Below are 123497 nucleotides of genomic sequence, written 5' to 3' on the forward strand. Positions count from 1 at the left end.
ACGGGTGAGAGGCCAGACCAAAATAATGGTAAAAAAGAGAGGAAATTTTGCCTCATTAATATTAGTAGCAAATATATCCGTGCGTTGCAACGGAAGAAAAACATCAAATAGCCATAGAAAATGATAGCATAATGTTACATATCTATTTATATTTATCCTTTTTTATAAAATTTAAATTCCATAATTTATTTTATTGATAACCATGACATCTATGGTATTAGATAGTTAATATTTACAATAATATATAGCTTGGAGACATATTTATTTAATAATAAAAATAAAAATTAGGCAAATCTTATCTTACTCTAGTATTATCTCTTAATATACTTTAGTATTATATTAAAACATGAGAAATTTGTTGCTAGCTTTAGTTTTTTATTTAGATTATGATTTCTATAAAATATGATATATCAGTTAAATGTATGTATATTATGAACACATAGCCTTATGAAGTGTTCATATGACGTAACAACACATCGTGCAAAGGTAGTGGAAACATCTTTTTTATATTTTTACATACTTAAATTGATTGTAAACTATTTAGCAAGCATAAATTTAGGTAAATTAGTAAATAAGTGAGATATGCAGGAATGGTGCTAAAACTTTTACCACAAATCAAGCATCACATTAAATAGGATACCATAAAATTTTTATAATAATTGGAGCAAGATAACTACAATTTCAATTTTACACTAAAAAGCATAGGCAAGCATCTCCAACAAAAAATATACCAAAATTTGTGATATTTTTTGTTTACTATATGGATCTACATATGTGGAGCTGAACAAAATTTGTTTTGTAATTTTTAGATTTTTCTATGAATTTTTACGCATTTACCAATTTTCAATTGAATTAAAGAATAAAAGAAAAACAAATTAATAGGATAGACATTTTGCATCTATTTTTTGTTTACTACATGGATCTACATATGTGGAGCTGAACAAAATTTGTTTTGTAATTTTTAGATTTTTCTATGAATTATTACATATTTATTAATTTTCAGGCGAATTAAACTAATAGGATATAGGAGATTTTATATTGGGAACCTTGAAAAAAATTCTATTTTCTTTTTCTTTTCTACAAGCGGGCTAGCGATCCTTCCGGCGACAGTAATACGAGATTTTACATTGAGAACCCTAGAAAATATTATATTTTTCTTTTCTCTACGAGATTTTGTATTGGGAACCCTAGAAAACATTATATTTTCCTTTTCTCTCTTACCAACGGACGGAGGTTTCGGAAGCCGGACAGCACGGACGGAGGTTTCCGGCAACGGAAGAAAAATATTGGCAAACTCAAATTTTTTCTCTTTATATATACGTATAGATGAATTAAAGAATAAAAGAAAAACAAATTAATAGGACAGACATTTTGCATCTATTTTTTGTTTACTACATGGATCTACATATGTGGAGCTGAACAAAATTTGTTTTGTAATTTTTAGATTTTTCTATGAATTATTACATATTTATTAATTTTCAGGCAAATTAAACTAATAGGATATAGGAGATTTTGTATTGGGAACCTTGAAAAAAAATCTATTTTCTTTTTCTTTTCTACAAGCGGGCTAGCGATCCTTCCATACGAGATTTTACATTGGCAACCCTAGAAAATATTATATTTTCCTTTTCTCTACGAGATTTTGCATTGTGAACGCTAGAAAACATTATATTTTCCTTTTCTCTTTTACCAACGGACGGAGGTTTCGGAAGCCGGACAGCACGGACGGAGGTTTCCGACAACGGAAGAAAAATATTGGCAAACTGAAATTTTCTCTCTTTATATATAGGTATAGACTAGCAAAGATGCTCATGCGTTACAACAGGAGGAAAAAAATATTATAGAAATATTACATATCTATTTATGTTTTATTCTTTGCATAAAATTTAAAGTTTATAATTTATTTTTATGAGCACGAAATATATAATTTCAATTAGTATTGGCAATAATATGATAATATCCTATTAAATCCATATCCAAAAATAATACTTTGATAGAAACATTTCACCCATTGTAAGGCACACCATAATTTTAGATTTTATAATATCTATAGTTTAAATTGGGTTACAGCCTTTGTCGTGGATTGCACTGGTACTTATACACAACTTGTTCAAAGTTTGCTCATTATTTAATTAAATGTATAAATGGTTGATCCGGATTCTAACAATAATAAGTTTTGTTTATAATCAAAACTATATCAATAACTTAGCGGTAGGAATATTTATTTATTAATAAAAGATAAATATATTTATTATTTGTTTTATACATGATGACAAAAAAAGGAAAAAAAAACAAAAGACATGGGTAAAAAAATTGACCCCATATCCTTCTGCATGCATGCTCATACCATCCACAAATGTGAGCATATGACGACAATAAGGGGCCACGGTGTACATGTTTGTTAAGGAAATGGGGCATGGCAAAATCAGGAAGTGTTCCTGTTTGTAGGCTAGGCCGACTTATGACAGCGAGTCCATCTGTGACATAGTCACACCGACCCATGATAGCGAGTCCATCTATAATATAGTAAACAAAAGGAGCATTTGTGAGAGTCTTACTCCAAAAGATGAAAAAAGATACCAAAGAAAAATAAAATGAGAGTTAAAAAGCTATGGAAACAAATAGAGTCAGATAAAAAACTTTTCATGATTTAATATTTAGAGGCAAACTCAGTTAGACAAGAAAAGTCTTCTTAATTTCTATTTTATCCTTTTCTATTTATTCGTTAGTATTCGTGTCAACTTACTCATGATCGGAGAGATCTATTGATATTTGGATTAGGATTCCTAAGAGCATCTCCAAGAGATTAGGTAAAATTATATTCTAAACTATAAGATTTAGCCATTGTGTAAAATAAAAGACTCACTCAAAATATAGAGTTTCACAACAGCCTTTGCATATGATAGCTAGTGAGGACGACATGCTATATATGACAAGCGAAAGTATAGAAATAGCAAACTTGCTATTTTAGCAAACCAGATAGCACACCTGTTGGACTTTAATTTTTTGCTTTGAAAATGTAAAAATAGCCTAGATAACATGGATAGCATATCTGTTGGAGTTGCTCTATCTAAGTTGCCTACGATATCTTTGGAGAGTTTTTTGTTAGTATTTTTTATTTTCTTTTTTTTTTCTTGACTGGCAACTTATAATTATTTAGATAAATACGTCACTACTGGCTGGCGTAAGATTTTTAGTGTTCCGGATTTTTTTCTATTTTCTTAATTATCATAGAGAAATTTTTTGTCCTTTTTTCTTGTGTTGTTTTATAGTCACTTCGAACTTTATCTTTAAATCATTACATGCTTTATCAATATCTCGTTAGGTGCCAATGATATTCAAATCATCAACATACACCAATATAATAAAAATCTAGTTTGTGACTTTCTGATGAAGACACACGGACTATCATTATTGTTAGAGTACCCCTTCCGTAAAAGGTACTTACTAAGTTGATTGTACCACATTCTTCCTAACTGTTTTAAGCCATAGAGTGACTTTTGAAGCTTTACACAATGCATGTTGTGACTTGCATTTCGATTCGGTATAGAAATTTCATCAGAAACCTTCATATATATGTCCAAATCAAGTGACCCGTAAAGATATGCAGTCACTACATCCATCAACTGCATAGATAGAGGATTTTGTACAGCCAAAGATATAAGATATTGGAATGTCGTTATTCCACTCATAACTGGAGAATATGTTTCATTGAAATCAATATCGGGTCTCTATGTGAACCCTTGTGCTATAAACCTCGCTTTGTATCTCACCACTTCATTATTCTCATTCCATTTCTAGATGAAACCCCATTTGAATCCCACAGGGAAAACTTTTGAAGGTGTAGGCATTGCTTGAGAGAATACCTTCCTTTTTGAAAGCTAAGCAATTTCTGCTTGGATTGCCTCTTTCCATTGATTCCAGTCCAAGCGCGATTTGTACTCTACCATGGTCTTAGGATCTAGATCGTTTTGGATGAGTTCTGCTCATTGTGGAAAAATCATTGTCGACAATTGTAGTCTTTTGGTCATATGATTGTCTAGACTTAAGATAGTTAATGGAAATTTTGTGTACCCTTTCAAAAGCATCATCATTTCCCAAAATGGTTGCATCAGGGCATTCCTAAATCCCAACATTCAGTAATTGAGTGTACTGTTGATGTGGGATGTGAAGGTTGAACCTCCACAGGGTGTTTCTCAACATGATTTTGAGTTCCATTTACTATTTTGAAAGATTTTGTCTTCCTTTTCTTTTGTTTGCTAGAAGCTACATCCATGGAAATTACCGTACATATCCCCCTCTTACAAGGGAGTTGAGTAGTTTTATTTGGTACCTCTATTCATGCAGGATTATAGGATTTAGTAATACCCTTATAATTAGGAAATGTGTCTGGCGTGTTATTTGCAATGTGTTGAAAATTGATTATTTTTCTGAACTTGAAGTTTAGATTATGAAGTATGTGGATTATTGTTGGAGATGGATATGGTATCCTAATTAATTTTATGACATTGTTTGTGTGGTATAATATCTCCTCCCCTAATGCCAGGAAGTGATCTTCGTCGAAGATAGAATCAGCGTACCAAGTTGTAAAAATATCCCCTATAAAAGGCTCTAAATATTTTATGATAGACGGTGATTGATATCCCACATAGATTCTCAATTTTCTATGAGGGCCCATAGTTGTATGTTGCGGTGGTGCTCGGTATGTATGTAGTGCAACCAAAATTTCACCAATGGGAAATGCTTGGAGGATTTCCACGTACTAATTGCAACGGGGTGGTTGTATGATATGTAGTTGGACGCATTGAATTAAGTGAGCAGCGTGTAAAACTACGTGACCCCAACATGATGTTGGTAGATTGCTAGTCTGTAATAATAGTCTTGCAATAAGTTCGATTCTCTTGATGAGAGATTTTGCCAACCCGTTCTGAGTGTGGACATATGGAATAAAGTGTTGAACTTGAATTCCTAAGGCCTTACAATAGTCATTGAAGACTTGAGAGGAAAATTCAGCGGCATTATCCATTCGAATTGATTGGATTTGATGTTCAAGGTATTGAGCTTTTAGTTTGATAACTTGAGCAATTATTTTTGCAAATGCATGGTTTCGTGTGGAAAGAAGGCGCACATGAGACCATCGCGTGGATGCGTCTATTAAAACCATAAAATGTCTGAATGGTCCAGACAATGGTTGGATAGGACCACATATGTCACCCTGAATGTGTTCAAGAAACTTGAGCGGTTCGACTCGGATTTTGAGGTAAGAGGGTCTCAAAATTAATGTGGTGCACACATAATCTAAGGATTAGGGATATTTTGTATTACTTAAATTGTGGCCAACAAAGTTAGTTATAATTTTCCTCATCATCCCTATGCCAGGATGACCAAGGTGATCATGCCAGGTTTGGAATGCATTGACATTCTAGAAAATTACTTTATAGGCAACATGTTGTACGGGTTTAAGATAAGTATAGTACAATCCAGACGAGAGTGAGGGAACTTTTTCAAGTGTTACTTTGCCATATTCGTTATTCTTTGTAATGAGAAGGAACTCTTCGTTGTTCTCATCACAAGTTTCGATATGAAAACTATTTTTCGGATATCTCAATAACTCAGTAGAGTATGAGTTGAATCGAGATATAAGAGTGCATCCTCAATTACCAACGTTGTACCCATGATAGCGTAATAGTGGCTCGTCCGGAGTCTACTATTACTACATCGCGTCCTATGATTGTTAAAACATTTCCTCTATTACATCATGATGCCGTCTATCCGCCTCTTTTGTCCTGTCAGAGTACTCATGTTTTAATTTTACCCAATTTGGAGCATGCATCCATCCACTTGTCGACTTCACCAGTCCATAAGTAGTTTTCACTTCCACGACTGTGCATCTTTGAGTAATATCCTAGCTACTAATATGGGATGATCGAAGTTTTAAAAGTTTGACTAGATCTGAGTGAAAAAAACATAAAGTAGAGCCTTTTTCTACGTGTACGAGGCAAACAAAAGGCGAAACACAGGCAGGCAAGCAGGGCCCAAAGGGCAAGGGCTAGGGCCAAGAAAAGGATTGCAATGAAAGGAAGAGGATGATGCGTTGCCTTGCTATGACTCAATGCAGAGCATTTCGACAACCGAACGAGAGCGACATAACAATAATAATAATAATAATACTATGAACCATCCAAAGGAAGGCATCAGCATCGATCCTGTGCCTGGTTGGCATTGTTTTTCTTTTTCTTTTTCTTTTTCTTTTGTATTGGTACCCCAGGCGGCCAGCCAGGACGCCTGGTGGTCGTTCATGCAGTGCAGTGCAGCAGCCAGTGTTCATTCCAAACCTAACTTGACAGGAGATTCAGCCAAAAATAAAATAAAACGAAAAAGAAAGGAACTGATCTAGCACTCTATATATCTTGATAGCAGTTGAATTATTCATTTAGTTATTAGGACCCGCAGCAAATCAAATCAAATTACAGCCCGCCAGTACGTGGTGAAGCGCTGAAGAGTGAAAGAGGCGGCAGAGCAGAGATCACCGGCCGGCCGGGGCGTAGCCGTTGCCGATCTGCCCCGGGTGCAGTGCAGTGCAGTGGTTCAATCATGACCGCCACGTTCTTCACGTTGAAGCCGACGTTATTGTCGCCGGGCACGGGCAGCGCCTCCTAGTCCTAGCTGCATCAGCATCGTCTCGCTCGTGGTGACCACCATGCCGGCCGGCCGGGCTTCATGAGGCCCGTCTCCACGCGGCCCACGTACGGGGGAGGGTGGGGAGCTTCGTCGATCATGTTGTCACCCTCCAAGCCTTGCAGGACGATCGAGGCCTTGTTACTTCTCAAAATATTTTACAAAATTTTTCAGATTCTCCATCATATCGAATCTTATGGTAAATACATGGAGCACTAAATATAATAAAATAAATAACTAATTACATAATTTATCTATAATTTGCGAGACAAATCTTTTAAGTCTAGTTAGTTCATGATTAGATAATATTTGTCGAATACAAACGAAAATATTATTATTTCGTCTATTTTGCAAAAAGCTTTGGAACTAAACAAGGCCCGAAAAAAACTGAAAAATGAACTACTATATTGCAGCAGCTAGCAGAGCAGATCATCTGCCTGACCCCAAGATCACTGTGAAAGCAAGGAGGAGCGCGCGCGTGCTCACGGGTCTGGCCGTCCTTGGAGATACAGATAGATACCAGCCACAGTGGTGGAGTCGTCAATGATGAGCATAGCACAGTCAGCCTGGTGATCAGGTTCACGGTGCCCCAGGAGCGTCAATCACAGTGCATGCATGCAGTTGTTAGTACTTGGTGGTCTCCAATGCAAACTTCCACAGGCCGGGCAATGTCGATTGTGATGGTGATCGATGGTGATGCCCCTCTCCATTGTCAAGCACTCACCCAGACGTATTTGAAGGACCTCGTATTTCTCTCGGCTGCCTCCTTCTCAAACCTCTCCATTAAAGATGGAGACATTACTCCAAATGAATACCCGTGGTTCTTCTAGTATAACTAAATGAACTGATCCATTTAGTTACACTAGAGAAGAACCACGGGTATCCATTTAGAAGGCCACCCTATCCTTACTCTCGATGACACACTTGTCAATGCCTCTAAGCTTGTAGATGAGGTGCATGCCGGTGGTGGTGGACTTGCCGGAGTCCACATGCCCAATCACCACAATGTTGATGTGAACCTTCTCCTTCCCCATGGCGACAGCAGCAGCTGACTAATAGCTGTATGTATTGTATGTATTTGTATTCATTCACGGAACAGAAGCACAACACTCACGCTGTGGCAATTGATTGACTAGCAGCAATTTTTCTAGCACCTCCTTAAACCACATCATCCACTTCCCACCTCCACCTCCACCTTCACCTCCACCTCGTCCTCCAGTGTTGCCTTCCTGACTCTCGCATCTTCCAGCGCAGCCTCCTGGTGGTCAAGTGCGCCACCTCGCCGCCCTTCCCGACCCTCCGCCTCCACCACCACAAGCAAACAGACACATGCATTTATTTCCACATTGATTCTTCAGCCACATCACTATGAACTCCTTTGGAAGAAATTGAATCATCACGCTAACTTCGTGTATAAAATATCTTTCCTTACCTCCTCCACCATGCTCATCGACCTCGATGACAAGAGAGTGCTGACCTCCACAGGCGTGGCCCTCTCAGAACTGGCTACTCAACCTCTGTGTGGCCCTTTGCCGCATGAGCGCTGGCCTTCTTTGCCTCAGCGTGGATCTCTCTGCCTGGCTGCTCGGCATCTGCGTCGCGTCTGCATCTGGCTGCTTTGCCACGATCTACTTTGCTCTCTGATCGAGATTTGATAAGGCTCCTAGGGTTATCGATCGTTTTTTTATTCTCCCCCCAAACATGTGGATGCAGTCCATCGGTACCACGTAGTTTTTTTTGTAGCCCATTGGTAGAATTTTCCCCCCTTTCTTAATGAACTCTAAGTGAACGATATGGCTGCTGGTATCGGGAGAGAGAGAGAGTATTTTGTTTTGTTTTTTTAATAAAGCCACATGTATTTTGAAACTATAAATTATTCATATATCCATTAGAATGAATTTAGTCTCATTCATAAATTAAAAAGTTATATATAGATTTCTCTTTCATACCCGTAGTAAACATGTGAGAAATTCTTCTAGTTTCTTATACATATGAGCTTTGGTAAAATTATGTCCGCTCATCAAGATCAACAGTTTCTATTCTCTAACCACGAAAGGTTGCCGAGTAGGCCATTAAATGGGCCACAGTGAGGCCATAAGCAGGTCACGAGTCTCAGCTAGGGATGAAAATGGTACGGATATTTTCCATTCTTCTAGTTTCTTATACATATGAGCTTTGGTAAAATTATGTCCGCTCATCAAGATCAACAGTTTCTATTCTCTAACCACAAAAGGTTGCCGAGTAGGCCATTAAATGGGCCACAGTGAGCCCATAAGCAGGTCACGAGTCTCAGCTAGGGATGAAAATGATACGAATATTTTCCGACCGTATTCGAGATCGAATTCGTTTAGAGTGGTTCAGATTTGTCCGTATCCGAGTTTGAATATTCAACATCTGATACCGTATCCGTATCCGAATACTTAAATCATATATTTATGATGTTGACATCCAATCATATCTTATCCGACATGATTGGTATTATTCGTATTCGAATTCAAATCCGACCAGAAATATAAAAACAAATATGATATCAGTGATATTCGTCCGTATCCGATCCGTAAGGTTCCTTTTTTATGTTTTATATATTAAACTAAGTCTGCCTTTATTCCACTAAACTAACTCTGGCTTTATTAATTTTCCCTAGCAAAAACGATCCTGTATTGCAAATATTATACTCATTTTAGAACAAACATATTAATGACTCCGTAACTAAACAACAGGCGGAAAGAGAAAACAAGTAATATTAACATATTAAAAAGAGAGAAAGAGAATTAAAAAACCAACGATGATAGTTGATACCCTGCCTTATCCACTCACAGAAGGGAGCAGCTAAGGCGTGGGACCTAGAGAGATGAAGGCAAACAAAAAAATACTACTAAGCTGCATGATTCTTTTTTATGGTCATTGCCTCAAATAATGAGTTAACTAAATAATGAGTTACTCCCTCCGTTCCAAATTCTAAGTCATTCCAAAAACCTTGGAGAGTCAAAGCATTTTCAAGTTTGACCAAAAATATAGAGAGAAATATAAAGATTTATGTCATAAAATAGGTACACTATAAAAATATAACTAACAAAGAATCTAATGATACTTGGTTGGTACCAAAAATATTATTATTTTGCTATATAAATTTGGTCAAACTTGAAAAACTTTGACTCTCCAAGACTCTTAGAATGACTTATAATTTGGGACAAAGGGAGTAACTAAATAATGATATTATAATAATGCTGAAATTGTTGTGTGAATACTAGCTCATAAAACTTCGTGACATGGATCCACAATGAATCTTGATAGAACTATAACCCTTTTACATTAAAATCAATTCAATAATTTATGATTGAATTTTGACTAAAGTGGCATTATATATAATAATATATTTATAAAATTAAGTTTCATGCAACGTAATAAAACAAAGATATAGCTAGCTTTAGATGACCATGCAGTAATATGTCTTGTTACGACACATGGACATATTTGCTATTGGCATAAATACTAGACAATAAATTATACACCCCGGTGCAAACGCACGGGTATGTTTTACTAGTTTAAATAATACTTCAAGACCGTTTAAGCGGAAGTTGTGTATCATGTAATTGTGAAACATCTTACTTGGCCCATGTGGCCCAAATAATTAGAGTTCGTTAACAAGGCCCATGTGGCCCCATCTCTCTCTTGTATTGTAGAATTAAGATGGATAGTTACAGCAAGAACAAATAATAATGATATGTACTAGCTACTCAATAGAACAAGACTCTGCCATGTCATGTTAATAAATATAAGCAGGCAAGCAAGCATGATGTACTTGGCGTGGCAACCTGATCTGGAGCAAATTAAACTGGAGATGGAAGTTAGAATTGAAGCGCCCAATAGGATTTATCACAAGGCTTGGCCCCTCTCGAGGAGATGGACACGAGACCCTCTGTCTTTACCATTAGACAATGGGCACTAATGGCATCTCCAGTACCAATTTGAATTTGGATTTAAAAGTGGCCGATGCTTTGCTATAGTTTACATGGCTTGTCTGCTTTAGAAATTAGAAAAGTACTCCCTAAATCCTAAATTATAAGATTTTTTATTATTTTTTTACTTTAAATTTGATCGCTCTTTTATTAAAAAAACTATAAGACAAACGGTCAAAACGGAGTTGGTAGTAAATAATGAAAAAGACAATTGCTGCTAGCTTAGCTAGCTGCGGGATCGATCGTCCTGTGTGGTACTAGTATATGCATGCGTGGAGGACAAAATTCAGAGAAAATAAAAATAATTAATCAAACACCGAATAATTCATAGTGTCAGGTACCATTATGGTACCCAAAATCAGAATGAAAACTCCCACTTGTTCCCCGAGGGGAATGATTAAGACAACCACGGACTACTCTCCCTCTCATCCGAGACCGGCACCGTTTGAGACTAACAATCTCCGACTCGTCTCAGACCGGATCGGACGAGTGGCTCCACAATCTCTGACTCACCCGACCTTAGGGTTCGGACTCCTCCAGTCCACGCCACTGGTGCGATCAAGACCCCCTGTGACGCCAGCCATGATCCCACGATAGAACCATGGTACGACGGGACAAGACAGGGGTCAAATCTCCACCTTGCCCACGACTACTCACGACAAGGCGTGACAACCACTGTATTGCCAACTCCCATCACTGTGGGAAAGGCAGAGACCTGTGCAGACATACAGGCATCAATCCAAGCCCCTGTACCCATGAACTCGTCAGATTCAGGGCACTGCTCTCAATCCAGGAGGCCTCGGATCTCTCCATCGGTCAATGAGCAAGGGATGGCACGTCTTCTATAGGGTCGGACATGCTTCTCACAGGACCGATGTGGCTTAGCACGACGCCCATAGTGACGAGCACACTAAGCACTGTTGATCTGAGCACCCACAGAGACTGAAGGACAGAGGACATACCTCCACTATGTTGCACCATACCTAAACAGTATAAGGCTATAGGGCCTCGAAACTGATGGAAAACAATATAATACATATGTATGTAAACTCTGTCTCTCCTTACCATTATAAAAGGAAGGGACAGGGCCATTTCTAAGGGACGAGACTTAGGTTCAGAAATACCAGAACACTCACTAGGTCACGCACTTAGTGAGAGCACTCTCTCCATCGCAAGACTTGGGAGCAACTCCCTCTCTCACCAAGCTTGTAACCCCAACTACAAGTACTTCGGTGCAAGATAATACAAGATCTTCGTCCCTCACTGGACGTAGGGCAACCTTGCCTAAACTAGTATAAATCGTTTGTGTTCTTGCACACTATTTGGATCGAGGTCACACAAATACAAATTTACTTACCGGTGTGAGGACCTTGAGTCCGAACACCGACACATAGAAAACTAGAAGCCTAACTCGATCAGAGGATGGAAGACAGCACAGACATTACCTCGATCGAGGGCCGAGTCTGAGGCCTTGTTTAGTTCCCAAAACATTTCAAGATTCTTCGTTATATCGAATCTTTGGACACAAGCATAAAGTATTAAATAAAAATAATTAATTGCACAGACCTGTAATTTATGACACCAATCTTTTGAACTACTTAGAAACTCATTACCCATGCCATGTCCTTTCAAAAAAAAGCACTTTCCAAACATGTGGCTTTGCTAAAATAGGATTCATAATGTTGACATCGTTAAAATGACATCCAAAATGTTTGCACTTTATTTTCATGACATTTGGTGTATTAAGTCTCTTTTCTCATCTAAATACATGTATGCATCTTCTCTTTTGACTCTTTTACCCTTCTACCTATGGATTACATACGGGAATTTCTATCGACTCATCTACGGAGCGAGACCCACCGATCGATTCATCTCCCATGCAACGCATGACGGTGCCTAGCGAGGCCGTCGGTCGCCCAACCGCTCCTGGTGCACGCCACTCTGAAAGGTCCAAATGGCTAGACGGGGGTGAATAGTCTATTTAAAATTTCTACAAACTTCACTAAGCAAGTGAGTTAGTAAAACAAATGGCGAAGCAATTCTAGCACTAGCTCAACTAAGCTATGCAAGCCACCTATACAAACTAGTACAAGGCTAAACACTAAAGCACAACAACAAGAGAAGGCTAGTTACACTCCTAAACAAGAAGACTAAACTAAACAATCTAAACAACTAGCAAGGTATACAAGTAAGTAAAGGAGTGGAGAGTGATTGTTATACCAACGTTGTAGAGTAGAGATATATCCAATCAATCACTCACAATCACAAGAGAATCCTCGGCAAGAGATGACACAAGATTTTTACCGAGGTTCACTTGCTTCTCGGCAAGCTAGTCCTCGTTGTGGCGATACACCGACTTGATGGATCGCGAGCTAATTGGCAATCCAAAGCCACACCCTCAGTGGGTGCCGTACATCCACTCACAAGATGGGGATCCTCCAAACCACGAGCAATCCACTAGAGTAACCAATTTGCGATCCCTCGCGGGGAAGGCTCAAGAACCCCTCACAAATCACTTGGTGAGGCTCGAAACAATCTCTAATCACGGGCTCAACACCACCGCTGCACCAAGCCATCTACGGCGTCGGTAAACACCCAAGAGTAACAAGAAATCCACAGCAAACTCAAGAATCAAGTGTCACTAAATGCAACTCTCAAAGCAATGCACTTGAATCTCACTCAATCTCACTAGGATTAGCAATCAAGCAAGGAGATGAGTGGTGGGAGTGTTCTCTAGCTCAAAGTATGCCTCAAGTATTCAAATGTGCAAGAGTTGGCCTCCCAAAGCCAGCCACCTTCTATTTATGAGCCCTCTCAAAGAACTAGCCGTTGGCCACTTTCACTAGGCTGAAATCAGGGGCACCAGACACTACCAAGTGAGCACCGGACGCTCGACTCCCTGCGTCCGGTGCTCTGGGGTTGGCCACGTGTCCTTCTTGAATCTCGCGTGTCAATCTCTAACGGCTACCTGCGAAACACCGGACGCTCTGTGGGTCCACACCAGACGCGTCCGGTGCACACCGGACTAAAACTCAGGGAGGTATGCAAACTTTCGGGGTCACCGGACGCTGAGCACCGGACCATCCGGTGCTCACCGGACTCATACCCAGAGAGGTTCGCAAAAAGCCCGCACACCGGACGCTGAGCACCGGACTCACTCCGGTGCGTCCGGTGCACTCTGCTACCCCCGACATTACACCGGACGCTAAAGGCCAGCGTCTGGTGCCTCCGCTCAGAGCGTCCGGTGAGTGTTACTTACTAAGAAACACTCCCGCGACTTCTCTAAATTTCCCACCAGCGCAATGGAAAATATACACTTAATTTTCTCAAAAGCGCCGAATCCCGCCTTGCAAGCTCGGCCTAGGAACTCCACCTCCTTTGCAAATGTGCTAAACACCAACAAGTGTTCACCATCAAAAAGCATGTGTGTTAGCTTTTCACAAACATTTTCACCCAAAGAAGTTAGGTTAGCACTTTACTAGATCCTAATTCATATGCTCAAGATGTAGACCTAGTAGCACTTGATTCGAGAGATGACCATGATTTCCCCTCTTGATAGTCGACTATCTATCCTAAACCCGGTCAATCACTTCTCTACTCATCTTAGACCGGCAAAAGTAAAACTCTATGTTTATACCTTTGCCTTGATAACTTTGCTCCTCGTCTATTACCATGATCTTCACTTCATGCTTCATCTCTTTGTAATCATGTGGCTAACTTTCCATGCCACCATGCACCTTCATCACATGTGTTACTATGCCTAACTCAAATCACTTAAACAAAAGGCATTAGCAACTTGGTGTCATTAATTACCAAAACCAAACTTGGGCTTTCAATCTCCCCCTTTTTGGTAATTGATGACAACCATCACAAAGATATAAAATGAAATCATAATGAACTTGAATTGCTTGTCCAAAGCATTTTAATCATGAGACAAGGTTGGACAAACATTTCAATTCCAGTTTTGGTAGTACTAGCTCCCCCTACATATGTGCTTCCATGAGTTTGGTTCAAGTTTGCACATATGCATGAATTAGAGTTTTGGGAGATTTATTACTACCAAAATGATGCTAAGGTATATGGAATGGACCTTTGAAGCGTGATACCAATCGGAGTTGCCAATATACCATCCTTAGCACCAAAGTAGCTAGACATACATCAAAAACTCAAGATACCTCGTGAGATCACATTATATGTCTAGATGCCATATGAAAATAAAACTCTATGCTAGAATTCAAAGCATCATTCAAGTTCTATTTCTAGCAAGCACCAATCAAAGAAGAGTGGTGAATTTAAACTTGCAATGCAACATCTCATTATGTCAGTGCACATTCAAATGCAACAAATGGTTCATGAGCTTGCTCCCCCTATTTGTGTGCTCAAGTTTAAAAAGTTTTCTCTTCTTTTCTCTCCTTATCTTTGTTTCTCTTTGTTTCTCTCCCCCTTGTTGACTTTATCTTTGTTTCTCTCCCCCTTTGTCATCAATGACCACAAAGGTTCAAAATTTTAGTGAGAATTAAGTCAATCAATGTGAGGGTCAAATTATGGTTCAATCTAGATCACGTGCCTAAAACATGTAACTCGGTTTGATCCAAGGACAAGCTTTTTCACACCTCATGAAGTATAAGGGTTATCTTGACCATGTTGAATTACACATCATAAGCTCATATTCTAGATTCAACACTAGGCTCACAAGCTCACAAAATGTCATATGCAACCACTAGATCAATCAAACATAGAAGCAATAGTGGTACCATACATACATCAAAATCTTTTGATTTTCATGAATGAGCCTATTTGTCATACAAACATGTCTATATGTTCTAATCATGTCCTTAGCAAATTATGAATGCTATGTCAACCAACTTTACCTTGCTTTGTTGGAGGAGAGGCATGTCCTATGTAAATGTGGGGGTACACTCATCTCAAGTTGGAGAAGTCAAGTATGTTCAATTCATTTCTCAACTTGCAAAATCTCTTCTCATCAAGTGGCTTTGTGAAGATGTCGGCTAGTTGATCTTCGGTGCCAATGCTTTCAATGCTAATATCACCCTTTTGTTGATGGTCCCTTATGAAATGGTGCCTTATGTCAATGTGCTTGGTTCTTGAATGTTGAACCGGATTTTGTGTCATCTTGATTGCACTCTCATTGTCACATAGCAAAGGCACATTCTTGAATTTGATTCCAAAGTCATTCAAGGTAGCTTTCATCCAAAGCAATTGTGCACAACAACTACAAGCACTAATGTATTCGGCCTCGGCGGTTGATAGTGCAACACTATTTTGTTTCATTGATGACCATGAAACTAGAGACCTTCCTAGCAATTGACAAGTGCCACTTGTGCTCATTCTATCAATCTTACATCCACCATAATCGGAGTCTGAATATCCAATCAATTCAAAGTTAGACCCCTTGGGATACCATAATCCAACATCATGAGTGCCTTTTAGATACCTCAATATTCTGTTAGTTGCCTTCAAGTGACTTTCTCTAGGTGAAGCTTGGTATCTTTCACATTTGCGCACACTAAACATTACATCCGCCTTGATGCGGTGACATAGAGCAAACTTCCAATTATGGACCGGTATAGCTTTTGATCTACCATGTTGCCACTTGCATCACTACCTAATTGATCATTTGTGCCCATAGGTGTGCTCATTGCTTTAGCTTCTTGCAACCCAAACTTCTTGATCATGTCCTTGATGTACTTTCCTTGACTTACAAAAGTGCCATTCTTCATTTGCTTGATTTGAAGACCAAGGAAGTAACTAAGTTCTCCAATCATGGACATCTCAAACTCATTTGCCATCATTCTTCCAAATTCTTCACAAAAGTCTTGATTGGTTGATCCCAAGATGATATCATCAACATAGATTTGCAACACAAACAAGTCATTGCCTAGTTTCTTTGGTGAAGAGCGTAGTGTCAACTTTTCCCATCTTGAACCCTTTAGAGAGAAGGAAATCTCTCAATCTCTCATACCATGCTCTAGGTGCTTGCTTCAAACCATACAATGTCTTCTTGAGCTTGTAAACATGGTTGGGTTTCTTGTCATCTTCAAAACTAGGAGGTTGTTCAAAATAAACCAACTCATTGATGTATCCATTGAGAAATGCACTCTTCACATCCATTTGATAGAGCTTGATGTTGTGGGCACATGCATAGGCTAATAATATTCTAATTGCCTCCAATCTTGCAACCAGTGCATATGTTTCTCCAAAGTCAAGACCTTCAACTTGAGTGTAGCCTTATGCTACTAATCTTGCTTTGTTTCTCACAACCACACCATCTTGATCTTGCTTGTTTCTAAAGACCCACTTGGTACCAATCACATTGTAGTTCTTTGGCCTCTCAACAAGATCCCACACTTGATTTCTTGTTAAGTTGTTCAATTCTTCATGCATGGCATTTACCCAATCGGAATCCTTCAATGCATCTTCTATTTGCTTTGGTTCCTCAAATGAGACAAATGAGTAGTGCTCACAAAAGGATGCTAGCCTTGATCTTGTTTGTACACCACTTTGAATACCACCCATGACTTGATCCAATGGATGATCCCTTGCTATGCTTGTAGGTTGGAGTATTGGGAGTTGATTGCTTCCACTAGCTTGATTTTGATCTTGAGCATCATCATGAGAGCCACTAGTACTAGCTTTATTTGAATCAATTTGCACTTCTTGATTGATCATGTGAATGTCACCATTATCATCATCTACTTGCCTCGGCCTTATGTCACCTCAGTAGGTGCCGCACATCCACTCACAAGATGGGGATCCTCCAAGCCACGAGCAATCCACTAGAGTAACCAATTTGTGATCTCCCACGGGGAATGCTCAAGAACCCCTCACAAATCACTTGGTGAGGCTCGAAACAATCTCCAATCACGAGCTCAACACCACTGCTGCTCCAAGCCGTCTAGGGCGTCGAGAAACACCCAAGAGTAACAAGAAATCCGCAACAAACTCAAGAATCAAGTGCCACTAAATGCAACTCTCAAAGCAATGCACTTGAATCTCAATCAATCTCACTAGGATTAACAATCAAGCAAGGAGATGAGTGGTGGGAGTGTTCTCTAGCTCAAAGTATGCCTCAAGTTTTCAAATGTGCAAGAGTTGGCCTCCCAAAGCCGGCCACCTTCTATTTATAAGCCCCCTCAAAGAACTAGCCGTTGGCCACTTTCACTAGGCTGAAATCGGGGGCACCAGACGCTACCAAGTGAGCACCAGACGCTCGACTCCCTGCGTCCGGTGCTCTGGGTTTAGCCACATGTCCTTCTTGAATCTCGCGTGTCAATCTCTAACGGCTACCTGTGAAACACCAAACGCTCTGTGGGTCCACACCGGACTAAAACTCAGGGAGGTATGCAAACTTTCGGGGTCACCGGACGCTGAGCAGCGGACCGTCTGGTGCTCATCGGACTCATACCCAGAGAGGTTCGCAAAAAGCCTGCACACCAGACGCTGAGCACCGGACTCACTCTGGTGCGTCCAGTGCACTCTGCTACCCCCGACAGTACACCGGACGCTAAAGGCCAGCATCCGGTGCCTCCGCGCAGAGCGTCCGGTGAGTGTTACTTACTGAGAAACACTCCCGCAACTTCTCTAAATTTCCCACCGGCGCAATGGAAAATATACACTTAATTTTCTCAAAAGCGCCGAATCCCGCCTTGCAAGCTCGGTGGAAGGGAGAGAGGAACCCACACCCCTCTCAACCCTAGGAACTCCACCTCCTTTGCAAATGTGCTAACACCAACAAGTGTTCACCATCAAAAAGCATGTGTGTTAGCTTTTCACAAACATTTTCACTCAAAGAAGTTAGGTTAGCACTTTACTAGATCCTAATGCATATGCTCAAGATGTAGACCTAGTAGCACTTGATTCGAGAGATGAGCGTGATTTCCCCTCTTGATAGTCGGCTATCTATCCTAAACCCGGTCAATCACTTCTCTACTCATCTTAGACCGACAAAAGTAAAACTCTATGTTTATACCTTTGCCTTGATAACTTTGCTCCTCGTCTATTACCATGATCTTCACTTCATGCTTCATCTCTTTGTAATCATGTGGCCAACTTTCCATGCCACCATGCACCTTCATCACATGTGTTACTATACCTAACTCAAATCACTTAAACAAAAGGCATTAGTAACTTGATGTCATTAATTACCAAAACCAAACTTGGGCTTTCACATTGCCCCTTCTGGTGCGTGTGTCTTCTAATCTCTAGTGCACGTGTGTCTTCCAATCTCTAGTGCACGTGAACTCCCTCCCCTGCCTAGTGTCGATGGTTGATGGAGATCCTCTGCCTAGTGTTGATGGAGCCAGCGATCTTGATGCCCTGAACGTGGCTCCTAGTGGTCTAGAAACGCCATCAGGGTTCTAGATGCCCAGCCTGGTTCCATGGCCGTGGCTCCCGATGGTCTGGCCGCCCAGGCTGAAGGCGCTGATGGCCTTGCACAGCCGGCAGTGGAGGCGGAGGCCCCTATCGATGCTCTAGCCCTAGCAAGAGCTTTGTTGCCTACTATTTCTCATCCAGCAATAGAGTACAATGTTCCTGGATAACGTATCATATGCAACCCAGCTTCGTGTGCCACCTATGCAACCATCAATTAAGGCCACAGGATCTAGATCTAACGTCTGAGGGTTTTTTTCACTTAAACCCCTCCACCTGTGGGTTTAAATCTAACCCGTGTGTATCCAGATGGGAGGGTTTAAGTAAAAAAAACCTCAGACGTTGGATCTAGATCCTGTGGCCTTAATTGGTGGTTGCATAGGTTGCTCGAAGTGCAGGGACGTCCCACAGCCCGTGCGGGCTGTGCGATCGAACTGGGCCCTCAAAAATTATGGGCCTCAAAATTTACTAAATGTTCTAAGTATATATAATAATTTTAGATTTGTTTTAATTAGTAAATTAGTCACAAAGACTCAATAAACATGTTCTGCTACTTTCTTCGAGAGAAAGCACATTAAGTCCATGATCGTCAGTTAGAAAAGTTTCTTTTTTACATAAGTTTGTAACTCTTCGTGAGTTTGTGGCTTCGTCTTTTGGACTTGTTCCTCGCCCTTGGTGTTGTTCGTCGCTCAAGAGTCGAAAGCTAGTAGTAATCCTAGACAGCCAGACCCAGATTAGGACGCTAGACGAAGATCGTTGCCTAGTATAAATTCCATTTGCAATCCCTATTTTATTTAGTTAATCATTTATACATTGCCTTTGCAATATATTGATATTTCATATTATTTTTTTTAGATTTTGACAATAGATGGTAGACCTCTACTTATTGTTTTGAACCGGGCCTCATATTTGCCCAGGACGCCCCTATCGAAGTGGAAAGGTGTATATTGGATTTATTATATCTCTTATTTTTGTATATTACCAGTATAATAGTATAATGTAGGTTTCACTTGTTTGTAGGTCCCAAGTAAATGACATGGAAATATATGGAAAAAGTTGATTGGGCAACATTACAAATCGTGGAGACACATGATGATGAAGGTAGAATTCAAATTATGAGCGAGAGTCAGATGTGTGAGCTTTTCGGTTTCACTGATGAGGGCACACCAAATAATCCTACACAAGGCTCTGATTTCTGAATGGATGAACAAGGGAATGGTAATGAGTTTGGGCAAGATATTGATGTTGCTGCCATTCCGACTAGTGATGTCGTACCGAGTGAGATGGTCATCACATATGATAAGAAGAACCCATCAATGGAGGTAGGGACAATGTACCCAACAATGGAGGAGTTCAAATTGGTTGTTAGGCAATTCACCATCAAGAAGGAGTTCCATTTAGGAGTAGAGAAGTTGTGTAAGACGATATATAGGGCTTTTTGCAAGTCTAGTGTAGAGGTTGCCCATGCCCTTGGAGAATAAATGGCAGAAAATTAAAAGGCAGACCTACTGTGGAGGTGAATAATCTTGCTTGCATTAATGCATGTAGCTTGCTTATTTTTTTTTCCTCTGTATATGCATGGATTTGTCTATATATGCATGCTACTGTACTCATTTGCTTTTGGTGTGATGTGCTTGACACAAAAGAAACTACGATTGCACTATTAGTATTATTTCCTCATAGTTGCAATTATTAGTATTATATAGTCATACACAGAAATTTGGACAACAGCATGCAGTAGTTGATTCATGCTCATAGCTTGACCATTGTCTGTACCGTTTAGCTCCTTTTTTTTTGTTTTGCCCATATGTATGCAGTATATCATTGATTTTTTTTCTTGCGGGTTGCCATCTTAACCGATGACCATACATGTGTGTCTAGTATGAGGATGGCAACTACAACTCCAAATTGCAAGTGGGTAGCACAATGGGCTGCGAGTATACTTGGAGCTAAACCAAATATCGGTGTTAGGGAACTACAAAAGAGATTGGAGACAGATCACTTGTGTGGAATTGCATATGACGACACTGTGTGGCGGGGTAAAGCAAGAGCTCTTGATGAGGTTTATGGCAAATGGTCAGAAAGTTTGAGCTAATGTTTAGATGGAAGGTCGAGGTAGAAAAGCAGAGCCCCGGGAGTGTTGTTGAGATTGATGTTTTTGAGGTGGATGGTGAGGTATATTTCCACCATTTTTTCTGTGCTATTAAACCATGCATTGATGGTTTCTTGGAAGGTTGTAGGCCTCATTTGAGCATAGATGCTACAACACTCAATGGAAGGTGGAATGGTCACTTAGCCGCAGCAGTAGCAGTTGATGGTCACAATTGGATGTATCTAGTTGCTTATGGCTTCATAGCTTCTGGAACAACAGACAACTGGACTTGGTTCATGGAACAATTGAAGAAGGCTATAGGCGATCCTCCACTCCTTGCTATTTGTTCTGATGCTTGCAAAGGCTTGGAGAATGTAGTGAAGAATTATTCCCATGTGCAGAGCAAAGAGAATGCTTTTATCATCTTGTCAAAAACTTCCAAAAGAGATTTAGAGGGTTTCACCAAATATATCCTACCGCAAGGGCTTACAAAGCAGAGATTTTCTATGACCATTTAGCAAAAATGGTAAGTGAATCATCAGAAGTAGTGCAATGGTTACACTACTGGAAACTCGAATACTTCTGTGAGTAATTAATTATTCTGTGCGTTTTTCTCGGTACACACGGAAAAATACTAATTTTTCTATGAGTTTCACTATATACCGACAGAAAAATACAAAAAACGCATAGAAAAATTGGATGATTTTTCTATGCGTGACAACTTACACACGGAAAAAATATATACTCACAGAAAAATGTTAATTTTTCTGACGGTTTTTCTAAAACTCACAGAAAAATCTGTGGGTTTATATAAAACGCACAGAAAAAAGAAACACACACAGAATAAAAGAAACACGCACTCTCATACTAACTTGATATGAACAATAAATTTTTCTTTTTAATCTCTCTCTAAAACTTGTATCTAGTCCTTCGTTCTCATACTAACTTCAATTTTGATGATTTTTTCCTAAATTTTTCTAAAATCATGCTCTTTCGAGCTATTGTACTCTTACAGCTATTCGTTTAGTCATCTTTTCATGTAACTTTGTTTTGTCAATTCAACATTTGAATTTTCAAAAATAACAACTTCAACCAATGTATTGAAATAGTAAATGATTTCAGCTGAAAAAGTCGTGAACATAAAAGTTGTTGAGCTCATCAAGATCTACAAATTTTGTCTTGGTGATTACTTTATCCAACAAAGTTTTAGTAATATTATTCATAATTTGACACGTCTCATATAGTTACATAAACTATGTGAGGGATTTTTGGATTTTTGAATAATGTATACTACTACTTTGTCAAATGAAGAAATAGCTAAAATAAAAGTTGTAGATCTTAGTGAGTTGTACAACTTTGTTGGTGAAAACTTTTTCAGGTGGAATCATTTGCTATTTCAAAATCTCATTTCAAGTTCTTAATTTTTGAAATTCAAAAATTGAATTTTTGAAACAAAGTCCGATGGAAAAATGACCAAAATAAAAGTTGTAGATCTTGATGAGTTTTACAAATTTGTTGTTTGTGACTTTTTCATTTGAAGTCATTTGCTATCTTAAAAATTATATCATAGTTCTCATATTTTAAAATTTAAATTTTCAATTGTTCAAATTAACTCATATAAAAAAGAACGGCCCAGCAGCGAAAAATGTCCTGAGGCCCAGTCCCCCCAAGGCCGCAACGTGGGCCTGGGCCGGGAAACTTCTCGCACGCCTAGGCTTAAAGGAGCTCGGCGTTGTCCTAGTCGATCTCGGTCGTCCATCTCAATCCGACGGCTATGAACAAAATTTGGGTGGAATAAAGTCCCCAGGCAGCCGGCACCCAAACCCTAACTTCATTTCTGTTCTACCCCTTTCTCTCTCCACTCAGCAGTCGCACAGCAGCAGCGCTGCTCATGGCGACGGTGGGCGAGCCGCAGGCTAGGCTCTCGCCCCTCTCCTTTCTCTATTGCTTCCCTGCTATGCTAGTGGCCCGAGGCCGGAGAATGGATGACGGTGCGGCCATGAGGCCTCTCGCTGGTGCGCGTGCTCGCCCCTGGCTGAGCATGCCATCGTCGAGCGATCGTGGGTCTGTGCCTTAAGCCCCAGCCAATCCGTCGATGGTGGCTCCGAATAAAAGGTCTTTGGGGAGCAGGTGGGTCTCTTTTCCCTTTAGGGTTAGGGTTGCGATACTATCCAGATCGAAATATGTTATTCTTCTTTTCTTTTGACTTTCTTTTCTAAGCCCCAGATCTACATTCTTTAGCATGTTGCATGGTTATATCAAGTGTGCTAGCTGGAGGTGGTGGGATCCCTTCTGCTTTGGTGCCTGTTCGTCGACGAACACCAACGAGGTATGCACCCCTTTCTCTCCCTTTGTCGTTGTTTGTAGGAGGAGCTCCTTGTATGCAGGATAATCTATGTGTTTCCTTACTCTATAGGTTTTCCTCCAAAATATAAATATATGAAACTGATAAGAGAACTATAGTACTCCAGTGCATCGACTGTCTGTACAAATGCCTAGCTGGAAGAAAAAAGAATGTCTTTTAATATTAGTAGTTGATACCCTGTAATTGTATATTTGTTAATAGATCATATATATTGCATTGAATTTGTCATGTACTGAGTGGAATCTGATTAACCAAATAGCTTTACTATTTCCATTGAATTTGTCATCATAATTTCATTTGATTATTCTTACACAGGTAGAGATGGAGTGCAAGGTGAATCAGTTTTACTATTGGTTGAACAAGAGAAAAAATTTCGAGTGCAAGGAGAAGCAGTTTAGTATTGGTTGAATAAGAAAAAATAGTTTGGTTTCTTTTTCCATATTCATATTTGTGAATTCATTGTAGTATTCATGTTGAGCATATAGATGACTAGATATCATATCTCTATATATGATATATGTGCTGATAGATCATACCGTGATTCAATTTTTGACGTAAGTGTTGACTCCATTCATGATGGACTACTGATTATGTATTATTTGAATGAAGCCTTGTTGGTCATGCACATAAATTACTATATGGACAATATATATTTTAATATGTTCTTGCTACTGTTTCAAAAATAAATTATTTTTTTGTGTGTTTAACTCTTTTTCCTGTGAGTATGGCTACACAGAAATATTGTTTTCAGTCTGAGCAAAATAATTTTTCTGTGAGTTCAACTAGACTCACAGAAAAACACATATTTTTCGTGTGTGTTTATTTCTTTTTTTCTGTGTGGATATCCACACAGAAAAATTATTTTTTGTCTAAGTGAACAAAATTTTTCTGTGCGTGCAAGACCGACAGAAAAATTATTTCTGACGGTGAACCCATAGAAAAATTCAATTTTTCTATCATTCTATTTCTGTGTGTATTTTTCTGACGGTACACCGCTAGAATATTCATATTTTTCTGTGGGCTTTTGCACACACAGAAGTATTTAGGTTTCTAGTAGTGTACTACGGACCAATCACAAGCTATCATGGTATAGGTGTGGTTTCAATCCAGAAATTAAGTATGACTACATACCTAGTAACATTGTTGAATTATTTAATAATTGGATAAGAGACCATAAGGACCTTTCTGTTGCTGACCTTGTTGATAAGATCAGAGAAATGATCATGGTACTGTGGCACAAGAGAGAATTATTGCATGTAGGCTACCTACGGGTAGGATACTCCTGGTTCAGCTAAGGGTAAATACTAGAGGTTTGTGACACTCGAAAATTGTGAAATGTTCTCACTGGAGTGCAGAGGTGTGGGACCATAATAGTGGCATTTCTGTGAGGCATATTGTCAAGTTACAGCAAAGGGCATGTACTTGTCTTGAATGGCAGCACACTGGTAAGCCATGTCAACATGTACTGGCCTACGTCACCCGCCAAAGGGGAATTGACCTCGAACAGTTTGTGCATGACTACTACTCGGTGAATAGATTCAGGGTTGCTTATGGAAGAGAGATTGAGCCGATGATAGATAAAACATAATGGCCACAAGTTGACCTACCATTTTTAGTTGGTGCACCTCTAGCTAAATTATCTGTTGAAAGACTCAGGAAATTAAGAATGAAGGGATCGATGGAAGGTGGACACAAGAAGAAAGGTTCTAAAGATGGTAAATTTACCAATGAGGGTGAAGGTGAGAAGGGATGTGAGAATGATATTGCACCAACAAATAGAAAGAGAAAGAAGATGATCAGAGGACCTATGACTTGCAGAAGATGCAGTGAAAAAGGTCATAGGCAAGCTAGTGCCAAGTGCCCACTCAATAAGACAGCCAAAAACAGATAAGTAATTATTTTCTTTATCATAAACTTGAATGAAAATCGCTAACACATATGTTTAGTTATTTTTTGGACGCAAACAAAGTGCAATGATTAAATTTATATATTATCTTGCATTGTCTAGGAAGTGTAGACAACCTAGAAAGAATATTACAAAAGAGCCGGCGGAACCTAGCACTCCACGGAGGCCGACTAGAGAAGAAATTCTCCGTGATAGTCTAGGAAGGGTCACAAAAAGGTAAAAGAATATGATATAGGAATTGACTAATTTACCATACACTAATTTTTAACATATACTAATTATTGTCATGCATCTAATTACCATACTGTATTTTTGTGCAGCAAGCTTGCATTATTATTAGGAGAATACACCTCTTCGCAAGCTGACATAACAAGTCCAATGAGGATGCTGACATAACAAGTCCAATGAGGATGCCAGTTGCGGCTGCACAAAAAAATGACTCCAAAGAGGAAGCTACATATTGGATGAATTTTATTAGCTGTGATGAGATGCAAACTCGTTCATTATTACATATGACTTGATCTTGTTTTTGAACAAAATTATGGTTTTGTGAGATGTATTGGTTCGTGCTAAATTTATGATACATTATCTATTACATATTATTACATATAACTCATTATTTATTAATTTTTACTATATATAAATGTGTGCATTTCATATAAATAACATGCTCAGCCAAAGCGCCGGCCCAGCCGGCGGCGGCAGGCAATAAAAGACCAATGAAATTCCCGTACAATCAACGTTCAGATGATAGAAAGGTAAAAGAGTCAAAAAAAGAAAGAAATATATATATATATATATATATATATATATATATATATATATATATATATATATATATGTTTAGATGAGAAAAGAGACTTAATACACTAAATATCATATAAAATAAAGTGCATATTTTAACAAAACCATATGTTTAGGAGTCCTAGAATCACTTCTAATCTACTCTCTCTGACTCTAAATAAGTAAATAATCAATGCCTAAATTTGTAATATATACACGTGACTAGACGGTAATTTGGGGAAGAAATAGCAAGAACAACAAGATTCGTCGGAGGTTCTAACTTTTCAATTGACGATTGCATATGTTTCTTCTCTCTTTCTCTCCGCTCACAACAGTTGGTTTATACTCCTTCTATCCTTAAAAGCTTCAACTTCTAAAATTCGTGTTAGTTAAATATTTTTAAGTTTAACTAACTTTATAAAAAAGAGCACAATATCTATGATATAAAATGAGTATCTTATGAAAATATATTCTATAATAAATCTAATGATATTAATTTAGTACTACAAATTTTAGTATTTTTTTTCTAGAAATTCAATCAAAATTTTAAAAGTTTGACTTAAGACAACTCAAGCTTTTAAATACAGACCCCATAGAGAAATTATTAATCCCATAGCAGTTCTGGAAAATAGTTGTAGGACTCCAATGAATGATAGGCCCGTGTTGATCTTCAATACAATCCCATGTATTTTTTATAATTTGATGATCTCCATGCCCAGGGGTGCCCAAGCTGCTGTTGGCATATATAGTTAATTCCCTTGAACCGCCACTGGGTGAGTATCTTGGCATATACATTGCCCAAATTCATAGTAGTAGAAACAGACCGATAAATATTCGAGAAAAAGAAACAGACCAATACACCGTAACAGCGAACCTTACGAAATCGAGGAGGAAGAGGATCAAATCAATACCACGATAAACAAGATTACGACAAAATCAGGAAAAAAACACAAAACTAAGGCCATGTTTACATCTCAACTCTTTACACCCCAAAACTTTTGGCTGTAAAACTCTATATGTTTTTCAAATTTTTTGGTCTACAAAACATAAGGCCTTGTTTAGTTCCCAAAAATTTTCAAGATTCCACGTCACATCGAATCTTTATACACATGCATGAAGCATTAAATATAGACGAAAATAAAAACTAATTACACAATTTATCTGTAATTTACGAGATGGATCTTTTGAGTCTAGTTACTCCGTAATTGGATAATAATTGTCACAAACAAACAAAAGTGTTACAGTAGCCAAAACCAAAATTTTTCACGAACTGAACAAGACCTAAGACAGATTTGCCCTCAATTAATGCTTAATTTGGTTCATTAATTTAAGTGGGGCTGGGGGTATACGACGTCCAACATGGCCCCTTAAGTAAGTTTACACAGTTTTTGGTCTCAAGGGTCCCAAAATTCAAATATTTATAGCCCAAGTTTTACAGCCATGTTAGATCCATTCTTCCAAAAAGTGATCATTTCTCTAAAAGTTTTGTTTTTTTGGTTGCATCTAAAGGGGGCATAAATCTAACGCCACCACAGATGAAACTGGAGTAAAACAAAATAAAAATGGTTAAGGAGAGTACTAGTACAATGAAGCTGTGTACAGGCGGTTGGTAAGCCATTTCTATAGGCGTTTCTAAAAAACACCAATGCTAAGGGTTAGTAGAAATAAATCTTTCTACTGACGGTTGGAAATCTATTTTTACAGGCAATTTACTAAGATAACCGCTAGTGAACCGCCAGTGGAAATTTATTTTATATGCAGTTTGCTAAACAACCGGACAACCGCTAGTGAAATAGATTTCCACAAACGGTTCTCTTAGCCAACCGCCTGTAAAAAGAAAATATAAATTGGGTTTTAAAATAGGAAGAAAAGATTTTTTGCACAAATTCATGTGCTAGCAAGATTGGAACTGGAGACCTTGCCCTTACACATAGCCTCCTCTATCACTTCACCCATCACTCACTTATGTCTATATTAGAGTGTGGTACCCAACATATTCTCCTAAACTGAGCATTTATTGATTGTTTAAGGCCCTAAACGAATTTAAATGAAAAAGTTCTCAACTACAAAGTTTTATATTTTTTTAGTATCTACAACTTTTATATTGATAGTTTCTCCATCCGAGGTCATTTATAAAATTTAAATTTTGAATTTGAAAAATTCAAACGTAATTTTCGATGACAAAATGATTTCAAATGAAAAAAATTATTAACTACAAAGTTTCATATTTTGATATCTACAACTTTCATTTTGGTCATTTTTTCATACAAGGTCATTTGAAAAACTAAAAAAATCAAATTATTTCTGCAGGCGGTTTTTTTTGACAAACCGCTACTAGAAATATTTTTTTAATCGCGGTTTCTTAAGAAAACCGCCTGTAAAAATAGCAAATTTCTAGTGGCAGTTTTGATACGAAAATCACCTGTAAAACCCCATTTTCACTGGTGGTTTTCTGATTTTCTAGTGTCGGTTCTTCAATCGAACCCGCCAATTTTTTTATAGGCGTTTTTTAATTGAAACCATCTATAAAAAAATCCACCGCCAGTATAGAGCTTTTTTGTACTAGTTAAGAGAGCAAAAATGTCTGTAGAGATGTGTCGTCGGCACCGAGTTACTTAATGTAAAATTTTGACAAGTTACTTTTAATCTAATTTTGATATACATATTTCTATTTTTAATATAATTTTGATATACAAAGATTTTATTTATCTCCCTTTACAACACATAGATACATTTGCTAGTATAATATAATAGTGATGAGAGTACATATTATGTATCATGTATGTAAGGTGGGGGTCAGTGGTCCGGCCTCACTAGGAATACACGGGAAGAAAAGAAAAGAAAAGCAACAATTTTGTTTAGGGTTTATTCGGTACAGCTCATTGTTGTGAGTTGTTTTTTTTTTTTTGCTAAACTCAAATTTCTAAAATAGCTTCATGGTGAAACTGTTTTTTTTTCTCCTCTCACGAAGACATGAGTTGAGATGAAGCTGGAAACAGTAGCTTATTGCAACTATCTCCCCCCATTTCTCTCTCTCATCTATGCATAAAGTAGTTGATGAAGCTATTTTACCAAATATTTTTTTTCAAAATAGCTCAACATCACCTATAAAATTGCTTATAAAGCTATTTTCTTAAAAAACAAGTTGAGCCATGCCAAACAAACTCTTAATTTGAATAACTTTGTTGCCTTTCTTCATCGTTGAGCTTCTACTAGCTAAGCTATGAAATTAGTTCATTATAATGCCTTAGTAGGAGTATATATTACTATGTTTTATGCATGCATTTCATGTGAGCGCTTGGCACGCATGCGTGCAAGAGGCTAAGGGATGTGCATGATCATGATTCATGCATGGACGAATTGAACAAGCTACTGTAATAGCTGGATGCATGCATGTGTAGGTGTGACGATGGAATGGGCCTCTAGAGCAGCGTCGTGTCGACACGCCAGACCATGATTTGGGAACAGTTGGAGTAATCAGGGATGGGCCTTGTTTTGTTGTAGTCTGCCACCACCAACCTTTGCACAAACTTGATGGAATCCTGGATGAATTGGGGAAAAAATCAACAATATATAATTAATGCCATCATAATTATGCGGCATCGTGAAATATACATGTGGATTGATACACAGTTGGCAAAACATGAGCTGTCACGTCGGCACTTTTCGTGGTGTCAAATTAGTTGACGTGTCAGCATTATTTTGGCTCCTTTTGGTTCCTTATTAAATTTTGCCTGTTAAAATTATTTTAGCTACTCTTAGATGACTAATAAGACTAAACTATTTTTTAGCTCTTTTTTAGTCAATTTGTTTAAAACTTTATCTATTAAAGTGACTAAAATTAAGCAAGGGGAACCAAACATGCCCTTTGTTGTACCACACAACGGTTAAAAGCCTATTTGGTTCCCTTGCTAAATTTTATCTAGCTAAATTTTAGTCACTTTAGTAGCTAAATTAAAGTTCCAAACACACCGACTAAAAGAAGCTAAAATAGTTTAGTCTTATTAATTACCCAAGAGTAGCTAAAATAATTTTAGCTGACTAAAATTTAGTAATGAAAACTAAACAAGGCCTAATAAGAGTGTTAGATCAAAAAAAAAAGTCAGGGCATATACTATTTTAAAATATTGATTTGGAAAATGTTGAAAAGACGGATAGTGTGAGTTCATATATATAGAGGTAAACAAAAAAAATGTGCATGAGACCACCAGGCTTAAGTGTAGTCCCACCCAATATTAATGCGTGCTAGCGGCCGAGAAGAGATGAAGCCTGCCTCTCGATCTTTCAGTGTTTGTTAGGTGCATCTTTAAACCTTCAAATATTTATACTACTTCTTAATTTTTTTAGATAAATAGTATAAATATTTGAACTAAAGAGGTTTAGAGGTGGACCTAATCATCACTCATTTGCACCCGTAGTGTTTCTCTCCACTCCAAGCGAAGAACAAGCAGCGAAGGCGACCATTATATTGGGGCTCTAGCGTCGCACAACTACTAGTTTCACAGGATCCTATGCTTGCGGTCTTCGTTTTCCTTGTTGTTGGTTGGGTAGGGTTTGGTTAGCTTAGGCTGACCATCGTGTCCCTATTGAACTTGTTAATTGCTCTTCCGTTTAATGAAAAATTTGCATTAGCCCGATCCCAAAAAATCACACACATTGAGAAATGATGGGACAGGGGAGGGAGGAAGACTGGAAGAGGACGACGACATAGTGCTCTCCTACACACTAGTAGGGCCTTGTTTTAAAAACCCAAAACTTTACAAGATTCCTCGTCACATCGAATCTTATGGCATATGCATGAAGTATTAAATATAGATAAAAAATAACTAATTGCACAGTTTACTTGTAACTCACGAGATGAATCTTTTAAGCCTAGTTACTTCATAATTAGAGAATGTTTGTCAAATAAAAACGAAAATACGTGTCAAAATCCCAAAACTTTTTTGCATCTAGGCCTTGTTTAGTTCTCAAAATTTTTCAAAATTCCCCATCACATCGAATCTTACGGCACATGCATGAAGCATTAAATATAGACGAAAACAAAAACTAATTACGTAGTTTACCTGTAAATCACGAGACGAATCTTTTGATCCTAGTTAGTCTATGATTAGATAATATTTGCCACAAACAAACGAAAATGCTATAGTGGCGAAATCCAAAATTTTTCCCAAACTAAACAAGGCCCTAATCAAGGCCTAGCTAGGCGACGGACGACGACGTGCCTGAATTATGGCTTAATTCGAGGGACGCGAGATTATCATTATTATTAATCGTAGTGCACGCAATTAATCTGCAACGTAGCAATACTCCTACAAACATGGATGCATGATTTGACTATTAATTGGTATGTACCTGCGACTGGTCGGGCTCGGAGGTGGGGAAGCGGTCCCACCTAGCAGGGTCCCAGAGGAGGTCGCTGGCGAAGGCAAAGCCGTGGACGGAGTCGTCGGTCAGCACAGGGGGTGTTGGTGAGACGGATCCGGATGAGGAGAACCATGCTGCTGCTGTCCCTGTCCCTGTCCCTGTGCCGGCGGTGGTGCAGACGACGGGCCCTTCCACGGCCACCCTCTTCTCCTGCTCCCATACCGTCGCTACTGGCCACGCACCCACAGTCCTGTTTCACTTTCAGTTCATTTCAGCTCAAGGATCGGATCCGAGTTTTTTTTCTCTCAAAAAAAAAGGTTTTTTTATACTACTGGCATACAGTAGTACTACTACGCAAGTGGTGAGTACAGTAAAAAAATTGATGCGCCGGATCCATTCCATGCATTCTCCGGAGCAGAGCTAGAGTGGATCGCCAGCACAGTACTCCTAATAATGGAAGCCCTGGACCGGACCGGCCGGAAGCATAGCATTAGCATGGCCTTGCATATGCATGCCTATACACAAACTGTAATTGCACTGCGTGTACGGGCCTTATTACTTATAGCAGGAGGTATAGTAATAAGCTTGTAGCCAAGTTAATACTGACGTGAAGAAAAAAGATAATAGTTTGGCTCTCACACAGTGATAAATCTAAATAGTAAATGTTGGAAGGAGAAATAGAAAAAAAAAAGTTATAAGACAAATATGAGACAAGTATAAGACAACTACTTTATAACTTAACTTCTGTCACTTATTAGCTTATTATGGTCAAATGTCTGACTATATTATTGAGCTTGCTCTTACCACTCACCCGGACACTAATACTCGTCTGGACACGACTATGGTCCGGGTCCCAACCCAAACAGGATGGCCTGGACGGCTGGACTCCATTGCCTCCGTTCGTTCCGGGTCCCGACCATGCACATGCACATGCACAGCACAGCAGCGAGCCAGTGTAGTAGTACAATGATATGATACAACACGTACTAGCACTGCTCCACCGACAGAAGACACACAGTTGCACTGATCGACCCCATAATTTTCCACTCCACTACCTACGATCGATTACCACGGCCAGCCAGTGTAAGATCCATATCCATCGGTCGGAGTACAACGGTACAAATTATATCGATGAGCAAAATTAACAAAGCAAAGCAAAAACAACAGCTAGAATATAATAATTAATCAATGAAAATTAAATTAGCTAGCTTTAATTTGGTACCTGATGTTTTTTTTTTGTTGAGGAAATTTGGTACCTGATGTGCCTGAGGTTTTCCAGCAGGCGGACGTCGTAGACGTCGGCGAGTCCGGCGAAGAGGACGACGCCGCGCAGGCGGTGCTGCTCGATGTGCGCCAGCGCCTGGTTCCTCTGGTGGTGCCGCTCCTCCTCCCACGCCTCCGACGTGAAGTTCTCCCCGTAGGTCAGGTGCCGGTACACCACCCCGGTGCGCCGGAGCAGCCGCGCCGTGGGACCCGCCTCCCGGGCCGACTCCACCACCAGCCACACCACGGGAGGGGACACCAGCCGCAGCGCGTGCGCCGTGCGCGTCAGCCCCGCCGACCGCCGCTCGCGCTCCGAAAGCCCCGTCGACGTCGTGGTCGTCGTCACCACCACAACCAGATCCAGAGGAGGAGGCTGCTGCGGCTGCTGGTACGACGACTGGTAGTGCTGCAGCGTGAGCAGGTGGCCGAGTGCCCCTGCCGCCGCCGTGTTGTTCATGGCGTGCAGCGCCCGGAACACCTGCGCCGTGGCGGCGGCGTTGGCGTGGACGGCCGCGCGGGAGGCGGCGTCCGTCCAGTCGGAAGGGGCGAACCCGGTGAGGAGACCCACCAGGAAGCACACGCACGAATGCAGCATCGCACGCCGCAGCGACAGCGGCCGCTGCTTCGTCGACGACGCCGCCGCCCGTGCGTAGTGCTGCTTGCTCATGTGCTTGGAGTGGGAGTTGGACGACGCCGGAGGAGCCGCGGAAGCACGATGCTGATGAGAATGCTTGGGCGAGGCCATCGCGCTACGTACCTTGCTCGATCCGGCTTGGATGCTGCCTCCGCTCAGCTTGCTAGTGCGGTCGCACGCACTCAGCTGTACCGTGGGAGTGTGGGACTGTGGAACGGGGGAGCCAACAATACAACTTAGGTCTTGTTTAGTTCATCTCAAAAACAAAAAACTTTTCAAGATTTTCCGTCACATCGAATCTTGCAGCACATACATAGAGCACTAAATATAAACGAAAATAAAAAAATCAATTACACGCTTTACTTGTAAATCACGAGATAAATCTTTTAAGCCTATTTACTCTATAATTGGACAATATTTGTCAAATAAAAACAAAAATACTACAGTCCCGAAAACCAAAAAGTTTTTTTGAACTAAACAAGGCCTTAACGGGTGACCGATAGATAATCTGCTACTAGTACACGCTGGTGGGGAAAAGCTATGGCCTTGTTCAATTGGCAAAATTTTTTGAATTTTGACATTGTAGCAGTTTTGTTTTTAATTGATAAACATTGTTTAATAGAGTAACTAGGCTTAAAAAATTTGTCCCGCGATTTACAGATGAACTGTGCAATTAGTTTTTATTTTTATATATATTTAATGCACCATGCATGTGCTACAAGATTTGATTTGATGGACAATCTTGAAAAAATTTTGGGAACTAAACAAGGCCTAGCTAAGGTGGAAATGCATGCATGAACTTGTTTAGTTTACCTAAAAACCAAAAACTTTACAAGTGTCATATTGAATCTTGTAGCACATACATAGAGCATTAAATATAAATAAAGATAAAAACTAATTGTATTGTTTATCTGTAAATCGTGAGATAAATCTTTTAAATTTAGTTAGTCTATGATTGAACAATGTTTTCAAATAAAAATGAAATTGCTACAGTATCCGAAACAAAAAAATCATAACTAAACAAGGCCATGTGGGACAATGACGACGACGACGACTGTCCCTGCTCGTTTTAGCTTAGGCCTTGTTTATGGCAAAATTTTAGGATTTTGTATATTGTAGCATTTTTATTTTTATTTGACAAATATTATTCAATTATGGATTAACTAGGTTCAAAAGATTTATCTCACAAATTATAGCCAAACTGTGCAATTAATTTTTATTTTTGTCTATATTTAATACTCTATATATATGACATAAGATTCAATTTGACGAGAAATCTAAAATTTTTAGCAAAACTTTTTAGGAACTAAACAAGGCCTGTAAGTCAAATTAGTCAGCTAGTTTTCTATAACAATAAATCAGTAAATAATATTTTCTATTGTAACTTGAGCAAACAGAGTACGATAGATAGCCATGCAGCTGCTAACAGCTAAGGGAACAAATAGACTATTAAATTCAACATTAATAATACGTACTGTGTCGTAGTGGGCGCTTAATTAGCGCATGCATAGAGCCTGAGGAAAAAGAAAAGGAAAAAAAGGAAAAGGAGTCACTCACTTGCCGACGACGACCCTACACGCGGGCCGGGCGCCCTTTGCATCCGCATGCCTGCCTTCAACTTCAACGACAATGCTCTTATTCTACACTTAACGTAAAATAACGCTACCGTATATATATTTTTTACGAATGCACTAGAAAACAACTAGCAGCAGTGGAAACTCTACATATGCACGATACGAGGGATGGTACATTACCCACCTTGTGGCCGTTTAAAACTGAGGCATGTTTAGTTCACTTAAAAACCAAATAATTTTCATGATTTCCTGTCACATTGAATCTTACGGTACATGCATAAAATATTAAAAATAGTAAAAAAAAATAAAAACTAATTACAGAAAATTGCAAGATGAATCTCTTTAGCCTAGTTAGTTCATAGTTGAATAATATTTGCCACAAACAAACAAAAGTGCTATAGTGACAAAAAATTCATTTCACCAACTGAACAAGACCTGACTGGCAACTATCTTGCAAACGTGAAATTCAAATTGACATTCATTTTCAAAAATAGCAGCAGAAAATATGTAGCAGTATTATTGAACTAAAAGCATAATTACCAACATCTACAGGAAAATAAATTGGCTTTTGCTCACTGCCAACAACCCAACACCGATGCATGGTGGGAGAGATTAAAACATAATATTTTAAGGATCTAAGAAACATTTGATTAGAAGTGCTGATTTTTTTGAATGAAAGATTAGAAGCTAATTGCAGAATTCTGTACCTTACCATAATCAGGTTCAGTCAAGTTTGTATCCAAGACATCTATCTTTTGATGTTCTGAACTGATGAGGACACGCATACAATAGAAAATTTACAGCACATTACAAGCTCCGAAATGCCGTCGAAACACGGAATAGAATTATCATATGCAAAGAACATCTAGCAGGCCAACAACACCCGCCAGTCCTTGGTGCCTCCTCCTGTGGGCCTAATGCGCAGCTGCATGGCAGCTCGGGCGGAGAGGGCCGGCGGACGTATGCCAAGGTAGACGGTGATCTTGGTGGCAGACAATGGACGTCGTGTAGCCAATAGGGTGGGATCGGCTATACGCTGGATTGGGCAGCGGCTAAGGTACACTACCACAATCTCGAATTGCCTTGAGTGCCAAAAACCGCCAAAAACCGCCAAGAAAAGGGGTTAAACCGCCAAGAAAATAATCCTTGACCACAAACCGTCAAGCAAACACAATCAAGGATAGAAGCTAAGGAAAATTAGTTTTCTTGGCGGTTTTGGCATTCAAGGATGATTTTCTTGAAGGCTAGCCGCCAAGGAAATTACGACTAGACTTAATTTGCCGAAAGGCCAAGGAAATGTTACAACCGCCAAGGAAAATAGTTTTGTTGAGGGTCAACAACCGCCAAGGAAATTATATAGGCTGCCAAGGTAATAGTTGTTTCCTTGGCTGCCTTTAACCTTCAAGGAAATTATGATTTTCCTTGGCTGCTATTGAGTGCCAAGGTAACTCGACTTCCTTGGAGGCTGGCCCTCAAGAAAATGCATGAGCAACAAAAAAAATCTTCTAATAATATATAAATTTTAGTATTCTAGTTCGCAAACTGAGTTGACAATTATGACATCCATATAAACATTTTATTACACTGCACATAGATCCATTTATCTCTGGCTTACCACCGTGCATTCCAATCATATACACATGCATCTCAATTCATGCAGATGTCACATATAAATCATAGAGACCATTTGGATTTACATCCCATAAATAAAAACTATCAAATGATTTCATTATACAATATACAATAATATATTCAGGTCAATAAAAATTTAGTACCATTATATCTGTACAATAGAGATATGCATGAAGGGCTTTGAGCTAATATCCTATACTGATGCCACTTGGAGCTAATATCCTAGGAGCTAAACTTAGTAACATACTAGGTTCCTGAGCATGTACCTTCCCCTTTAATCTTGTGCTCCAGATTCCTCACCTTTTCTTGCATTCAGAAGCAAACAACATGTCAAAAAAATAGCACAAACCATAAGCCCATTTTGAATATCTATGAGGAACCAGATTTAGTGTCTACAAGATGTACAATCAACGGAATTTGTGCTGAATCACCTTATTACGATTCTATTTAACAAACCATAGAAAAGAAAGTTATAAATAACACAGAGCCCAAATAGTAACAAACAAAATTAGTTTGAACAGAAGACTAATCTAGGTGAACTACACTAGTTTCACAGTTACAAGATGTGCAAATCACCTAACTTTCAACGCCCAGTATACAGAGCAACAAAGCCATCAATGAGCAAGCAATACAGGATTAGGCAAAGATCTAAGCTGGTATACCTTGACGAAGTTACCCAGTGTCTTGGTGAAGCGACGGGACGAGGTGAAGACGTCCTCAATTCCAGCGAACTGGAGGACCTTCTTCGGGACATAGGCGGCGACGATCCCAGACCCCCCCTGGGCACCGGCACCATGCGCACGGTGACGGAGCCGCACTTGACGGTGACCTTGCAGGGCACGGTGTGGGGCTGTCCGATTTGTTCCCCCAGTACCCCCTCCTGACGGGCACCCTGAGAGGCACGACCGAGAGCTTGGCGAGGATGATGGCGCCACGGATGGCCGTAGCGACCTCCTTGGCGCACTTGACGCCGAGCCCGACGTGTCCATCGCCTCGCCGACGACGACGAACGCCTTGAACCGGGTGCGCTGCACGGGCGTGATCTTCATCACCTCATCCTTGAGCCCCGGGACGAGCTGCTCCACGATCTGGTGCTCCTTGACGGGGAGCAAGTGCAGGTGTGGCGCGTTGGGAGCGGTGTGCTGGGGAGCGGCGGCGGCGCGAAGGGTTTGGGAGGGCGGAGGCGTGGAAGCTGGCGGCGGATTATATACAACCTGAGAAGATGGGGTTAGGGTTTGAGGAATGAGAAGTTGGGCTGGGCCGTGAGATTGTGTGGATGGGCTCTTTACCGAGATTATAAATTATAATATGTAGTCAATTGTTTTGTCTAAATTTTAAAAATAAGTAAGCTTCAAATTTGAACTACATGTAAATCAAATAAGATTAAAAAGGTAATAAAATATATTAATGTACATTTGTTCCATACTAGCTCATATCCTAAAAATAGACGAAAAACTCAATATGTTAGTTAGGAATAATTCAAAAGCTTACAACTTATTAAAGAAAATTAATGGTAATATTTAAAAGGTGTAAAAAATTCTTTAAATTAGCATGTGATCAAATTATGAGTGCATACGCTTGAATTTAAAAAAAAAGATGATTTTACGAAAGTTAACATATACATTGTTTACAAATAGATATATTTCTCACAGTTTCATATAACCTAAGGGAAACTTTGAAGTTTGTACATCTCAAAACCTTTTCTTGCTCATACACACTTCAAATGATTTATAGATCTCTCATATTGTTTAAATGATTTAAACAAAGTGGTACTATACATTGTTTACAAATAGTCATATCTCCCACATAGTTATGTAACTTTGTGAGAGATGTATCATTTGTAAATCATGTATAGTTCAACTTTGTTAATATGATTTGAAAATTTTATGGCAAGATAATACAACCATATTATGATCTCATACCGGATTCTAGGATTTTTAGACACCTTTAAGATATTATTGTTTTTTTGCTAGAGTCACCAAAATATATGTCAAGTACTTACAACACTTCCTTGGCTGCCAACCTCCAAGAAAATTCAATAACCCCCAAGAAAATGATAATTTACTTGACAGTTTAGAATAACAGCCAAGAAAATAGGTGTTTTTCTTGGCGGTTAAGAATCACACTCAAGAAAATAAGTCATTTTCTTGGAGGTGATTGGAAACCGCCAAGAAAACACCTATATTTCTTGGCGGTTTACTTAAACCTTCAAGTAATATATGTTTCTTTGAGTGTGAAGTAGCACCGCTAAGGAAACTGTCATTTCCTTGGCGGTTTGATTTTGGCCCTCAAGGAAATTCAGGGCCCGCCAAGGCAATTTCAGTTTTCTTGTAGTGGTAGAGAGGGCGGACGGCGATCTCGCTCGTTGGACTGCACGACGGCTGCACTGGCAGCAGGAGACGGCGACCTCGTTGGCGCGAGGCAGACGGCGAGAGGGCGGACAGCGATCTTGCTGGACTGTGAACTGCATGGCAGCTGTGGACAGTGATCTCGTCGGACTGCATAGCAGTTGTACGCACAGCTGCACTACCCCAGGTCAGTAGGAGACAGCAATCTCGCTGCCGAACATCGCATAGCCGAGGCAGACCCTGATTTCGCTGATCTCGTGCGGATGACGCACGCGAGCCGAGATGGGTTTCCTTGTGCGAGGCAGATGGCTCGGCGATCAGGACCATACACACGATTCTGATCGTCGGATTTAAATCAGTAAGGAGAGAGAATGCTAAAAAGCAATCTGAATAGTTCATTAATTTGTACGTGGTTGTTACTGTGGGCAGTGGCGAATCCAGCTCGAGAAATGACATAGGGCGGACTTATACTATAAAATTTTGGCAAAACAATGACAATATAAGTTAACAAATTCTATAAGTTGCTTTGGCAACATAATAATTTGACCAATATTAAAGTTTTCAGCATATATTTTCCATATCAAAATTAGAGAAGTTTGTTCCTTAAATTAAGAGAAGTCATACATACTAATAATAATAGTTCTAAACTGACTTCACCAAATCATTCGATAATTCATCCTTAATCAAATTTTAAATAACTAACTATGTGAAAAAGGCATAAAAAATGAAGATACCTGCAGCTCGGCGCAGGTTCTTAGGTTCCGCAAGTTTGTAAATTAGCGAGAGAGACGACCAGAAAATCAGAAATCGAGAATAGCGAGCAACGTGAGAAAGACTGATTGTATTCTTATTGCGCTTTTGTGGGCTGTGGTTTTCTATATTGGCTTAACCACACATGATGGTCCTAGACGTCTAAGGTGTCTTCAACTTCCGTCCGATACTCTAGGAGCCTCTTTTTATTTTGTACTAATGCCTAAAATTTTCATAGAGTTTCAAATCAGCCCTAAGAGGACCTAGGGCGGCCGCTCTGGCTCGCCCTAGTGGTGGATCCGCCTATGACCGTGGGTATATTTTGTTTGGTGAGCGAAGGAGGGTCATCTCAATGGGAGAGGTTTTTTAGTATAGACTTAGCGATATTTATGTTAGTGCATTAGAGGGTGTTTGGTCGGGGATGTTAAAGTTTAACAATTACTGTAGTATTTTTCGTCTTATTTAACAATTAGTGTTTAATCATGGACTAATTAGGCTTAAAAGATTCATCTCGCAAATTACTCTCTAGCTATGTTTTTAGTTGCGTAAACAGTCTATATTTAGTAATTTATGCATGTGTCTAAACATTCGATGTGACGAGCGGTAAAGTTTACCGAGAACAACCAAAAGGTAGTGTAGATAGATAGATTGTTACCGCTAGCGCCCAGACGTCCAGCACCAGCAGCGTGTCCGGACGCCGAGCCCCCCATCCCCGCCACACGGAGAAAAGAAAAAAAGAAAAGGAAACTCGTCCGCCCCCAACCAACTCGCCCTTGTCCCACTCGCCTCACACGGAGGACCACCTTCGTCCGCTCCTTGCACCAGGAGCCCGTCTCCACCCCCACGAGCACGGGATCCGCCCCGCCCCTCGTCTTGCCGGTCCCTAGCACATTCGTCTGCCGCTAACTCGTCCCCACAGCCTACCCCTATACGCTTGATGCTATAACACAATACACATATCAGTATAACAACACCAAACATACCACTACAACAAATAGGTTGACATAGTTGAAACACTTTAAACATAGTATTACAACAAACATCGAACAACTATTGCAACATCATACAAACAACTACTACAACATACAGATTGAAGTATTGGATGAAGAAGGCGAAACACCATGAACATAGTATTACAAACAACAACGAACGACTCCTGCAACAACATGTAACAACTAATACAATAACATAGATTGAAGCATTAGATGGAGCAACCAAAACACTATGGATAAGTGTTACAACAACACCGAACAACTGTTGCAACAACATACAACGGATACAACAATGTAGATTGAAGCGTTGAATGGAGCAACTAAAACGCCATGGACATAGTACTACAACAACACCGAGCAATTGTTATAACTTATAACAACATGAAACAAACTACTACAACATGCAGATGGAAAGCAACTAAAACAACATCTCAAAACACAGTACTGCAACAACGACTAAAACCTATTGCAACATCTAGAGAGAACCATTGCAATAATGACGAGGTCTGAACCCAAGAGCTCGTCGAAACCCTATCCTACCACAACATCATCTGAAAACATACTGCAACAACCAGAGAAAACCATTACAACATGCGCAAACATTTGAATCCCAAAAGCTCACCGGAACCCTAGCCACCACAACATTCTATAGATCCTGACCTAGAGGAGTAGGAGGAGGAGGACGAGCAGGAGGTGGAGGAAGAGCAGAGGAAGGCTCAGATCTAGATCCACGGGAGGAGAGAGAGAGAGAGGGGAAAGAGAGCCTCAGATCTAAATCCCTCCCTACCTGTGCAAATGCCTCCTGTGCAAATTACGATTGCATTAACAAGAAATGCCTCCTGTGCAAATTAGCTAGTCATCATCGACCATAACAGCAACATGCCTTAAATTAAGAAGTATCAAATGAAAGAGGCAACAAATTCAGTAGAACATATAAGTGAGCATGATTGAATGATAAAAATCCAAGTCCATAAATCATAGGACATAAACACACGAGTAATATGAATAAGGCAGCTTTCAACATAAAACCTTGGAACTAAGCAAGCAATTGATATATCCAAGAGCATAAACCATAGGATATGAACAAGAAATCGATAGATCTCGTCTTCTAATGAAACCCTAGAATGAAATCAAGTGAGGACAGGGTGGATTTCACCTCAAGGAAGCCGAAGGGGAGGTGAGCCTGCTCAAATCGACAAGCAATTGAGAGGCAACGATCGTAGATGTGGAAGGTGGGGAAGAAGAAACGCCCAATCCAAGACCAGCACCACCCCAACAGCTCAGAGAGGAAGACGTAGGGAGAACACCGCCGCCACAGAGCCCGGCAGCAGAGGGAGCGGCGCCGCACCAGAGCAGATCCACTAGAGGGGAACGGAGAAGAAGCCCGAAGACACCTGTGTCGCTTGCCGACCTCACCACCACCACCGGTGACTCTACGAGACTACAGTGGGAACAAGAAAGCAAGAGGAGAAGAACACCGTGAGGGAGGAGGAGGAGGAGGGGGTTATAAAGGCAGCATATTTCGACGGCAATGGCACATGAAACTTTTCCTATTCCCACGCGAGCCCGCCAGAGCGCTGTCGTTGCCCCCAATTTCGCCCGCGCGAGCTCGGGCGCAGCCTGGCTCCAAAAAACAAAGGGGACGAGCGTTTCTTGAGAGACAAGAGAGACTGGATTTGCAGCCCGAGGAACAAGGCTGCTAAATATTTAAAAGTTTGCAGGAGGGGGCTCAGCCACCCCATTTTAGCCGCATATCAAACACACTCAGGCCTTGTTTATTTTGAATTTTTTTGCAAAATGTCCAAGATTCTCTCTCACCTCAAATCTCGCGACACATTCATGAAACATTAAATATAGATAAAAAATAACTAATTCATAGTTCGTATGTAATTTGTGAGATAAATTTGTTAAGTCTAGTTAGTTTATGATTAAATAATAATTATTAAATATAAAAAGTGTTACCGTAAAATTTTTTCAGGAAACCTTGTTTAGATTCAAAAAGTTTTTGGATTTTGTCACTGTAGTATTTTTGTTTTTATTTGACAAACATTGTCTAATCATGAAATAACTAGTCTTAAAAGATTCGTCTCGCGATTTACAGATAAACTGTGTAATTAGTTATTCTTTTTATCTATATTTAATGTTTTATACATTGTCTAAAGATTTAATATGATAGAGAATTTTGTAAATTTTTAGAATTTTGGGTGCATCTGAACAAGGCCGGCCTTGTTTAGTTCCAAATATTTTTGGAAAATCGACACTGTAGCACTTTCGTTTGTATTTGACAAATATTGTCTAATCATGGACTAACTAGGCTCAAAAGATTCGTCTCGTTAATTTCGATCAAACTGTACAATTATTTTTTATTTTTATTTATATTTAATACTCTATACATGCGTCTAAAGATTCGATATGACGGGAAATCTGAAAAATTTTATAAATTTTTTTAGAAACTAAACAAGGACCAAACCAAATGTGGGAAGGAGGGAGTGAAGTGGAGTGTGGAGTAGAGCAGGAGAGCAGAAAGCAGGGCAGGGCAGGGCAGGGCATCCCGTGCCGTCCCCTTCCCTTCCCTTCCACCCCAATTCCGTTCGAATCGATTCGATCCCCAGCTCCCATACCCAAACCCTAACCCTACCACCGCCACCATGTCCGCCCGCATCGACCTCAACAACACCGCCGGATCCGCCTCCGCCTCCCAAACCCTGGCGCCAGCGCCACCCAAGCGCGGCCGCGGCCGCCCCCGCAAGAACCCCCCGCCTCCCGCTCACCCGCGCCCTCCGGATCCCGACACTCCCATGGTCGGCGGCTTCGCTCCGGGCGACATGGTCTGGGGAAAGAAGCTCAACCACGCCGCCTGGCCGGGCCTCATCTACTCCGCCGGAGGGAACGGCACCGGCCACGAGGGCCAGTTCCTCGTCTCCTACTTCGGCGACAAGGCCTTCGCCTGGTGCGACGGCGCCGAGCTCAGGCCCTACGAGCCCTACTTCCCCGTCGCCGAGCTCTACGACGACGGCGGTGAGGACTTCGACGCCGCCGTCGAGGCCTCCCTCGACGAGTTCTCCCGCCGCGTCGAGGCCGCTCTCGCCTCCGCCGCCCGCCCCTTTGCCCCCGCCGATTTCCTCACCTCGCTCCACGATCTCGCAGCGGATCGCATGGGCTTCACCAACAGGGTGCAGGCCGCCGTCGCCAAGGCGCATCTCAGAGCCTTCGACGCCTTCAGGGCTCTGCCGGACCCACCTCAGTACACCTTGGAGCTCGGTCTGCTCCCACACATCCCGCTCCCGCTGCCCAATCCTAAGGCTGCCGCGGATGCTGACACCACCCCCGCTTCCCCTTCCAGGAGGGGCAGGAAGAGGAAGGAGCAACTCGTCAAGGACTTCGACTCCGATGAGGACTGGGACCCCAGGAAGAGGGGTGCCACCGACTCTGATTCCGATGTGGATTTTGACCGCAGGAGAGGATTCAGGGGCAGGGGCGGTGGCGGCGGTGCTGGCAGTGGCGCGCCCCGTGGCAGGCCTCGAGGGAGGCCCAGGAAAACAGATGCCTGCAGGGACCCTGCACCACCACTCAAGGACAACAATGACGACGGTGGCATTCAAGACAAACTTGAGTATCCATCGGCTGCTGAGATGTTGCTGCAGCTTTTGTCTGTCGCCGCTGATCCTGTAAATGGCAATTATGACTCTGCTCCTGTGATTGTTAGCTTCTTCTCAAAGCACAAGGACTCTGAGGCGCCTAGTGTATACGAAGATAAAGAGCTGCTTGAGACTTTTGGTTGCAAGAAGGGTAGGAAAAAGTCCATCGTAAGCTCAGGCCCAGCTACAAAGTCAGAAGCTGGCGATGATAAGGATCAGTTCATGACTGCAGATGGTCAGAGGGGCCGGAGGAAGTCTGCTGGGAGCCTGTACTCAGCTAGAAAGGCTGAAGATTCCTATTGGTGTGATATCATCATCAGCGATTTCGACGATGGAGATAGTGACTATGAAGGTCGCAAGAGGAAGCGGCCCTCTCAGAACACTAACAGGAGTGCCAATAAGAAGATGAAGCAGGAGGAGCAGCCACCTCGAGGAGCCCCATCGGATGTGAAAAATGGGGCTCCTACAGATCCATCATTTTAAATGCTGCATTCTGCACTGGATATCCTGCGATTCAGAGGTACACATTCCTTGATTGTTCCCAACTAAAGTTCCGTATTCATTTGCTTATCAAATTTTCATATGTGAATTCAGGAAATGCACCATGAAGTTTGGAGCAACGGAGCATAAATTGGTGTCACTGACGTAGAGTTAGGATGGCTCACTGACCGGGTCACATTAGTCACTGAGTTGAGTGAGCAAATTTTAGGCTTTCTGTGGTTACATGCATCCAGACGACTGGTTCTGTACTTGGTACCGGAGTTAGCTTATGTTAAATCATTAGATTGTAGAGTAGATTATGTAGCGTGATGCGCTTTGCTTTATGTTAGCAACCTATCTTTTTTGTATTGCCTAGTAATTGCACAGCTGTGGATCTCTCTATTATGTTGTTTTTTCAGCGTATGCTTCCCTTTTTGGCTCCTAGTTTACTTAAACTCCTATAGAATGCTGTGCTTCCGTGCTTTATCAGCATGGCAAGTGAAGCGGCAACTCCAATGAAGTTCACACTCCTATAAAACAAGCCATGATGGGAGAGTTGAAGCCGTTATGTTGTCCATGGTCATATCTGTTACGTTGGCGAGCTGAAGCCGTGATGTTATCCATGGTCATCTGTTACGTGAGGAAGTGCATGATTTTGTGTACTGTGCTTTACAAAGTATGGTATCCATTCAGATTTTGCTAAAAGAAAATAGAGTGCTATTGTTGTGCTGCCATAATACCATATGGAGAGCTGTGAATCTACTGTCCAATTTTTGTTGTGTATATGCTCCATGTATGTGACCTCTTGGGTGTGATTGCTTGCTATGCATTTTGTGACGTCGGGACCTGTTTCTATTACTTGTCAGTTTTGCTGCCTTCAACATGTGCATTCAGATCGTTGGTTGATGTAAATTCAGCTGGCCATTGTGGAAGCGAGCCTTTGCTGGCTGCGGCTGGATAGCCATCCTAACTACACACATTATGGATCAGTGTCTGCACCAACCAAACACATCTCCTTGATTGATGTGCAATGTATTTTTTGATGACGTCCATTTTTAATCTCAACAATGAGACTCTATTTGTGACATTGCAAATGTCAGTATGCCGGTGTGCTTGTCAGCTTATATTTTGTCCAAACAATGACACCAACGTAAAGAATTTTGTCAACACGGGAACCAATTAATAAAAATGGACAAGGTGTTTTCACTAGTCACAACACATAAAGAATTAATCACTATATTTCTTTCCTTTTCTGTGGATCACACCATACCATTGGTGTGGGGTTGGGAAGGCGTTTTGTTTTGAAAGAAAAAAAAAAGAATACAAGTAATTATTGGCAATGCTGTTGTATGTGCTCACAAAACTATAGCTGCTATATCCAAGAAAGACTACTAGGCTTGCTTCGTCCTAATCGCTGCCGATTTGATTTCATTGCTTGGTTCGCTTCTTAGCTTCACTGTAAAGAAGCACCCCTATGACAGTCAGCGTGTAGCCCAGCATCCCAGTTATAGACACTGGGTTTCTGAATATCAAGATGGAGATCACAACTGCAACGGCTCCTTTTGCATTGCCCAGGACCTGCAGCCAAGCGCAGTCAGGTCAGACATAAGGAGAATCATGCTCGCTCTCAGCATCAACGTGCCATGTGTTTCCTAACTGAAGACTAGGAATCCAGGGCAGGGCAGGAAGCATGGCATACCTGTAGGGTTAATGCACTCGTATGCTTTGTCACCAGGAAATTGGTCAGATTCACGAAGTAGGCCAAGGAAGAGTTGAAGAGCAGGTACCAAATTATGTTGATATCCTTCCTGGCCAGTTGTATTGTAATGACAACAACATTATCCTCCATGAAGATAGTTGCAGGGACCAAGAGAAGAACAGCGATTGGTGCCATGTACATAAGCAGGTTCATGGAATTAATCTTCTCCCTGCGAGTTGACAAAAGCTTCAATTTCAATACAACGCACAGGCACAGGTTTGGAAGAGGCAAACCGGTGGTAATCTGTGATCCCCGACATTACCCATCAGAAGACATAAGAATCCCTTGCAAGACCGTCTTGAGTGCCCTCGCAGCAGTTGCTCCAACGCACATGATGAACCCAAACAGATTAAAGCTGGGCTCTCCCTGCAAAGAATTTGAATAGGAATACTTGCTTAACCAAGAGGATGGCCCACTCAGCTCAAAGCTTGCTTCAATTTATTTAGTTTTATTAGGAGACCAAGACCAACTTCACCCTTATTAGAGGTGATCATCAATTAAAGGAGAAGAATTGTTAGATCAGTAGCATATCAAACATAATTCAAGAGTGATCGATTAATAAGAAGATTGTCCTTTATGTATAATGGCAATGTCAACCAAGAATGCGCTATACGGCTATAGTGTCCACACGGCTGCCTATAAAAGTACAACTAGAGTGTGCCGCCCCTTTATTTTGCTTGCATGTCTTATTATTGAATTGAATTGGTAAAAAAAAAACTGCGAAGATAGAGGTGCGTGGCTACATCCCAAACAATCCTGGTGAATATGCCCAGTACTAATTAGAATCCAATCCAATTAGGAATGCTAAATGCTGACTGAATAATGAGATCCGCGCGCGGCGAGATCTATAAGCACAGATCCGTGTGCCGGGAATTGGGGATCTCGCCACCCCCGCACCCCTCGCGCACAAAAAGATTCAAGAGAAGGAGATATCATATGGATAGATAGATACGACAGGGAGGGGAGATATGGAGGTCGGAAACAGAACTTACGCCGCTGGCGATGATGACACCGGTGACGACGGGCACGAGCGCGAGATAGGTGAGAAAGGACTCGCGCTTGACGGTCATGAGGTAGGCAAAGACAGCGGTGAAGAAGGGGGTGGTGGCGCCGACAGCCTGGTTGAAGGAGACGGGGAGGTAGCGGAGGGAGATGTTGCCTGAGACGACGGAGGCGCAGAAGACGAGGCTGAGCGCAGCGATCTTGGCGAGCTGGAGGCGGGAGCGCGGGAGCTGCATGGGGACGATGCGGAGCCAGGCGATGGCGGCGTAGGAGAAGAGGGAGCAGGCGGACATGTGGCACATGGTGAGGAAGATGGGGTACTTGAAGCCGTAGTTGCTGAGCAGGTACTTGTTGAGCAGCAGAACCCCGATGTTGGATGAGTACCACGCCGTGACAAGGCCCACCGTGAAGAGGCGGCCCTTGCCGCCGCCACCGCCGGCGGCGGCATCCTTGCCCGTCATCCCCTTCCCCTCCCTTACCTCTGGGTGTGGGTGGAGGACGGGGATCGGGTTCTTGTAGGAATTGTTGGTACTGGGTCGCCGGGCGGGGAGGGAAAAGAAGAGGAGAGAGGGCGGAGGAGGAAGAGGAAGACGAGGGGGACGAATTGAAGAAGGGTGGAGGAGAGAGAGAGAGAGAGACGTATGCTTTCATTTTTCCTTACCTTTGGGACGTCGGATGGATCGGATCGGACGGACGATACCAGGCCAGTGACAGTGCATGCAAGTAGAGATGGCACCTGGTATAAACCCGTTGGGTTTTCTAACCTAAACTCATACTCGCAAACATAAAATTTGTCCGTTAAAAAGCTTATGACACATGATGGATTTAATCTGGTGTTCAGACTCATGCCCATCGAGTCACGGATATTCATCGAGTTGCCCATGGACACATCTAAAAAAACAGAACACGAAAATCATGTCTCACACTATAAAATTATATTTATTCTTTTTATTTTTAACTTGAATGGATATATCATCTTATATATATATCTCTAAATGTAGTAGTTTAATAGAAAAATTTAAGATATTATTGTTCGCTTAAGCTTATCAGCTAAATCTGCCAATCATTCAGCATTATTTTTTCTCTCACAATAAATTAGCCAACAACTTTCTGACATGACTTATCAGCCAAACAAACAAGATTGCTTCAATATGATAGATCGGGTTTTAAAACCCATGGGTTTATAGGTTTGGGTACTACATCCTCAGACCCATGCCCAAAAACTCGTTGTGCCTGGATTTTTGTCTATTAACAAATCTATGGGTAGAGAAATTGATCCATATTTTTATTCTAATAGAGTAAAAAACCTATCGTGTTTTAGATTTTGGTTACGCGTTGCCATCTTGAGATGCAAGTGACTATCTTCTTCTCATTCCTTACTCTTTTTTATTTTACTATATATATATATACACACACTATTATTGATTTTAAAATAGCATGTTTTTTACTCATTGTCACTACAATTCCTCGTGACTCATTAGCACGGATCAAGGGAGCATGGTGTTGTGTGTGTGTGTTTTTGGGGGTAAGGAGCCATTTTGATGTTTTGATATTAGGAGCCGAAGCTCTGCCTAAAAGGCCTAGGGGCCTGTTTGGCAGAATTCCTCACGAGGGGTTCCTATAGAGGAGCAATTATAGTTTTGCCAAAATAGTTCTGGCTCCTGCACTTTTTACTAAAAACGTTTTTTTTTAGAAAAATATTTGGCAGGCTCCTCTGGAGGAGTCAGAGTTAAAGCCAAAGAGAAGCCCTGCCAAATAAGATCTAAGTCTCACCTTAGTTTCTATTTCACGGACCAAACCACCCTAGCCGACCGCTCGAATGACCTATTCATTTCTTTTGTCATTCTTCATCAAGTCTAAAACTAAAATTGCCCAAACACCAGCACTACTTTGAAATGTCAAATTTTGTATTCTAAAGTTATCGGTCAAAGTACCACCATATCATTGTCAAAGTACCACCATATTTCGGTCGTTGGGGCTTTCGCAAGGAAAGAAAAGCTTTTCTTTTTGTCATATAACTATATAAGCAACTATTATTGAGGTTATATTATACTCCCGCCATACCCATAAAGAAAAGTCATTTAGAACAATGACATGGTCTCCAAAGGCTAAATTTAAGTCCTTATTTTATAATAAAAATATATTTATCAAAAAATAGTATACGTATATTTTTACGAAGGTATTTTTTAAAACTAACCTATTATATAGTTTTCACATTTTCAAACTCAACAATTTAAAAGTTATTTATAATTTATATTTTTAATGTTTGATACAATTCTTATCCAAAACAATATAAGAGTATATATTAAAGTCGTATTAGCGCTGCTACACGTACACGTACATTCGGCTGGAGGCCGGGACGTGATTTGAGTCCGGCGTGCAAGTTGGAGGACAAAGGCTGTATGGGCTCTTTTAAAAAAGGGGCTATTGCGTTCTTACCCTTGTTTCAAAGTCTAATTGTGATTCTACTCTCGCTTTTGTTATTATTGCGATTTTACCTCTGCTTTGTCAAAACGAAGCTTTACTTTACCCCTACTCCGTGAACTGCCAGTAACAGTGTTAAATTGGCTTGGCAAGGATAACTTTGCCCTTGCAAAAATACTCCTACTTTTCTGAGTACATTATGATTTTACCCTTGTTTTTAGAAAAAAAAATTGACAGCAACGTTAGACAACTTGTTACATATATTTCCACGTAACATGCAAATATAGATAGATACACAGCGAATACACGGTTATCCTCCTAGGAATTACACCAGCGAATACACAGTTATCCGAATCACTTTACAAAGAGAAACTAATTTCCCTACAAAATCACACCATAGGAGCTCCAAATCTTACCTAGTCTCTTCACCAACATTGCGTAAATCCATCTCCTGCCGCTCACCAGCACTAGTGCCTGGCGCCCACCCGCGCAGGGCCCTGGCCGCCGGACGCAGAGGCTCCTGGCCGCCAGATGTGGCTTCTGCAGCCCACCCGTGCGGCGCCTGGTTGCCCGACACCACGCTCCAGCCCGACGCGGCGCCTGAAGCCCGACGCAGCTGCCTCCAGCGTGACGCGGCGCGCCTCCAACACGAAGCCAGACGCGGCGCGCTCCCGCCTAAAGCCCGACGCAGCGTGCCTCCCGCCCAAAGCCCAACGCGGCGCCTGTTGGGAGCACGACGCGGCTCCTGCGCGGCAATTGCTGGCCTGGCCCTCCGCGCGACCGGCCGTCGTGACGCCCGCTGATTCCGTGCTTGCCCAGCCGCTAGGGTTACACGGGAGAGACACAGAGGATACGGCAGAGAGATAGAGAGAATGGGGAATTGGGGAAAGATATGATTGGATAAGGGGTATTATTGTCCTTTGGTCTTATTGTGAAGGGTTTTGTTGTTTTTTATTTTTTTTTATTTCAGAAACAACTAACAGAGTTAAAAGTAGGGGTAAACTGAGCCTTAGTAGTTACAAAGCAAGGGTAAAATCGCAACGATGACAAAAACGAAGGTAAAATCACAATTGGACTTTGAAACAAGGGTAAGAACGCAATAGCCCCTTTAAAAAAGGTTAAGTTTTGATCACAAGTCTTGATTTAAAAAAAGAACGTTGAGTTGAAGGCACTCGACCTCGATCTCCTGTTTGTTATTTGAGCAAGGAAGGCAGAGGTGATCGGAAATGCAACCTATTTATAGATTTCAATATTAAAAAAAATCAAACAAGTGGCGGAACAAACCGCCCAGGCACGAAAAGTGGAAAGCACATGCTAGACCATAACAATAATAACCATTAGTGCAATGTTTTCCTGACGTCCAATCCTTAACCACCGCAGTTGCATCATCATGGACAGACTAAAATTCTCCAGCAACGTTCTATTGTACCAAAGGTTGACCAGTCATCATCTCCTTTTCTTTTCTGTTAGGTTCTATATATGTCAACAGATAATACTGTACCTTTTCACAAAGTTCTTGGAATGAAATTCTAAGACATGAATTGTAGGTTCTTGACATCAATAAAATTAGAGAGGTCCTCCTGAGACATACTTCAACCAGAAATGAACGAATGTCATACTTCTTGTCGTGTTGGCAAGTCTCTAGTGCCACGTACTAACACTTTTCCACGACAACCAGAGAGGATAAAACAACTCCAGCTCCAGGGTTGGGGATATGAACTACAATCAAGATCAACTATGGGTTTGCAGAAGTCACTTGTCATTTCACCCTTCACTCACACCTGTAGGGTAGCTCCCAAGAACTTTTAGGAACTTTGCGAATTCCTGAGGATCAAAATGAATCTGAATCAGCTCTTGCTTACCGCATTGACATAATAACTGAGAAAACAATACCTTCAAGTTTTCAAGAGCACTTTGAGCATTTGGATCAGCCATTGACGCTTCAAGATCTACATAGAAGAGGTAGTCAAAGTGCCTGGCTCAACAGTGTGAAAAAGGGTGATATGAGGAGCATGTCTATACAAGCAGTTTAGAAAAATCTCAGATTCTACACTCGCAAAGAAAATTAAATGGTAAAATTAATTCCTACTTCAGTGGTGCAGAACAGTTATCATCAGCTACACGTAGAGGCCTTTTGTGGGCGGCTTTCCATCTGCATGACATATAGAGCAAATCTGTGCTGCTAAGTTCTCTCTTGGGAGGCAGGATGGACCGAGAAGTGGGAGCATAGTAAGTGTTTTCAAGAATGAAAATGTCAAAGTACCTTTGTGAGGTTCACTCGCAAAAAAAAAGAGTACCTTTGTGAGGTTGGTTTTTCAGAGCAAACACCGCGAGTACTTTGAACAGTTGACCAGGTCCCTCTTCCAGAGATAAGACTACGCTGGTCTGGAGGTAATGATCTTATATTATTTCACTACCAAGGGAATGGGCATGAATGATTTGAAGATCACCGGCATCTCATACCTTGAATGGCTTGTCGGTGCGAGGAATAATGGGTTCTCGAGCCAGCATCATAAGACGGGTGACATTGTCTGTGTCATCCTGTAAGTGGAGTTGGATCTTTCTTCAAGGAAAGAAGGAATCGTTTCATAAATGCAGAATGAAGTTGCTGTACCTGAATGCTTTCTGCAAGAATATCCAGCCCATAAAGTTGAGCAGCTAACGAGCTAGCAACTGCAGCAGTATCTTGGAGCTTTTGTTCCGCAATAAGCTAGAAAAAAAAGCCGGTATACATGATTAGTAATTAATTGATAGTGTGGAGAACCAAACAATCAGATATTCAATTAGCTACGCAAATAGCCTAAAGGAAACAAACATATAATGATAGTAGACTCAGTGTCTTGGGTATGTAAAGCAGAAGAAAAAACAATGATACATTTGCTGCACCTGCTGTATCATCAACAGCTTCCCTATGCTCAATTTCTAATTTGGTCAATGTTTGTTCACATTGTGCAAGAGCCTAATGTAAGTAGAAAATTTTCTTTAGAGAGGCGAACAGGGCTGAGAATATATACAAAGTTGGTTTGTAAAGACTTGACTTTACTTGAGGATGGCTCATAGCTGTCATAGGGAGGCAAATAAGGTAGCTGGCAAACTTACTAAAAAGACAACAAGATCCGACATCTTGAATTCAGGTCTTTCTTCTTGCTAGGCACTTGCGCATCATAAACTTGTAAAATTAAGCTTGTGCTACAAAATATCGACTGAGGTAACAAAATCCGTCTGTGACATGTTTGCAACATTTTTGTGATGCAATGAAACATTTACCATTTTCAAAAAAAAAAAGGAACACTCCAACGGTCATGGAAACCCAGCTGATGATCAGCTCTAAAAAACAACAACTAATCCCAGCAGATGAGCAGAGCACAAAATCAACCACCAATCCCAGCAGATGAGCAGAGCGCAAAATGAACCACTAATCGGCCAGACTCCACTTCATATCAGAGCTTCGATATCGATAGATATAGATAAATAATAAATAGAAAAACGAACCATGACATTACACACTACATCTTCAGCTGAGTTCATCAATGCCGGAAAGGAAATCACATTACTCTAACCATTCAAGGGAAACACACAAAAGATGGGCCTGCCTCACAAGGCCGACGATTGTTTATTACATCCACCATACTCTTCTGGTTCTCATTGGTCTTAGATGCCAAATAGCCAGCAAGACAAGATAAATCAGCTAGGCAACAATCTTCATCCGCACCTGCCCAGCCCTGCCCCGCCTGTCCCCTTCTTTATGAGCACCTCACCTTACGCCTCAGCAAATCTGCACAGTGCAAGAGATTTAGTGTTTGTTGCCCTAGTAGTAAACAGGCATTCGATCACGGGGAGAGACCGATCAGCACCACTTACCCCAATTCGGAAAGCTTCAGGTGGGCCTCGGCGTAGTCAGCAAAGAAAGCGTCCTCATCCTACAAATCAGGCAAAATCATCACAGGTATCATAAACCTGCAAGCTAAAGGCCGACTCCCCAACAAATGAGAACTATGCAAGGATTAAATGACATACCGCTGCATATTTGTCAACAAGTGGGCGGAAGGATGGATCAGAGAGGAGGGCTTTGTCACTTGGTAGCTGTAGAAGGCCTTCCTTCTCTCCACTCAGAAGCTCCCTGTCATAGTTTATTCAACTTATCTTAATGAAGACTCGTGTCAGAGTTCATGCTCCAGGATTGTAACACAGCTATTCAGTTTAACCAACAAAACATGGTATGAGTAGAAATAAGAGTTGCCTTCTTCAAAAGAAACAGATCACGTACGTGAAGTAAGAGTTGTCAAAGATTAAAGGGTTGGATGTCCAGGCTCCCTCAAACCCAGATCTATCCTTGTGGCATCTTCCCTACAAGAGAGACAATTCTGCATAAGCACCACCTTTCAAGTTGCCAAACACCCAAAAAAATACACAGGCTAGGTGACCAGTTCCACCAACCAGGGTGTGACCACCAGAAAGTGCAACAATGTCCTGGTCGCTCAAACCCATCTGTGTGGAGAAAACCTGCCTGAGGTGATCAGAACCTGATACAAGAGACCAAACCAGTAAGTCCACCTATCCCATTTGTACCATTGAGAAACATTCTAACTTTATCCTTGACACGACAAAGAAGGCAATCCAAGAACTCAGATCAAATGTTCCTCACGAATTCTTATGCACTAACTGAGTAGATTTCTTGTATAGTCAAAGAAGGATCACACACAGTGCACCCAGAAGCATGCCTACATCAAGGCAGAAGCTTCAGCAATATCAGAGGAATTCTATAATTGTGGCCTTGTTTAGTTCACCCCGAAAACCAAAAAGTTTTCAAGATTCCCCGTCACATCGAATCTTATAGCACTTGCATGAAGCATTAAATATATACGAAAAAAAACTAATTACACAGTTTAGGTGTAAATCACAAGACGAATCTTTTGATCCTAGTTAGTCTATAGTTGAATATTATTTGTCACAAACAAACGAAAGTGCTACAGTGTCAAAATCCGAATTTTTTTCGGAACTAAACAAGGCCTGTACCTTGGGTGGCATCAGGAAGGCGGCCTTCTGGCGGAGGCTCAGGCTTGTCCTACAGAATAAAAACAATGATTTCATCAACAGCCACAGCTAGAAGATCAATACAGTAAAGAAACTGCAGTCTGAAACAAAGCATAATAACATATTCCCACTAGCAGATGATGTAGCTTCTACAGCGAACAAATAGAAATACTACTAACCCAAGGCAAGAGTCTTAGGCGATAAACTAGAACAAGTATTTTAAGGACTGGATAAAATGCTACACACAGGTCACAGGACATAGCTAGTTACTAATTACACGATCACCATCTATTTAACCAGAAGCTGGCCAGCGAACAGTCAAAACATCTGCAGAATGAGTAATATACTACTATATGAACAAACACGCAAAATAGCATCTAATGCATATGGACCCTATGCAGCAGATCAACTAGCTCCATGGCACAACTGTCCTCCTAATATTACCACTCTCTCATGTGACGGGCTGATAATGTAGCTAGGGAATTTTATTTGGCAAACCAATACACTATCACAAATTCACAAGAATTTTAAACGTGGCACATAAAAGGGGTAAATGTAAATTGCCAACCTATCAACGGTCCATCCAACCTGAGAAACATCTGAAATCATTGTCCACACGATGAGGGATTGCAAGAACTAGCATCACATGAATCCAGAATGTATGGTAATAGCTAAAGCCAACAGAGGCTGGAGTTAAGCCACCATGTGCTACGCATGAGCACGTGTCAGCGAGCCAGGGTGTCGCAGGTACAATTGGTAGCGACTAGGGTTTATTTTGCTTAAACCCTAACAAAATCTCTGGTTTGGGTTGGGTTAGGCTGGGGCTTGATGATTTTTTTCTATCTAATAATAATATAATAAAACTAAAAAGGGTTATTAGAAAAAGGAATCCGCCTCACCTGCCTCCCAGGGTGGAAGGGGACATCAGGTCCGCCGGTTACCTCAACTGCCACGACTCCGGCAAGCTGCAACAACCACACAGTGAATAAGACCATAAAATTCGTTAGTCAATCTAGATAGAATCAGACGAATGGATGGGTGATCAGAGTTGCAATCTCAGGCAGGCAGGTAACCTGGTAGAAGTCAGCATAGGATAGGATGGGGAACTGCTCCTTGATAGGCTCTAGCAGCCTGACGGCAATTTCCAGTCCGGCGTTGGCTCCGTGCGCCTGCTCGGCGGGGTTCTTCATGGTGCCGAAGGGCCCCCCGGTCTTGGTGGCCACATCGAAGGTGCCCGCGGAGTGCCAGCTGCGAGGAGGAAGGAAGGAGTTGGGAGTGGAAGTAGTTTCGGGATTTCCGAATCGGATCGGGATCGGGATCGGGCGAAGAAGAAGTGGGAGAGGGCTTACGCGAGGCGGAGCATGAGCGGGGCGCAGTTCTTCTCAGCGATGAGGCCGCGGAGCTTGCGCTTGGCCTTGTCGACCGCCTTGAGGTAGTCCTCACTCACCGTGGGGTAGGCCTTCACCATGGCTGCTGACGTCACGACCCGCTCTGCTACTGGCCCGGTGGTCCGATCGGAGAATGGCGCAGCGAAGGACGAAGGAGATGGGTGGGTAGGCGTCGTTATATATACGCGTAGACCGGCGCCCAGAGAAGCTTCTAGTAGGTGGAATCGAGGCCGTTGGGCGAGAGATCGTGCGGCCGGGAGGAACCCGGATCGGTTCCGCCCCTTCCTGTCTCAGATCCAGCCGGGGCGTGGGCCGAGCGGCGTGTGTGAACACGGCAGAGGGCTCGGAGATTCCTCCGGCGAGTGGTGCCACGTGGTGGGTGGGGATTGGCAGGATGGGCACCCGATTGACCTTGATCCGAATATTCTATGCCTGGGCCCACGTCGGCTACAGTGGCCTCCTGCATTTTCTCTTTCCTTTCGATTTTTATTAATAATTATTAAAGGCGTGCATTTTTCGTGCCGCCCCATAGCGGGTGTTTTGTCACGTTGTTTGGCATGACACCATATATGTCAAATGGTTCGGATTCTCTATGAACTATAACCTAGATCGTTTGGCTTCGTCACCATGCATTACGGGGCAAATAAACTTAACCTCACCATGTATGAAGGTGAGGGTGTAGTTACCACGTGGCCTGCAACCCAAAGGAGCCTGTTGACGTGTCCCGAAGGAGCCTGCTGACGTGACTGACACATGGCGGAGTACGCAGCAAAAAGAACCCTACCACGCATCATGGTGGGTTTGGATATCCCGCCGCGCATCATAGCAGTGTGTACTTTGCAGTAGGCCCATGTAACTCTGTGCAGTGCAACACCAGTAGCTTGTGCAGCACTATGCGCGAAGTTATTTAGTTCCCAAAAATTTTTGACATTGACTACTACAATATTTTCATTTGATAATTATTGTTCAAATATGAAGAGAAATTTTTTATAATTATTTTTGCCATCAAGATTCATCTCATAAATTATAGATAAATTATATAATTAATTTTTATTTTCGTCTATGTTTAATATTCTATGCATATATCTAAAGAATTAATGAACGAAAAATCTTGAAAAAAATTTGGAAACTAAACAGGCGCTAAGAACGATAGTCGGCAACATGCATTTATCACTGCTGTTGCACAGCTCAGGCCAGCCACTTCGAGGAGTGTTGCACAGTGCTGTACAGAGCTGCATGGGCCTACTGCAAAGTACGCCCTGCCATGATGCGCGGCGGGATACCCAAAACGCCATGACACGTGGCGGGGTTCTCTTTGCCACATACTTCGCTACGTGTCAGTCACGTCAGCAGATCCCTTCGGGCTACAGGCCACGTGGTAGCTATACCCTGCCGCCATGTATAGTGGGGTATAGTGCATTTGACCTGTCATATATGGTGGCGGGGTCAAATGGTCTAGTTTTAAAAATATTTTTAATTTCAGGTTAGATCTAAAATATGTTTCAAATTTAGGCTAAAAATAAAAAATTCACAATACCAGCCATGTAAAATCCCTATCACATGGGCCCCACACATCAGTCTATATGCCCTCATCCTCCTTCCTCTCGCTCAAGCCATACCCGACAGCCGCGCTGCGTGCGCTCACCCCCACGCATGGCCTGCACTTGGCCCCCACGCCCCTGCGATCGACCCTGCGCTTTGCTCGCTTGCGCAAAGTAGGCCTCTTTAGATCCATCCAAACAGGCTAAAACTTTTGGAGAAATGAGCACTTTTTGAAATAATAGATCTAAACAGGAGCTTGTAAAACTTGGATGTAAAGATTTGAAATTTGGGACCTTGGAGCCTCAAAACTATGTAAACTTGCTTAGGGACCCGTGTCATGTGTCTTGTTGACCAAAAAATTTGGGAAGCATCTAAACACCTATTTGAATGTAAAGTTTACAGACAAAAGTTTTGGGATGTAAAAATTTAGGATCTAAACAGGCATCGCCAGGATCGAAGAGAAACCAAGTCAACCTGCATCGAAGGAGAATATTCCCTCTAGGGGATAAGCAAGACTTACCTCCTAAGGGCTCGTTCGGCACCGGCTGCACCAGGTTTCGTTCCTAGATCCGGTACTCCAATTTTGAATACCGGTGTCTCCGTTCCACCCGGAACAACGCCTCGGAATGGTCCGTTCCGAACAAAAAGAACGAGCCCTAACTCGTCCGCTCAATTCAGAGGAACCAAATCAACCACATCTATATCTATACTAGTAGGAAACACGCGCCCCTGCGCGTGTCCAGTAAAGGCTTACCAAAGTTTGTGTGGAAGCATGTGCAGTGACAGCTGAGTTTTTCTTTTTGTCAGTAGTGTGAGTTTAGTTGTAGGTAATGTTCAGAGCTGAGGGTGCAAATAACTGAAACCGCACAACAGTAAGGTGTTTGTGGGATATTGTTGGCGGCAGAGATAAATGATAGAAGAGTAGGAGCAAACTAATTATCAGATTCTTTGCCATTATATAGATGCTCCCGAACATTGTCACAAGGTAAGGTAGGACGTTTAGAGGTATTTGTAATCCTATGTAAGAAGGTACAAAGATAGCATACATTGGTAAACAAATAGATGAGGCCGTAACATCAAACTGTTGCATTATTGATTGACAAAAGATAGTGTTGACAGGTATTGCAAAGACTAAGATAAATCTTACATAGCTGATGTTTCTCTTGGATGTGTTTCCTGGGTGCTTGATCCTGGTGGAGGTGTCTAATAACAGAAGCAAACAGTTAGGACCGTTAGTCAGCAAGTAGTTTGTGTGCTTTGTGCAATTGTGGATGTTGAAATGAGGGCAACAAACCTGGCATGTAGAAGAGGCAGTAGTATGACCAGGTTCTATGTGTACCACCTTAGGGTTGTCATGATGTGCCTCTTGCTGAGGATGCTGCTGAGATACCTGCTGTTTGAGACAACATAGGTCTTAAAGACGTTGGTCATAGTTATTTCTGCAAATTTTAGAAGAGAAGTATGGTGTCATACATCCTATAAATGAGAACTGTACTATGAAATGGAATCTCTGAATATACTGTGGTGGATTTCAGTGCTCGGGTTAACTGAAAGGGAGGAAGGGAAGTTTTTTTTTTTGTTATCTGACAAATGCGTTTCAATATTTATGGCTGAGGTGTTTATTGTGTACTGAAGTGTTGGCACGTATGTTGCCAATAGATGTGGTCCTTGCCACCGATCATTGTGAACTCCAATGCAAAAGCAGCCGACAGTAGGACCGCCACAGGAGGAGCTGAATTGGTGGAACAACAAAACAAAGGGCACTGCACAACAGGAGGCAAAATAGTGACAAACCTTTCTTCGCCGGACACCGTAACAACGGCAGCCCATAAACCAAACATACATGCATTCTGTATACAAACATTAGAACAAAAACTCAGGAAAAAGGAGAAGTCATAATATATATTTTTTTAGCGGGTAGTGGCCAAAATATATCTTCAAATGCAAATGTTATATAGCATATAACAATAATATGCCACCATCATTCGGAGGCACAAATAGTATAGAGCATCTAAAAAACCTGAAGGCTGACCTTTTCCATGTTGCTAGAGTGTAGCAGGTAGTTTCTAATTTCTTGACATCCTTATCCTATGACCTAGGAAGCCAAACCAAGTTGACACCAAATCACAAAACCTGAAAAGTTGAGACCAAATTTAAATGTCAGATCAAATCCAGGTCTACCACATTTCAGTTCATAGTGATCAAACCAAACATAAAGTTTTCTGTATTCTACAAAAGAGGGCGTGAAACTATTTGCAGCTATAAATAATCTATATATAGCAGAAAAAGCAGTAAGAAAATATTGTTAATTTAATGGTATATATGTACCTATGGCAAATAGACACTTACACCAGACATCATTGGAGAGATGTACACGGATTTGGAAGCCACAACTCATAGTTTTTTTAAAATCATCAGAACTCATAGTTGGTTTGATCTTTTTAGTTAAGATATCATAGCACGACCAAAACATAGTAAGTGTTTTTATCACAAACTGCTCGAGTAATCCAGATAGGATATCATACAACCACCAAAATATGGTAATAGTCTTTATCAAAAACTGTCTGAGTAACCTGTGTGAAAGGAGAATCTAGAATTGGAGAATCAAGCAACATTGTTAGGTAATGAGTATCAAGAAAATACCTGTGAGGTCTAAAATCTGTTGACACATCACATCCTTCCCTAGTTCTGTAAGAACCTGATAGGGGCGGATATACATATTAGAAGTTGTTCCATAATTGCTATTTGGTCATGCTTTACACTAAAATAGCTAGGTTATAATAATAGTAATCTCTGCCTGGAATGTAGTAAAAAGATGAGGGGAAAACCAACACTTGTATAATGGCTGATTGGAACCTAAATTACATGGATTCTTCCACAGTTTCAGCGCATAGTCGAAAGGACCATACTTATGTTAGCATTGGTGTAAGGTGTGGAGAAAATTTGCAGCACAATCTCATTATGTTAAAGTGTTAAACTAATAAGTCTGATTGAATCTCAAGGGACCTTACACTGAAAATATCTCCACCAGCAAAAATATCTCCACCAGCAATACGATCAGGTATACTAATCCAACACACACCTTTATGATTAGGTATACTAATCCAGCACAGACCTCTTATTTAGTTGCACCGGCTATATGAAGTTTTAAAAAAATACCAGGAATTGAGAGAGAGGGAGAGAGATGAGCACCTGTGTGGGAGCAGCGGCTGTCGCAGGGCCCGGCCACGCCGGCGTGTCTAGATCGAGAGAGGAGGGGATAGTGGATAGCGTCGAGGCCCGCATCGGTGGCGCCATCACCCTAGCCGGCGCTGCACAGGGCCCTCTGCCGCGCCGCCATGGGTAGAGCGAGGGGAGAGGAAGGGGGCGGGGGCTGGAGCAGGGAGAGAGATAAGCACCAGTGTCAGAGCAGCGACTATCGCAGGGGCCCGCCCACATCGGCGTGCCGCCACGCCGAAGGTCGGCCATCGCGGGGGTCGACCACATCGGAAGAGAGACTGAGAGATCGAGAGAGGTGGGGAGAAGGGGATAGGCGAGGGAGAGAGAGAGGACGAGGAGGACGAGGAGGAGTTGGCGAGGGAGAGAGAGAGGAGGAGGAGGAGGAGGAGCGCCGGTGCCGCCGTGCCGCCGTCGCGCCTACTCCCGTTTCCGCGTCGGAGGAAGAGTTCGGGAGAGAGAGAGAGGACGGGGCGGCGTCGGTGGGAAGCGAGGGAGCGGAAGGGAGTCCGATAAAATATCTTCGTACTGTAGAAGTTGGTGGAGTAAACTTGGACCGTTAATTTTTGGATCCGATGGTTAGAGGAATTCTAGGCAACGTGGACGGGCTGGGTGGGCAGCCCCGCGTTCCACTTTGTATGGTTAAATTTAATAACAAAGAGGTAAAATTTTAGTTCACTTTAAATTTTCATCCAACATATAATCTTAAATTTACTTGGTCTTTGTCATTAGCTAAAAAAATTCCTAATCTCATTTTTACACAGGGAAGTAGAAACGGAAAAAGAAAAGAAAATTAGGAAAGGCCGATGAGCAAGACTTACCACCAAAAGTACAACTCCTACATCCTGCTTTACAATAGCGTTTGTGCTGTGCGATTACCAAATCAAGTCAGAGGAGAACAATCAAATTATATGTTGTGTGCGACCATCGTTTACCATTTCGAGTCGGATCCAGTCTCTCTAGTACGTATGTTTCTTTACAAACTGAGGCTGTGCCAACGGCAGGGTGGCACAAAATCCAGAGTCAAGACATATGCAACTCGTGTTCAGGATGGAACAAAGGCCTACATCTGCTCCTGTATTATGTTATAAACAGATATCAAGATCTCAACACTGATCAGGATGATGATAAGCCATTCCAGAAAATCTGACTTCCTGTTCTGAAGGATCTCCTGAAGAAACCTGATGTTGTGCTGCAGATTTCAAAACAAACACACATCAAAACATAGAGAAACAAACAGCTATAAAACACTCCAAATCAAAGATTCGTTCAGCCACTGAATGTTTTGCATCTGTCTTACCTCAACAAATTTCAACTTAAAATCAAGGTTTCCAAATCTCTGAGTTAGCTCGTATTCATCTCGAAGGTATTCCCAGATTTGAGCATAGTTTGCATTCTTCCATGCTATGTCTGACCTGGATGGAACCCACAAAGTAAACATGTGCTCTAATAGTATAAACATACAAGTTCAATTCAGTGTCAAAAAATGCAACTATGCCAGGTAACACTAAAACAAGGAGAAAAGTGCCAAAAGAAATAATACTGACAACTTAAATTACAAGAAAAAAGATTAGTCGAATTCAGATCTCAGAGAAAAACTAAATTAATAATCTTTTTGAACTCGCAAAAGCCAGGCCAAATGAAACACTTTTTTTTTGTGTCCAGACAAGGCAACTAATCTCAGAGGAACCACACAAATACCATCTGAAATATGCTTAATTAGGGTGTGTCTAGTTCCCCATAAAATGCAAAATGCCAACTACTTTGAAATGATGGAATGCAAGATGCCAAAATTTTCAGGGTTATGTTTAGTTCCATCCAAAATGCAGAATTTATTGACGTCATGAGGGCCTCTTGGGGCTCTTTTGGGCTTTTTTTGGCTGCTTGAGGCCACAATCCAAAATGGAGAATAACCACCTTTTTGCCAAAAATTTTGCATGGTGTTTAGTTCCATTATGCAAAATGATGGATCAAAACCCAATTTTTTTTGGGATGAAAGGGGAACTAAACACCCCCTTAGTAATTTGGGCTCATTTTTTTTACAACAATTATGCAAGATCGATTTTTTTCCATCTACTTTGCAAACCTGTATAGAATCAGATGAATCTAAAGGTAAACTAGAAATAAAGCAAAAGCTTGTCTCTGATATTATTGAACTAAGCAGCAGCTTCATGGACACCAGTATACATTTCTGACTACAGGACGCATGGAACATCCACTTCTAGGGCAGGAGAATGTACGTGCAACGATCAAATTCAAAGAACAATAACACAACCAAACGTTTGAAAAGGCCAAGAAAGGAGATTAGCCTTTAATTTTGGGGTACAGACCATGGAATACTCAGATATTTGCATTTAGGAAAACTGAACTGCTCAGCATGAAGCTAGGATACCTCTCAAAGAGTCCAAGCTTAAGAATAACATCAGCCAAGTTAGAGTTAGCCTTCCCTACAAGCTGGAAAAGCTTCTTCCTCTCCATAGTGAAGGTACCGGTTTTTTCCATTCCACGATTGATATCTGTGAACTCAGCTACCATTCCATCCACCTATCAACGAAGATAATTAATCAAATTGATTAGTATATTCCTTTTATGTATCATAAAAACATCTCTGCTACTAACTTGTACATACTTGACGGATATAGTAGTCAAGAGCAATACTCTGACCCAGGACACTTCCAATTGTACGGATCCCATCAATACTCAGATCCCTAAGCACAATATAGTCAAGACCACCTTGCATCCATGTCTCTAAGGTGGGCTTCTCAACAACAGCATAATCTGCAATTGGAAGATTTTGAGATTGTGTCCACAGCAATGCTAACGATTAGACGACACGACAGCACCCACATGATAAATGCAAAGAAGCAGCAACCAAAAAACTCATGATGATTGGTTTAAGTTGCTAGGAAAATATTTGCTGAAGCAAATGTCATGTGCTATTTGCGAAATCACGAAATAGGATTGCAAGCCTGAATAACTCAAGGACAGTTCTCATCACAAAACAAAAAAAGTTTCCATAAATTCTGGGCACTGTCATCTATAGACTGCAAACCATAAAATACAAATATCATGGGATATTTTTGTTTGTGGTCATTGATCAAAGGACTCTATAGATGTGAAATAGAGTTTAACTTTCTATAGATGTCTCTCGTACCATGTGACATATTTTACTTGTAACGGTATCAACCGATTCAACTAATTTAGGATAGTACTAATGAGATGCAAATATTTAAAGTGTTCGAAGCAGATAAAAAAGAATGAAAACTCTACTCGCTTAGGAAAAGTGTGTGTGTTCTTGGGCTTACCGTCCTTTCTCATCTCTGGAAGTAAACCCGATGCATGCTTCTCAACAATTTTCAAGTATCCATCTGCTTCATGATCAGAAACATTGAACAGCACAATGGACCCATATTGGAAAACGACCATGTAGTGGCAATGGCTCTCATCTATGACGCCAGACTTAAAACCCTGTGAGACAATTCGAATGAGATAAAAACCAACCCAGAAAGTCTACCCAGACTCTGACAGGTCCTTAACAAATCATCTCAGAAAATAAAGACAGCCCTTTTCAAATGAATATGATCGTGCAATGACAAATGGTGATGCTACAATCAGCTTGCAACTGTGTTCATGGTATAGTAAAATACAAGACATTGAGCTCAAAAGGAGCTTAATATGAACATATTTATACAAAGGCAATCATCATATGCTACCAACATGCCATGCCAGGAATCAATAAAAGACAGACTCAGCTATATCCAAATTTACAATTGTAGGAGCATAAAATCAAGAATGAAGCTTTTAGATAGCTCTGATAAAAAGGACACACACAAGTTATGAGTATATACATGAATCCAGATAGGTTGGGGGCACTAAGACTGCTGGAACAGTTTGATGCAGCGGCCTACTGTGGTGTTCACATTGAATATTGACAACAAAGGCATGTAAAAAACAAAGCGCAGTACCTTCCTTGGATCTTAAATTTTGAAAAAAAAAGATCCTAGAGAATAGATTCACTGAGCAGAGCACGGTAAAAAAATTTTATCATCTCAGCAAAGTGAAAGTAGCTTTGCAATTGATCACTTACCAATTCCATGGTGATGAGAAAATGTGTTAGAATCTAAATTAGATGTGTCATTAGGAGAGCAGGGAGTATCTACCTCGGGGTCTCCCTTGACATCGTAGTATCTAAGGACAACGTAGTTGGTGGCACGCGATGTCGGTGGGATGACATTGAAGGAATTCTGGGACTGGAGGCTCCGCAGGTCGATGCTGCGGGAGAGGGAGGCCCCACCAACCATATATATCAGTTAGTTCATCACCAAACAGAGAAAGCAGAGTAGCGGAGGAGGGCAAAGGAGTTCTAACGCTCAACGAGCCGGTACCTGGTGCATAGGAAGAATGCCTTGACGGGGACGACCCGTGACTGGTTCTCCTGCGCCACCTCGAGGAGGTGCTCGTGGTAGTAGGACTCGTCTTCGGAGGCGAGATCCTCTGGCGGCGGCGGAGGCAAGGGCGCGGGCGGGGGTCCCTGGTCCTTGGAGTTGAGGTGGTCACTCCCTGGAACGGGGGCGGGAGCCGGGGAGACGGAGGCGAAGGGGCGGTGGAAGAGGACGCGGGATGGGGCGCCATACGGATGGGAAGGCGGTAGACGGCGCGTTCGGAGGAGGAAGGAAGATGGGAGGCGCGGAGGAGGCGGCGGCGGCGGCGGCGGGGAGCGAAGAGCTAGGGTTTGGAAGGCTCTCCCTGCGGCGCGGGAGCGGCAGAGTAGGAGGGGCCTGAGGAGGCTTTGGAGCCTCGACGACACCTCCATGGACTGAGAAGCTCTCTCACTCAGGTCTTGGACATTGCAAGAAAATGGAGATGGATGGAGGACGCCGACGCCGACGCGAGCGCGAGCGGAGGGCAGAGGCGGAACGGAGAAGACAGGGTCGGTCACGGGGTGGGCTGGGCTGGGCTGGGCTGGGCTGGGCTGGGCTGGGCCATGTTCTTCCTTGAGGCTCACGTCCAACTTCATGGACTGGGCTCCCGCCAAGGCCTATTTCCTATTAGGACAGGGAGGTCCAGCCAAGTCAGCCCAGCCCAGCCCAGATCAAGGATAGCAATAGGATTCCGTGTGTTTCTGTCAATTCCTTTTCTCACACCGTGAGGAATCATGTTAAGCAATCATCAAAGAGCTTTTTATCAGTGTTCCATTATAAAAGTTTAAAATGACTCTGTACCATTGAAGTTTCAAAAAGTTTCTCAGTACCTTTGTATGAAATTTTCTTTCTCCAGATGCCATTTGGGTCAATTTTGCTTGTAACAGCAGGTAACGGCCAGCGGAAAAGACAATTTTGCCCTCTGTTATAAAATGCATCAAACTTTTTATTATTTCTTTAGGTGCCACTATATTCCTGTGATTTAAAAAATCACCCTTTTCTCTTTACCATTATGACAAAATTCATGGCAATAGCTATGTGTGCATGTGAAAAAATTTAATAATTATAATAATAAATTTAAAATCGATTCAAAATAATGGATAATTGCGACAACCACAAAAAATATTTAAACTAAATACATTGAGACATAAACAAGGTCCAAATGTATCATGACATGAAATCAGCTTTTCACAACCACACGTAAAAAGCTCATCATCAAACTATGACTTGAAAATTGCAACCGGATTCGGTGTTCCTTTCTTGGATGTTGTCTAAGACCCCTTGATAGAAAACAAAAATTCCTTTTCCCATGGCCCCATCCAATCCAATCAGCTAAATTTACGGATATTTCAATAAATCTATTTCCTCCCCTTTTATCCATATATGCATTTATTCCTTTTTCTTTTCCCAGATCTACTAAAATGACAACAATGTTCTCGTCTTGCTTCTTTTTTAAAAAATTGGGTGACCAAACCCATGTTACTCCTCTTCATCTCTCTTACCGCTGCCATATATGGCACCTATGCTTTGGGTAGTCGAACCGGATTGCATATTTTGGTGATCGGAATGGCATGAACGCGCACCATATTTTTATGATTACGAGGTTAGATTCATCCGAATCCTTTTGTTTAGTTGAAAGGTTAGTTTTGATGGGTTCAGGCCTATCCCACGCAGGGCCAGTATATATGCCATCCTCAAATCATCATCTTCCTCTATCCTTCCTTTCTTGCGTTGTCGTTGCTTCATGCTAGGCCTGCCATCGCAGTGTTGTTGATGCGCCACGCCCGCCAGTCACGTCATGCTTGTGTGTCGCACTGTTGCGGCATCTCCAAGGCTTGTTGTTATTGTCGTGTCGTGCTCGCTGCTGCCTCGTGCCATGTTGCCGCTGCATACCGTTGCACGTCATTGAGTATCAAACATAGAGACAAAGTTCAGCTATGCGCTAGGCGGATTCTAGGCGGTGACCCTCCGCCTAGCGCCTAGGCAGGAGTAATCGCGCCTAGGCGTTCTAGGCGTTTCCCTAGGCGCTGGGAGGAATAGGGGAGGGGAGAGGAAGTGGAGCAGGGGAGGAGGAGCTGCCGGCGGCGGAGGGGAGATGAGCAGGGGAGGAGTTGCCGGCGGGGGGAGAGAAGATGAGTAGGGGAGGGGACTGACCTTGGGGCGGGGTAGCAGTCGACGGTGGAGCAGGAGGACGGAGGAGGCGGCGGGGATTTCGCGTGATTTCCCACGACCGAAGCCATCCGCGCGCGTGCGAAAGGCCACGTCGTCCACCTCCGCGCCGCGCCATCAGTCTGCGGGGGCGAAATTTTGTGGCTCGCCCAGCTCTGTGACCGCCTCGGCGCCGCCCAGCGCCTAGATACCGCCTACCCCCCTAGGCGAGGCGGTTACCCCTCGCCCAGCGCCTAATCGCGCCTAGGCGCCGCCTAGCGGAACTATGCATAGAGATACTAGTGGCTGGCGCGCGCCTTCGCGCGCAATGCAGACAGTGAGTGGGAAGCAAATAAATGTATATCTGATCCATGGACAACATGCAGGTTTATTACGCATATGGGTGTTCAACTGTTCACACAGTGGTTGGCAGGCCTTGAAATACATAGGGAAAGACCTGATTTACGTAGTAGACAGATACAAGCCGATGGTTCTAATTAGACTACGATGAGATGAGCTACTGCTCACTGGCGCGTGTTGATTGTTTGATACAGATATTATACAAGAGTAGTGATGACGTTGTTGCAGGCTTCTGTTGGAGTAATTTGTGAGATGTTGCCTTCTACTTCTAATCCCATTCTTAGTTGTAAGAGTCTGACATTTTTGTCGATGAAGCTCCAGACATTTCTGCAAAGATGTGGATATGTTGTTTTTTTATGAATCTGGAGGGGCCTTGGCCCCTGCAGTAACTTTATTTAAAAAAATAAGTCTAGTGAAGCAGTTACAATTGGGAGTTCAAGATACATCGAAGGAGTAGAAAAAAAATGTAAAGTAAAGTACAGTCTAAGATAAGTTTTGTATCCATAATTCAAATTCCTGTTTGAGCTGCATTTTGATCCTGTAAGAGACCAACCCTACTTCCTTTAGAAAAAGAGCTTTCACTTCTTGTAATCCCAGCTGATTATTGTTGAATATCATTTCATTTCTGACTTTCCAAATTGTCCAGCACATCATTATTATGACAATCATGAAGAATCTGGTTTGGGCTTGGTCCTTGATGGCTGTGATGTTCTGAAAAGTTGACCCTGCTGATATTGTTTCAATGTTTATAAGGCCCCAGCATTGTTGAGCAAAGGGGCAGCCCCAAAAGAGGTGTTGTGCCGTTTCCTCTTGTCCAGTGATGCAGATTTCACATGAGTAGAATTTTTCTGGTACTTAGTCTGTCATTTAATAGTAGCCAACATAAAACCTTATGCTTAGGTTGGCATGGAGACTTCCAAATCCAATGAAACGCAGGTTCAATTTGCTGGTGGCCCATTAGTCTTTTGTAGGCTTTAGAGGAGCTGTATACGGAATTGTTGCCAAAGAAGGTCCAAACATCATTCATTTGATTGTTTATCTGGACCAAGGACATTGATTGTTGCAGGAGGGTGAACTGTTGATGCGCTGCAAGAGAGAGCGGTAAGTTGAAAAGATCTACGCAATTTTCCGTGGCTAGTGCTTTGTGTAGTGTGATGCTCTTATTTTTTGCAAAGGAGTATAGTTGAGGGTATGACTCCTCCAGTGTCCTTGTTTGCCATTGGTCGTGCCAGAGGAAGCATGTTTTGCCGTTGTTTATTTGGATTTGAGCAAAACCTTTGAACAAAGGAAGTAGCTTGATAATACTTCTCCACCAGAATGATCCTTTCCTGGTATGCGCAGGTAGCCTGTTATTGCTGTAGAGTTTCTCCCAGACCATGTGTACCCAAGGGATCTCCTTTTTATTGAAGAATTTGTCCAAGTTTTTCATCAAGAGTGCTTGGTTTTGGGTCTTCAGATCGATTATTCCAAGACCCCCTTCACTTTTATCTTTACACACTAGCTTCCAAGCTACTTTAGGTTGTCCTGTCCCGTTGGCATTGTTTCCCCTCCAAAGGCAACTTTTTCTGAATTTATCAATCTGTTTAATCACTGCCTTTGGGATTTCCAAAGTGCACATGTAGTAAGTCGGCAAGGAAGAGAAAACTGCATTTGTGACTTGGAGTCTGCCAGCTTGGTTTAGAAGGTCAGAGATTCCCCCTAACCTTCTTTCACATTTATTTACCAATGGAAGGAAGTCAATAATCCTTGGTTTGGTGGTACCCAGGGGTAAGCCAAGATAAGTAAAGGGGAGGGTTCCAGTTTGACATCCAAAGGTATTTGCCAACAGCTTCAGTCTTTGCTCAGGAACATTGATTGGAAGCATAAGAGATTTGTTATAGTTAACCTTGAGTCCTGTTGACTGAGAGAAATTGCTTAGAACAGTCTTAAGGAAGAACAACTGTACCAGATCTCCCTCCATTATGATCAGAGTGTCGTCTGCATACTAAATCACAGGAAAATCAGTGTCACATTGGAGAGGGATGGGTAATTTCAAAAGGTTCATGTCCTTGGCCTTATTTATTAGATGTTGCAAGAAATCTGCAGCTATGACAAAAAGTAGAGGTGATAGAGGATCCCCCTGTCTGACACCCCTTTTACAATGGAACCTCTTCCCTGGTTTGCCATTGAGCAGAACTGACGAGGTTCTTGAGCAAAAGATATTCTCCATCCATGCTATCCACTTTTGTCCAAACCCTTTTGCTTGCATGATTTTCAACATTGCCTGATGTTCCATTTTGTCAAATGCTTTTTCAAAATCTAGTTTCAGTATAATTATTTCCTTTTTTGATTGATGACACATGTGTATATATTCAAAAGCCCAGGCTAGACAATCCTGTATTGTCCTTGATCTAATAAACCCATACTGATTCTTGTGAATGAGTTTGGTGATTGTGCTCTGCAGTCTTACAGCCAGGATTTTGGTTAACAGTTTGATTGAAGTGTTAAGTAAGGAGATGGGCCTATAGTCATTCACTGTCTGAGGATCTTGAACTTTTGGGATCAAGGTTATGTATGAGCTGTTGATACTTTTGACGCAACAGTTGTTGTCGCAGAAACTTCTACAAAGGGCATAGAAGTCTTGTTTAATTACCTCCCATGAAGCCTTTGTGAATTCATTGTTGAAGCCGTCTGGGCCTGGAGATTTGTAGTTTGGCAGTGATCTAACTATTGAATCCACTTCTGTGTTCGAGAAGGGCTCGTCGAGGAACAAGAGGTTGGTACTTCTCTGAACCAGAAGTTCAGGCTCTATAGTAAACCTTGTAAACTCTGAGACTCCCAATCTTTCCTTGAATTCAATCCAGATTAGTTCTTCCTTCTCATGGTGTTGTGAAATCTGCTGGCCTTGTCTGTTGATCAGATGAGTGATTAGCTTGTTTCTGTGTTTTATCGATGCATGTTTAAGGAATTGTGCCTTGTTTGTGTCAGGCTGTGTAAATCTTATTTTGGGTCTATATTGCTGTCGTGATTAGGTTAGGAGTGGGTGTGCAAAGTGATGTTTGTAGTGTTATTATTGTAGTATCTGAAATACTATTATTTGCAGTATTGTTGAATAAGGGATGTAGCTGTGACTAATGATAGAGGCAGTGTACTGTGATATACCTCAGTGTCGGGAGGTTGCCTTGTTATGGTCGTCACAATCTAATAGCTCCATTTTCTGGTCGGTATCAAGGTCTGAATATCGTGCAGGTTTGAAAGGTCCTTGTTTGGTTTTGGTAGTTGAGTGACAACTTAGGTGGACTAATAGTGTTTATGTGAGATACACAGGAGATTAGTCCACAGATGAAGATGTGATGATGGAGGAGCTCATTGCATATGAGACATGACATGTGAAAGGTCCTTGTTTGGTTTTGGTAATTGAGTGACAACTTAGGTGGACTAATAGTATTTATGTGAGATATACAGGAGATTAGTCCATAGGTGGATATGTGATGATAAAGGAACTCATTGCATATGAGACATGACATGGAGTCATGTGACCAAGGTGGAGAAGATCAAGATGAGGCTTGGCTCGATGGACTAGTTGCAAGTGTGAAGGGCAAGTCAGAGGCTTTGAAGCGAGGGACCGCGTGTGACGGTGAAGCTTGAGCAAGACTTGACGTCGATGGACCAAGGCAATGGTGAAGAGCAAGTGAGGTCAAGATCGATGAACCAATACGGTCATGTAATGATATGAAGTGGATCATATCATTTGTGATTGGTTGGTGCATGTGTTGCATCAACATCGAAGGAGATGGAATGAAATACGCAAGGCAAAGGTATAACCTATAGGGCATTTCATTTCACCGGTCTAAGTTGAGTAGAGAAGTGGTTGACCGGATTTAGGATAGATAACCGTACTATAAAGAGGGGAAATCTTTAATTGCAATGGTTATCTAGTGCCACTAAGTGTGAGTTTCTTTTGCATATGCATTGCGCTTAGTGACGTGGTGAGAATACTTGAGAAAGCCCTAAAAATTATTTGTGAAAATGCTAACTTAAGTGCTCAATTGTTTTTGGTACTTGGTGGGAAAGTTAGCACTTTAAAAAGGGGTTTTGAGTTGGAAAACCGAGCTATTAGTCTTGCCCAAACAGCAAGGGGTCGATCGGAGTTATTCTCTACCCTACCTGGATATTCTAATATTTGTGCTTGCAACAGAGAGGGGTCGGTTGGAATTTTAGCTGCCCCGCACTGGATATTTTTCAAAACTGGAGTTCACCCACGCCAACGGTCAAATGTGTGTTTGCTTGGAATTATTTCCTACCCGCACTGGAATTTCTTGCGAGGCTGAATCTGACCGTTGGGAGCGCGAGCTGAGGTATTTGGGGCTGCTGCTGCCCTCTTCCTCCTCACTTCTGTCCCCATTTTCTCACTTTAGGAGAGCAAGCAAGTTAGGGTTCCTCCTCTCCTCTCTCTCTCCCATGGATTTGAGCTGAAATTTCTTAGAGAGATTGAGAGCCCTTTGTGGGTGTGGATGAGAGGTTGAAGATCCACCTTTCCCCCTTCCTCTCCCTCTCATGCTTGGTGCTATTTTGAGTGAGGGAGTGAGAGCCTAGTGTGTGCATTCGTTATTTGCATTTGGTGGCACTAGGAAATCTTTGTGATTGGGGATTTCTTGTTACTCTTGGTGATTGCCATCACCTAGACGGTTTGGTGGATTGTGGCTCCGTTTGAAGCACGCAAGAAGATTGTGTGGTGCTCCGGAGGAGGATTTGTGAGGGGTACGGTGCTCACCCCGCGGGGATCGCGAAGAGCAACTCTATTGGATTGTGCGTGTCATTGAGCTACCTCACTTGTGGGTAGGTTCTTGCGGTGTCCTAGTGAGGACGAGGTTCGTGTAACACCTCTTAGCCGCCGAACCACCAAGTGTTGGTCGACACAACGGGGACGTAGCTTGGTGGCAACCAAGTGAACCTCGGGAGAAAATCATCGTGTCAACATTGTTCTTCCTGTTGGTTTGCAAGTCCCTAACCCAAGCTTATATTTACTTCATATACTTGTGCTTGTGTAGTTGCTCTTGTAATTAGTTAGCTTGTGTAGCTTGCTAGTTATCTTCTTGCTTGTGTAGCTAGAAGTAGATTCCCTTGTGTGACTAATTTGGTTTGTGTAACCTTGTTAGTCACTTTGCTTAGTTTGTGTAGCTAAGTAATTTGCGCTCTCTAATTTGGCATTGGTTGCCTTGTTATTGAGCATTGCTAGTGAGCTTAGGAGCTTTGTGCTTTTGCTTACTAGTTGTGTAGGAGCTCCCCGTTTTGCAAAGTACTAGTGGCATAGGTTTGTGTGACCTTGCTCCTAGAATTGGTTAGGCGAGCTCTTGCTAAGGTAGCACCTTGTTTGCTTGTTTAGGATCTTTTATAAGGTGCTAGAGAACTTAGATAGAGGGGTGTAGTCTTGGCTAGACCGATAGTTTCAATTCCGCATTTGTTTCGGTTAGCCAGCGTGATAAGTTTTTTAGAAAGGACTATTCACCCCCCCTCTAGTCCGCCATCTCGACCCAACAAGTGGTATCAGAGCTAGGTCTCTCATTTGTGGTCTTCACCGACCCGAGAGGATGGCGGCTTATGGGTTAGATGTTGAGTGTCCACACATTTTTGATGGCACACACTTTGCACGGTGGAGAAATTGGATGCAATGCAATTTTAAGTTTATTTCTCCTCAAATGTGGTGGATTGTAGATGTGGGCTTTTCTTGTGCAATTGATAAAAAGGTTGCAACTCAAGCGCAAAAGAAATGCCTACATCTTGATTGCCAAGCTACTAACATCTTCTACTCATCCATGAAAGATAATATATTTAGTGAGATCATGGATATGAAGTCCGCCCATGAGATTTGGGTATTTCTTAATGAGAAATATGGGGCGAAATCCAAAGAAGATGATGTGCCAAAGGTTGACGCAAATGAGGATGCTGAGCATGACCACAACATGGTGGTTGTGGAGGATTGCTCCACCTCATGGTCAAGTGATGGTGATGATGATGCTACCACAAGATCACTTGACAAGGACAATGATGATGCCACAAGTGATGCAACCAATGATGCTACTCCATGCACACTTGATGGTGAAGATGATGGCTACGAGAGTGATGCTTCTACAAGCTCATCCACTACACCACATTGCTTCATGTCACATGGTGACACTAAGGTACCTATTGGTGGTGTAATTGTTGATTGTGATGATCCAAATTTTGAGCTTGTATGTAGACTCTCAAAAGCTTTAAGAAATGAGTTAGCAAAAACAAGTAAATTGGACAATGAAAACTCATTTTTAAAGACCACATGTGAACAACAAAAACATCTACTTTATGTTACTACTTGTTCACATGAGGAGCTAAAATTGGCTCATGAGGAACTTTGTGTTGCTCATGACAACTTGGTAAAAGATCATGCTTTTCTCACTAAGAAGCTTTTCAATAAAGAAATTAAAACCAGTGAGAGCTCATCATTTGGGTCAAATGATCAATCACATATTGTTACTAACCCTTGTGATGTAGGAAAGAAGCATGTATCCACCTCTTGTGATGATTTATTATCTATGCCATGTTCTTCACAATTAGATGCTTGTTCTACTTCTATGTCTTGTGAGACTAACCTTTTGAAGGAGAACAATGAGCTCAAAAATGAAGTGAAGAATTTGAGCAACAAGTTAGAGAGGTGCTACTACTCAAAAGTCACCTTTGAGCATATATTGAAGACTCAAAGAAATTATGGTGACAAGTGTGGCCTTGGCTTCAAGAAGAAGATGACAAAGGGCGAAAGAAAGCAAGAAAAGAGGATGAAGAAGCTACTTCAAAAGAAGCTTTCTCACACCATGTGTTATCATTGCCATGAAGTGGGACATCTTGCTAATGGTTGCCCAAACAAAGAGAAGCTCAAGAAGATGAAGGAAGCAGAGAGGCTAAAGCATGTCAAGTGCTTCAAGTGCCGCACTTGGGGTCATCTCTCCTCAATGTGCCCAATCAAGCAATTGGTGAAGCATAAAGTGAAGCCTCAACCAAAGCCACAAGTTAGGCAAGAAAAGAGACCCCAAGAGCAAATCAAGATCAACCGTGATGGTGATGACTTGATAATGAAGAAGAAGAAAACAAGAAGGGGTGGAAGAGCAAGGCATCCAATGCAAATCCAAGATGCCAAGATGATGAGGAAGGATGATGGACACTTTGCCTCGAGGTGTCCTACCAAGCTTGAGAAGAAGGCTCAAGCAACTCATGAGAGGCAAGGCAAGGAGAAGCAACATATGAGCAAGGAAGAAAAGGCTCAATCAAAGAGAAGTTGCTACTTATGCCGAAAAAGGGGACACATGGCTCATTCATGTCCCCTAGGTAACACTTCTAAGACTATTTCAATTGATAATGCTAAAGTGCTTAGAAAGGATGGAGATGGTACCTCTATGGTTGCTATTGCAAAACATCCCGCTACTCATACTAAGGCATTGCCTAAGTATGTTGCTCCTAACTTGAGAGGACCCAAACTAGTTTGGGTACCATCAAAAAGTGAATGAATATGTGTAGGTACCATCGGCATTGGAGGCTTGATTCAATTGGTCTCATGTTGTTCATCATATGATTGAGTCAAGTATTGAAGCTTAGTGCTTATCTCATCCCAATGCCAAGACAAGATACTGAAGTCCAAATGTGCTACAACATACAAGTGTCACATTCAAGTTGTGGTAATTTATTGGATTATTTGATGGTTTGCAAATACATGAGATTGCAAATTGGATGATCATAAGCTAACCAAGATATATCTTTGTTGATCACAATCATTTTGGTGCATATGAGTTGATTGAATTGGATATATATGCAATGTTGCATGTTATAAGATGTTTGAATGATTAAATGCATAGTAATCAAGTTTGGATTGATTTGAGTTGGATAAATTCGTAAGATGACTTTCAGTAAGTGAATTGAATGGATATATGTCTTGTGAAATTATTCAATCAAGTTGATTTCAAGTTTGATTCAATTTGAAGAAGTATAGCTCAATTGCTTGAAATATGTCCTATATTGAAAAACTGAGCTAGCAGTGATCGAGTCTGAGTTTGAGTGATCAAATCTTATTGGAATGGCTTGAAATTTGGTATGAATGTTGTACATTTATCATAGAAGATGCTGTAAAAATCTCATGAAAATTGGATGAGGGATACTTCAGTTTTGGAGTAGATCTTATCAGCCATAGTGCAGCAGTTTTCAGCATGTAGCAGTGGTGGAAGAATTGAAATCTGGTAGCAATCTAGAAGTCAAATGAAGCTAAAATTTTTACAGCTGCTAGATTACTTAGTGAATCACATCTCCACCAAATGTTGTGGTATTTGGCTCTGTACATTGTGAGATATGGATATTTATTTAAAGGGTACAGAATCTGCCAGAAAAGTGACAATTATTGGATTGATCTAGAGTCACTTCAATTGAAAGGTCCTCAAGTTGGAAACTTGATCATAAGTGTTTGAGGCACCTAACTTTGGTTTTTGAATTGATCTAGAAGCATGACAAGTAATGAGTACAAGGTCATTTGATTGTGGAATGTACTTGGTGTACACATTTAGTACTCAAATTGAAGATCAAGATCAAACTCAAGATAAAGATGAAGTTTAAGTTCTAGTGACTATTGAAAATCATTTGGTAGAAAGAAAAGGACTTAAAGAAGGATTCATGGTTACTCATTATATTAAGTCTACCACTTGAATCAATCAATCAAATGCAATTCAAGTGGGTATCAAGAATAGTTCTTTGGAGAGAGGTCACTTCTCCCTATGTGAGGGGCATGCCGCCCGAGGTGTGGGTTAACCAAGTGTGGTACTTGGAAGGCTAACATGGAAGTGGTGATCTAAAGGACATTTGAGATGCTTAGTTGAAGCAATCAAAAGGATTGATCAAGAAAGCAAGCAACAACCCAAAAGAGAGTTAGTCATGCTATTTCAAGTAATATTCTTAGTAGTTCTCTCATGCAAGCAATGATCAAGAAAAGATGAACTTATAAATTGGACTTCACATTGCCATTGGAGAAATGAATTGGAATCTATGTGACTATCCTCTTCTCCAACATAGCAAAGGTATCATTGTAATGTGCATGATCATTTCATCCCATACTAGTATGCGGTTAGTGCATATAGTACATGCTTATTAGAATCATGCATTACAAATGAAATATTTTAAATTCATAAGCCTACCACTATTGCTTGAATGATTAATTGATCTAGTGGTATGCATATGAGTTTGTTCATGAGCTAGTGAACCCAAGTACTTGATCTATTTTGGATTGTTAACAAGTGACAAGTACAACATTGGCAAGATAACCCTTAATTAGAGGTGTGAAAAAGCTTGTCATTGGTTCAAACCGGACTTGGCAGCTTAGGCAAATCAACATAGTTCAAGTCTACAATTAGAAGCTCATGTGATTAGAGTACAAGAACAAGACAACAATGCAAATGGATATCTAGACTTAAATGTTTCTTCAAGTGGCATCCAACAATTGGTACTCATGATGATGATAGCAAATGTTCAATATTGCAAACAAGTGGTTCCATACTAGAAGATCTTTAATTGGTAGAAGACTTCCGTTTGGTATCGGACAAGATCTTTCAAGTGATATCACACTTATACATATGGTATCAATCATACAAGAAGATGATTCCACAAGCGATCCTCAACTTTAAGTGATCACCAAGCAAAGAAAGTTCCCTCACCAACAAGATTGACAAGTGAATGACCCATGCTATGACATAGGGGGAGGTGCCCCACCGATTGGTATCAAGGTCAAAGATCCCATGTGGTATCTCAAGAGCAATTCAAGTAATGTCATTCCAACACATATGGTGATGTCCATCAAAAATGCAAAATTCAAGTCTCAACCATCTACCCCATATGCAATCCTTTGTCACAATGAGATGCACACCTTTTCAATTAGTATCAAGTGAATTAATTGGTATCACATACCTTTTATGAAAATTGATGACAAAGGGGGAGAGATTGGTACAAAGATATGAAATATAGGAAGTTGGTTTGTACATGGACATGGACAAAGAGGGAGCAACATTAAGATGGATCAAGAAGGATCAAAATTCTTGGATAAGAGAAGCACAAATGTAGGGGGAGCAAGCTCATGAACCATTGTTTGTTTGCATTTGATTTGTGCATATTCATGTGCTTGCTTGCATTGCATAAGTTTTTAAATTCAATATGCATGTTTGTGTGGTATATGCTAGTTATAGAACTTGATTGATGATATGACAACTAGCATGCATAGGTTGGTATCTAGACTTGTGTTTATTAAGTAAAAACTAGACCCTTGCTTATAATGTTGATCTCACGGGGTTTCTAGTGTTTTTGTTGTCTAGCTACTCATGGTGCTAAGGATGGTGTACAATGGCTACTTCAAATGATATAAAAAATGGTATCGAGCTACAAAGGTTTATTCTATACACCTTAGCACTTAGTCGGGCTTTATGGTGCTTATCCAAATCTTGACATAGAGCTTAAATGTTGGATAAGTAGCATAAAATCTAAAATCAAGTTAGCAATTTACACTTGTGTGAAGTGCTAGCTTGAAAAAGCTTTAATTTCCATATCTTTGTAGAGTTGTCATCAATTACCAAAAAGGGGGAGATTGAAAGGTCCTTGTTTGGTTTTGGTAATTGAGTGACAACTTAGGTGGACTAATAGTATTTATGTGAGATATACAGGAGATTAGTCCATAGGTGGATATGTGATGATAAAGGAACTCATTGCATATGAGACATGACATGGAGTCATGTGACCAAGGTGGAGAAGATCAAGATGAGGCTTGGCTCGATGGACTAGTTGCAAGTGTGAAGGGCAAGTCAGAGGCTTTGAAGCGAGGGACCGCGTGTGACGGTGAAGCTTGAGCAAGACTTGACGCCGATGGACCAAGGCAATGGTGAAGAGCAAGTGAGGTCAAGATCGATGAACCAATACGGTCATGTAATGATATGAAGTGGATCATATCATTTGTGATTGGTTGGTGCATGTGTTGCATCAACATCGAAGGAGATGGAATGAAATACGCAAGGCAAAGGTATAACCTATAGGGCATTTCATTTCACCGGTCTAAGTTGAGTAGAGAAGTGGTTGACCGGATTTAGGATAGATAACCGTACTATAAAGAGGGGAAATCTTTAATTGCAATGGTTATCTAGTGCCACTAAGTGTGAGTTTCTTTTGCATATGCATTGCGCTTAGTGACGTGGTGAGAATACTTGAGAAAGCCCTAAAAATTATTTGTGAAAATGCTAACTTAAGTGCTCAATTGTTTTTGGTACTTGGTGGGAAAGTTAGCACTTTAAAAAGGGGTTTTGAGTTGGAAAACCGAGCTATTAGTCTTGCCCAAACAGCAAGGGGTCGATCGGAGTTATTCTCTACCCTACCTGGATATTCTAATATTTGTGCTTGCAACAGAGAGGGGTCGGTTGGAATTTTAGCTGCCCCGCACTGGATATTTTTCAAAACTGGAGTTCACCCACGCCAACGGTCAAATGTGTGTTTGCTTGGAATTATTTCCTACCCGCACTGGAATTTCTTGCGAGGCTGAATCTGACCGTTGGGAGCGCGAGCTGAGGTATTTGGGGCTGCTGCTGCCCTCTTCCTCCTCACTTCTGTCCCCATTTTCTCACTTTAGGAGAGCAAGCAAGTTAGGGTTCCTCCTCTCCTCTCTCTCTCCCATGGATTTGAGCTGAAATTTCTTAGAGAGATTGAGAGCCCTTTGTGGGTGTGGATGAGAGGTTGAAGATCCACCTTTCCCCCTTCCTCTCCCTCTCATGCTTGGTGCTATTTTGAGTGAGGGAGTGAGAGCCTAGTGTGTGCATTCGTTATTTGCATTTGGTGGCACTAGGAAATCTTTGTGATTGGGGATTTCTTGTTACTCTTGGTGATTGCCATCACCTAGACGGTTTGGTGGATTGTGGCTCCGTTTGAAGCACGCAAGAAGATTGTGTGGTGCTCCGGAGGAGGATTTGTGAGGGGTACGGTGCTCACCCCGCGGGGATCGCGAAGAGCAACTCTATTGGATTGTGCGTGTCATTGAGCTACCTCACTTGTGGGTAGGTTCTTGCGGTGTCCTAGTGAGGACGAGGTTCGTGTAACACCTCTTAGCCGCCGAACCACCAAGTGTTGGTCGACACAACGGGGACGTAGCTTGGTGGCAACCAAGTGAACCTCGGGAGAAAATCATCGTGTCAACATTGTTCTTCCTGTTGGTTTGCAAGTCCCTAACCCAAGCTTATATTTACTTCATATACTTGTGCTTGTGTAGTTGCTCTTGTAATTAGTTAGCTTGTGTAGCTTGCTAGTTATCTTCTTGCTTGTGTAGCTAGAAGTAGATTCCCTTGTGTGACTAATTTGGTTTGTGTAACCTTGTTAGTCACTTTGCTTAGTTTGTGTAGCTAAGTAATTTGCGCTCTCTAATTTGGCATTGGTTGCCTTGTTATTGAGCATTGCTAGTGAGCTTAGGAGCTTTGTGCTTTTGCTTACTAGTTGTGTAGGAGCTCCCCGTTTTGCAAAGTACTAGTGGCATAGGTTTGTGTGACCTTGCTCCTAGAATTGGTTAGGCGAGCTCTTGCTAAGGTAGCACCTTGTTTGCTTGTTTAGGATCTTTTACAAGGTGCTAGAGAACTTAGATAGAGGGGTGTAGTCTTGGCTAGACCGATAGTTTCAATTCCGCATTTGTTTCGGTTAGCCAGCGTGATAAGTTTTTTAGAAAGGACTATTCACCCCCCCTCTAGTCCGCCATCTCGACCCAACAACATGGAGTCATGTGACCAAGGTGGAGAAGATCAAGATGAGGCTTGGCTTGATGGACCGGTTGCTAGAGTGAAGGGCAAGTTGGAGGCTTTGAAGCGAGGGACCGCGTGTGACGGTGAAGCTTGAGCAAGATTTGGCGCCGATGGACCGAGGCAACGGTGAAGAGCAAGTGAGGTCAAGATCGATGAACCAATACGGTCATGTGATGATATGAAGTGGATCATATCATTTGGTTATTGGTTGGTGCATGTGTTGCATCAACATTGGAGGAGATGGAATGGAAAGCGCAAGGCAAAGGTACAACCTAGGGCTTTTCCATTTCACCGGTCATAGGTGTGTAGAGAAGTTGATGACCGAATTTAGGATAGATGGCCGTACTATCAAGAGGGGCAAACTTGTTTGCATATCGGTCATCTAGTGCCACTTGAGCGATCTAACTTTGCATACGTGTTAGGATCGAGTGGCGTGGCAAGTTGAGAGGCTAACTCCTTCGGGAAAATGTTTGTGAAAAGCTAACACACATGCACTTTGGTGGTGGACACTTGTTGATGTTAGCACTTTTGCAAAGGAGGTGGAGTTCCTAGGGTTGAGAGAGGTTTGGGTTCCTCTCTCCCTCCCGCCGAGTTTGCGAGGCGGGATTCGGCGCTTTTGAGAAAAATAAGTGTATTTTTTCTATTGCATCGGTGGGAAATTTGGAGAAGTCGCGGGAGTGTTTCTCAGTGAGAAAACACTCACCGGACGCTCAGCGCAGAGGCACCGGACGCTAGCCTTTAGCGTCCGATGTGCTGTCAGGTGTAGCAGAGTGCACCGGACGCACTGGAGAGAGTCCGGTGGGTTGCGTCCGGTGTGAGGAGGTTTTGCAACCCTCTCTACGCATGAGTCCGGTGAGCACCGGACGCGTCCGGTGTGGACTAGCTTAGCGTCCGGTGACCCTACGGTTTGCGGAACTCTCTGCGCTTGAGTCCGGTGTGCACCGGACGCGTCCGGTGTGGACTTGCAGAGCGTCCGGTGTGTTGCAGGTAGCCGTTAGAAACTGACACGAGAAATCGAGGAAGGACACGTGGCCAACACCAGTGCGCCGGACGCAGGGGGTCGAGCGTCCGGTGCTCACTTGGTAGCGTCCAGTGCCCCCGTTTTTAGCCTAGTGAAAGTGGCCAACAGCTAGTTTCTTTGAGGGGCTTATAAATAGAAGTGGTGGCCGGCCTTGGCTGGCGTTGAGCACCCTTGGGACTTAGTGTCCATGCTTGGCGAGTGCTAGAAAAGCCTCTAACTCACTTTTGCTTGCAAGAGTGCGAATCAATAGTGAGTGAGTGATTCTAGTGCGTTGCATTGAGGATTGCATCGAGTGGCACTAGGTGTTCGTGTTGCAAGCCCGTGGTGCTTGATACTCTTGGAGGTTGCCACCTCCTAGACGGCTTGGTGGCTTGTGACTCCGTCGAAGCACGCAAGGAGATTGTGCGGTGCTCCGGAGAAGAGATTGTGAGGGGTACGGTGCTCACCCCGCGGGGATCGCGAAGTGCAACTCTAGTGGATTGCTTGTGGCTTGGAGGATCCCCATCTTGAGAGTGGATGTGCGGCACCCGCTGAGGGTTTGGCTTTGGAATGCTAATTAGCTCGTGATCCATCAAGTGGGTGTATCGCCACAACGAGGACGTAGCTTGGTGGCAACCAAGTGAACCTCAGTAAAAATCATTGTGTCAACATTGTCTACTCTTCTCGGTGCTTTGCATTCGCTATACACGAGCTTGTATTTACTTTCTTTATATACTTGTGCTTGTGTAATTGCTTTTGTAATTAGTTAAGCTTGTGTAGCTTGCTAGTTACCTTCTTGCTTGTGTAGCTAGAAGTAGTTCCCTTGGGTGGCTAATTCGGTTTGTGTAACCTTGTTAGTCACATTGCTTAGTTTGTGTAGCTAAGTAAGTTGCGCTCTCTAATTTGGCATTAGTTGCCTTGTTATTGAGCTTGCTAGTGAGCTTAGGCTTTGTGCGCTTTGCCTCACTAGTTTGTGTAGTAGCTCCCCCGGTTTGCATAGTACTAGTTGCATAGGTTTATGTGACCTTGCTTCTAGAATTGGTTAGGTGAGCTCTTGCTAAGGTAGCACCTTGTTTTCTTATTTAGGTTCTTTTACAAGGTGCTAGAGAACTTAGATAGAGGGGTGTAGTCTTGGCTAGGCCGATAGATTTAATTCCGCATTTGTTTCGGTTAGCCGGTGCGATATTTTTTAGAAAGGACTATTAACCCCCCTCTAGTCCGCCATCTCGACCCTTCAAGGTTTCAATTCAAACTAATGTTAGTAGCAGCATTACATACGTGGCTGCTGAACGTCCATATCCATCGTGCAGCAGCAACTTATAGGCGTGTAGACTAAACATGCAATGGAAAAGAAGAAATTGAGAAAAGAAAGAAGAAATTTTTGGAGGCCACAAACAGTCAGCATTTTTCTGGGAAACAATACTGTGATCCCACATTTTTACAAAGTTGGAAAGCAAAATACATGGTGCGATAAATAGCCTCAAATCACGAAACAAGAAACATGAAACAGGAAGCATATTGGGAAAGCAAGAATGAGGACTCGGAAGAAATACCTAAGAGGAGGAGGCAAACTTAGTTAAGGATCCACAAAAAGGTATGTTGTGCTGAATACTCTGAAGTTAGTAAGGTGAATAGATAAGACCTAAAACATATTAGCAGTGCAGACATCAGGAATTAGGTGACATGTCTCCTATATCTCGTAACAACTGCTGAGCATGAGCAAGAAGCTGTGTATTATCCTGAGTGGCCCTATGGCAGCCCATAGTAAGGAGCCTAGCAAGATGTACACCTCTATTTGCAGCAGGAACCAACCACTATGCAATGGTCCTATATAGTAGCAAAGTATGGAGGCTATAATCTACGATAACAAAACCAAATAAAGTTTGTAAGGCTATAAGTGCCTGCAAAGCTGCAGCCTCATAACCCATACGTACTCGGCGGTGCCCAGTAGAAGAGGCGTCGTGAACCAGTGGTGGGTACCGATGCAGGCAATTCCAGCTCAATGCCATACAAATGTGAGTCATCTTCGCTAATCTCATGCAAGGTGGATAAATATGGAAGGGAATACTTGCACGCAATTGATTGTACACGGACACATGACAATCTCAATACGAACATTGTGGACAATATGTATATGGAAACTACTTTTTAGAGAACCAAGCACGACAAATATTAACCAAGCAGAAGACTCTGCGCTTAACAGGAGAGGGCAAATTATTATTATTATTATTATTATTATTATTATTATTATTATTATTATTATTATTATTATTATTATTATTATTATTATTACTATTACTATTACTATTACTATTACTATTACTATTACTATTACTATTACTATTACTATTACTATTACTATTACTATTACTATTACTATTACTATTACTATTACTATTACTATTACTATTAGTCCTCAGTTTAATGTCTAAAGATACAAAATGATTCTCCTCTATACCCATCGTTTACGCTCATGCGTAAACCCTGGTCCTTTGACAAATGTTTTTGTGGGCTCTAGGAGACCCACTTTGGGAGAGGGCCTTAGTATTAGAGAAACTAGGAGGATTTTCTGCGCGTTGCCACGGGTATGAAGAAGAAATATAAATATATAACTTTTTTTATTAGCATAATTATAAAATTTGTATCTATAGTGAATGATGTATCTCGCTGACGTAGATGTCATAATTCTTATGCTAGTGAGCGTTAATGCAAATGATAGTAGATTGTTAAGGTGGACACCTTGTATGACAAGAGAAATTGAGGTCGATCCTATTTCTATATATTGCTGATGGTGAATCTTGCCATAGACACTCAAGTGGATACCTTATTTCTAATGTATATGTCTGCGTGAAATAGACCTAAAGCCATTTATATTTATACGGTGAGTATAATATACATTGTTTTAAGGTTTTGTAGGAGATTTCTCAAGGCACACAGTATTATTCATGTGACAGACACTAATATTCACATCTATACTCGAACCTATTTACAAGATGGTATGAAGATACGGTAGAACTTATTCGTGAATTTATTGACGTACGAAAGAAATGAATATCAGAGCATCACAAAAAAAAAGGTCTATATAGTAGAGTTTGTGAGCCTACGACACTTTGCTTTCTGTGACTCTTAATTTCACAAACTTTATTTTTTTAATTAAATGTCACTTTAATGTTGATATTTAATTTTAATAGTATTATTATTTTATCGTGTAATCCGCGTGGTTTTAGTATAAATTGTTAGCTATTCCGTAGTAACACATAAACATGCTACTTAGTAAGAAAGAAAGTAAAAAACATACTTAGTTTTTTTGTTAAAAGTTATATAGAATCTATTCGCTTGTCTCGCTTGGTTTTTTGATTTATTACGCGGATAACAGGACGTTTGCTAACCCAGGAGAGCCAATGAACTCTCACAACTGTAAGGCCAGTCTCAATGCATAGTTTCATGACACTGTTACCAAGACTATAATCTACTCCTTCCATACCGCAAAAGCTGTCGTTCTGGGCTCAATATTCGTTTTCGTATAAGTTGACGTCGGGTGGCTGCGGAGTGGAATACGGACGCGAATGCCCCTACCCATTGCCACCCGTTGCGCTCGCGACTGCTCAGCTTCACCTCGTATTAATGGCATTGCCTCGTAGCACTTCATCGCTGCCCCGTAATCAAGCAGCACGCGCGTCTCTTCGGCTCTTCCTCTCCGCAGCACGCACGCCGGCACGCGCTTGCCTTCCTGCTCGCGCCCTCGCCGCCATCGCTTCTAGAGTTGGCCGCGCCGCCACGCTCGTGCGCCTACTTCCTGCTCGCACCACTGGTTCGCCGCGCCACGCTCTCCTGCTCGCTCAAGGCCATGGACTTCCTCTCCGTCAAGGCGCAGCACTACGTTGGCGCTCTGGACTTGGAGGCCACAGACTCCACGGAGGCGAACTCCATCCACGTGCTGGACTCGAAGGCCATGGTGTCCGTGGACTCGAAGGCACAAGACTCCATCGTTTCCGGCGTGGCCATGGACTCCATCGACGCACTGGACTTGGATGTGGTGTCGGAGAACGTCGTGGCCACGGACTCAGAAGTGGTGCCGGACTCCGTAGTGGCCATGAACTCAGAGAAGGTGCCAGACTCCGTCATGGCTATGGACTCGGAGGAGGTGCCAGACTCTGTCGCGGCCATGGAGTCAGAGGAGGTGGTGCCGGACTCCATCGAGGAGGTGCACTGTCCTCGCTGCGGCACGTTCCACGCTGGCGGTGTCTTTAGAGAAGCTTGTTTCCAAGCTCGCCGCAACGCTCGTAAGTGTGGCCGTTGTGGCCTTCTACATGAAGACTACGACATGCCAGCAAGGTTCCTCCATGACATGGACAAGTTTGATTGTGAGTTCTTCATTCCGGATGTAGAGAAACTTGAAATGCGTGGTGAGACCATCGTTCTGCCTGAACACGTTATAAAGAAGTTGGAGGACAAGTTGGAGGAGAAGATCAGTACCCAGTCCAACAAAGGAGGTGAAGCAACAATCAGTAAGGTACAATACATGCATTTAACTTGCAACATCTAATTTGCATAGGCATTCGGCACTCTAATTTGCATAAGCTAAATTGCATCTTCTAATTTGCAGGGAGACTACTAATGGCTTCAGCTAGCAAGGAAGGTTCACAAGAGATTTGCAATAGCAGCCTATCTTCCCTCTCTAGTCTTTGCTTTTGCATGTGAGGAATCTTTATCTTGTTGCAACCTTTAACCTTCATTGCTTCCTTCAAAACAGTTTGTAATGTTACAAAAATTCTATTTGCTTTCCATGGACAATACTCCAAGAATGCCTACAAAACATGTGTTGAAGAAATTAGCATCTTTCATTTTGTAATGTACTAAAACAATGAATGGATGATCATTTACCTCTTGGACTGCCGGGATTAGATCTTTTATTGTCTTAGCATCTTTCTTGTATTGAATGGCTTGAATAGCTCGAAAAAATCCCAAATCTAGAATGTTAAAATCGGGAGAATTGGGTGGTTGACATATAAGCCTAATGTCAAACCCCTCTTGCTTAGCAACCTCACAAAACTGAGGATCGTCAACTTTTAAATGAGATGGAGCATTATCTTGTTGAATAAAAATTGGATTGTTCACATCATCTCTTGGCCACTTTGCTCTAATTGCGGGCAACACTTTATTTATCATGAAATCTCTTATCACCTCCCTTGTGATTGATTGAATTGGTTTGATTACTTCCTCTCCACGAAGGCGGTTTTGGCTTCGTCTAATAGCTTGTTCAAAAGTGACAAGTGGAAAGCAACCTATTTTTCCATCAAACACACATTCTCCATTTCTAAATCTTGGCCGAGCACATACACACAAGAACATGATCCTCGGGATGTAGTTCTTGTTCTTGCAAGTGCGGTGTGGTTCATCTTCCTCGGGTAGCAAGTAGTACCTCTCCGATTTTTGAGTGAGGTAGGACCACTTCTCATCAATAAACACGAAGTCAAACAAATCCTTGAACTTTGGATCATCAAGCAAACCTTGATCAATCATGTTAATGCACTTCAACCTAGTCTTCTTGTTAGCATCGGTGAGGTAAGGTTTGATACTACTAGAGTGGCGTCTAAGCAAACCCCTTTTCAAATACCTATGTATCCTAGATTTGCTAATACCAAGTCTACTTGACACATCTTCTATGGTCATCTTTTGCTTGAGAGGAATATCTCGCAATTTTTCCAAATCAAGAGGGATTGCTTTGCGGCCACTTCTACCTTTCTTTAGATTAGGAACCATGACCGGAATGTTTTGAGCAAGTTGGTTTTTACCTTGCCTCCATATGCGCTGAACTGTTCTAATCTTCACTCCAAATTGATTAGGTACAAATGTTGTATCATGCTTGCCTAGTTTCCCATTCTTGCTTCTCTTTAACAATGCTTGGTACACTTGTTGTCTAACAAGATCAGTATAGTCATGCTTCGGTTGGGGTACTTGAATGGGTGCCTCGACAACTTGTTCTAGCAAAAGTAAGCAACAGACATTTTAGTAGGACTCACGGCATGATGTCAAAACAAGCACAGTCATGCTTTCCTTAGCCACGGCATGAAACAAGCATTTTAATAATAAAGCACATTCATGCAATCCTTAGCCGCGGCATTTTCTTTTTTTATGGAAAAAAACAAACACATCCATGCAATACTTAGCCACGGGATATTCTTTTATTATGGAAAAAAACAAGCACACTCATTTAATGGAAAAAAACAAACACACTCATGCAAATAGGCAGACACGGCATGTTCTTCTATCCAGCTATATGGGGAAAAAATTACCAGGCAGGTTTTGTAGATAATCAAAATCAACCGCGCCGAACTCGTCTAGTGGTAAGTTCAAATCAAAACCTGTATGTCCAAAAAAGAAGAAAGAAAATGAGAAACATTAGCACACGTTGTTGCTTTGAATATAAAAAAAAAAGAACAAAGGAACTGATTACATCACCATATGTGTTGTGATCCTCCGATATTCTCTCATTGATATCAAATGGAAAGTTGTCACCATCATCTTCTAAACGAACGTTTAAATCAAATGGAATGGCCATTGCAAAACATGGAAAGAGAAGAAAGAGAGAAGGAAAGAGAGAAGCACGGTAGTACAAGTGAAAACGGTAGTACAAGTGAAAAGGACTGGACACCAGTTAAATAGAAAGGGGTACATGAACCGTCGTCAGCAACACGCTGCCGCCCTCAGCGAAGCGGGCAAGCCAAAAAAAAACGCGGCAACACGCGGCCGCCCTCAGCGCAGTGCCATGCAAAATTGACAGGGCCATGCAAAATCGTGAGTGAAGGAAAAAAAACTAGGGGCCAGAGGAATCGAATCCCGCCCACTTGCCTCAGACTACTCACGACACACCAACCAAGCTACGGATGTTTCTTGATTATATGACACCCGCGACGTTATTTAATAAGGGCAACGTTGGAAGATTACCCCTAATTAATCACTCCTTGGTTAGCACAATTCCTGTCTAAACGTCAGCTTTTACGGTATGGAGGGAGTAGGTAACTGTGCCATATGAGTTTTATGGAGATGAAACTTCTCTCTCATCTGATAAAACTCCTTCATTTAATGACCCTTCCAAGTCAGCAATTTTGCTTATGTGACATCCTATTTAATGTGCATGACACTCTCATGAAACATGCATTGAGACCGGCCTAAGAAGCTTGCAAGCACAGGAATTAGAGTTTGGTATAGATTCTGAGCCAACTCCTGGAGCTGTTTTTCGGCTGCCACTACCAAACAGCTGGTTGTGCAGGTGCTCCTCATGACGATCCCCAAAAACACGCTCTCACTGTCTCACATGCCAGTTGCGTCGGGCGGAGCGGAGCCGAAAAATCGAGCTTCTCTGGGCTCCTGTCCTGTCTGCCACCAGTGGCCCCAAGCGCGTGGAGGTCGAGTCTGCCCTCGACTCGACGACAAGGAAGGACATGCGGGGAGGGCAGCCGCGCCCGCGCGTGCAGTCACCAAGGCGGGTCTGAGCGTGCCTCACCGGAGCTTCTAGCGCGCGGTCGCTGGGCGTGGGGTCACATGGGACCGTCGGGCGCGGGGTTGCTAGGTGCAGTTGCCTTGCCGGGCACAGGGTTGCGCTGAGCCGCTGGGCACCGGAGCGCCAATCTCTGAGGCTTGCGAGCGCCAAGCATATGTGGTACAAGTGGCAGGGGGCGCGCCATCGCGCGCAAATGCGGATATAAATTGAAGGAGTTGTCTAGCCAATAACCGGTTGATTTAGCTTTTTCCATCAACTGAAATTTTTACATGTATTTACACTATCTTATAGTTATATTTACACCACCTTATTATTATTTTTATAATAATCTCTTCGGTATAATTTATTGGATAGAGTGATGTAATCTAAGAATAACACAAATATGCCAATTTTTTCAAAAAAAAGTTACAAATTATTTCTATGTATTCCAGACATCATAGAAATATATGTCAAATTATTCACAAATATCATCAAATTATTCACAAATTTTAGAACAAATTATCTAGATGAAAACAAACGAACCGGAAAGATGAAAACAAACGAACTGGAAAGTTGATCTGCATCACACTAGCTAGCTTGCAAAATTACGATGTGTAGACGACGATTGCATGTCAATATGCTCGGACGTGCACGTAGTCATCCGCGATGTGCACTGGACCAGGCCACGGCATTAGTATCGGTGGGCAGCAGGCTTGGCAAGGGCGGTGCCTCGGCGGATCAAACGGCCAAGAATCCGGTTGATTGGAAGCTCCAAATCAACCGGTTGACCATTAGCATTTCTGAAATTGAAAGACACAAAACTGTATAGTGGACATTGCACGGAATGCATAATATTAATTAATATAGTAGTGGGTTGAACCATAATTATACATTGACATAATAAAAAACTGGAAGACGTGTGAACCAAATGGAGCACGCAGATTTGAGCCTGAACATCACTGTAATGGTTAAGCATATTGCAGCAACAGCAATTATTCGTGTTAAAACGTTGTTGAGGCACAAGGCCATCCCCGAAAGGCCGAAACTGAGTTTCACAAGATTCAAACCACAGATATTTGAAAGGAGATACCCTTCCTGGCACATATTATAGACAGAAAGGCAATGCAGGTACACAACAGCAATTTTGACGACAAATGGGTTACTTACTGACCATTGTGGATACAAAGCACCAAGTGGAGGGTGCTTTGAGACAGACTAAACCATAAAAACAGAAGATGGTAGCAGCACATGTACACTGGTTTATATTATATTAGTACTTGTACCACATATGCTTGTTCTATAAGTATTTAAATAGGCTGCTACATAAGTTCCATTCAGAAACAGACGATTGTACCATACGGATTCTCCCTGAGGCAGTAGCAGCACGGATATTATACAATAAATAAGCTGCAGAGGGAGCAACTGAGTTTAAGTAACGCTAGATAGATGCAAAAATTTTTTCTAAAAATACAGGAGAGTTGCGTTTCATTGTATTATAGAGATAGATAGATGCAGAATGGCCTGGATATTATACAACAAACAGGCCTTCAAACAGTTCTTATGTTTAATTGTATGGCAGAACCATCTACAGGATCATAAGCATTTTCATGCGCAAAAGACCAATGATGGCCCCTTCTAGATCACTGCGGCCTGCATTAAACCACAAGCAAACAATGCAATGGACAATGTATTAGAAATTTTCTTTGGTAAGCTTTCAGGGGATTCAGAAGATTAGATGAAACTGAAATTTCTTGTATATTTGATAGCCCCTTGAAACTTTAGCTTTACAAATAGTTGGATGTATACATTCTGCTGGTGGTGTAGGAAAATGATTTACAATTATTGTCATACACATGGCTTAGATTGTAGGTAAAGAACAATGAAGAATAGCCTTTTCCATGTGAAGAAATCGGGAAATTAATATCTTATAATTGAGGGTGAAAGAAAGTTATATAGGGTCAGTGTATATATGTGACACGTCTCATTGCACCATATAACTTTCCTATCCTAACGAGATTTTTTCATGTACCAACACTATAGATGGAGCATGGTACAGGGAGGAGCTGTATGTTGTGTTTGTAAAATACAGTGGAGCCTCCCGGTTGTATGAAACGTGTGTATTGTTCACCAAAATAGTTGTATGATACGTGGCAGCATATTAATACTGTCTAAACTACAGAACAAAGGTGGTATATGGTGACCTAATTAAATAGAAAAAAAAATATGAATATGACAGATAAAACATGTAATATTTACTAAGTTTCACATGGTACCTTAGGCTACCCTGTTTGAGCCGCAGCTGATTAACCCCTGCAGATTTCAGATCTAGCCCTGTCATTTTAATGCTCATACTTGTCAAGAACTATATAGTATTGAATAAATTTAAATAATTTTTTCTTTCTTCTTGTTTTTGTTTCGCTCTCCTCTCTGATTTTACCTTTTTGTCTGTGGTTGTGGTGGAGACCCTGTTGGGATACTCATATCATCCTGTATCAGTCCAGGTGCAGTGAAACTCTCATCGTCTGCTACTCGCTGCATAAATGGAAGCAGAGTGATTTACCAAGTTTGGGGTACGGTAAATGGCACGGTAGTTGTGAAAGAGTAGTGTATAATGTATGGATTTATACAACATAAGTTAGTACGTGTTAACAATTTTACCTCGTCCACTGCACCGACATCTTTAAATAAGTGTCTGCGAGCATTGGGTGCCTCTGCAGGTGACCTGTATGATAGAATGCTAAGTTTTCAATGGAAATTTTTAAAAAAACCAAGAAAAGGAGTTAAACCTAAATGACTAATTCATGTGTTTTAGTGTATTTACCTCGGTGCCAGGATCCTTTGTAGGTGTGTCATCTGGATCCGCGGCTGAGACGGGTGTCTACACATTAAATTTGGAACAGAGGTTTGTCCAGTTATATAGGTATATAGAAAATGGTTAATAAATAAGGAAAATAAAATTAGCATACTGATTAAGTCGTGTGGGAAATCTGAACTTGTTGCTGAACCTGTGGACCACGCAATTTGAAGTGAAGTTGGTGTCTGCATGGAGGTGCTTGCTGGAGCTGAAATGGTTTGTGTAACGTTTGCAGATTCAGCAATGTTCAATGTAGAATTTTGCCTGTCTGACCTATCTAAAATATGATTGACCAGATGTTGCCTCCATACTCTTAAGGTGAATCACTCCTCGGTAAGACCAAAGGAGAATATAATTTTCTTTTGGAAATAACAACCCAGAGGAGCCAAGGCAGTCCAGACGCTAATTTCAAAGGATTTAAATTGAGTTATAGTCTTTCCTGAACAATTAACTTGGCTACCTCATGATATGCAAAGAAACTTTGCCTCTCCTATTTCATCCCCTGCAGTGAAGTTTAATAGGTACCTGCACATTTGAGAGGAACTAAAGCTTGTTAACTGCATGGTCTTGAATAAACAGGTATGTCATCATATCATTGTCCCTCGTCTCTAAGTAATTATCGATTACCTAGGTAATGCATTTGTGCCATGACCTTATAGGCATTTGTATCCACCACCAAGCTGCGGATCCATTTGTATACTGAGGAGCATGCAGGAGCTGAGAACGAAGCCATCGGTATGAAATCACAGGAAATAGCAGAATGCTATGTGGACACAAGGAAGAAGCTACGGAGCAGAAGCATACTGGAAGCACCTAGATGGAGATCGACCCAACCAGGCACAAATGCAGGGCACCGCGGACCTTCAGAGCTGAAACCTGAACTGGGTACCAAGTCACCGACATCAGATGACACCAAAGCAAACGAAACAAATCATAGGCGAAGATAGGGGAAAACACATGGGGCAGAGGCATACCAAGAAGCTTAATGGACCGGAGATGACTGAAAGGGCAGCGGACACCGGCGGCGCCGACGGTGTGGAAACCCCAACACCTAGGTCGGAGCAAACACCAAAGCAAACGAAACAAATCATAGGCGAAGATAGGGGAAAACACATGGGGCAGAGGCATACCAAGAAGCTCAATGGACCGGAGAAGACTGAAAGGGCAGCGGACACCGGCGGCGCCGAAGGTGTGGAAACCCCAAAACCTAGGTCGGAGCAAACATCGACGCAAATACGACGGAGGAGGGGGGGGTGCAGCGGCAGCCCCCCGCACGAGCACCAGCTACGACGGAGGTCCACCGGACACGCAGAGGGAGGAAGAGACGGGCAAAACAATGGCGGACCGGCGAGGTCGACGAGAACGACCAGAGGCGAGCGCCGGCTGAGAGGGGACGGGATGGATGCGGGGACAGTCAAATGCGGACGGAGGCAACAAGAAGGCCGATAAGGTTTTAGCGGGCCACTTGCTTCTAGGTGGCCTGTTTCCATACAGAAGGCCGATGGAGAGGACAAGGCAACAAGGGAGAATCGGGAAGGCAAAATCTAGACAGAAACGATTAGTAGGAAGGAATCAGGGAGATGCCGGAAGGAATCAACGAGAAGCAAAACAGTAAAACACGAATTTGATTTGGCAGAATCCTGCGGTGGCAACCTGAACCGTGGATGGTCCTGATCCAACGAACAGTAACTTTCTGGGAGACGTGGACACGACTTCTATTTGAGAACCTCACGCAATTTGTAGAGTTAATAATAATAAATAATAAATGAGAGAAAAGAACGATGCTGAGGAACAAGAATGGGTCCCGGACTCACGGTGGCCGGGTAATGGATAAGAAAAGAAAAAACAAAAAGAGAAAAATAAAGATATTATGAACTTTTTACTCTTTTGACTATTTAGAGAAGTTGTTTTGCTAAACGGCCGTTCTAAAAAAACTTCAACTCCCTAATAGAATGTGTTCATTCACGAAAGCTGGAATCGAAGTTATTTTCGGAGGAGCAGGAGCCCTACCAAATGAGCTCCAAATAGGCTAACAAGCTTCTAATTCAAAAAAAAACAAGGTTGCTCGAGTTGTTTTGTTAGTAGAAAGGGAATCAAACGGTCGCAAAAGGTTTAGCTTGCAACCGTTTGCTGACAAACGAAGCCCACATACACATATACTACAGCAGTTAAGTCCGTACTCCTAAACAACAGGGTTCTATTAGGCCTCGTTTGGTTTCTTTCATGAAAAGGTTTAGGGTATCGTAACATTTTTGTTTATATTTAATAATTATTATTTAATTATAAACTAATAAGGTTTAAAAAATTCGTCTCGCAAATTAAAGATATATATATATATATATATATATATATATATATATATATATATATATATATAAGTGCTATTCTACACTTTAGGTGTAGAATACTATTCTACACCAAGCTGTTGTACTGAGCAAAATTCAGTATCGCTCAGTATTTGTGTTTCAGTATTGTTCAGTATTTCGTGGTCCTGAGTGTTAGACAAGTTAAAACTGAACACTCTCCAGTACTGCTCAGTATTTTTTCTACTCAGTTTTGACTTGCGGTGTAGAATAATATTCTATACCTAGGGTGTAGAATATATATATATATATATATATATATATATATATATATATATATATATATACAATTAGATATTGGAAGCCCCAGCCAGTCAACTACTCCACCTAACCTCCACGAAGTTGACGCGCACGCAGGTGTGAAAGGTCCAAATGGCTAGAGGGGGGGTGAATAGCCTATTTAAAAATTCTACAAACTTCACTAAGCAAGTGAGTTAGTAAAACAAATGGCGAAGCAATTCTAGCACTAGCTCAACTAAGCTATGCAAGCCACCTATACAAACTAGTACAAGGCTAAACACTAAAGCACAACAACAAGAGAACTAAGCTAAACAAGCTACACAACTAGCAAGGTATGCACAAAAGTAAAGGAGAGGTTAGTGATTGTTATACCGACGTTGTAGAGTAGAATTATAGCCAATCACAACAATAAGAGAATCCTCGGCAAGAGATGACACAAGATTTTTTACCGAGGTTCACTTGCTTCCCGGCAAGCTAGTCCTCGTTGTGGCGATACACCCACTTGATGGATCACGAGCTAATTGGCAATCCAAAGCCAAACCCTCAGCGGTGCCGCACATCCACTCACAAGATGGGGATCCTCCAAGCCACGGTCAATCCACTAGAGTAGCCAATTGCGATCTCCCGCGGGGAAGGCTCAAGAACCCCTCACAAATCACTTGGTGAGGCTCGAAACAATCTCCAATCACGAGCTCAACACCACCGCTGCTCCAAGCCGTCTAGGGCGTCGGGAAACACCCAAGAGTAACAAGAAATCCGCAGCAAACTCAAGAATCAAGTGCCACTAAATGCAACTCTCAAAGCAATGCACTTGAATCTCACTCAATCTCACTAGGATGAGCAATCAAGCAAGGAGATGAGTGGAGGGAGTGTTCTCTAGCTCAATGTATGTCTCAAGTAATCAAATGTGCAAGAGTTAACCTCCCAAAGCCGGCCACCAACTATTTATAAGCCCCTCAAGAAAACTAGCCGTTGGCTGTTTTCACTAGGCTGTAAACGGGGGCACCGGACGCTACTAAGTGAGCACCGGACACTCGACACCCTGCGTCCGGTGCACTAGAGTTGGCCACGTGTCCTTCCTTGATTTCGCGTGTCAGTTTCTAACGGCTACCTGCAACACACCGGACGATGGGCACCGGACGGTCCGGTGCTCACCGAACTCGTGCGCAGAGAGTTTGTCAAACTCGCAACCTCACCGGACGCTAGGCACCGGACGGTCCGGTGCTCACCGGACTCGTGCGCAGAGAGGGTTGCAAAAACCCCTCACACCGGACGCTAACCACCGGACGCTGTCAGAGTGCGTCCGGTGCTTAACCCTAGCAGAGTCAAGCTCACCGGACGCTGAGGCCAGCGTCCGGTGCCTCCGCACTCAGCGTCCGGTGAGTATTTCTTAGTGAGAAAACACTCTCGTGACTTCTCTAAATTTCCCACCGGCGTAATAGAAAATATACACTTATTTTTCTCAAAAGCGCCGAATCCCGCCTCGCAAGCTCGGCGGGAGGGAGAGAGGAACCCACACCCCTCTCAACCCTAGGAACTCCACCTCCTTTGTAAATGTGCTAACACCAACAAGTGTCCACCACCAAAGTGCAAGTGTGTTAGCTTTTCACAAACATTTTCCCAAAAGGAGTTAAGTTAGCACTTTACTAGATTCTAATGCATATGCTCAAGATATGGACCTAGTAGCACTTGATTCAAGAGATGACCGTGATTTCCCCTCTTGATAGTCGGCTATCTATCCTAAACCCGGTCAATCACTTCTCTACTCATCTTAGACCGGCAAAAGTAAAACCCTATGTTTATACCTTTGCCTTGATAACTTTGCTCCTCGTCTATCATCATGATCTCCACATCAAGCTTCATCCCTTTATAGTCATGTGGCCATCTTTCCATGCCACCATGCACCTTCATAATATGTGTTGCTATGCCTAACTCACATCACTTAAACACAAGGCATTAGCAACTTGGTGTCATTAATTACCAAAACCAAACTTGGGCTTTCAAGGTGGGGACCTCTGAAGACCCAAACGTTTGGATGCATAAAATTCTATGTTAGGCTATCCAGAAAGGTTTTTACCACGATAATGCATAAAATCTATAAATTAAAATCAATTTGTTAGTGCATAAAAATCTCTCTGTAATCTGGGTATTACACCTGACAACAGCTGACATAGACTCATGCGTCCACTCTAATCTCTTCTGTTTTTTCACGATAATTTTGTCAACGAAACATCCGATTCAAAAACGGTTTTCACCATTGAACTCTTGATATTTTTGTGCACGATTCAAGATCCGTTGTGAATATATTTTTGAAAAAAAAACTCATAATTTTGCGCACTATGAGACAAAGTTTTATACATCCGAATAGATCTTGTGAGCAAGAAACATCAAGACGACCTCATGTTTTTTAAAATTTAAAATTTGAATCATGACACGTAATGACTGATTAAATGCATAGAATCACTGGTCAAAATGTGTAGCAAAGTTTTTGGCGCCGACGTTGAATAGAAATTAGTGGTTGGATGAATATAAATTAATTTTGTTACCGCATAGAAACATCTTCACATGAAGACGATCTTATCTTCTTCAAAATTTGAAATTTGAATGCTGGCACGTGATGACCTAGTAGGTAAATAGAATCAACAGTCAAGATACACATAAAGATTTTTTAGTGTCACGTTGCATATAAATTAGTAGTTCAATGAATACAAATTAATTTCATTGCTGCGTAAAAACCTCTCTATGAGATGGACATTCCACCTGATACAACCATAATTGTCTGTAACAACATCATGCTTCCTACTATGGGGGTCTATTACAACTAAGACCATCACTACCCATACCCACGCCGTTCTTTGCACAAGGATATGTTTATTTAATAGAGCAACAATGTATAAAAACTTTACACATACTTCCTTTTAACGAAATGAAACATACAAAACACTACATACTAGTGTGATATTCCCAACTCATAACATGCATAGACACTCAGTTAACCAAATATTGAAACCCAATAGAGATTACATAGAAATCAATAGTTTCGCTCATATCATCCAAGCACATAAACACAAAATATAGAAAACTAACTTTTTACATTATCCCATCAACTATATCGAATATCACACTACACCACCGTCACAAGCCAAGGAAGTTGTGAACGTCGCAAATCATGTCCTATGATGTCCGAGCTACCATTGATCTCACACCAAAAATAGAGGAATCCTTCCAACCACCCTACACCACACACAAAGACATAAAAACATATTTGAGCAGACGTAAAAAACTTACGGTGGCAAAGAAAGGTATAGAAGCATGTTTTACTATGCGCAAAAACCTTATAGCTGCAAGAAACACATATAAACATGTCTTAGCAGGCACAAATAATTTAAAACACCTAATAAAACTTTGCCCTGTGGGAGATTATTTTATCCAAAATCGTGACAATCCTAAACCAAACCATTATTGTCACTTTCGGGACTAATAAATAATAGAGGAACAACGCATAGAATCCAAAAATAACCTCCTTTCTAGGGGACTATTGTACCATCATCATGATGACCCCAACCTAAACAATGTATAGAATTATGTACTAGAAAAGTATAGAATTATGTAGAAGTATACAGATAATTTTTCCAAGAATCTATGTCAAAGTGTTCAAACAATGCATAGAAAGAAGCCAACAAATAACGTATAGAAATATGATCTAATAATATATAGAAATATACTCCAATATTGCATAGAAATTTGTTCCAATTAAAAAACATTGTCTCATATAGTTCACAAATGATGGGTAATTTTAAAGCTATTCACTTGACATGCTATTCACTTGTCATATAGTTCACAAATATGCTCTAATAATTTTCCGTAGCGGCGGCGGCGGAGGTGCGGGGTTGGGGGCGACGGGAGCGACGCCGAAGGAGTCGGTCTTTTTTTTCCGTAGCAGTGGCGGAGGCACGGGTTTGGGGGAGACGGGACTGAGGCGGAGGGTTTCGGTGTTTATTTTTTTTGTTTTAAGCCAACCCTGCCCCTAAGTATACGTAACTGGGACCCCGACGCTTGATATTCCGAACACGCGTCAAGCTGTGGTTTTCTGGGGGTGACGTCGACGCTTTCCCTGATCAGGGTTCAGCATGCAATTGATATAGTTAATAAATTACACAGAAACCTTGTTTTTTAAAATAGAAACTCATGTATGTAAGCACAGAAATAAATTTGTCTGTAAATAGAAGCATCAATATTGCATAAAAAAGGTACTCCAACTATGTATATAACTATATAGAGTGCACAGTTAACTGCTCCAACAATATAGACTAATTTGTTGTTACAATATATTGAATACATACCAAGCTATAGTTTAGCCATGCGTAGAAACTTATGCACACAAGCAAATAACTCAAAAATCTACAAACAAAACAATGACGATGAATTATGCATGACCATTAAAATCTCTAAGCATAAACCATGATTGCAGAACATCCATCTCTAAATTGCATAAAATCCTGTAGTGCCTTGAATAGATTAAAAAAATCAAGATATACAAAATCCTACAGTGGCGTGAGTGGCTTGCAGCATGTGAGACAGCGTGGGTCTGGGAGTAGCCTGCTAGGCACTCTATCTAGAGAAGCTCCAGAGCAATGGTAAAAAAAAGGCATAGAAACATATCAAATATTTTAATTCTTATGCATCCAAGAAATTATGATTTTAATTTCTATGCACCCAATAATTAAAGGCGCTCATGGCGCCGAAGGTGCTGACCATCACCACACGCAAAGACAGGAAGAGCTGTGACTCATCTTGCCTAGACTAAAGAAAGGAAGAGCTGTGACTCCTCCATGTATATTAAACAAAGGAAACCTAACTGGCAAGACAGTAGATGGATTCAACGGATCTCAGCATGAATTTATTTCTCCATCAGAAAATCAATGGCAAAGGGGGAAAATGGATTTATACCTTGTTTGGCTACAGGAGGTTGTCGTGCTTGAATCTTCTTTAGCTGCACGAATTGCCGCACATAACCCAACACCATGGGATTGTTAGACCTTCACGAGATGAATGGACTTTCACCTGGTTCATTGTTTTGTTCTAGATCTGCACACATGGAGGAAAACAAGAGGTCAAAGATAGGTGACGAGAAGGGGAAAAGCAATACGACTGAGGTGGAAGAAGATGAGAAGGTGGACATCACCTGCGTGAAAGGAGAGGTAGCCATGCTCACAGAGAACGATGACGCGAGGGGGAAGAAAAGTAGCTGAGAGGGAAGATGGGCCTGGCGGCGGCCCTTGGGAGCACGGCGGCGTGGCCAGGGGCGGAGCCACCCATATGGCAAGGTATGGCTCTTGCCATATCTCAATTTCTGAGTCAATCTCTCCTAAATTACTTTTTGCCATTAGCGCTTATAGTAGATTGATTTCTTTTACTCTAAACTGCTGTATAGAATATTTTGAAGAAGCCTCATTGAAGGCTGAATGCTTCTATCTGAACGTACTTGGGGTCTTGAACTCTTGATCTCTTCTAGCTTGTGGGCTTGAGTGTATGTGCACAGGCTGACAATCCATTTATTAAAACACACGATTAACACTAGTACATTGAGAGAGAGGTTCAGAGGAATTGATCTTGAGAAAATTAAGAATGCATTTCAAAAGTAGAAAGATAGGAAAATGCAATTACCTAGGTCTCCTAATGTAACTAAAGCTTCAGTGTCACTCGGTTTGTCCATTGAATTCATTCGCATCTTTTTTCAATATTTCATCCTAATATTTGATGTCTTCCGTATATAATATTTATATATGTAGTTCTTATACGTTTTGCTTATATGTTTTGTACTTGATGAATAGAATAATCTTGCATTTGTATAGAAATCACTGTACTTCTAAATTATATGCTACCTATATTAGCTATTTCGATACTCGCCACACGTCAATTTAAATCCTTCCTCCGCCACTGGGCGTGGCTCCCTGGGCGCGGGTTGAAGGTCGGAGCGGCAGAGTAGACCGCGCCCTCAAGCAGCTGCAGCAGACCGCATTGGCCCTCCTCTTCCCAAGTCACAGCCTGTCCTGTAGCAGAACTGCGCCGCCAGCAGGGGGCCGTCGAGCATGCTTGCAGGGCTATGAAGCCGTCAGAGCTGCCCCTCTCCTTGCCGGTGGGCAGACACCACCGGTGCCTCATCTCCAGGATGCGACCGCGATGCTCCTAGGTCGGTGAGCCATGCTCGAGTGGGGGTGGGTGTGTGGCAGGGATGGCAGCTAGGTGTGGGGATTAGGGTTTTGACACCTATATAGGGCCCGATAAGGTGGACCTGGTGGGCCTATGGGTGGGCTAGTGGGCTGGGCTAGTGGAAGTTTGGTTCGGTGGAACCAAACCAGCTGAGTTTGGTCAGGGCTTCGAATGGAATACCTATATATATATAATTGTCAGGTGGATACCCAATTAAGCTAGAACAAAGGCCCAACACACTTCTGAGAGGCCCACATGCCTTAAGAAACGTTTAGGATGGGCCTCGATGATTCCCCATCGGTCCAGGATGGGACTCAAGAGAATAAGGATTCTCCTTGATTCGCTCGAGGCCAAGCCTCGGGGGTCGGAAGAGCTTTCCATCTCGCCCGACCCCGGTCTTAGGCTGGTTCTCCGCCTCGCTTGACCCCCAGTCTTGGCTGGGATTCTCTATTCCCAGGCTTCCCGCGCACGCCAAGCGCGCTACAAAAAGGACATAGGACACGCTCCTGCCCATGCCCCGACGTTTGTCACTATGCGTACAGCGAGTCAGGAAGCATGGGGAACGTCAAGTCTTAAGCACTGTGGGCTTTACGACCATTGTCAAGCCCCACTCAAGGGGAGAGGCCTCGAAAGAAAGGGCCACGACCTCAGGCAGGGCTCGGTAAAGTGCGAACAGGGTCAAACATCGAATCCACAGCATCAGAGATGGCTCAAAATGATCAATAGAGCCCACCATGTGGCGACTACAACCCCAAGAATAAGACGTCCTGCCACTACAGTACTGAGACCATCCCCTAGCCTGTACATGTAAACCCGGACTCCCCTTCTGACTATAAAAAGGGGGACAGGGACGCACCACAAAAGGACACGATCACCATCACCAAACAACAACACTTCAACACAAAACACTCGTATTCACGATACACTACCTGCCGAGACCTGGGTCATGAACCCTCTTTCGCAGCTCGCTTGTAACCTCTACTACGAGCATTTCGGGTGCAAGATAATACAAGATTCGATCCTCACACTAGACGTAGGTCATCGTTGGCCTGAACCAGTATAAACTCTTGTGTTCTTCTTGCATTATCATCTAGATTTCGGGACACACTGACTCACAATCACTCATTGGTGCCTAGATCACAGATATCAACAACAGTGCTTCATATATGTACCGCAAAATTTAATATAACAGAGAATCTTAATTTTTTTAGATTTTGAATGAGAAGTCCTAGAAAAGAAGCAGCCTTCCTTCTACTCTCTTCTTTGACCCACTCGGACGCGGTCACGCTACTCGGACGCGGAGACTAGAGCCTCTCCCCTCCTCGGGAAGCAGGTCAGGCAACGAGAGCCAGCCATGGACTGCTGCTTCCCCTGCCTCCGAGGGGCCAAGAAGAAGGAGAAGCAGCCGCCGGAGAAGCCCCAGATCCGCCCCGCCTCAGGTGAGGTCATCCTTCCCTGGAATTCACTTGTTTCGTATCATCAGGGTTCTTCTCCCCAAACTTTTTTGGGTCCTCTTCTTTCAATTCGGTCGTCTTGAGATACATACTCTTCCCTTTTCTTGGCTACATCACTTTCATAATTCGGTTGTGTATATACCTGCTCCTCCTTTGGCTCAGCCGTGTATTCTTCTTCCAGTTGTTGATGCAGAGAAACCCAAACAGCGTCCGTCGTCTAGTGTGACGAAGCAGGATTCATTCGATTTCAACATGGAATCTGCAAACAAGGGCATTGTCCTGAGCAATGGATCTGGCCACAACCAAATCGCTGCGCAAACCTTCAGTTTCAGGGACCTCGCAGCAGCCACGAGCAACTTCAGAGCTGATTGCCTTCTTGGTGAGGGTGGCTTTGGACGGGTGTACAGAGGCTATCTGGACAGTGTCAGCCAGGTTTTCTTACTTCCCTGTCTGTTTTATATATCTCTAGTCCAACTTGTGACTGATGATACGAAGCACCATTCCCTAATAAGATGAAATCATGAATATAGTGCTAGGCCTAGATTGCTATCAATAAACATTCCTTGGATGGGTATTCTCTCTCTCTATATATAAAACTATTGAATACTAATGCTCATCCAACACTTCAGCAATACCATGTCATATTGTAGCTGGAAAATCTAAACCTTTCTAAGGGAAAATGCATTGACATGGCATGCCATTCGTTCCATGATAGGTTGTTGCTATAAAGCAGCTTGACCGTAACGGATTACAAGGCAACAGGGAGTTTCTTGTTGAAGTTCTGATGTTGAGCTTGCTGCATCACCCAAATCTTGTCAGTCTTATTGGCTACTGTGCTGATGGGGATCAGAGGCTTTTGGTTTATGAGTATATGCCTCTAGGTTCTCTTGAGGATCACCTTCATGGTAAGCTGTTCAAGTCCTGAACTACTATACTTTCCTTTCGAATTTATGTAGTTAAAGTTTCTCCACTCACGGCTTCTTATTTTTACTCAGATCCTTCCCCAGATAAGGCACGGCTTGACTGGAATACAAGGATGAAGATAGCTGCTGGTGCAGCGAAAGGGCTAGAGTATTTGCATGATGCCAGTCCTCCTGTCATATACCGGGACTTGAAATGTTCAAACATCTTGCTTGGAGAGAGGTATCACCCAAAGTTGTCTGATTTTGGATTGGCAAAGCTTGGTCCAATCGGTGACAAAACTCATGTTTCCACAAGAGTGATGGGGACATATGGGTATTGTGCTCCTGAGTATGCTATGACCGGACAGTTGACCCTAAAGTCGGACATTTATAGCTTCGGTGTAGTCCTTTTGGAGATCATTACAGGACAAAGGGCTATTGACAACACCCGGGCTGGAGGGGAGCAAAATCTTGTTGCATGGGTAAGCTACTGATGCTGATCGTTCTTTATGTTTTAATTCTTGTCTGTGCTAATTCTAGTATAGATGTTGAGTATGGTGAACAGCACATTGTGCTATTTTCCGCCTGTTGTGAGTATTGATCGTTAATGTATTCTGGAAAATTACCAGATGTCTGCCTCTTAGCTCGGCGTTATCGCTTCAGTCTTTGGTATCATATCACCTGAAGGGAAAGCATAGGAGGTTATTTTCAGTGCCTCTCTTTATTTCTTTCCAGATTCAGCATTTCATGTTTATGTCGAGCTTTAACAGCAGCATGCCAACGCTACATTAATTTTGCTTGCTTTCTGTAATTATCCTGTCATGGTTGATTTGGTTGTTTAGGTGGCATTACTGTAAAGATGCTGTTGAATAATAGATTATGACATGCCAATCACTCTGCTAAAAAGAGTGCAGATTTGGTGCCCAGGGGGGAGTGCGCCTTCGTTAGCTAAAATACCATGTTGCAATGTTTCAAAAATCTCCACAAAAATCATGTATGTAGTAAACACAAAGTTAAGTATAGCCACAACAATACAGTTTAAAATTCATCCTAGATGCCAAGAAACAAAATGGACAAGCAGTCAACCTGGCACTGCTCTATGTGCTCACAGTGAAACTTATGTTTTTTTTAATCTCAGCATCAAAGATGAATTTCAAACTGAATTGTTGTGGCTACACTGAACTTTAGGTGTACTACATACATGATTTTTATGATTTTTGAAACATTGCAACATGGTATTTTAGAATGAGGGCATCAGCCCTCCTGGGCGCCATATGATTTTCCGCTAAGTAAGCTCTTGCTTGCTCTGAAGAAGTCTAAAACCTCTCCATGTATCTGTTGTTCACAATTAGTGTAATCCTTGTTGATGCTTCATTTCAGGCCCGGCCATTGTTCAAAGACAGGAGGAAATTTCCCCTGATGGCAGACCCTGCACTAGAGGGGCAGTATCCTCCAAGGGGATTGTACCAGGCCCTTGCTGTCGCTGCAATGTGCGTCCAAGAGCAACCGAGCATGAGACCGCTGATCGGGGATGTGGTTACAGCCCTCACCTACCTTGCCTCCCAGACCTACGATCCGGAAGCACATGCCAATTCACACTTGGTAGCTCCAGGGACACCACCACGGACTAGGACCAGGATTCGAAGCCATGGTGCTGCAGATCAGAGGGGAAGTGGCTAACCAAGGCGATGGATGGTTTGGGGAAGCCCAGAATTTTGGTAAGCATCTAATCTAAGATGTGCAAGAGCTGGGGTGCCTGTGGAGATGAAGAGAGAATTTTGTCTCATTTTGTTGGAACGGAGGGCATCGATGGTCTGTTCAAAACCTTTGGTTTAGCACCAGTTTGAGATGATGTATCTTAAGATGTTGGGAATGCCATTGCCAAGTGTTTCCCTGGTGGATTCCATTGATGAAGGTACCAAGTGATGTACATATATCGTTCCAGAGTGTATGCCATTTCCATCTGCGGAACAAACAACACAATGGAATTTATATAAGTATATTATTCTCTTTCTTTTACTGCTCCACATTTAAGGCTGCGTTAGATTAAGTAAAGTATCGTCTTCTCAGGGCTTGGGCCTGACGTCATTACAGCAAGACAGAAGCAGAGTTGATTGATGCTCATGTAGGCTGTGTTTCGAAATGAACCAGGGAGGTCTAAAAATATAAATGCAATTTTAGCATACTATATACTTATGATACCAAATAAGTGTCACTCTGATTCATCGTGGAGTATACCTATTTTGCATCATAAATATTAGTACCTTTCCTGTAAACTTTCGTACTAAAATCACATTCTTTTCAGGACGGTGGCAGTGGTTGTGAAGGGGACCGAGGATGGTGGTCGAGGGATTTACATGGGCTACGAACTTAGTTTATTAATTGAATCTTTGATTTGCTCTAGGTTTCAAAACTTCCCTCTCATAAGTACATTGTCCGTTAATTCTCGTGCGGCCGAAGAGCAAAATTCTTCTACACGACAACATTGCAAAATTCACATGATCACGTCCTGACCAATGGAATCTGAAGGTTCTCATGGTATTGTTCTTCAGTTTTTTGAAAAAAAATACTAAATAGTCTCCATCTGATGATAGGGATCAACTTGTGACTTGCTAGGTGAGCTTCTAACCAGTAATCACTATTAAAAAACATTATTGACAACACTATTTTCACCGTTGGTTCTTTTAAAATCGGCGGTGATAATATACCACTATCGGTTTGGCGGTGAAAATCAAACTGGTTTTTTTTTGCTAGTTCAACTTGCAAGCTGGCGGGGTGAAAATCAACATAAAGGGATATTTGGGACTGCTCCAGAAACTCTACTGTGGAGTAGTTTTACAAAAAAAAAACCCTAAGACTATTTCCAATAGCATGAACCTAAATACGAGACCCATTTGGATGGTTTGGGTCATGTGCAACAAAAGAGTCACGCACCTAAAATTTGTCCTTTCCAACATCTAACACAAAAGAAGACCCCTTGGACAGACATTTTCTTTCGTGGGCATGCGTGGATATTTTCTATGGAAAACGGAGGGTATCGTGTGAGCTGGGGCCAAATCCACGCAGAGAGAGAGAGAGGAGAGATGGGAATAGGGAAGGAGGGTGGAGTTGGAGCGAGATCCATACCAATGAAGCCTAGCTCGGTGCAGATGTTGTTGACGGCGAAGCTTCTATCTCACGGGGTGCACTTTCCTCTGCTCTACACCTCTCATGAAACAGTTGTGTGTAGGCGCCAGGCGACGAGAGAGGACACTTATTTGGTTTCCGCCGGCCTCACACCCAAAATGGGTCCTTCGTTTGCCTACTCTATTGAACTGTGTTTTTTTTCTCTAAAGCAATGTGAACCACACAATTTTGGGTTTGGGTGCCTTAATAGCTAGGACGTTGGAGACAGTCTAACTATATAACTCGGCCAAAACCCTTCTCCACCAACTCGACCCACTAGCGGTCTCTTGCTCACCAGATAGCGCTGTCGAATGTCGCCTCGCTATCTCTCTCTCTCTCTCAACCTGTCTCTCTTTTGAGGATTGAGCATTGCTCGGTTGGCTCGTTCGTGGTGGTACGAGCAGCCGGTCTTGGGTTCAATTCCTAGAATTGATCCAGGGGCCTCACCTTAGGGATTTATTCCCCATCTTCGTCTGTAGCCTCTCTCACGAGGAGCCACATAGGATTACAACGTGCCCATTGTCTACAGAGCTTGGATGGTCCTAATGATCTCAAAAAAGGATGTGATCTTTTGATTTATTGTAGGTCTAGTCGTGCACATGTGGTTTGAGTGTGGTGCGTGGATAACATGGGTGTGCGTTTGTGTATGTACAAGATACTGCAACTGTACCAAGATGAGATACTTAAAAACCCGTCTCTCGGTAACGACCTAACTCCCTTTTCGAGAAGCCCCGCCCAGCTCTGCATCCCTCAACGACGACTGAGCTAGGGCATGGCGGCCCTAGCCACTCCTCTTCTTTGCATCCTCACCCCTCATCCTTGGGCTAGATCTATGCAAGGGCATGGCAGGTGATGGCGATAGCGGGTGCAACGACCACACTCCCCTTCCTCAAGCTAGATATGTGCAAGGGCGTGTCTAGCGATGCGGATGGCGGTAGGTACACATGTCTAAGTGTGGGGGTGGCAGTTCTAATCCCCTTCTCGATGGCCCTAGGATGGATTTGCTTAGCGAACATTGTTGCCTCGCTCTATCTGCCACTGACGGTATAGATAGCATGAGACATCTAGCCAAGGGCATGGCCAATAGGTATGGGCATGACTAGGTTTTTCTTTTTGAATCAATTTTCTCCACTGCTGTGAAATTGCCAGTGATGAAGATGAGTATCACCGTCCACTTCCACCGCCTTGAAGTACGAAACTAGCGGTGATGGAGCTTTACGACCAATTTGGTTGGGTGGCTAACCCCCCTCGCCTAGCGAGGCTTCAGGAGCTACCTTCGGCATATTTGGTTGCCTATTTATAGGTTGAAGCTAGGCTTTAGGAAGTCACCAAACACCACTTAGCCAAGCTCTAGAAAAAGGCAAAGATTGGTCTTTCTTTGGGATCTAGGCTCTGCTAAGGTTGCATGAGAGGTTCTCTCACCACTCAGCGCTGCTCCTCACCTCACCTCACCTCCCACCTCTGTCCGTCCATACTCCCCTTCGCTTGTGTTGGTATTTATTAACTTGACACTTGTTTTGGTAGCCACCTATTAATGACTTACACCTCTAGCTTACTTGTACTAGGTTGTCATCCCTAATAATGGTGCTAGAAATGTTTGTTGGCATTACCTAGCATTACTACTAAGTAGATATCTTATTATTTCATGTAACTTGAAAGAATATAAAGATATGCATGAAAAGGATCTGCAAGCGCATAAATAATTATATCATTATAGCATTTTACTAGGAGTATTTCAAGTATCGTTATTTATATTTATATTTTAATATAGGGAGGAGCTATGTGGTGGCTAGAGATAATCATCAAAATGTATATTTATGATAAAAACCAATCACATATGACATACCTTCATAGAGGTAAGCCAATAATAAATAAATGATAAATATAAGCATTGCCAAAGATATAAATAGACTACTCATTGATATAGTAAGGCAAATTAAATAGGAGATTAGTTAAGAGATTGAATTCTTATGTCATTTCTTATTTACTAAATCTTTTGCATACTCTAGCTCATATACATTCATGTATAGCAAAGTCTTCATCCATGCATAAGGAACATTACTAAGGAAAATCAAGAACAGAGCAAGACTTTCTTCGTAACCAGGTTCTACTTGTTCTACATATAGGGAGTGGACTACAAAGGACTCAACGAGAGTGTCACATCCAAGATCTACCACATGACCCGACATATAGAGTAGATTCACAGATAAACAATATCTAAACACCATGCCTACATTGTGTCGACCACTTAACTCACTCAAGTACTGAGCTAAGCGCTTTGCGATCTCATGCATAAACTTATTATCAATCTTGACTATATCAAATAGGAACATAATAAATAGAAACATAATATTAAAATAGAATAAAGTCATAAGAGGGATACTGTTAGGTCTAAATACAGGGTATCCAACGCTCTGGTATTGATCTTAAAAAGAGGGGTCGTCACAACCGACCCTAGGTAAAGCAAGGACCGATTTGCCCGACCATGGGGGCGTGGGCTCCGACTCGCCTGAGCCTCCTAAAGAAAATACGCCTCACCCGACCCCACTGAGGGATCTGCCTCAGCCGATGGTGGCTTTGCACAAAAGCCCTTGGCCGAGGACGCTGCACCGCCAAAGGAGACAGTACAACATGGGACCATGCCTATGTTGATGATGGGCTAGCTCGCGTGCACGCCCCTGACATAGGCTGCACCTAAGGAGGACAGAAGGGGCATGCCTCGATTTAACCTCTCTTGTAACGTCCTGCCTTTATGAGGTCGGGCCCACTTACATCTGGCAGTTTTTCTAAGACATAGTTAGCCCTCACAGACCAACACTAGTCTTTTTTGTATATTTTGTCCTCACTCATGTGCACCCGAGAAGTACTTCCCGGTCGGCCACCTATCCCTAAATTTATCTAGGCCAAACACACTTAACTTTAGAGTTCTTTGGAGATGAGCCTCCGGAAAAGAAGTTACAACTTGTTGGTATGAGTATCATATTAATCCTATTAAGCCGTAGGCCAGGATGTTACATCCTCACCCCCTTAAGAGATCGACGTCCTCGTCGATCAACCCAGCCAGGAACGTCTCCTCTTGGCCACGTCCATGCATCCAGTGCCAGCGCATGTGCCATACTGTGTGACCACTCTAGGTCCACACCAGCCATACACATCATGCCTGCACAACTATGACACACGCGCCCATGAAACCACGAGAGTTGACTCTGATACCATTCTGTAACGTCCCGCCTCTACGAGGCCAAACCCGGTTATATGTGGCAGTTTTTCTAGGATATAGTCAGCCCTCACAGACCAACACTTGTCTTTTCTGCATACTTTATCCTCACTCATGTGCACCCAGAAAGTAATTCTCGGTTGGTTACCCATCCCTAAAATTCTCTAGACCAAGCATGCTTAACTTTAGAGTTCTTTGAAGATGAGCTTCTAGAAAATAAGTTGCAACTTGTTGATATGAGAATCATATTAATTCTATTAAGTCCTAGGCCGGGATGTTACATCTCCTGTGGTTAGAGATGGTCAGGAGGGGCACAAAACGACAGGATGACACTATAGCGCTAGCCTTTGTACCAACGTGATACCTTATGGCTAAAATACATCACTAGGTGGCGTCGTTTCGTCGAAAACTACATGCAAAGGATAGTCGACCACCCCGTATGTCTCCAAAGCATGCGGAAATGGACATGACCTCGACGGATGGGGCATGACGGGCATAGCGTTGGGTACAAAGTTGGCACCGCCATTTTCACCCCATTGGAGCTCTAGGGGTCGGCAAGACATATCGGTCAACAGGGGGAGAGGATGACCTGCCATGGACCTCTTTTCCCAAATCCATACTTCTTCCTTTTCTCTTTTAGCTTTTCAGCTCCTCGCATCTCTTCCATCACTTGTAAGCCCACCTACCCTTGAACTATATAATAAAAGGGGAGGCTGAACACACTCACAGGACATTGGATAGTAGATCAACACACACCGCTACCACTACCACGAACACCTCACTCCATTGAGACTTGGGAATCCTTCCTTCTCTCGATCGTTTGTAACCCCCTACTATAAGTTCTTTGTGCAAAACTGAGCACGGAGCTCGGGACTAGACGTAGGGACATTCTGCCCGAACTAGTATAAACCTTGTGTCTTTTGCACAACCATCTGAGCCTCAGATGCACAAACACTCAATCACTATTGGTGCTGATTCGAAACACGGATAATTAGCGCACCAGGTAGGGGCTTTGCATGTAGTATATAATTGCGTGTCTCAATCATCAAAGATATACGTTATGTCTAGATACATAGCCAATAGAATATATCTAGAAAAGGCAAAACAATTTACATTTTGGAACGGACCAAGTATCATGTAACATCAAGTGTACTACAACATTGAAAGAAAATTCACACATGGATTGACTATGTAATAGTCAATTTAATCACAGTCACTCCTGTTTATTTTAACGGTGAAGTTATGTGTTGTTTTTGTGCTGCTAAAGCTATACTATACATATAAAGGGTATACATTACTTGGGACTATCAGCTTACACTACTTATAAACTGCAATTCACCTTCTTCAGATTAATCAAATTAAACCAAGTTAACAATCCTAAGCTTTAACAGTCCCACTGATTCAGCCCATTAAATCAGATTTTACTTTCTATCCGTTCACACTTGAGTTCGTTTGTATGCACTAAAACAGATTATACATTTTATTCCTCGAGCCCTAGCACTGCCTATGTGTCACGCCGTCTGATACTCAGTGAAGTTATGGCTGATCACAATCTCAAAGTGCACGGTCCCGGTTATGACTGCAGCCTGGAAGCCTTGGATATGAAAACTGCCTGGACGAAAGTTGATCCCAACAGAAATAAGCCGGGCACCAAGATACCTACCGTCATCTTTGGTACCCCACAAGCATTTTTTTTTTGCGATTAGTACCCCACAAGCAACTGACAAGGAAGCTGATGAAAGTGCAGCACAGGCAGTCATCTAGTACTATCATCAAGCTAGAAATATCAGCATTGACGGTTTCAGTCAAACTGCCCTGAAAAAGCAGGAAGAAGAACTGAACGCAAGCAACTTCTATTACAATGCCTTGTTGGACAAGGTAGTTCAGCTGGTGACAGTGTGATGCTGCTCAAGCAATGGTTCAGAACTGCCTTGACTGCAAGAATGTTAAGATGGATAGTTTTAGTGAGAGTTTCATCAGGGAGAGGCAGGATCAACTCAACACTGATTTCACTAAGCTGCTCCTAGACCGTGTGCTCAGAACCGCCGCTACACGAACATGCTCCATCAAATTAGAAATGTCTTTGTCGAATTCACTAATGTACTGTTGAGCATGATGACAGTACGTATCACTGAACATGAACACAGTGGATTCATCTTCAAAGGCAACAAAACTAATCCAACTCATGTGGATCAGCTTGCCCTGGCTCTAATTCAGATTCTGGCCGATGGCATTGTCCATGAGGCTAGGAACGGTCTCTCTTCTTACTGTGAGTCTTTCAAATTCTAAAAGAAAAAACACTTGCAGAGTCACACATCAAATATTTTGAAACTGTACTAACCAATAGCCACAATGTTTGTGCTTGCAGGAGAGACGGCATGTCACAACTAGGGATGAAAACGGATCGTATACGAATATCACTCTGTCCGGATTCAAATTCGAATATGTATAGTATGAACATTGTCGGATAGGATACGATTAGATGTCGACATCATAAATATGTGATTTGAGTATTCGGATACGGATCGAACATATATAAACCCCTTTAAATAGATTCGATCTCGAATACGATCGGAAAATATTCGTACCATTTTCTATACCCACGTGCTACCACCGATGGTACCTACACATCACAGAGAAGGCGGTAACCTCGCTACCTAGCGATGAATTCTTGTGTGCTTGAAAACCAAGCGCCACTAACTCTGCTATAGCATATGCTTTTGATTACTGCTTATGTAGCCTGACAATGTTTCAAGCAAAGGATTGCAGAGGTCCTACGATTCTTCAACACTATGTGCTAGATCGTACCATATTATTTTGGGTGTCCTCACATGAGACGCCACTCACAACACCGAGCCATACAATGGTTCATTAGGAAGGCAGCTACATCAGCTTATTACACACAAACTTAGCTACCTCCTTCAAGCGTCACAGGTAGCATGACACCTCTCGAGCTCTGTTCAGTGCGTCACTGCACTTTTCAGAAACTTCTCTTCTACTAAAGACAGCAACAAACATAACAACTCTCGACAAATCATTATCACTACATTTGAATACTTGGTGGTTGCAACTCTGTGTTTGTAGAGCTGATCAGAAGTGCTATTTAGGCTACGTTTGTACCGTCCATGTTTACTATTCCCCGCTCCCCCTAAGCTAAAGTGTATCTGCTTAGCTGCCCAGCACCACTCTGTTTGTGCTACTCTCCTATTAGGAGAGGACATGCACCTAAACACACCAGAATCAAATTGTGGCTGTACCTGGGTGAGCAGCAATGCTCTTTATCCTACTCTCCTATTACTTAACCCTGTTTCGTATGTGCTGTGAGAAACATTTGATTCTGGTGTGTTCAGGTGCATGTCCTCTCCTAATAAAACTGATTTATACCATACAAAGAAAAAACTGCTTGTACAAAACAATTTTTTGCAGTGCTTCTTCTCCGAAAGTAACATCACATACATATTGTGCTGCATTCATAAGTTCATACATTACAGCTTAAACAAAAAGTCATTGTTCTCATTTTCACGCTACAAATATCATAGGTCAAAATACGGGAAGACACTTAAAAAGTTATGTTGTCACAAACATATTCTTAGGCCTTGTTTAGTTCCTACAAAATTTCAAGATTCCCCATCACACCAAATCTTGCGGCACATGCATGGAGTATTAAATTTAGATGAAAAAAAGACTAATTATACAGTTTGCCTGTAAATCGCGAGATGAATCTTTTGACCCTAATTAGTTTATGATTGGACAATATTTGCCACAAACAAACAAAAATACTACAATATCCAAAATCCAAAATTTTTGCCAACTACGAAACCTACCGGTGACCTGCCGCTAACAGACTCTCTACAAACCATTGGGCCTTGTTTAGTTTCTTATAAATTTTACAAAATTTTTCATATTTTCTATCACATCGAATCTTGGTACATGTATGAAACATTAAATGTAGATTAAAAAATAACTAATTGTATAGTTTGCCTGTAATTTGCAAGATGAATCTTTTAATCCTAATTAGTCCATGATTGAACAATATTTATCAAATATAAACGAAAGTGCTACAATGTCCATTTTGCAAAATTTTTTACAACTACCAAGGCCCAACTTGGCCCAAACTGCCTCTCCAAGCACGGAAGAATGACACTAACTAGTGGCACAACACCGCTCTGACGTTCTTTTCTTTGCCAAGAGAAAACTCTCGTATAGGAGGGGGTAAAGTGAAGAAGGAGTCGGAGCTAACCATAGTGATATGAATGTCCGGTCGACTTCTATATGCAAGTAGAACTTGGGTGCTGTCTTTGCTTGCTGACCTGAAATTGACCCATACTCTTCGGGTAGACGGTATCCTAACCTTGACTCCCTCCAACTCAATCAATATCAAGAACATGTCGTTAGCATGGGGTTTGGTTAGGCTTGGTTGAGTTTGTAAGAAAAGATAGTAGGTTGAGGGGCTTCATTGATTAGTAAACCTATGGTGCTGGTAAGGTCGGGACCGTGGTCGTCCGTCTCCGCTTTGCCGGCCGATAAGATCACTGAGATTGACTAGCCAGCTGGGTAGGTTTGGCTATTCCTTTCTATTGAAAAGGAGTCAGCTGTCTGCGCGAGTCACCTTCCTTAGGCCCCGAGTCACCTTCTTCTAATCTCTGTTGGACGACACGACATTCTCATTTTATAGGCCGGCCGTACTAAGTAGAGCATTTCAAAAATTCCATGCATGGTCGGCTCTCACCATTCCATGTTTCCTTGGGTAAGTGAGGAGACCTTAAACTTTACTTGGAAAATACCTATCCTCGACTTCCCTACGAAAGGAAATTCGATGCTAGTTTGAAAAACAAGCTATATTGACAGCAGGGAGCGACAGAGAATTTCCAATCAAATTGGCAATCCTAAACTATATTAACCGAGCAAGAGGCCAGATCCATGTTAGCGCAACGGCTTTCGCACTAGTTGCTCAAAAAATCATATAAAAATCAAGTAAGAAAAAGGTTCTGGCGGGCTGCTAGCGTGGGACTGTAAATCCTCTTTCGCTGGCTGGGCCCTTTGGACTCTAAATCCAAACAGAGTGAGTGGTTCGATTCCACTCTCAGAACGAGACTGAACGAAAGAAAATGCAAGTGAAACGGGATGAATCAAATTGTAGGCTTATTTCCTAGAAGCGGTGGTTCTCGTCTCCCTATGCCGCCATTTTGTTTATTGCATTTTGCGGCATGGCGCACACTCTGCCTAGTGCCTAGTGTCATATATCCTCTGGCTAAAACTTAGACGTTTAATATTTAAAATTTAGATGTTGAAAAATCCTATCTAATTCATTTCATTAAAACTAGGGGATTAATTAACCAACGCCCAAGCCACTTTGAGACCTTTTCAGTGCGAGAGATAGGCCGTCGGTGGGGTCCCGTCCGCGCATCCTTTCGCCCTCAAGCACGGAAATCAGGGCTGCCGCTGAGGAGCACCTCCGAGCGGATCAGTCTCTCCAAATTTACGGCCGTAAAAGAAACTAAAGACACATTTTTGGCCTCCCAACAAATAAATTGTGTGACCGGATCAAACAGCACACTATATACCAATGCACAAAACACAAATCCACTCATCTAGAATTCACCGTAAATCCAAGGACTCATAGCAGATACTGATACAAGCAGCTGAATCTGTCTGGCCTAAACAGATGAGACATAACATCTTTTTTGCTTGCAAACAATAGTCAAGCAATTGATGGTGGAAAGACAAAGTAGGCAACATGACCATACGTATCCCCGCTAGTCATCAGTTCTGCATCTCATCTCCCTCATTCTGCATCTCATCTCCCTCATTCTGCATCTCGATCCTTGGCATCATGTAATATCTGATGTAGCCCATCTCTACGATCTTGTACTCGAACACCGCAGGTAGCTCCGATGAAAGACTGATAGTCACTTGATCAGACAGGGTAGACACCTTGGAGAAGGAGTTCACGTACCTCAGGTCAAAGGTCAGGGAAACCTTTTCTTTCATCTCTATAAGGATAGGTTCTTTTGACTGCATTGATACAAACATGATCCATTAACTAGTGCACATATGCATAAACAGGATCCATTCTACAGTATTTCTTAAAATAGTAGTTGAATGGCACAGGATACTAAAGATGTACTCCATATGATAGAACCAATTGAAATTTATAGAATACTAGCAAAAATGCCACGTGTGTGTTTCAGTGAGAGAAAAAAAAGCTATCAAATCTATATCTATCTCTATTACCTAATTATATATATCTATATCTACACCTAATAATAAAGAGACAAAATTCTAGGCTCTTTTTTTCCTCCATCCATTTTTTTTGTCTATCTTCCTCTAACTACTGAACCATGGAGAGTTTCTTTTATCTGGACTTATATATATAAACCCGTGCTCATACGAGTTAGAATAACTTGCGTCTAAACCAATATGGCGTAGGAGTCCTAATATAAATAGATTTCTCACATTCTAAGTATTCTAAATAGAACTCTTAATAGTCAAATAGAAAAGGATAAGAATTATGTTCTTTATTTTGCTCCACTTTCTTTATTTAGGGGGTGTTTGGCACTGCTCCACGAACTCTGCTCCACAAACTTCACTATGGAGCAGCTCCACAAAAAAACTGGAGTTCATAGAGTACCTCTTTAGGTGTTCTCACAACTCCACCTTTTTTTTCTCGAACTGAGTGCGTGGAGCTGAAACCGTTTGGCTAAAAACGTAGAGCGGAGCTAAGAAACGTGAAGCAGAGCAGTCCTAAGTACCCCTTAGTTAGATGTCAATCGGAGGAAAAAGAAAAATCAAAGTCCTAATATGTAGTGCCTTCTTCTTCTTCTCTAACAATAAAAAAAGCAAAATTTCTGGTCGTTTTGGATTTTGGTCGAGCCCAACTATTTGCTTGTTTTGGTCTAAAATTGGTTTAAACTCGTGTTAGGCTTCCGAGTTAGATTCAGCCCATAACCCAATTGGACCAGGAGTCCTCGTGCCATAAGTAGAAAATAAGCTAAAAATAATAGGAAACCAGATCCAAACGAGAGGAATATCGTTTAATTAATCTTTAAACCGGCGGACATATAAAAATATGGTGGACTGGAATTTTTATAATTATATATTAGGAAAATATAAACAAATGGTAATCGCCTCCACCCAAATTTTACAGTTAAGAAGGAAATAAGCAATAACTAAAAAAACAAACGCCTAATTCAATCCTATTTGCCAATACTAATGTAATTAAAGTGAATTATCAACTCAACACGGTATAGTGAGACAGCGAAATTCTAAGGCAATATGTATGCATGTTCTGCTAATCTGGTGTCTATCCACCGGACAGGATAAAAGGTAACCTAGGTGAGGAAGCAAGAATGCACGCACTTGCTAACAACATTAGGGCACTAAGAATCGACAACACATCATTGATATGATTATTCACTGCATTTCATGTTACAGTCACATACAGATATTCAGAGGATGATATCCATTCCAATTTGAGGGGCTAAGAAGTACCTTGCCAACAGTGCAGAAAATTGTTGAGGTCCCAGCTTTTCCCCGAGTGAAGAAGTCGACACGCTCGTTATCCATCGAGATAATGACAACTAGGGCAGGAGATGGAAATGGTTCAAGGTACAGAACTAGAATCCTCCATGCGCAACAGTAACAGGGTAGCCTTATAAATCACCAGGTAAAATTTATGTACCAGTGTCCCTGTCCTCCCTGTCCCCGACGCTGATGAGCTTCTTGCAGATACGCATAAACTTGGCAGAGGGCATGCGGACTATGGCCTGGTAGGATTCCGGGGATTCCGGGATTTCGAGGGGCACGCCGTTGATGCCCACGTAATCGAAATCGAAATCGAAATCGAAATCGAAATCAAAATACGAAATCTCACCAACCTCTGTTCATTTCCACAAACCCAAAATCAGCGCACAGGGTCAGGGCAAAGAGCAGCTAGCGCAAAAGACGTGTGGGTCCCGCACTTACTGGGCGACTCGAACATGAAGATAACGCTATCGGGCCAGCCATCCTCGGTTTTGATGGTGAGGATGTCGTCGTTGTTGGCGCAGCGGAAAACCTTGGCCATGTCGGCGAGGTTCAGGCCCATGGAGAGGTCGCTGTCGCAGCGGTAGTGATTGAAGGCATCGGCGCGGAGGAGGAGCGCGACGAGCGCGACGCGGCTGGTGTCCATGGCCTGGAGCTCCAAGCCCGTGCCCGAGAATTCGAAGTTGGCCTCACTGAACAGGTCGCTGACGCTGAGCGCCTCCAGGACATTCTTGAGGAGGGTCGCCTGCACCAACCGCAACTCCAACATGCTGGCGGGGACGGCCTGGCGGCGGCGTAGGGGAAGATGGGGAAACTCTAGCTATAGGATCTGGGCGGGTGCGAGGAGAGGTTTGGGATGGGAGAGCGGCGGAGGGGGATGAAGGAAGGGGAAAGGGACGGCCCAGCGGCGGCGGCGTAGGGGAAGAGGAAGGGTTTATGCATGGTTATAGTTGCTACCTGCTCCTCCATGCATCCTGCCCTTCTGTTAACATCGTTAGAGGCATGGGTCAGGCTACTCAGGCAGCGAGAAAAGACCATCATGCCCTTCTGTGAACACGTGAAGACTGGCCGTCACATCAAATCTTTAAACCCATGCATAAAGTATTAAATATGGACGAAAATAAAAAACTAATTGCACAGTTTAGTCAGAATTGACGAGACAAATCTTTTAAGTCTAGTTAGTACATGATTGAATAATATTTGTGAAATACAAACGAAAACGAAAGTAGTATTATTCCTATTTTACAAATTTTTTTGGAACTAAACAAGGCCTGAGGAGTCTCAGTCTGGCCTGCTCATGGTTGCTCTCGCCTAGGGGCCTATGCATTGCATTACAGGGCCTCGCATTTCAATGCAACTAAGAGCAACTCCAGTAGGGCTAAAACTGTACTAATCAATAGCCACAATGTTTGTGCTTGCAGGAGAGACGAGATGTCACAACTAGAGATAAAAACGGATCGTATACGAATATCACTCTGTCCGGATTCGAATTCGAATATAGATAGTATCAGTAGTGAATCCAGCTCAAGAAATGACCTAGGGCGGACTTATACTATAAAATTTTGGCAAATCAATGACAATATAAGCTAACAAATTCCATAAGTTGCTTTGGCAATATAATAATTTGACCAATATTAAAGTTTTCAGCATATATTTTCCACATCAAAATTAGAGAATTTTGTTCCTTAAATTAAAAGAAGCCATGCATACTAATACTAGTTCTAAACCGACTTCACCAAATCATTCAATGATTCATCCTTAATCAAATTTTAAACAATTAACTATGTGAAAATGGTAAATAAAAAATAAAGATACCTGCAGCCCGATGTAGGTTCTTAGGTTCCGCAAGTTTGTGAATTAGCGAGAGAGACGACTAGAAAGTCAGAAGTCGAGAATAGCGAGAAACGTGAGAAAAGTCGATCGTATTCTATTACGCTTTGTGGGCTGTGGTTTTCTACATGGGCTGAACCACATATGGTCCAAGACATCTAAGTTGTCTTCAGCCTCCGTCGGATACTCCCGAAGCCTCTTTTTATTTTGTACTAATGTCTAAAATTTTTATAGTGTCAGATCAGCCCCAAAAGGACCTAGGACGGCCGCCCTGGCTCGCATTAGTGGTGGATCCGCCTATGGATAGTATGAACATTGTCTGATAGGATACGATTATATGTCGATATTATAAATATGTGATTTGAGTATTCAGATACAGATACAAACATATATAAACCCCTTTAAATGGATTCGGTCTCGAATACGGTCAAAAATATCCGTACCATTTTCTACACCCACATGCTAAAATCGATGGTACCTACACATCACAGAGAAGGCGGTAACCTCACTACCTAGCGATGAATTCTTGTGTGCTTGAAAACCAAGCGCCGCTAACTCTGCTATAGCATATGCTTTTGATTACGGCTTATGTAGCCTGACAATGTTTCAAGCAAACGATTCCAGAGGTCCTACGATTCTTCAACACTCTGTACTAGATCGTACCATATTATTTTGAGTGTCCTCACATAAGACGCCACTCACAACACCGAGCTATACAATGGTTCATCAGGAAGGCAGCTACATCAGCTTATTACACACAGACTTAGCAACCTCCTTCAAGCGTCACAGGTAGCATGACACCTCTCAAGCTCTGTTTAGTGCGTCACTGCACTTTTCAGAAACTTCTCTTCTACTGAAGACAACAACAAACATAAAAACTCTCGACAAATCATTATCACTACATTTGAATACTTGGTGGTTACAACTCTGTGTTTGTAGAGCTGATCAGAAGTGCTATTTAGGCTACATTTGTATCGTCCATGTTTACTATTCCCCGCTCCCCCTAAGCTAAAGTGTATCTGCTTAGCTGCCCAGCGCTACTCTGTTAGTGCTACTCTCCTATTAGGAGAGTAGGAGAGGACATGCACCTGAACACACCATAATCAAATTGTGGCTCTCCTATTATTTAACCCTGTTTCGTATGTGCGTTGAGAAACATTTTATTCTAGTGTGTTCAGGTGCATGTCCTCTCCTAATAAACTGATTTATACCATACAAAGAAAAACTGCTTGTATAGAACAATTATTTGCGGTGCTTCTTCTCCAAAAGTAACATCACATCATATTGTGCTCCATTCATAAGTTCATACATTACACCTTCAACAAAAAGTCATTGTTCTCATTTTCACACTACAAACATCATAGGTCAAAATACGGAAAGACACTTAAAAAGTTCTGTTGTCACGGACATATTCTTACTACACATACTTCCTTCCATGCTAATTGAACACAAAACTTCAGTTGATGTCCACAATCTCCCAGACAGGATTGCAGTTGTGCCTGCCCAGAAGTTCTTAATCTTCGGCCCATACGAAATCTACCGGTGACCTGCTGCTAACAGACTCTCTGCAATCCATTGGGCCTTGTTTAGTTTCTTATAAATTTTACAAAATTTTTTAGATTTTCTATCACATCGAATCTTGGCACATGTATGAAACATTAAATGTAGATTAAACAAATAACTAATTATATAGTTTGCCTATAATTTGCAAGATGAATCTTTTAAGCCTAGTTAGTCCATGATTGAACAATATTTATCAAATATAAACGAAAGTGCTACAGTGTCTATTTTGCAAATTTTTTTGCAACTAACAAGGCCCAACTTGGCCCAAACTGCCTCACCAAGCACAGAAGAATGGCACTAACTAGTGGCAGAGAATAAGTAAAGGCCGCAGGTCGCACCGCTCTGACGTTCTTTTCTTTGCCAAGCGAAAACTCTCGTATAGGAGGGGGTAAAGTGAAGAAGGAGTCGGAGCTAACCATAGTGATATGAATGTCCGATCGACTTCTATATGCAAGTAGAACTTGGGTGCTGTCTTTGCTTGCTGACCCGAAATTGACCCATACTCTTTGGGTAGACGGTATTCTAACCTTGACTCCCTCCAACTCAATCAATATCAAGAACATGTCGTTAGCATGGGGTTTGGTTAGGCTTGGTTGAGTTTGGAAGAAAAGATAGTAGGTTGAGGGCTTCATTGATTAGTAAACCTACGGTGCTGGTAAGGTCGGGACCGTGGTCGTCCGTCTCTGCTTTGCTGGCCGATAAGATCACTGAGATTGACCAGCCAGCTGGGTAGGTTTGGCTATTCCTGTCTATTGAAAAGGAGTCAGCTGTCCGCGCGAGTCACCTTCCTTAGGCTCCGAGTCACCTTCTTCTAAGCTCTGTTGGACGACACAGAAATTCTCGTTCTATAGGCCGGCCGTACTAAGTAGAGCGTTTCAAAAATTCCATGCATCGTCGGCTCTCACCAGTCCCGATGTAGGTAGAGTGGGACATGTGCGTTACCAAGCATGGCTTAAAAGGCTTTTCTTGGTGCATTCACTAGTCAAAACGGTTCCTTCCTCTATCGAATATCCCTAACTAGCTTTCCAAGCTAGACGCGTTGTTTCCAAGTTTCCTTGGGTAAGTGAAAAGACCTTAAACTTTACTTGGAAAATACCTATCCTCGACTTCCCTTACGAAAGGAAATTCAATGCTAGTTTGAAAAACAAGCTATATTGACGGCAGGGAGTGGCAGAGAATTTCTAATCAAATTGGCAATCCTAAACTATATTAACCGAGCAAGAGGATGCATGTTAGCGTAACGGCTTTCACGCTAGTTGCTCAAAAAATCGTACAAAAATCAAGTAAGAAAAAGGTTCTGGTGGGCTGCTCGCGTGGGACTGTAAATCCTCTTTCGCTAGCTGGGCCCTTTGGACTCTAAATCCAAACGGAGTGAGTGGTTCGATTCCACTCTCAGAACGAGACTGAACGAAAGAAAATGCAAGTGAAATGGGATGAGAATCAAATTGTAGGGTTATTTCCTAAAAGTGGTGGTTCTTGTTGACGGTCCTTAAGTACCAAATATAATCATCAAATAAATAAATAAAAGGACAGAATTCCACGAGTTTTGGTGTTTGTCTATTTCTGCAGGGGGTTATCAGGAAATAAGGAAGAAAGGCCCACATGTCGGGATTACATAGAGATATCAACGCGCCGCGCAATTTTCTACCATCTAGAAGACTCCAGAAGCCACGGGGAGAAAGCAGAGGCCGAAAGGGGCCAGGCCCAGGGCGCCCGCCCTCCTTCCCTGTGCGCTCGCCCTGCCCTGGACTCCGTTCGGGACTCTCTTCGCACACGATATTCCACCGACCTAAAGGATTAAGGATAACGTAGTACCACATCGCCTACCGACCCAAAAACGCATAGAGGAGGAGGACTATATAAGGAGACCCCCTGGCCCCTGGAGAAGACAAGAAGTTATCATAGAGATTGAGGGGTGCCCTCGAAGGAAAACCTCTTCTCTAAATAATATTTCTTTTTAGGCTTAGCAACCAATGTAAGTAGAAATAGATCTTCTAGTTTCTACTAGATTGAGAGAGATAGAGTGGAGGTGTAGATCGGAGGAAGGCCGGCCTGTCGGTGTCTACTCTGAGTTGTACCTGCGGGATCAAGTCTTCTAACCCGAGGCTTGCTCCTAAGATTCTTCAGTAATTCGACTTCTAATTACTAGTAAGTTCTTGTTTTATTGTTCTTTGGTTTATGAGTTTACTTTAATCCTCTTTCGGTTGAGTATTAGAGTAATCATTGCTAGCGTAAACGTGGTGTTTAGGCTAGGGTACTCATAGATATCCCCTGACTAGCTGGACCGTGGTAGTAGCAAGGAACGTGACATTTCTGAGTTACCTTTGTATCCCATATCTTGTTAGCAGGACAGGTAGGGTTTATAGGTGCGGGTCGAACATCCTTAGTGTTGTCTAGATTCCGTCAGCCTCCCCAATAGAACAGTAGATCATCCTTACAAAGGTTAGAACGAGACTACGGTTGCAGTCTTCTCTATACATCGCTCACATCGAGAAACATTCTTTGTAGCCTAAAGGGATAGTAGCAATAGATTTGGTTAGGGTTTAGGGTTTAGGGTTTTAGGGTTTTAGGGTTTTAGGTTTTAGGGTTTAGGGTTTTAGGGTTTAGGGTTTTAGGGTTTTAGGGTTTTAGGGTTTTTAGGGTTATAGGGTTTTAGGGTTTAGGGTTTAGGGTTTAGGGTTTAGGGTTTTAGGGTTTAGGGTTTAGGGTTTAGGTCTTAGGGTTAAGGGTTTAGGGTTTAGGG

General features: G+C 42.0%; 8 protein-coding genes, 3 long non-coding RNA genes and 1 pseudogene across 23 annotated transcripts; 2 read left to right on the forward strand and 10 right to left on the reverse strand.

Moving 5' to 3' along the window:
- Positions 28858–33735, reverse strand: LOC8085606 (probable glucuronosyltransferase Os07g0694400). Its single transcript, XM_002463402.2, has 3 exons — positions 32795–33735; positions 31527–31788; positions 28858–29716 (listed from the first exon to the last, which is right to left on the reverse strand). The coding sequence occupies exons 1-3, from the start codon at positions 33544–33546 to the stop codon at positions 29597–29599; spliced, it is 1134 nt and encodes a 377-aa protein (XP_002463447.1). The 5' UTR covers positions 33547–33735; the 3' UTR covers positions 28858–29596.
- On the reverse strand, positions 36657–40449 carry LOC8077527 (annotated as a pseudogene).
- LOC8077528 lies at positions 43229–45632 on the forward strand. The gene is made up of 2 exons (XM_002461236.2): positions 43229–44889; positions 44964–45632. Exon 1 carries the CDS (start codon positions 43380–43382, stop codon positions 44850–44852), a length of 1473 nt encoding a protein of 490 aa, XP_002461281.1. The 5' UTR covers positions 43229–43379; the 3' UTR covers positions 44853–44889; positions 44964–45632.
- Positions 46008–48227, reverse strand: LOC8054477 (probable sugar phosphate/phosphate translocator At3g11320). The gene is made up of 4 exons (XM_002463404.2): positions 47601–48227; positions 46871–46974; positions 46549–46777; positions 46008–46427 (listed from the first exon to the last, which is right to left on the reverse strand). The coding sequence occupies exons 1-4, from the start codon at positions 48069–48071 to the stop codon at positions 46278–46280; spliced, it is 954 nt and encodes a 317-aa protein (XP_002463449.1). The 5' UTR covers positions 48072–48227; the 3' UTR covers positions 46008–46277.
- On the reverse strand, positions 49264–59465 carry LOC110432908. Its single transcript, XR_002450190.1, has 3 exons — positions 59293–59465; positions 57658–59201; positions 49264–49276 (listed from the first exon to the last, which is right to left on the reverse strand). It is a non-coding gene; the product is annotated as an uncharacterized LOC110432908 (long non-coding RNA).
- On the reverse strand, positions 50277–53327 carry LOC8077529 (arogenate dehydratase/prephenate dehydratase 1, chloroplastic). Of its 2 annotated transcripts, XM_002463405.2 has the most exons (6): positions 53134–53327; positions 52649–52744; positions 52498–52575; positions 52332–52419; positions 51928–52186; positions 51350–51858 (listed from the first exon to the last, which is right to left on the reverse strand). In XM_002463405.2, the coding sequence occupies exons 1-5, from the start codon at positions 53155–53157 to the stop codon at positions 52152–52154; spliced, it is 321 nt and encodes a 106-aa protein (XP_002463450.2). In that variant the 5' UTR covers positions 53158–53327; the 3' UTR covers positions 51350–51858; positions 51928–52151. The 2 variants fall into 2 exon arrangements, 1 of the variants encoding a protein (XP_002463450.2); XR_002450189.1 differs by lacking the exons at positions 52649–52744; positions 53134–53327 and having other exon boundaries at positions 50277–51858; positions 51928–52009; positions 52124–52186; positions 52498–52642.
- Positions 53473–56622, reverse strand: LOC8077530 (L-ascorbate peroxidase 2, cytosolic). Its single transcript, XM_002463406.2, has 9 exons — positions 56418–56622; positions 56142–56316; positions 55968–56033; positions 55051–55099; positions 54472–54557; positions 54302–54381; positions 54052–54154; positions 53896–53954; positions 53473–53809 (listed from the first exon to the last, which is right to left on the reverse strand). The coding sequence occupies exons 1-9, from the start codon at positions 56534–56536 to the stop codon at positions 53794–53796; spliced, it is 753 nt and encodes a 250-aa protein (XP_002463451.1). The 5' UTR covers positions 56537–56622; the 3' UTR covers positions 53473–53793.
- Positions 62032–66246, reverse strand: LOC8077531. Its single transcript, XM_002463407.2, has 7 exons — positions 65600–66246; positions 65375–65486; positions 64520–64682; positions 63844–63992; positions 63607–63758; positions 62515–62629; positions 62032–62406 (listed from the first exon to the last, which is right to left on the reverse strand). The coding sequence occupies exons 1-7, from the start codon at positions 66229–66231 to the stop codon at positions 62278–62280; spliced, it is 1452 nt and encodes a 483-aa protein (XP_002463452.2). The 5' UTR covers positions 66232–66246; the 3' UTR covers positions 62032–62277.
- Positions 89847–93799, reverse strand: LOC110433066. Of its 10 annotated transcripts, none has more exons than XR_002450460.1 (11): positions 93414–93798; positions 93258–93334; positions 93088–93159; positions 92911–93000; positions 92744–92808; positions 92396–92491; positions 92251–92307; positions 92088–92151; positions 91867–91961; positions 91703–91760; positions 90669–91079 (listed from the first exon to the last, which is right to left on the reverse strand). It is a non-coding gene; the product is annotated as an uncharacterized LOC110433066 (long non-coding RNA). The 10 variants fall into 10 exon arrangements; XR_002450458.1 differs by having other exon boundaries at positions 93088–93164; XR_002450462.1 differs by lacking the exon at positions 90669–91079 and adding an exon at positions 89847–90229 and having other exon boundaries at positions 93088–93164; positions 93258–93798.
- On the reverse strand, positions 97755–100228 carry LOC110432413. The gene is made up of 3 exons (XR_002449867.1): positions 100072–100228; positions 99837–99974; positions 97755–98120 (listed from the first exon to the last, which is right to left on the reverse strand). It is a non-coding gene; the product is annotated as an uncharacterized LOC110432413 (long non-coding RNA).
- On the forward strand, positions 102352–105474 carry LOC8077533 (probable serine/threonine-protein kinase PBL7). 3 transcript variants are annotated; one of them, XR_002450421.1, is made up of 6 exons: positions 102352–102538; positions 102735–102985; positions 103269–103458; positions 103549–103937; positions 104085–104156; positions 104836–105474. XR_002450421.1 is itself a non-coding variant. In XM_002461238.2 (5 exons), the coding sequence occupies exons 1-5, from the start codon at positions 102454–102456 to the stop codon at positions 105133–105135; spliced, it is 1215 nt and encodes a 404-aa protein (XP_002461283.1). In that variant the 5' UTR covers positions 102353–102453; the 3' UTR covers positions 105136–105474. The 3 variants fall into 3 exon arrangements, 1 of the variants encoding a protein (XP_002461283.1); XR_002450422.1 differs by lacking the exon at positions 104836–105474 and adding an exon at positions 104298–104829; XM_002461238.2 differs by lacking the exon at positions 104085–104156 and having other exon boundaries at positions 102353–102538.
- Positions 115346–118319, reverse strand: LOC8054479 (proliferating cell nuclear antigen). The gene is made up of 4 exons (XM_002463409.2): positions 117803–118319; positions 117519–117716; positions 117329–117417; positions 115346–115852 (listed from the first exon to the last, which is right to left on the reverse strand). Exons 1-4 carry the CDS (start codon positions 118128–118130, stop codon positions 115601–115603), a joined length of 867 nt encoding a protein of 288 aa, XP_002463454.1. The 5' UTR covers positions 118131–118319; the 3' UTR covers positions 115346–115600.

This window comes from Sorghum bicolor, chromosome 2 (assembly GCF_000003195.3).
Source record: "Sorghum bicolor cultivar BTx623 chromosome 2, Sorghum_bicolor_NCBIv3, whole genome shotgun sequence".
NCBI classification, from domain to species: Eukaryota; Viridiplantae; Streptophyta; class Magnoliopsida; order Poales; family Poaceae; genus Sorghum; species Sorghum bicolor.

Coding starts and splice junctions, on each gene's coding strand:
- LOC8085606 (XM_002463402.2), bottom strand. CDS start 33,546: ATGGCCTCGCCCAAGCATTCTCATCAGCATCGTGCTTCCGCGGCTCCT. Junction 31,789..32,794: donor GAAAACCTCAGGCACATCAG/GTACCAAATTTC, acceptor AAAGTGAAACAG/GACTGTGGGTGCGTGGCCAG. Junction 29,717..31,526: donor CCGAGCCCGACCAGTCGCAG/GTACATACCAAT, acceptor CAATTCATCCAG/GATTCCATCAAGTTTGTGCA.
- LOC8077528 (XM_002461236.2), top strand. CDS start 43,380: ATGTCCGCCCGCATCGACCTCAACAACACCGCCGGATCCGCCTCCGCC.
- LOC8054477 (XM_002463404.2), bottom strand. CDS start 48,071: ATGACGGGCAAGGATGCCGCCGCCGGCGGTGGCGGCGGCAAGGGCCGC. Junction 46,975..47,600: donor GTGTCATCATCGCCAGCGGC/GTAAGTTCTGTT, acceptor AATTCTTTGCAG/GGAGAGCCCAGCTTTAATCT. Junction 46,778..46,870: donor ATTCTTATGTCTTCTGATGG/GTAATGTCGGGG, acceptor GTCAACTCGCAG/GGAGAAGATTAATTCCATGA.
- LOC8077529 (XM_002463405.2), bottom strand. CDS start 53,157: ATGTCGGATCTTGTTGTCTTTTTA. Junction 52,745..53,133: donor CGGATCTTGTTGTCTTTTTA/GTAAGTTTGCCA, acceptor TTTTTTTTCTAG/CTTATTGCGGAACAAAAGCT. Junction 52,187..52,331: donor GAAAAACCAACCTCACAAAG/GTACTCTTTTTT, acceptor TATGTCATGCAG/ATGGAAAGCCGCCCACAAAA.
- LOC8077530 (XM_002463406.2), bottom strand. CDS start 56,536: ATGGTGAAGGCCTACCCCACGGTGAGTGAGGACTACCTCAAGGCGGTC. Junction 56,317..56,417: donor CCGCTCATGCTCCGCCTCGC/GTAAGCCCTCTC, acceptor TCCTCCTCGCAG/CTGGCACTCCGCGGGCACCT. Junction 54,155..54,301: donor TTTGACAACTCTTACTTCAC/GTACGTGATCTG, acceptor AAACTATGACAG/GGAGCTTCTGAGTGGAGAGA.
- LOC8077531 (XM_002463407.2), bottom strand. CDS start 66,231: ATGAAGTTGGACGTGAGCCTCAAGGAAGAACATGGCCCAGCCCAGCCC. Junction 63,759..63,843: donor TTGACTACTATATCCGTCAA/GTATGTACAAGT, acceptor CTTCGTTGATAG/GTGGATGGAATGGTAGCTGA. Junction 62,407..62,514: donor TTAAGTTGAAATTTGTTGAG/GTAAGACAGATG, acceptor TGAAATCTGCAG/CACAACATCAGGTTTCTTCA.
- LOC8077533 (XM_002461238.2), top strand. CDS start 102,454: ATGGACTGCTGCTTCCCCTGCCTCCGAGGGGCCAAGAAGAAGGAGAAG. Junction 102,986..103,268: donor ATCTGGACAGTGTCAGCCAG/GTTTTCTTACTT, acceptor GTTCCATGATAG/GTTGTTGCTATAAAGCAGCT. Junction 103,459..103,548: donor TCTTGAGGATCACCTTCATG/GTAAGCTGTTCA, acceptor ATTTTTACTCAG/ATCCTTCCCCAGATAAGGCA.
- LOC8054479 (XM_002463409.2), bottom strand. CDS start 118,130: ATGTTGGAGTTGCGGTTGGTGCAGGCGACCCTCCTCAAGAATGTCCTG. Junction 117,717..117,802: donor CTTCATGTTCGAGTCGCCCA/GTAAGTGCGGGA, acceptor GGAAATGAACAG/AGGTTGGTGAGATTTCGTAT. Junction 115,853..117,328: donor TTTTCTGCACTGTTGGCAAG/GTACTTCTTAGC, acceptor GTATCAATGCAG/TCAAAAGAACCTATCCTTAT.